The sequence below is a fragment of the Mugil cephalus genome, chromosome 20 (assembly GCF_022458985.1).
Source record: "Mugil cephalus isolate CIBA_MC_2020 chromosome 20, CIBA_Mcephalus_1.1, whole genome shotgun sequence".
NCBI lineage: Eukaryota > Metazoa > Chordata > Actinopteri > Mugiliformes > Mugilidae > Mugil > Mugil cephalus.
In genome coordinates, this window is record NC_061789.1 from 21166747 (window position 1) to 21310925 (window position 144179).

General features: G+C 41.2%; 4 protein-coding genes across 7 annotated transcripts; 3 read left to right on the top strand and 1 right to left on the bottom strand.

The window, feature by feature from the left end:
- Positions 1-200: 200 nt before the first annotated feature.
- sdk2a (sidekick cell adhesion molecule 2a) lies at positions 201-80700 on the top strand. Of its 3 annotated transcripts, XM_047572930.1 has the most exons (46): positions 201-716; positions 47658-47820; positions 49258-49364; positions 49630-49777; positions 51919-52052; positions 54654-54765; positions 55213-55403; positions 55574-55657; positions 55780-55974; positions 56462-56578; positions 56778-56945; positions 57073-57175; positions 57952-58128; positions 58342-58478; positions 59132-59279; positions 60487-60627; positions 60907-61088; positions 63638-63753; positions 63980-64175; positions 64274-64372; positions 64482-64673; positions 64810-64931; positions 65042-65151; positions 65308-65458; positions 66579-66816; positions 66901-67016; positions 67138-67327; positions 67552-67650; positions 67883-68077; positions 68168-68369; positions 68472-68575; positions 68714-68784; positions 68929-69064; positions 69248-69304; positions 69730-69831; positions 69979-70094; positions 70204-70390; positions 71319-71456; positions 72967-73128; positions 73224-73349; positions 73448-73612; positions 73695-73835; positions 74824-74968; positions 77622-77751; positions 78752-78795; positions 79022-80700. In XM_047572930.1, the coding sequence occupies exons 1-46, from the start codon at positions 560-562 to the stop codon at positions 79452-79454; spliced, it is 6747 nt and encodes a 2248-aa protein (XP_047428886.1). In that variant the 5' UTR covers positions 201-559; the 3' UTR covers positions 79455-80700. The 3 variants fall into 3 exon arrangements, with proteins under 3 accessions (XP_047428886.1, XP_047428887.1, XP_047428889.1); XM_047572931.1 differs by lacking the exon at positions 78752-78795 and having other exon boundaries at positions 202-716; positions 72946-73128; XM_047572933.1 differs by lacking the exon at positions 78752-78795 and having other exon boundaries at positions 202-716.
- Positions 80701-83893: 3193 nt separating this feature from the next.
- cdc42ep4a (CDC42 effector protein (Rho GTPase binding) 4a) lies at positions 83894-96494 on the top strand. Of its 2 annotated transcripts, none has more exons than XM_047572522.1 (2): positions 83894-84152; positions 93227-96494. In XM_047572522.1, exon 2 carries the CDS (start codon positions 93358-93360, stop codon positions 94396-94398), a length of 1041 nt encoding a protein of 346 aa, XP_047428478.1. In that variant the 5' UTR covers positions 83894-84152; positions 93227-93357; the 3' UTR covers positions 94399-96494. The 2 variants fall into 2 exon arrangements, with proteins under 2 accessions (XP_047428478.1, XP_047428479.1); XM_047572523.1 differs by lacking the exon at positions 83894-84152 and adding an exon at positions 91908-92271.
- A 13092-nt stretch (positions 96495-109586) lies between these two features.
- On the top strand, positions 109587-112370 carry pmp22a (peripheral myelin protein 22a). The gene is made up of 5 exons (XM_047572629.1): positions 109587-109754; positions 110547-110637; positions 110853-110946; positions 111047-111187; positions 111304-112370. Exons 2-5 carry the CDS (start codon positions 110560-110562, stop codon positions 111456-111458), a joined length of 468 nt encoding a protein of 155 aa, XP_047428585.1. The 5' UTR covers positions 109587-109754; positions 110547-110559; the 3' UTR covers positions 111459-112370.
- Positions 112371-132479: 20109 nt separating this feature from the next.
- On the bottom strand, positions 132480-143305 carry hs3st3b1a (heparan sulfate (glucosamine) 3-O-sulfotransferase 3B1a). Its single transcript, XM_047570948.1, has 2 exons — positions 142517-143305; positions 132480-134206 (listed from the first exon to the last, which is right to left on the bottom strand). Exons 1-2 carry the CDS (start codon positions 143008-143010, stop codon positions 133588-133590), a joined length of 1113 nt encoding a protein of 370 aa, XP_047426904.1. The 5' UTR covers positions 143011-143305; the 3' UTR covers positions 132480-133587.
- Between the last annotated feature and the right edge of the window lie 874 nt (positions 143306-144179).

A 144179-nucleotide genomic window follows, 5' to 3' on the forward strand; every position in this document is an offset into this window, starting at 1 on the left:
AACGCTTTCCTCTTTAGTAAGGTGGATCGACTCCATTCTAACTCACCGGGGAGAGTACAGCCTGACCCACTAGGTAACCTATTGGATGCCAAAGTGCCTTGCTCTGTAACAGTTGCAATGTGGAGGTGTGGGCAAATAAAAACCCGATCTTCCTTTTAATTGGGATGAGTTAACGTGCTGTATTACTTGGAGACTGTGTGCACACTACATCTTGTCACATGGTCCATTTTCCATTCACTCGTCTCTCTGCGATCCATTCAGGGGGTATTCAGATGAGCAGTAAGAAGATGATGTCAATACTCCGTCTAGCACACTTGACAGCCGAGCAAATTCAATTGAACTGACTCCGCCTGACTAATGCGAGACTTGTCCACGGGCTTTCCACACTACCGCGCGTCTGTCTGCATGCCTGGTGCTTTCTGACAGAGCCCCTCCGCCCCCCATACACACACACACACACTCTTCCCCAGTCACTCACCTTCAACTGTGTGGAGGAGTCTGACGCACAGGACCAGCGGCAGCCAGGACTCTTCTTGCGAGCGTGTGGCCACTGAGCAACATGTTCCCGGCGTGGACACGGTCAATCCGCACCGGGGGCTTGACAATAGCACCGCGGACCATGGTTAGTGTCGGACGGACAGGACGGGTCGGACAGGTGTTGGTCTCCTGTTGGTTTCTACTGTCAACGACTTGTGTCCTCACCGCTCAGGCTCAAGGTAAGACGCGCGTCTGAGGTTTTTTTTTTTTTTTATTTATTTTTTTTTTTAGTTGTTGTTTGCTCTTTTGTTTGTTGACACAGTGTAGATACTAATGAAACAAGAAAGTCTTAGTCTTGTCCAGAATAATGTGTGTGCGCGCGAGCGCGCGCGCGCTGGGTGTGCATGGCTGTAATACAGTTAAGGTCGTAAATTAAATATACATCTGTGTGTGATAGTGTGTGCGTGTGTGTCTTACTGTATTAAATCAGCATCACATCCACTGATAAAATGTGTCCCTTGGTTAAATATTAAATATTTCCCTCATACTGTATAACAGCGTGTAAGCTGACCAGAGGACCACTTGAAAGCTAACTGAGCTATGCAACCCCCCCCCCCCTCAAGTGCTGTTGAAATTAGGTTTAACTCTTCGCGGACATGCCTTGTGCTCACCTTGGTATATATATAGTGATATAGCATCTGTTGTGTAGCCTGGGTTCTGCTCCCAGTTTTCTTCAGCAATCAAGTAGTCAACGACTGAACACTGAAGAAGTACCTGGCGCCCCCCCCCCCCCCAAAAAAAAAACACATACAGGCTGCTTAACCAATGCAGAAGTAGCTTTGACTGATTGAGTGACTACTCCAAGTAATGGTTTGAATGCACTCAGCACACATTGACATCAAAACGCCCAATCCACATTTGGAGATGGTCCATGCTGCAGAATGTATCCTGGACCACAATGACTTCATCTCAGTTAATTGTAGTGCCATTCATTGGAAGGAAAAACGTTTTGATATAGTTTGTTCTTGTGGGGTTAAAAAGAAAAAAATCTAAACAAAAATAAATGAACCAAAAATCTCCATCAAGCTCTGTAGATGTGAGCTCAGTATTTCACTCTGTGTCTGAATAATCTTATGAGTATCACATTTTAACAGCGACTGTCTCTAATGGATCAATACTGCTGTTTCAGACACACATGTCAACTCATTATTCACTGGTTTCCATCCTGACATTCGCTAGACCTGCACAAAACTCAAACATGGGAAGCTTCTGTATGCACCATGATCTCTGATAATAAAGATAAATGAAGACATCAGTCATTGAGGAAACTTGACAACACATGGCTCCTTAAAAATCAGCACAATTGCAGCAATAATTAACACTGATACGTTAAAGACACACACAGTGTACTCATATTCAATCATTTCATTAATTAATTCTCATTTAGATTTATTTATTATTTAGCTAGTTAACAGCTACAAGGACAGAATATTTTAAAGGGCTCTCATTACTAAAGAACAGATGTATGATGCTTTTTCCTTTCTGTCATCGTGATCATTTATAATCATGGCCGTAAGTCTTTTTTCTCAATAAATCAGGCAGGACTCAGTAGAGACAAGTGCATCCCTGTAATTGGTATTTAATGTGACCCAGAATGTATTGTATGTTCAAACTACCAAGGAATGTGGACAAATGCAACCTGCAGCACCTCCAAATATGGTCCTAGATCAGATCCCTCAAATGCGTCCTAAATTCATCCTGGGTGTGTTCATGCACTTGCCGGTCACTTGTGATTGGATTCCTCAAGACAGATATTGATGCAAGGTCTCATCAGTTTACTAACGACTCCATCAGAGCTCTGTGTGTCCTGGGAGTGCAAAGCCATGCAACGATGTTCAGATGTTGTTGAGCAGATTTAGGAATGCAGAAGGGTATTTGCTCGTCTGATAATAGAACATACCTCCTTTGAGAGTATATGCTTTCTCTCATGACTCCGAACACAGGCACACATTGTGGTTCTCAAAGCTCCTTGCTCTTAAAACTTGGAAGGTCCCTGGGTGCAAATATGCACTGTCTCAGGTGGTACTCTTTCTGTCTGTGTTTTCTGCGCAATTAACATCAGACAGATACAGGAACCTTTTGTCCTACATTGTAGTGAGCCTCAAATTGTCCACAGCCCTCCTTTTGGCAGTGGTATACATCTGGGCCTTTTGGCACTGTATGCCTCTTTTTTCCATTTCTTCTAACTGCACGGTCTCTGTGACTCAGTTTTAAACAGCTAGACATATTATTATATCTGTTTTTTATATGTGGTTTTGCACGTGTGTCAAGAGGTGTTCTTCTTATCCCATCATGGATTAGTAAATTGCATAAGGACCATCTTGTGTGTCACAGTGGGGCATCAACACACATCCAAATACTCCCTCATTTCAGTAGCAACAGCTCTTTGAGGGAATAGCCCATCTGAATCATTGGTTACATACTGTTACCCTAGAATCTACAAGTGTAGACACAGCCTTTGAAGAAAAAAAAATGGCTTACTGGGAGCAGAATTCATGTGACATAGTGTACAAGTGGACACAAAGGATCATGGTGTGACATCTCTTGCAGGGTTATGTCTAAAATCATAGATCCAGAATATGGTGTTACAATACATAACCAACAGTTTCCTTCTTTTCTTATCAGAGATGTGAGAGTAGAGGGAGATAAGAGGCTGCCATGTCTCCTTATTAGTCATCTGTCAGTGGTTGACGTGTTAATGTGTTAAGTGTAAGAATAATGAGATATATAGTAGCCCAGATGTAAGACTGAAAGCAAGGATGGATCCTGGCAATCCAGGTAAGTTAATACGTGTTTTGTGTATGCTAACTGGACTAGAATTCCATCAGCAGTTTTGGTGTACACAGTCTTCAGATTAAACAGCAAGATCAATAACATTTATATGTTTATTTTTTATTATTATTATTATTATTATTATTTTTGTTACAGTGGGTCATATAGAACCACAAAGGAAATGCTCTTGTCTGACAAATAACTCATTTACTTTTCTAGGCCTCACTGGAGAAAAAAAGACACCTTGAAAGTTTATTCATATGAGAAGTGTTTTTTCTATGCATGTCCTCATTCCAGTCTTATAATCACAATGCTCTGTGTTCCAAGGTGCTAAAAGCAGCATAATCCTTTTGCTTGTTTGTTTTTGAATGGGTCCCATTGCTCTGAAGTGCCCCTAACCTTATCTAAATAGAGTCTCAGGTGTCTCTTATTATGCAGGGCATAGTTCCTCTAGCTGTTATTAGCATTCTTTTCTCAAGATTGTCTGTCTTGAGTCTGTGAGTATCTGTTGCTTCCAGGACTAGGTCACAAGGCTTTGCTCCTTGCCCTCCCCAAAACAGATCCCTTGTCATCCTTGCTGTAGATATTCTGGCCCCTCGAATATACCACTGTACATATGCATTGATGAGTGATTCACACCTCTGTTTGGCTGCTCTTTTGAGCTCTTTTGAGCTTCCTCTATGGTGCACAGTTGTTGAATGTGATTCTTTAGTGAAGCTGCAGTTGCAGTCTTTACACGGGGTCCTCTTGGCATCAAGAGAGGTCTCCTTCTTCTGAAGTAGGAAGCAGATATTATCCTTTTGCCAAATTCTTGTTTGCAAATGACTGCCAGTGCCTGTGCATAAAGTCAGGGATTCTGCAGTCATTCCCTAAGAGGGGAGGACCTCTGAGGATGTCATAAATTAGCGACACACAGGCACACAAGCTTCCCCGGGGAACTAGAGGTGGCATGTACTTGTTTTTCAGCAGGTTCCTACTGAGGCTCCTGCAGAGTTTAATACAGCTGGCTGTTCCAGTGCACAAGGGGATACATGATCAATCCATGGGGGAACCTTTCTACAGGCTGTTCTCAGCAAGCCATTTTAAGACTCACTCATCAAAATACCAAGTAAACAGATGTCAGTTTTTGTCTTTCTTCCCCTTTAGCAGTTTTTTGTTTCTCATTCATTCCCATAGCCTGTTTCTGAAATATGTGTGTCTCGCAAGTAACTGTGTGTTCTCTGTGTCCATATATTCAGCTGTAAAACTGTGTGAGTGTGTGCTTGCTGGTGCTCATGTTTCTGTCTATCGAGCTTTAATCTAGATAGCAGCATTGACATTCTGCCAACCGGCAGCTGCTATAATTTTCTGGACGTACGTTATTATGCAGCTTGACAGCTGTCAGCCATTTCCAAATCTTTAAATCTTATAGTAATCCGCCATGCTTACAAAAAAACATTTGTTTAAAACACTCTGAATCCTTGTGTGATTAAAACTCCCCACCCTAATGCGGGCACTAGATCATAATTCATCTACATCAGTGACACACTAACACACAAACACAAGCCTATCCACAGAGAGATAGAAAAATCAATATATACCAGATTACACAACTCCATCAGCAGAAATACCCTTTTAATGAAATCTCAGGAAACTCATGGCTCCTACAAAGACTGATGAAGTACATGTTCACCTTCATCCACCTGAACAACACCCACAACAACACAAGTAAGCCCAATCTGTTTTGCATGTATGTGGCCGTATAAAAGAAGACCATTAATTACAGACTGACCACATCTAAATTTAGCTGTGATAGTAAATCATAAGAACTCTATGGGATGATATAGCTGCATTTCCCACAACACAAGTCATATATGTTAAAGAGTGATGAAGGAGTGTGGTAGCAACTCAGCTGCAGTACCATAATTACACACAGTGTTTATTTAAGATGTGTGTAACTTGCTGTTTGGCCTCTTTGCAATGTGGCCAATATGGTTAGCACTGATGCCTCCCAGCGAGAAGGTTCTCGCTAGAAAGTTCGAGTCCAGCTCAGACCTTTCTGGGAGGAGTTTGCATGGTCTCCCTGTGTCTGCGTGGGTTTTCTCTGGGAACTCTGGTTTCCTCCCACCTCCGAAAGCATGCTCGTTAGGCTAATTGGGTTGGTTGTATGTCTCTCTGTTAGCTCTGCGATAGGCTGGCGACCTGTCCATGGTGTACTCCACCTCTCGCCCAATGACAGATGGGATAGACTCCAGCAACCCCCGCGACCCTTGTCAGGATTAGATTAGAGGAGTAGTAGAAGGTGAGATGGGATATATATATATATATATGCATATATATACCTGCTCAATTGCTTGTTAACACAAATACCTAATCAGTCAATCACATGGCTACAATTCAGTGCAATTTCGCATGTAGAGGTGATGAAGACAACTTGCTGAAGTTGTGAGAGGTCAGAGGTGAATGGACAGACGGGTTGGAGATGACAGAAAATCAACAGCAACTCAAATAATTACTCGTTATAACCAAGGAAGGCAGAATAGCATCTCTGAATGCACAACACATTTATCCCGATATTATGATAATCACGAATATTATGTGTTGATTGATTTAACAGATCTATTCATATGTAAAATAACATGAATGCTTTTTAAAGTTCTTAAAGTTTCCTTTTTTTCTATCTTTTGATGCCAAAATACAATTAAATTACTAATTATATGATCCAATATTTGTATTGTACACACATACACCTGAGCAAAAAGAAAACCCCTGGATGAAACGTTGGATAATTTAACGTGCAGCGTCGGTCACCACCATCACGTGATATTGTCAACAGACCAGCGTGTATCGAGAACGCCAGCGCTCAAAAGACGAAATTATTAACAGAAACGGACATGATACTGATACTGAGCAAGGTAGTTATCTATTGTTTACCTTAGTAGTTGCGAGTACCTGTGAGACATGTCGGAAACATGCAGCAGTGGCGTATTTGCGTCAATAAAGAAATTTGAGGGAGCGGTGGCTAGGATTTAGGAATGGTGACCCGCCACTCCTAAATGAATGTAGAGGAAACACTGTGTGGGTGTTGCGTGACTTTGTTTTCGTTCCGTTTGAGTAGCCCTTAACTGTGGTTCCGGCATATTATTTTCTGACGGTATTCAGGAAACATTACGATCAATTAATTGTAGCGCTTAATACCACGATTTATTCGGGTAATTGAGTAACCGTGACATCCCTACGTCGAACCTTGAAGAAGATGGGCTACAGCAGCAGAAGACCACACCGGGTGTCACTCCTGTCAGCTAAGAACAGGAAACTGAGATTACAGTTCACACAGGCTCAACAAAATTGGACAACAGAAGACTGGAAAAACAATACCTGGTCTGACGAGTCTTGATTTCAGCTGCAACATTCGGATGGCAGTGTCAGAATTTGGCATAAACAACTTGAAAGCATGGATCCATCCTGCCTTGTATCAATGGTTCAGGCTGGTGGTGGTGGTGTGATGGTGTGGGGGATATTTTCTTGGCACACTTTGGGCCCCTCAGTACAAACTGAGCATGGTTTAAATGTTGTGTCACAAAGATCATATCATCTCAGACTGGTTTCTTGAACATGACAATGAGTTCACTGTGCTCCAATGGGCTCCACAGTCACCAGGTCACAATCCAATAGATCTGCAGCAACTGTGTGATGCTATCATGTCAATATGGACCAAAATCTCTGAGGAATGTTTCCAACAACTTTTTGAAAGTATACCATGAAGAGTTAGGGCAGTTCTGAAGGCAAAAGTGGGTACAACCTTTTACTAGCAAGGTGTATCTAATAAATTGGCCGGTGAGTGTATATGTGTTTATATATATACGACAACACAACAAAACAACATATAGATAGATTGGGTTGAAATCATGTTTTCTTGCTCTGTTAGTGTGCTCACTTATGTAGCGCTTGCACTGGGAATTGTAACGGCCAGTGAGTAATCTGAAATATCTTTGAATAGCAAGATTTTGCCACTACAAAGTTTCGTTATACCAATGTCACATAGACTGAAAGGTAAAATATAGGCTACTCAAATTGGATTTAATTTTTTATAGTAACAGCAATAATTTTGTAGCATGGTTTTTTTCTTGGACCAACTTTAATCACACAGTTGAGAGTGGTTTTGTTTCCATGTCCCCTTGTTTACTGATGAGACTGAGGGTAGAAGAGCTGCAGGGGGAAACAAACAAATTCTTCATGTATTAATTCTGGCTAAAAGTCTAATCAATCTGACATAGGGCTGAGAGGCATCTCAGGAATGGAAAATGTCTCAGAACAGCCCCTGAGCTGGGACAGAAACTGAAAGAAAAAAAATGACCTTGGATACTGAGAAGAATGTGAAGTAGCACTATTCTTTTAATTTGTCTAATATCACTTTGGCAAGGGAGGCATCTTTGTCGAATTCTAAGGAGCCATTTCAAAAGCCTTTAAAATGGTGTCACTCCATTCATCTGGGGAAAATATGGATTATATCTACGCAGTTTTCTTTTACCTAACATCTGTTTTCAAGCCCCAAGCAGTTCCATGTAAACATTTAAACAACACAAAGGCAACACAGGGGAAACTAGTGAAAGAAAAAACAATGCTTTTTATGGCATAATGCACTTGCTGAATCTCTGCTCTCATCCGGCTTGCCCCTCCTGGGGACTGGTGAATGTATTCTTGTGTTGTGAATAAAATGGCAAAAGACATAAAGAAATAGAAAAATGGAGGAAAAACCGTGGGGATGGGGAGCCTATTTTAATTCCTCTCCTTGCCGTAGTGAAAACAACTCGTCATACCAATCTATTTTTCTTTGTAGCTTCAGTGAATTCACGTCACCCTGCTCCATTCTTGTCCTGACATCAAACCAAGCCTATCACGTCCCCAACAGCACAGTACCTTGGAGTAAAAGATGCCATGGATAGGAAGGAATATTGCTTTTAAACGTAATGCATTAACATGAAAAAAGTCTGCTGAACCAAAGCACACAACATATGCATCTAAAGAGGATGGGGAAGGAAAACACAGATTTTTGCTTCCAGACAAATCCTGTTGCTGCATGCCGGTTTCTTCCATATGAAATTTTTCTGTTTCCATTTTCTATAGATGCAACAGGCATTAAAATTGGGTCAGTGGTTGGAAGGTTATCAGGGTTGCAGCCACCAGATAAACCATTCCATTCCATCATGGCATCGGAAGTAGGGTCCTTCATTCCAGATTCCTTACTCCTCCCCATCTGCACCATATAGTTTGCTGCTCTGCTCAGGTTGTGCTTAGCAGCAGGCCTACCAGGTGTTCTGGGGCAGCTAACGAAATGCATGTAGCTGCTTCTCAATGCTTTGTTCTTTGTATTGATTAGTACCAGAAGTGATTCTCAATCCCCATCGTCCTGGTCTTGGACACACGGGATCGTGACCATGTTTGCTTGTTTCAAACACCTGTCATCTTCCTCCTGCCTAAGAACTTATGGGAGCTCATCATCTGTGACTTACCACTATGGTTTTAAAAACAAGTGGTGTGCAACAGAGCAACCTGCATGGAAAATGCTAACACGTTGACTGCTAAATCTAAAGAAATCTACACCTACAGTCTCATTCAACAGGCTTTTTAATTTGCCTTAAGCCTGTATGCATGTCAGAATGGAGCATTGCAGCACTTCAGTATATACATACTGTTCGTTTGATTGCTTGTCCCTGTCTGTAACATCAGAAGCTTGTCAGTTAAGAAGTAATGGTGATGCAAGCTGACAGCAGTAGGGCAGACTTCTTCTCTTTGGCTTATGTCACATCTGGAGTTCCTTTCCTTCGTATCTCAATATCACCCATGAAAGTGCTTTAGGTGCAAAACTAAAAACATATGGCACATAAGGCGGGATGCAGCCTCAGATGAAAACCTTGACAAAATGTGATTTTCCTTTTTAAGAAAGTTTACATCAAAAGACATACTTTGAAAAAGACGCATAAAAGAAAATTCACCCGCTGAAAAACTGCATTTTGTGGCTGTATTAGATAGGTTAATACTTCATTCATATGGGAACATGCAGACGTCCAATAGCTCCCGTTGTACAAACTGGGTATGTTATGCAGTCTCTACTTGACAAGCATATACCATATGTCATTCTATAGTTCATTTGAAAATATAGTATAGCAGTATATGTTAAATAGGAAATATACCTCCCAGCCCCAATATACAACAAACTACCAACAAATAGGTCAAACTACATATACACACACACACACACACACACACACACTAAAGAAAGAAAAGAATTGACTAGTAAGATTTCAAGCGCTTGATCAAAATAAACATACTCAAAGCCTCCAGAATAAAAGGGGTGGTCCTGCACGACCTAGGAATGTCAATATTGCCTGGCAGCTCCTTTTGAAATCAGCAAATTGAGAAACTTATGGCTTTCATTCTGCCTCTGCATGCTTACAGGATTAATAAGAGGGCCATGGATAGCCAATGCTTGACAATGAAGCATGAATCCGCCAATACTCAAATCGAGTTTGCTGTGTGATTCTGCCTGGAATGATTTAAGACCAGATTGGGAGAGTTCCTCACAGGTTAAGTGGGAAGCCTATGGTGCATTGCACATCTGAAAGAAACCAATACTGACAAGGATGAAAGAGATCTCGTGCAGATATTTAACAGAAACATATTCACTGTATATACTGTTTCTATTTAGTATTCCTGCTGTGCTCTGGGATACTGCACCAAAATTTCTCTCTGATGGAAATCTAAATGACAAATAAAGTCTGTCTAAGACATATTTGTTGTAATTCCATAGGCAGCTTGAAAGAAGAATCAGATGGATTTCCATGTAATTTTTTCCATGTAATGTAATTTTTTTTATTCATTTAATGTCAGCAGATGCACAAACATACACACAGAAAAAGTTTTCATGTACATCATTACATAAAACAGGATTTTCTTATTCTTACATATTACAGATTATTTCATTGTCTCTAAATGGAGCTCTAACAAATGATCAAAAGGGTATTCCAGAACTGCTTTCAGAACAACTAATGAAAGTGGAGCAGAAACATGGGGTCTTGGGTGAAAAGACAAAATCAGAAGCCTTTTTAGTATGATGTGTTATGTCTGATGGCCCTCTGTGCGAAATGCTTCCCGGTTAAGCCTACATCCCTGCCATGTCACAGCCACTGCCAACTGCAGTGAGGTCGGGGAGAACGGGGAAAAGAAAGAGAAATAAATATGGCTTCACATGTTGGCGCTGTGTGGGGTACTGATGGAGAAAAGAATGGAGAGCGCTGCATCAGTGGGGTAGAGATTGCTGTGGTGTACAGTAGCACAAATCCTAAATTCTGTGCAGATCCAACGGTAGCTAGGAAACAGCTGACAGTAAAATGTGGGGATCAAAGAGATTAGTGTGCCCAGTTTGAGCCCACACAGTAACCCTTCCACTTCTCATCCCGCTTGCCTTTTTATACTTTTACTCCGTGTTCTTCTGCTTTACTCTGTGTGTTTCACACCACCACATTTGGGTTATCTTTCCCATCAGTCTACTTTTTAAATCTAAACCCACCCTGTTAGACACTTTTTAGCTCTTCTTTCACAGACAGATGACAAGTATATAAAAAAAGGTCACAGTTTCAATTTTAGAAGCGAAGTAGGAGGAACGGAGAAAGGCAACCCCCCTCACTCACACACACACATGCTAGAGAAAAATAATGCCTACACGCGAGTAGTTCAGAAAAAAACAAAGACATTGCATCTGAAGGGAGAGGATGCACATGTCAGATGCAATCACTGCTCCCTTTTGTGATCTGAGTGAGATTTCCTGTCACTGGAGCTTGAGACAGCAGCCTGTTTAATTCTGCAGGGGAGTACCAGGTCCCTAATGGCCAAGCCACTGTCTCCTTCTGTCTCAGATCCAGAGTGAAATAACCGAACAAACGAGCCCAAGCATCTTCTGTTGGGGACGTGTGTTGTACTGCAACCAGGATGTCTTCTGAGAATACAGCCAAGGGGAGGGGTTACCTCTATATTGGACATGCAAAGACACTCTAGACAGAGACAGAGCTTTACTCTTGAGAATAAAGCCAAATCGGATATGCTTCACATGTGACATACATGATAGCTCAAAACTGATTTGTGATGGATGAATTAAGGAAAAGCATTGTGGCAGAAACGATGACAGGGATGGCTCTTGTAGTCCCTCTTTGTGAGCAGACATGAGGACACATGGGGGCCTACAGCTGTCCAGACTTCTGGTGCTGTTGCAGAGTACAAGTCAGCACGATTATTCATAAACCTTTCGCAAAGTTGTGGTCAGTCTATTTCAATTTGGGGGGCTTTTAAAGAGTAATTCCCTTGTTCACTGAAGAAAAAAAAAACGTTATCATATTTTATTGTAACAATGCTGGACATGTTCTTTGCCTGTGGTGACTGCAGAGATGGGAGAGTCAGTGGGATTACATCAATTAAATTAAACTGCTGCAGCCAATGTTTAATTTCATGAAATTCAATTAAAAAGCTTTATTTCCACTTCTACAATCACTCAAGGGGTACTCATATCCTAAGATTATAGAGGGAATAGTAAGAAGAAATGAACAGTCAAATATGTCTCTTTTAATGTCTTTGCAAGTGCTTTACAGAAAATGTACTGTCACTATGTGAAGAGAGAAAAGCTGCAACATAATTAAAGAAACAGAAGAGAATACAGATACTGTAATGGCATGACTCACTACTAGTGGTACCAACTACTTTTCAGCCTGTATCTTCTTATGTGAACTCACAGTGTTCAAATGTTATTACTGAAAATCCTTTTACACCCGTATAAGTTAAAGTGGACCCAGCACTCATCTTATCCATGCATTAGTAAAAAATAGTGAAGACGGGCGAACAAAAGAAAGGACAAGGCAAACAACCGAGAGAACATGTATTCTACCAGCCTTTTTACACACTCAGACTTCAGAGCTGACATATGCAAACTCAAAGGGTGGTGTGGTTTAAAAGCTTTAATCACACCACTACTCACAGCCCAATGTGGCATTCCGCTCTGCATCATTGAAAGCTTGTTTTATTAATGTTGTCCAGAGTGAGGTATGGTGGAGAAGCGGGCTTGGGCGTGGAGAGAGATGCATTGTACTCTTGATTTAAAGTGGGGTGGAGCAGAAACAATGCCCATGAAAAAAACATGTCAGGGCGGTGAGAAGCAGAACACTTCCATTACTTCAGAATACACTAGGCCTAAAATGGTGCATGAGAAAAGTGGATGTGAAGTATAGAGGAAATTCATTGAAATGTGTCAAAAAGCAGTGTAAAATCTATATTTTATGTCAAAATCTGCAGCCAATGCAGTTTTGGAAAAATTTGGATTTTCCAAGATGTCACTCAAAATGCCTTGACTCCATTTCTGGTTGACTCTGTGGCATTAATCCATCATGTGATTTTTTTGTGACACACGCAACACAACCAAGACAAAGTATGTTGTCTTAGTTAAAGTTCGAGCAGTCTTGTGAGTCCGAGGCCTAATTGCTTTCATTAGCAGCTCAGTCCACACCAGTAATTCTGCACAATTAACCAGCTGCCATCAAGATGTTATTCTGCAGTGATACATGGTAGCAAAGGTAATTAATTCTGCCTTAAATTAACGATTTCTTATTTCAGATACTTGTACAATAGTTTTTTTTTTTGTTATTCCACAGGGGGAGACCACTGAGTGTTCTTTTGTGGGTCATGTAGAAATGAGGAAATGCACACTGTTGATGGAAATCAGGAGCCATTGCTGTTTGACAGTGGGCACCTTTGCAGTGATTGCCTGTGTTATTAATTTGTGAGATGAGAGGAGGCAGGCTCTTCCAGCCTCTGATGGTTACGCACCGCATTAAAGAACTGCTGCTATGAATGACACTCAGGACTAATGAATATGAATACATTTATAAAAATAGGAACACGCTCCCCTCTCATAACAGATTGCAGAGTGACAGTCACAGCGGCTGGGCATGGTTGATGAGAGAGGGAACCGCTGCCCCTGGAGACGGAAGATGTTTTTTAAGGACCTCCTGCCATCGTATGATATGGCTTACTTTATGGACAAAAACAATATCATATATGATATATTAAAACCTGTGTCAGGCACAATGTTAGATCACTGAAACGTTGATTACCCCGGTGGGCTGTCTGGTTCCTCCATTTGTTTTGCACACCAAAGCAAACTGATTCTTTTGTTTTAGATATTAAGCCCTCAAAGAGAATCTGTGTTAGTTTTGAAACTCTACAGGTGTTTTATTGATAGCTGGTGATTTATGCTGCATAAACAACACATTTGCATTGCCTGTCAACCGACTTAGATTGTTCCTGTGGAAGCACAGTGCAGCAATTCATTGTCATTAACACACAATTCACTGCGTGTAGACTTACCTTGGGTTGTAGTTGCCACCTTACATGGCCATTAATGTTGAATGACTGTTAGGTGAATGACATCCGTTCATATTTTATCTTGAAGGAAATAAGGAAGTGCTTTTGGCTCTGTGGATGGATTTTTCGCTGAAGCAGCTGACAGAGATGACAACGATATGCAAATGTATTTGTCTGCTTCCAAATGTAATTGATTGATTGAATAGGTTTACTTGACTGGGTGCAGATTAGTAATTCAACAGGCTATTTGTCAAGCTGGAAAAACAGGAAGCAATAATAATAATAATGATGATACTGCATTGGTTGTATATAGCGCTTTTCCATTTTAGATGCTCAAACTGTTCAAAGGAACCAGGGAAAACCAAACTGTATTTTCCCAAAGACTCTGTGTAATATTATATTTATATGTAAGTCTAAAGTACAGGCAGCAACAATCTCTCAAACACCAGTAAAGACTTTTATTGAGATAAGTGGGATATTCATTGTCTCCTGACAGATGTAACCTTGGTGAGTGTCCTCTGACAGCTACTTGAGTGGCGTATCAGACTGTGAACAGCGAACAGTGGACATGACTGACACTATGGTGCCAATCAGACTGAGCCAGGTTTCCTGTAGAGCAGTGGCTCAGTATTTAAGGAGAAAGCTGGTTTAATTGAATTAGACTATGCCATTGAATACAAACCATCAACTGAACTAATTAACAGCAGTAACAGCAGAAACAGCCTTAACAGCTTCACAGTGTGTCAGAGACATTTAGCCCTCTACGTATACAGTCCACACTGTTTTCAGGCATCTGCATTGTGTGCCATGCTTGCTACTCAATTCATTTATTTTGCACTTGAATAACAGTTACTTTATAATCCATTCTCAGCAGCCAGAATTAGGTTAGAAGTACCTCGCCATCAAACCATTCTGCTGAAAATTGAAGAGGCATAACAGATAGATAAAAGCACTTCACGTTGCCCCTGAAAAAAAAAAACAAAATTTGTTTGTGCATTCAGAGAGAGACAGACAGAAAAATAGAGAGCAGATGTAAGAGCAATCTCAAAAAAATGATCATCATTTTCTCTCAACTCTGCATTCTGAGGTTACTTGCGTATTTTGTTGTTATTTGTATGCCCGCTTATCTGTTTTTATGGTGTTGCCCTAGATTGTGTATGTTTGTGGTTCTAAATGTTCACAAGAATAAAAAAAAACAGCAAAACATGGAACTTCTCCGATCTACTAGGCTTGTCAAACACTGTTAAATTTGAACTTTCCCACCACTGAGCACCAGGGGCGTCCTTCTGATTCAACAGGGCTGCCATTTTCTTCTGAGGGTGGCTTGGTATGGGCTGCTTCTGGGGGTCAGGGGTCAATTCAGCATTATTGAATAATACTAAATAAATAGAAATCTGTTCTGGCCGTCGCTGATCCCTGTTGTTTCTTCTCCTCTTAGTTCCCTGGGGTGATAGACAGCAGCTGGAGCCGTGCATTCTCTGTAATGGCCTGTATATATGCAGGGTTTCATATTTCAATCACTGCCACGGTGGTAGAAATTGGTGGTTTAATATGAAGCTGGAATTGAAAAGTGGCTATCGTGTCTGCATGAGGGAACACATTTGAATCCCGGAGGAGAAGGTTCTTGGCAGCCGCTTCTGAAGTGTAAACCGTCATGTTCTCGGGAGTGGGGTCTAAGTTAGAGCCACAAGTGCTCCAGCAACTTTCAAGCCTTAGCCAAATGATTTTTCAGCGACAGTAGCAAGGACGGACACAAGATTTGTGGAAGTATTTCATAATAGCCTCATAATCAATGATTCATCACTGGAAATATTAATGAGCCATAAATGATGTATCGCACTCTGATGAGGTAGATCTAGAATCACATCGTTAAATGTCACAGGACTGTTAATCCTAGGGAATAAGGTATTTGTATAATTGATATTTTGTGTTCCTTGCAAAATGCAAAATGATATTTGTTCTTTCTAGTTCTGCTATGAGACCGTTGAAAATAAGTTTAATATTTTCACCTTTTGTTTCTGGCTGTCACTTCTTTCTGTTACTCGCACGGTCTCTGCTTTCTGCTACATTAACTGGATATTCATAATGTGACTAATAGTGGTGCCTTTGAATAGGAAGGATCATATTTAATTTTCGTGCATGAGAGGGAACAAGGCAGCGGATAGAGAGAGTGGAGCACAGGGTTGTGTGGGGAAGATAAAGGGGAAGGAGGGAGAGAATTAGATCAAGCGATGAATGGAGCTGCACTGGGGCATGAAGCTTATGACCAGGCAGTAGTGGGACAGATGAAGGGAGGCGAGATGAGTCTACAGATTACAATGGGAATATAATCAGTCTATCCACCTGATAGCATTGATTGACCTGTACCAGTATCTCCTCAATTCCATATCTCAGTGCTAGTACAAGTATGAGGGTGCATTGTTCTATTCCCAACAATGCTGCCTTCTTGGAAGAAAATGTTCTTTCTGTCTCCTTTTTCCCCCAATAACTATTGCCAAGAGGGGATTCGATTATAAAGAAAAAAAAAGTCAACCGGTGGCCGCAGCAGTATTTCTTCGCTCCAGCAGCTGCAGTCACTGGTTGTGTTTATCACTTAATCGATTACGATCACAAGGCAGTAATTTGCAGGGACTTGCAGGGACATGATTAAAGATCTGCTAGCGGTGCGTGGTAGCTGAAGTTGGGGCCCCGGTGTCAGCTTGATGAACACATGCTAACATACATACACACATACGCAGAGCCAATGCACTGGTAAGCGGGAAGAGCTGGAGGAAAAGTGGTGCATTCCTGTCATAGACATCAGTGGCTTTAAATCTCCTGAGCTAACCTTTTAATGCTCTCAGATTCTTATGGCTGACTGGATAATTGATTGTGTTTGGCCTAATGGGATTAAGAAGCAGTAGTGGCCTTGGGCTGGACACAGTGGCACTGCTGGCAGCAACGGTGGTGGATTGGACGATGCTAGATAGAGGCATAGAGTGAATGGAATGTGGACTGTCTTGAGAGTGAGGCATGCAAGAGAGGAGGACAGGGAAAGACTACAAGAGTGAGATGGAGAGGTAGGGGGCAGGACAGAAAGAGGAAAAAAGGAGCATTTTGGTAAAAGATAAAGACAGGGAGGATAGATAGCTGCAGGTCTTCTTCCCGGTCCACCCCTAATTAGCTGTATGAGAAAAGCTGGTGGTATCCCCAAGTGAAAAGCTTGTTAGCGTAAGAGATGCTATCTGCTGGCTATTGGTTTTGGCTGTGTTTTGCTCACTGGGTAAATCACTAGGTCTGCGGTGTGCAGTGAGATGAAAGCAACGGGCAAATGAGAGCCAAGGTGGGGAGGCCCAGCCCCCTCTTATCACCCGGTATATAGGCTGTCCCATCCTCACATATCAACCGCTGCTGTGCTTTAACTTCATCCCGTACACTAGAGCTTGTTTGTCAGTCTGCTACCCCTCCTTTATTTGCTGAATTATTTTTAACTTCCCTCCACACTTGGGACGAGATGAAAGCAGAAGTTTGTGTGGGAGAGTACTAAGAGATGAGGGTGCAATTTGTAATTTTTTGCTGGAGTTTTCACTATCGCCTTGGATTGCAGTTGTGGGTTGGCATCTCTGTTTCCACAGCAAAGAACTGCCATCAGTGCCATTTGTTATTATATCTTTTTTTTTCCAGCTTTTACGCCTACCGCCTCTCTAGTATGACACACAGGCACCTCCCTGTGCAACTATGCTGTATACAGCCAGGCAGAATCTCATAGTATTGTACGCGGGTTAACACATTGCTGGATTGCTGGCTCTATTCACAAGTCCAGCCAGCCAGATCATGCCGCAGATCCAGGTTTTGTCTCTTGTGAATAGAGAGGCTGCTGCAGCCCACCAGCCCTTTATACTGGGCTGTGTTTTCACTTGGGCTCAAAATATGCCACGTCAGGATAAATGTTGCCATTTTGCAAGCTTCGTCTGGCAAGAGTAATGATGCTAACATTTATCATTGTGCATATGTGTTGATGTGCTCATCAAAGACAATACAAGTGTTTGTTTAATGGGACATACCACAAACAAGAGAGGGAACACCAGACACCAGAGGCAGGGAAAAGGCAAGTGATAAATCTGGCGTGTGTGGAGTAGGCTATGTGTGTCTGCTTATGCTCTGGTAGGAATATGAGAGTATCGGAAACAGCGCCACACATGAAAAATCATCCCGTGTGTTTGTGAGTTACAGAAAATGTGTCACTCTGACCTAGCTGTCTGCCTATTCCTGTGGAAGAGACGACAGGTGAGGGGTTTCTATAGTTACCTTGAGTAGGGGTAGGGATGGAACGAGTGTTTTTGTGTAATACAACTTTTTTTACACCTCCTGTATTCTAGTGTTTTGGTGATGACTGATATTGTAGCGACATATGGGTGCAGCAGGTGTTACTAGTAGGTGAGTGCCGGCCTGTGCACATGGTGGATGCTAGAAAGGGCTATCAGTCCATCCCGTCTCACTCCGTGGATTCTTTCCAGAGAGCACTGTTGCCCTCACAAGGTTCCCTGCTGCCTTGCTGTCCTCTTTTGTCTACTCCCTTAATCCTAGCCCCACATCAAACACATGCAGCCCATTCCTGCAAAACTCTAAATCTCTTTAATTCTATCATCTGTTGCCCATTGAGGGCAGCAGTTTAGTCTTTATGCAGCACTTTAATGTGCCATTAAAAATGTGGCCAGGCCCTGTAGCAGCAGTTGGCAGTATTTGCCATGGGTTTCTGCGTCTAACCTCTGCATTGCCATATCCACTGACATATTTAATCATAAAGACTGAACTAAAACAGCTCTGTCTGAACACAAATTACATGTCTATAACATGGCTCCTCTAGATTTCACAGCCTTGGCCTTTTTACAAGGTAGTCACCATTTGGTTTCCAATGTAAAATTCTGACCTTAACCAATATCTGCTGAGGAAGCTTGTAACTGCTCTTGTATGAATATTGTTAACACTAGTGTCACAATATCCAGCAGTATCACTATTACTTTTACAGTGATTGGAAACTGTGCTCAGTAAATGAGTCCCCTTTCTCCTTAAAAGCTAGCAACACCCACACTAAAAACAATGGCAGAATAGTTCTGTCTCAGACTTGTTCCACTGTGAATTGTTTTCATCATTACAGCATGAGAATTCTAGATTAACCCTGAAGCATCTTAAGTTTAATACGCTGATAGTCTTGCCTTGTATGTAAGTCAGGGGTCACTGGTTTACTTCTACTAATGGGCAGAAGGATCAACTGGTATTGGCCCTCTGCCACTCCAGCAAGCTACTCTCATCCTCTCAGGCGATAGAAGAAGCTATGTCCTTAGCAGACCTGACATTCATACTAAGAGGAGTTGGTCTGTCTTAATCAGAGGAGCTCCCTATACAAGCAAAGACTCCCTGCGCTTAGTGCAGACCAGATTTGTCGTTCTGCTCTGCCGCCCAGCACATTTTCCATTGAGTCTAAATCAACTTATCTATCTATTGGAAAGACTCTAAGGAGATGAATAAAATACAAAGTAATAAAGAGCAATATTTAATTCTCTACGACTTGATACACTTTGGATATTACCCCAGCTAATAGTATAGTGCTAGCCACAATCGTTTCTTAGCAGAGCCACAGTGACAAGAGGAAATATAAATGCCCCTAAAACAAGCCACATGAAACAGACATTGAGAACGAGGTCACAGCACATACACCATCTCAATCAAAATCAAGCAAATCAAAAAATAGTGTGGTCATGTTGGAGTTTCCTCTAATACAAAAAAACAACAAAGATGTTGTGTGCTGTTGAGAACAGAGAAACCTCATTCATCTGTTTAAGAAGATTACGACTAGTAAATATTTTTTACCTATATTGTTTGCTCTGATATATCACTGGCAGCGCATTGCTCCAATCTGCTTTTTTTTTTTTTTTTTACCCACAGTGCTCCAGACAAAGATACACATTGGTGTTGTTTGATGGTGAGCCAGTATCAACACCAGTGATGTCAGTGATACTCTTTGTAACAAACAAAACAATGATACAGGATTAGCTTCCCAGCTATCAGGGACAAGCCAATGATGGCAGAGAAAAATGGGCCTTGTCTTTCCACACGTCAGCAAAAGCAACAAAACTAATCCAGGTCTGCATAGCATCCCAAGCATGCAGCAGGACAGAAACACAGGAGAGCAACAACATGACCCCCACCTCCCTCTCACTCTTGAAATGCTAGGTGCTGGATTATTCGTGGTGTGGCAGATCATCCGGAGCCCTTTCATCCACACAGTCAGTCTAAAAGGTAGATTAGAGGCCTGGTAATCTGACTGTGTGTGGTGACACATGTCAGCCATAGGATGTTTGCAGAGAGGATGTGGGCTAAATTAAAAATGGCTAGATAATCCAGGATATACAGGCTACAGGTTTTCCACTTTATTCCTATGTCAACTCACAAAAAAAAAACAAAAAAACAAAACAAACAAAAAAAACAAGTAGACTGTATGTACTGCATGGGCTCATATACATGCACACATTCCTCTGCCGGGCCTGTGGACTTTCTTGACATTACCACCCTGACATTACCTCCTCAGCACAAATCCGACCTGGATTCTTGTCACATCGCTCTATGGGCAAGACTCACATTTTCATTACAATGGAGCCAGTGGCACTGCACAACCTTTTTCTCCTCTCTTCCTATTCTTCTCTTCATCGCCATGTCAATCATCACAATGCTGTCACTCTGTATCTGTCTCTGAACTGAGTTGTCTCAGAGCTAGGATCCAGACACACTTGAGAGACCGAGGCAGATTTCTCACCCAGATGCTTCTCTCTTGAAGTTTCATTTCACTTTTTTCTTCCTCTCGACACATTCATAAGTTTCCAGCACATTCATTTTTTTACTTTACTTTTTTTTTTTTTTACTGATCTAATTTGCAGTATTTCCACATTTTAGATGAAGCCTGTACATGCGGAACAGAGTACACATGGCCAGGGAATTGAGAAGTGCAAATAATTCCCTCATGTGGAAAGGCTGCAATTAACTGGGGATGTCAGCCTTTGTAAAATATAATTGAGTTCAGGACGAAATGAACGTCTCTAATCCATCCAACAGAGCACTGTCAATCAATGGTGCTTGCATCCAAAAAACAACCATCATGCTTGTTTATATCTGTCTCTCCGCTGAGTTTTTGGACATTAATGCTTTGGCAGCTGCATTTCTTTTATGTATGGGCACACTGGTGACTTATCAGGCCAAGTGGGAGTGGTATGTCGTACTATAAGGAAAGGCTGGACATCTGTTTTCTGAGGTTTGGCTGAAGACAACAGTGTGCACTCAGGCATGGTGTCAAGCATGCATTACATTTTCCTTAGCACTGAGCATCAATAACCTCTGTTGGTATGCACAATCATATCAGTGACAATTATATCTATGACTTCACCTCAAATCCAAGGATAAAATAACATGGCCAGTTCAGTTATTCAGCTGGTTCTCTAATAGACCTCTGTCACTACTGTTGATGCTGTATATGAATTACCTTTCCTATCATTGCAGCGCCATACAAGGTGTCTCAAAGACATCCTCCAGGAAATGTCAGCCATTTACAACACTCAAATATTGCCTTTCATAGCATAAAACAGAGTTGACCTTAAGGTGTCTGGATAAATAAGCCCACTTAGAGAACAATCTATCATTTCTTGTCCTTTGTCATTCCTTTCCATCAGTCTCTCTTGCAACAGTAGCTGTTTCAGGTTCTGATCTTTGGCCTTTCCTTATTCAACTCCCTTATGACAAGGGCAAAGGACACAGACTCCTATGTGTTATGTGTCACACACCATTAAACTTTTTGCATGTTTTATAATGAACTATGCACAAACCAAGGGTTTTGACCCTTGAATAGTCCTTGAGCAAGACGTTGAACCCCAAGTAGCTCCCAGTGCAAGTAACTGATGACTGAATGTAGGTGAACTTGCATGTGTGAATGAGTGGGTAGTAGTGACACTATGAGTGTACAGCACTTTCTAGTCCCAATAGGCAAAAAAAAAGACCTCTTTAGAGAGTCTACACTGGCACAGTGTGCATTTGTTTTGGCTTTGAAAATAATCCCTCAGTCACCCAGCAAGACCAACCTGAGACTGTAGCTGTGGCTGAGGGAGCCCCTAATTGTGTTGAGCCCTCATTGAGGGTTATTCAGTGACACAGTCTCGTCAAACCAGTACAGCACAGGGATCCCAGAGTGAAAGCTGGACCTCTTTGATGTCAAGCTCCTTGACATCCTGGTCGAGGAACTTGATGATGTGCATCCTTTCCTCCTTCCATTGCAGGTCCTCTTCCTGGGTATCCCTCCACCCGGTCTGTAGCTCTGAAACTTAACTTGACAGTGAGGGAAGTGCTCCACTATTACAGTCTTCTCTTTTCTCTCCATGCCCAGAATCCTGTCTCTAGCAATCTGATAGTGATATGAGAAACAAAAACTAAGAATGCCAGTATCTGGTGCCAGAGCATAACATGACTTCCATCCTGTTTCCAAAAGACACATGTTTTGGCAAACAGAAGATGCCAGCACTATCTCTCTGGGGCCAACTTTATGTTTGAATCAATTTGCCACTTAGGTATCTGCAGCTCAGAACAATATTGTACTGCTACTCTGTCTCCCCAATGGCTATTAGGCCTCTGGGGGCTCTTTCCCCTCATTCAGTGAGGGGAAGGAGTGATGCTTTGTGCAGAATTATGGCTTGGCAGACAATTATGCAGCGTAACATTTAGCTTTGCACCTCAGCTTCCCATGTCATCATATGGGTTATGTGGACCACCATTATCACTCAAACCACACAAACCAACCACCCAAGAGACTATTGTTAACAGAGTTCTCCACTTACAGCTATGTCTGTGTTTGAGGACCTGTCTTGGTAGAGGTCTCTTCAAATCAGCAGCATGGAACTGATGCTGAAACTGCAGAAACATTTGCCCTGCTATTAAAAAAAAAAAAAAAAAACTAATTTGACAATCTTACAAAAATACATTTTTCACAAGAGTGGTATATACAAGAGCAGGGTACGGTCCCATGCTAATTCAGATACAATGAAACATATAGGAGATGGTGACACATTCACACATTCAATAGAAAATAACAATTGTGTCAACACTGGAACACAGTATTCCTTCTTTGTTTTTCAGTCCGTCATGTAGTTGCCAGCAGGAAGGTTCTGGAAGGTTCTGAAAGGTCCTTTACTCAGAAATGCACTGTCTAAACTAGATGGTACAAACTTCCGCAACTTGATAAGTCAATTGCTGTGGCCCTGGCCCCAGAACGTGGACATTCAGAAAGATTGGCTCTGGCCCTGGGTTGTGGTTCACTCTCGCAAAAGAAGTTCTTATCATACGTCTCCCTGTTTCTCTGGCTTTTCAGGTTCAATAATTGTGTGTGCTGTCTCTCATTCTTACGTATCCATAAACCTTTTTAGAAAAGGAATTAGCGTGTTGTACAGGACCTCTGTACCTCTGTCCTAATAGTAGACATACTATGAGGCGATGGGGTGACTTGACATTACAGTGGGCCTTTGTTGCTGGAAGTTCTTTGATGTCAGTTTGCTGTGTCCATGACTTTAGAGGGAGCCTGTCCTCACAGAATCTGGGGTTAAGATGCATAACCAAGGTTTTTCATCAAAGCCAGCTGTTTATCTCCAAACCATTTATCTCTAACTGGACTGGTTTGATCTTTTAGTGAAATATATTTAGGATTGACAGTGTGCTCGATTTATTCTATTCTGTTCTGGGGTTGTTGAGCAGGTAAATGAACTGTTGAATGATTCAAAAATGTAAGTAGACATTGTTATTGTAGGAGGAGTCTTGGAAAATCTATAACACGTCCCCATCTACGCTACATACTGAAATATGTGCTATTACAAAGCACTGGTGTGTAAATATCCAACATGAGTTTCACTGGAATCCCTGATAACTACAATTCTGTGCCTGCTTCTGAAACCCACCATGAATTATTTGGAATGGGATTATATACCATGTGTTGGTTTTAAGACCAGTTTCTTAAAAATTTGATATTCCAATATGATATTCATGTAATGTATTCAGCCAACTTTCTTTCAAATACAGGTAATGCCTGAAGCAATTTTATTAATTTGAATAACCCTAAAATCATAAAACATGCAGGAATAAATAGCAGTGCCCTGGTGTGCCTTTAAGTACAGATTTGAAAGTGAATAAATGAGGACAAATGTGTGTGTGTGGGAGAATGGGGAAAATGGAGGTGAAAGTGTTGGTGGGGTGTTGGGCATATGCGACCTGGGATCCCGATCCACTGGCAGAGAGCTCTGAGCCCTCCGTCAGCACATCACATAAAAGCACCAGCTTTTGCACGACTGCAAACTGAGAGTTTATTTGTTCCTCATTTGTTTTCCTTCCTTGCAGTGAGGACAGGTTTTCCTACCATTGTGAGCACATAAAACAGTCTGCCATTATCACAGCCGTAATCGACCATTACAGTTTCTCTCCCACTAGAGTGCTCGTTAACTGCAGGACAAAAAGCCTCCAAAATAGACAACGTGCCCTGGTGCAAACAACAGCGTGCTTCATTGTGCCAGCTTAAACCAGCAGCTTGTAAATTGAATCCTATGGCATACAGTCAAGTTTATAGTGTTCAGTGGAGCTTTGCCACTATCATCTGGCCAGCAGTGCCTCAAACTGACCCAGAGACTCAACAACACCTGGCTCTCCTATTGTTGATCATGGGCAAGAATCCATTCAAAACATGCATGTCTATGTATTTAGCACATTTCTTGTCAGACATGTACAATTCTTAAATATTTGTAGACTTAAATGGACAGTTCTCCAGGTGGCACAGTATTCCTTAGCCTCATTTACTGTGCTTCTCATCATGTCTGCGTCCATTTACAGGTATTTTTTCCCTTTGTGAAAGTTTATCATTGACACTAATGGACTTAGATGTCATACAGGATTGTAATTGCCAGCATCTGGATAAAAATGAAGGCCAGCAGAAGACGGAGAATGTGTTTTGAAGTATGCATCTACTTATGTGTGTTCGTATGTGTGCACGTAACCTTACCTATGCTTCGGATGGTTCATTGTGGGGGCACACTTGTGACAAAAATCCAGCCGCATGAGAGAAATTATGCGCGACAGCAATCACTTCTTATTCCTAGACTCTAACAGATGGAGCATGCTATACAATGAAATAAACAAGCTGATGAGCGTAGAAATGGTAAACTCAAGGGGACGGGGTGGGGGGTGGTGGGGGTGGGGGGGGGGGGAGAAAACAACATTTGGCGGGGATTTGTTCAGGGTTGCCAACTGTGTTGATGGACTTAAGGTAGAGAATTAATCTGATGCTCAGAGTAACATTTGTCTATAACACAGTGTTGTCAGTGGATCATCTTTTCATCCCTCAGTTTGCTCTTTACTCTTTAGATGTCTTCTTCGCCTCTTTGGATTTCCTTCGTTAAGTTCATTGCGGTCAAATGGGATTAAGAGGGAATGGACCACACATATGGCCTCTGCCAGGTCCCTATGTCTGGGGAATGTAATCCTACCCCGACACCCTTCTGCCATGCCTCATTATCAGATGGCCAGCATGTGTAGCTGTATTATGCCACATTCTGGCACTATCAGGAACCCTTTTTACACAGTGAACCAAGTACTTATTTTCCAGTTAACACTCTCCCCTTTCTCTTCCTTTATCCCCATCAAATTGTAGCTGACCTGGGTGTTTGGTATATTACATTTGGTGGTTTGGAGGTGGGGTGGGGAGCAGAATGGACTTGCAAGGAGATTACAGTGAGGGAAGTAGAACAAAAACAATGTACGGATTACAGGCAGGATTTGTGTGAGGAACACATGATATCCTCTCTCATCCTTTTATCAGATTGGCTGTGATGAAGAGGCAGGAGTGGTTTGAATTCATTAAACTAGAGCCAGATCAGGACAGAGAGTGATGATAGTGCACATTCTTTAACAGAATATCATCTGACAGATATTTCATGACTCCCTGTAAAGTCTGTCCTAACAAGTAAGTGGAATCAACTTTTCCCTAGAAAGAAGAGAAAGAGAAGAGAAAATGGACTGTGATTTGTGTTTTCTCTTTATTTATTTATTTTTTTTACATTGTTATTACATTTTTTTTTATATTCGACAGCTGACTTAAAGTAAAAGGGCAATACAGTCTTCATAGTGAGGAGACTGTGGATTGATGGGTTGTCTATGTGAACTCTACTCAAACGAATACGAAACTAACCATATGGCATATTTAATATTCAATATCAAAAGGAGATGTTTAGAAAGGTGTTGATGTGCATCATTCATTAAAAGATAAAAAATATGCAACAAACAGGTTCGATTAATTTATTTTTTTAAGCAAAAAGGGAACCCAGTATTTTCTTTCTAATAACAGAAAGTGTGATTTTCTTAAAGCACTTCTTCTTGTTCATGAACACTCATCTATAATGAAGTGATGCTGCTGGACAGAAGAATGGTTTTGCCGGTCCAGAGACCTGTTGTTGCAGTGTTAAACCTCTCCAGCTGCACTTCAATGTCCTTTCATGTTTCATTACACAAACAGGGCAATGCTACCTTTGTAGAGTATTTGCAGATCAGAAGTGGGATTGAATGTTTTAAACATCTTTACGAACAGGCTTTTCTACTGTGTAGATGAGCACTGTGCCTTTCCTGTCTTGTGTAATTTCCTTTTAATCCTATCTCATCATACAGGCTGACAGTGGACAGTGTACTGTACTCTCAAAGGCAACTGCATTTGGGAGACCACAGAGGTTGCGAAGCGACCATTTTAACCCAAACATAAATACATATCTAAGCCAAACTTTCGCTAACTGCAACCAAGCTGACTTTGTGTCTAAAAGGCAAACTCAAAGCCATGAACATCATTAATTAGCTTTAATTGTCCAACAGTTTTGGACAAATTAAGCCATCGCATAATAAGGGCAGGCTTGAGGGAATAACTAATAACCCAGTTTGTCATTTAATTCAAAGACTTGTGGCACATTAACCATTATTGTTTGTTTTTGTTACAGTTTCTTGAAATGCAAAATCCCCTGAAGAGACCGTACTGCCTCACCATAATGGAAGGGATTGAATGAGTCCTTTACAAATATATTTTTGTCTCCTGGATTTTTAAGAGGGAAGCCAAAACATTAAACTATAATGTAAGGGATAGTTTAACTGCAGTTAGACCAGAACAAATGAGTTTATTTTCTGTGACGTCAAACCCATCTGTAATGGAAGTCTCTCAAGGCTCAGCAGTAAGGGTATTATAAATGCAGGGATTTAATTGAATTAAAAAAAGCTCCTTTCCTACAATTATCTATACCGACTGAGGGCAAATTTACTTGCTCTATTTCCAGTACAGCCCGTTTTTTTCGAAGAACCCATCTCTGACAGCATCAAACTAATAGTCCATCACTGAATTACAAGTCTGACACGTTAGATCGACACACCTTCATAGTGCTGTCCTCCCACACCTCTCCTACACTTCTTCCCATGCCTTCCACTTGTCTCCTCCACAGTACAGGGTGGCTATGCATGCAGGCGCTGCAAAGACAAAGCTCACCATGGTGGATTTTTCTCAGTACACTACAATGCCATGCAGATGGATATGGGAGAGTGATAGATGAATGAAAGGGCTTAAAAAAAATTAACCAGCCGGAGTAAGGGCAACTGAATAAAATACTTTTGAAATGATTATTGCAAAAGAGGAAGGCAATAATAAATAACAGAGCCCCTAACTTCAATGTGGAAGCCTATTTCTGGGAGCTGTCTACTATCCCAAATGTGAGACAATAAATACCTTGTTTCTATCTTCCCCAGACGTCATTGTGACCACCAGTGCCCACAATGGAAACCCTGATGAGGAGCACATGCAATTGCTTGCTCTTAATAAATCTCACAGTTCCCATTACACTTCGGCACAATGGGACTCTCGCCTGGCTGCTGATTGAGTTCCTACTTTCTGGTAGCTATAATAGCAGTCACTCACACCCCAACCCCCCGCCCCTCACCCATTTCATCCCACTTCTCTCCACTCAATGTTCACGTCCCCACCTGCTCCCCAGTCCACCGTGTCTACCTTCTTTCATCCACCCGTGAAATATTATTTTGTTGGCTGCTATTGATCTGATTGAAGCTAGCTTTGGAATAGTTAGTAGTGGTTGTAGCATTAGCCCAGATATGTGCCATGCTTCATGTGAACAGCCCTAGCTGCAGCAGCAGCATAAAAAAAAAAAAAAAAAAGTCACTGCTGATTTGGTTTTTGATGTTTGTAAAAGAGGCATGAGGTGGGATTGCTTTTCGGAGGAATTGCTAAAATGGTGGGTTATTTTGTGGGAATTAGGAGTCATTTGTTGTAATTGCATTATCCTTCCTAGCTTTGCTTTTTGGCATAAATACAACTCAAAAGAGAATTCACACCAAGGCATGCATTGGTGTGCAACACTGCATTCAGAAACAGTCACTATTCCCTGATTTCATTTTTACATTCATCGGTCAGTGGTTGAAAACAGCCAAACTTTAACATTCATTCATATTCCATCCGCTTATCCGAGATAATGTCGCAGTGGAAACAGTAAGTAGCTCCAGACGTCTCTCTTCCCAGCAATATCCAGGCCTTCCTGGGGGATCCTGAGGTGTTCCCTGGACAGACAGTATATATAATCCCTCCAGCGAGTTCTGGGTAGGCCCCGAGGTCTCCTCCTGGCTGGCCAAGCCTGTTAAATGTCCAAAGGGAGGCACCCAGGAGGCATTCTCACCAGCTGCCCCAACCACTTCAGCTGGCCCCTTTCGATGCGAAGCAGCAGCAGCAAGCTACCTCTGGATGCCTGAACTCCTTATCCTTTCTCTTAGGCTGATATGCTGAAGTGAGGTTCCTCCAAAGGGTGCTTCGGAGGAACCTTATTTCAGCCGCTTGTAACCACTTCCTTTCGATCACTGCCCACCTATGATCATGAATAAAACTTTAGCAGCATATTTAAATTATTGCAGCTCATTTAATATCAAATCCTGCGCTGAGAATGATAATGATAATAAATGGGCCAGAATCCTGTAATGAAAGGCTGAAATAAGATGTAGTTCTACTTTGAGAAAACAGTCAGTGGTGGTCAGACCAAGAGTTGAAATCCAGCAGAGGTTGAAACTGCTTAGTTTTTCGTACAAGTTAAAGGATGTGCATTAAGCTTTTTTATTTCATTTAATACACTTTACCTTCATTTGGGAGTTCTTATTAATGCAGCCAGTGTATTTTTTAGTAATTATATTTTCCTTGATGATTATTCCTTATGTAATGATGATGAGCATGACATTATATAAATATATGCACAGAACAATTATGCATGCACATGACACATGGGTACATCCACACACACCAACCTGGTGCGCAGGTACACACATAAGAAAGCAGACAAACACACATACATTGTTCCTCACAGGTGGTGACCCATTAGAGACCTTTTGAATAGCTGTTTTCAAGATGTGAGTCAGGTAAACTGAGGCATTCCCTGCTGTTGTGTGATGCTTGTAAAGGTCAGCAGCTGTTGGTTTCACTCCTGTCTACTCCCTGAGCACTGCTCAGACACCCTGGGAGGGAGTAGAAAATAAAAATAAATAGGTAAATAAATAAATAAGCCACTAGCTTCACTAGCTGGATTCATGTGGCGGCTACATATGTATATGTGTATGTTCCAGAGAAAACAGAGACCTGTAAGCAGAACAGAAACGAACAGATGGGATGTACAATTTTGTGCTGTATTACCCCTTTTTAGCTAAGAGGAAGTTTCCTATTTTATTTTTTAGCAGGAATTATTACAGACTTTTAAAATTAGAAGAGTGGTGAAAGGAAGCGTGAAAGATAGGGGAATAGGAAGTCATTGTATTGTGGTCCTGTCTGACATAATGTTTAAGAGAAGCTGTTTGATGTAGGTCAGAGTTTTTGATGAAAGCTTTTGCTCCCTCCACAGGCCTGTCATCAGCTTCTTATGTCATGTTAATTTCATACAGACTTGTGGAGGGGCAGTCTTAGATGTACTTTAAATTTATTTTTCACATGTTCCACATATTGGATCCAGTTGACTGGTTTGTCTATGTCTGAGCGGGCTGATACCATGAAGATAAGGATGTCACATGAGTCAGGCACCATGCTTTATTTCTCCTTCAACAGATTCACGAAAATTTTCACATCTCATCCTTGCACCATGGTGACAGCCGGACGGTAGGTGTCCATTCTGACACACTGCAATGATAGGAAGCTCATACTGACAATAATGCCATCATTGCTCATGCTGCAGAGAGCACGTCCCTTCGCCTTTCATTTCATTGGGAAGAAATGCATAAAGAGTGAGTGAGAGAGATGCAGCAGTGAGAAAGAAGAGTCATGAAAAAGGCAATTTTTCTGTCACTATAATCCCTCTGCTATGTAGATCATACACACGCATGGATTATATAAACCAGGCCTGTACGTACGCAATCAATGTGTATGTTTGCATTATTTTATTTAGGCAGAGAAAATCCATATTGACTCACGTGATCATTTGCATCCAGCATTTATGTCAGATTTGGCCAACACTTTGAATGTTCAGTTATCTGTCTAATAGCCCACTTAGTTAAGGGTCCCATAGAATGCCAGTCTAGTTCACAATTTACAATTTCAGGATATATCTTGCATTTTTACTTATTTGGTGATGGTCAGTTTATCCCTTAAACATTATTCACCACAGAAGGTGCCCAACGTTTGGCAATATATTTGTGTGATTTGTGTGATGTAGTCCCTGATTGAACCTGAAGAAAAGTCACTTTGTCTACAGCAAATAGCTGTTAGCAGAAAGTTCCAATGGTGTAATATCACCCAAACTGAGACAATGATGCACATTCTCGTGGAGTGCCATGTTGTGATCTTGAAATGAAACTAACTGCATCTGGATATGTTACTTCTCTCACTATACTTACATACTAGTATGTATACCTAGTATCATACCTAGTATCTTGTTTTTATAATGTTTAAATGTATGCTTTATCTAGATCCATTTTTGAATCCAGCTGGTTATTTACATACTCTAGTCATTCAAGTTTCACAGATGACTCATGGCATCCCACAGATGTTTTTGTATAAATCTCAGCTCCCCACCAGTCTCTTACAACTGAAGAAGCTGCCAGGATGAGTGGCAAAACATCTTCAAGAAACTCCACTCCAAGTCCAGTTGCCCTTGTTTATTACTTGTGTTTTGGATGTACCATGACAAGTATGACTGTGGACCTTCACATGTATGCTTGGTAACTATAGTGAGATTTTGAACTTACTGTCTTACTTTCAGCAATACATAAAGAATAACAGGCAATATTTAAGTTATAGGCCTGTAGTTTATGATTCATGCTTCACTTAGAACGACACAGACATCTACAGGAACTGTTAATATTGAACATCTAGTTAATTTTGCAAAGTAGACCTCACCAACTGTGCTATTATCTGTACAGGTAGGGGATCTTGTTCTGTATTGAACACTGACTCATATCAACAATGTTTATCAGCAGTCAGCCACATAACCTTACTCTTAATCTCCACAGGTCGGAGTGGACAGTGTTTGACATCTCACAATAGTTTGTCATTTGCATCCACGTCCATAATTGTTTGTGTGTGTGTGTCAGGCTGCATCCTGCTGGGGATAGCTACTACCATCAAAGAGTGTCATTGCTATGGGGTGAAGGATGTCTGGTCTGGTCTAGGTGGGTGCTACATGTCTAAGTAACGTCCACATGAATGAACGCCAGGTCCAAACGTTTGACAACAGAACATTATATTGTTACAAGATGTCAATGTTATTTACCTCTCTTGTCAGTAGTTTCAATGTTGTGGTTGATCGGTGTATGACTTAACATGGTAAATGGTACATTCAGGTATTTATTGCATGGTGGATGCTTAAGACCAACCCCATTATGTGCATCACAAATAAGTTCACCTAATTTTCTTGATTAGCCCTTTGTCGTCCATTTAATCCAGTTTAAATGTGATCTTAAATCTGTGTATTTCACAATTAGGATGGTTTTGCCTGAATATAAGCCATTTATCTTCAAAATTGAATTCTAACTTTCATTTAGTGAACTTGATATCAGTGCAAAAATAAATCCTGTAAAGAGTTGTGTGTGATGTGAAATTCACTGACTTCACTGGGAGGTGATGGTAAACATGATAAGAGAAGATGTGCTTACTTTATTGCAACAAAAATGAATTAGGTTATACTAATACAATTATGAATAAATTATAAAATACAGGAAATAAAGTAAAACCATTTTTTGTTTCTTGTTTTGTATGTAGGAGCTTCAACTGTGTTAAACACATATAGGGCAGCACAATGTGGCAGAACCACCTACTCAGTATATAAACATGAGTTCCTCTGGCTGATATGCATTGGATTAGATCTGAGTGGATTAGAGGAGTGTGGAGGCAGGTTGGTGAGAACAGATCACCTAGATTGAAAAGGGATTTCTAACACTTCTAAATGAGATATGGGCATGCATTCAGAGATAAGGAGCTGCAGATGAAAATGGGTCAATTGTTCTGCAGGTTTAGTTTGTGATTAAGAAGATTACATTTCTCCAGTGAACAACAATGGCAAAGTCAGACAGCAGCCAAGTTGTACTTAGCCTCCCCATTCACCTGGCTGATTACTGTTCTGTCTCTTCACCAGCATTTAGACTGTTGTGATCTGGTTTTGAGCAATGGGACTTCAATTCTGGGTCTGTGCTTGTCAGGGAGCACTGTTGAAACAGTGCAAGAGTGTGTCTGGTCCTACAACCTCTTCTGCCATTTTTCAGAGAAGGGAGATTATAGTGAGAGCATTTAGGCCACAGTTAGTGGACTGCTATTGATTTATAAAACCTGCCTATTAGGTCCTGAAAATGAGGCACGGTTTCCATGCAGCCTTCTATACCTCCCTAATGAAAGGGAGGCAAAGCTTGCTGCCCCCTTTGATCCAGAAGGGATTAAAACAGTCTTGCTTATGAGCTGTCTGTTTCTCTGTCTGATGTGTTGCTGGGAAATCTATGGCTCTCTGTGTCTGGCTCAGTTTATTGTGGGCACAGGAAGTAAGTACGATAAACTAATACAGCACCTGCTGCCACCAATCTTTAATCACCTGCACATTGATTATGATTATGACATAGCTTCATTCTTTTTCAACATCAGTTTTCTCTTTTCTATAGATTATGGATTGTGCTTCTGCCTCTTGTAAAGAAAGAAACTATGTTAGAATCAACAGATGATTATGATACCCAACACAGTACCTCGGACAATTTGAAGGAAATCTTCAAAGACACTAATCAACTTGAGGCCGCTCTTTCAATTATTAAAGCTGATTTTCTCAGAGAGAAAACATTTTGGATGGAGCTCATGAGGTGGAAGGCTTTGATACAGCCTGGAAGCATTCATAAAAGTTTCAGATGTACGGAGAGTAATTGACATTTTTTCGCAGGTTGGCAGTCAGAACCGTATATTCTCTGCCAAGTGGACCCTCAAGGTTGTGCGGTCAGCCTCTCTCTCTTTATCTTGGCATGTCTCTGCTTTTCTCTCTCACACAAACACACTTGCTGCCCGGTACATTTTCAGTTTCATCTGTTTGACGTACATCTCTCACGGCTCACTTGAAATATTCAAATGAATTGAGCTATGCTGTGAAATATCTATCAGATGGGGATGCAGTAATTTTTCAGTGTGGACCATGCAGTATTCATATCTGCATGACGCATTGAGTGCAAACTATAACCCGCTGGTAACAGTTGATTTATGCACATATTTGCCGAATTTATCTGCATTGTGCCGCACGCGCTAGAGGTGGTGTAGCAGTCCACCAGGGGCATTCAAATGCAGCGTGATATGTAAAATGAATTGCTGGTCCACTGCTATCGCTACACTTGTTGTATGCCCTTCTGAAGCCACCATTTATACAGCCTCCCACTTGCCTCCAGAATGATCCATTTATGTTAAAGCTGTTCACCAGAGGGGTTTCTTGGGTGGCTATTTAATGTACACACAAGTTTTCCCACATTTCGACCTATGTTACCACAGAGGGATTGTGGAGTTGGTAAATAGACACTGATAGCCACTGGCAGTGGCTCTAGCTTCCTCTGATCATTCTCTCTAGGAGCGTTGTGCACAAGGGAGCAAATACACAGTGGCATCCTAGAGACACCGCCTCTTTCTGCTCAGTTCGTCCTTTCCTTCCAACTACCTGTTCATTAGGCTGGGTACCAGGAAGCTGCGTGAGGCCTTGTAACTGCATGCCTGCCAGAGGAAACCCTGACATTATCTCCTATTTATTAGAAGATACTGAACTTGTCAGGCTTCAATACATCAATGAATCAGCAATCACCTAGGGCGGTCTTCACTTCTATAGTTTTCTCCTGCCCTGAAACACTTTTATATACTCTATTTTATTCACTTTTTATGTGCTGGGTTGATGTATTTTATTGAGCTAGTTACTACCGAACATAAACTGGGGATTACAGCCTTGTGCATAAAAAAATCTACCCCCAGAGAGGAAGCAGAAAGCAATCTGTTTTTAATATACCCCAATTCCTGCACTTTTCTTTCTCTGCACTGTTTTACGCGCTCAGCCTACCCTACATGTAGCCTGCAAATGTATGCAGAAATTAAGCGACATTGTTTTTATATGCTATTATGCAGAGAACTTACTCCCTCGCAGTGCTCCGTTTTCTCTCTCACTTTACCTTTCTACCTGTTCTACCTTTCTACCTTCCTGAAGTAGATGCTGTTATCTCCCAGGCTTTCAGCGACCTGTCACATCCACTAGATACTTCCTTCTTCAAAAGCTGGCTGTATGCTCTCTGTGGGATTCACAATGCTTGCTGGGAGGCGTCAAACTTGGACAACTTTAGACCAAAGGGGGAACCGACACAAGGGTCAGAATGATGGAAGGAAGGAGAGGACAGACAGGTGAAAGACTGAGGGGTGCTGATGCAAAATGATTTATTTCCCTCTTCTTTTTCCAAAGCTGACACTATTGATTTTTCTAACCTGAAACACGGCCACAGTAGAACCTTCCATTGTGCTATAGATTGAAATTGATTGTCTGGAGGCTCTCTTGTCCTGTAAATATTTGTGAGTCTTTATTGATTCCATTAGCGTGTGTGTGTGTGTGTGTGTGTGTGTGTGTGTGTGTGTGTGTGTGTGTGCGTGGCTGCTATCTGTGACAATGGTATGGATGGTTGGTGTTGGGAAAACTAAACAAATGCTGGGAGGCCAGTACTTATTTCATTGCACATTAAGGTCTTGTTTCACATGGGTAATGTTGTATAGAACTGTCGTCACAGCCATTATGAGACAAATGGTTGCCTATATTTTTATGTAACTTGTAACTTGTAAAGAAGGTTCTGATAATCTTTTTACTGCTGGATGTTTCTATGATTGCAGAACATTGTTTAGTTGTAAGGTGGAAACCTTGAATAAGACCCTATATAAATCAATTTGTTGTTGGCATGATGGGAAGGAAATAGGAAGGTCGTTGATAGCTGTCTCATGGTCTTAAAAGCTTATACACAATGCTTATATGGGGACCAGGGATGAACCATGCACATAGACAGTGGGGGTTTCATCTAATCTGAGGAGTTGAGGGGCCGTGATAGTGCCGCATGTGAGCATAGGGGAGAGCAAATGAGTCCGCTCACTGCTGCTCTGTTAACCTGCATCTCCTCGAGCCCCACCCTGTGCATATTCTACTGTTGTCTTAGGAACACAAAGACTATTTTCAGGCAGCCAATCCACAGCAGAGGGAGACTGGAGCCCTGCATGCCCCTAAAAGCCTTCATGACTTTTTAATTGGTGGCTAAGGCCCTTCGTCCAGCGGTTAGAGAGTGGACCCCACTGCCAGAGCTCCAGTCCACGAAGGAATCAAATCCCCACCGCTTGAGTCTCAGGCCTGTCAAAGCACTCAGGCATAGAGGCAGCAGATGGGTGGCATCTGAAGGTGAGAGAGGGAGGGTGATAGACAGAGTTGGCTGTGGAAAAGAGCAGTTTGCGGTTGAGAAGCGTGGATGGAAGAAGAGAGCCAAAAGCGAATGTTTGTAAAGGGAGAAAGAATTTAGGTGGAACTGCTGAGAGAAGGAATAGCCCCATAGCCCCGCACCAAAATAGCACTTTCTGAGGTGAGAAAGAGTTTGTTCAGTGTAGTTATAAGTGAAAACTCTGTGTGTCTGTGTGTGTGTGCATTGTTGTGTATCCGTGCTACATTCACTTGGGGCAACGTTTGGAAGTGATGGATTATTACAGCATACCAAACAGAGTAGGAAAGGTGGGTGGTGGATTTTATTGGAGAGCTGGAAAGGTTTTGTGATGAATAATAGTCATGAGTGAATTGGTCATTGTCAGAACCCTCCAGAGCCTATTGAATCAGCAAGACTAGGGTTTTACAATGAGCTTCAGCCATGAAGATCAGCCTGTTGGGTTGTAATAGATGGAAAGTGAGTTGATGGAGGCAGGAGGCACAATAGATGAGGCTACCTCTCACTGCTGGAGCAGCATTTGTCTGTGGGGAAATAGGCTAGGAGAGACCTGTGTATCTCCCACACACTGTGTGGAGATCAGAGAGTAATATGGGTACACACACACATGTACAATGGGTTAAGGAAACATGGTTACAGGAGTAGCGTGATTGCTAATGATGACCTGTTGACCCGTTACTAATGATCCCACTTCACTCTTCCAGAAACACGATAGACTTTGATCTGGCTGTCATTAAGGAAATATGAAGCACATGTTCCGTCTTTAATGTCTTTAATCTGATGAAAAATTCAAATTCACATGGATCAACTCACCAGAGAGCTAGAAACTCACTCGCATACGCATATTTGCAACAGCATAACTGGGAATAATTATAAACCCTGACTACAAACATATCAACTTACTGTATTCAGTAGCTTGAAAATATATGATACTATGCCACTTCCATTCACTGTGCACATCCTTAAAGGCAAATTGACGCTCTTCGTTTCCACAAGGATCAGTTTTGTAATCTGTCATTCACAAGGGTCCATGCGGACGTCTCCGTGGATGTCAACATAAAACCCAACATTTGTGTCCCTTTGGACTAGACTGAGGACAAACCAGCCGACTGCAAATGAGCTTGTTGTTTACATGTTTATAATTCATCAGTAAGGAAGAACACAATGGTCTGTGTACATTTTGGTGTTTAAAAGTTAGATTTTTCGACTCTAAAAGAATGATAAAAATAAATAAATTTAGTTGGCTTTCAGTTTAAAAAGCAAAACAGAACAAAATCAATTCGCAGAAAGTAAACTTGCTTTTCATCCTTTAATATATAAAAAAGGAGAACAGAAAGATAACAGAACAATAAAGCCGTCGTTATTTGATTCATTAAAATTGTGAAGTGGAGAAGAAGAATACAAGGGCAAAGAAGAATTTGTCTTTGGAGCTCAATAATTTCGTAGCTCTCTACAAAAAACTGTTGAACAAAACAGATCATGGACATGACTTAGTAATAATACTCAGATTTCATTTTAGATGCAAAGTCATCTCAATTTAAGTTTGTGCAATTGTAATAATGATCCATGCCTGTGAGAACGGTTTACCAGTGTTCCAGACGTAGGCTACTTGCTGTTTTAATTGAAGGAAAATATGGCTGTATTTTTGTCTTTGACTTCATGCACTTTATTTTTTAAATCATGTTAGCAAAAAAATAAATAAATAAATAATAGAAAAATAAGCTTAATATTAACTTTCTCTTTTTTTGTTTTGGACTGCAGAAGAAAAGTCACTGTTTTCATTTTTTGAATTTAAAATTTGAAATCAAATAACAGTTGTTTCTCCAGATTTTGTTTCTGCTTTTAAAAGAAAACTTGAAATGCCCATGCACACAACTACACCCAGTGACCAAGAAGAAATGTGTTCTCCATGTACCAGGAAACTGTTAATTGACTGGTTCTAAAACCCTAACTCTAACATTAACCATGATCAAATCATGCATATCTCTAACCTACACATCCTACTCATGAACATTACTGGGACTAGGACATGGTTTTGGTCCCTATTAGGATACTGTTCTGACAACATAGTGGAGGTTGCACAGTAACAAAAATGTGGATGTGTGCACAAATAAAAATACACACATACAGGAAAGCACAAATCCATGGCAGAGATTAAACGTCAAAACCGTTTACATGCATGTGATGAAAGAACAGTTATAAATAAAACAGATGGTTTATTAATATCTACAGTTGTAATCCACAACATTTTAGGTGTATTAAAAGGACATTGCTTAACATGGCATGGTAAGTCAAAGTGCTTCTAATAAAATTCTTAAGTGCCTGCAAGCATTTCAAAGCAGAAGCCTTATCTCCTCAGTGTCTCACTAATGGGACTGCTGTAAATATGTTCATTTGTGAATCTTCCCTCCAATTTAGTACTGCTCATATTGTAGATGAAGATTATCCAGGGATTATGGGGTTTAAAAAAAAATGCTATTTGATGTGTATTTATGCATGGCTTTTAGATGTAGTAATATGGAATTAGGCCCCATCATGAGTGGAAAATACAAATGTGAAAAAAGTGTCACTCCTCCCTCCCCCATCTGGTTCCCTGTCAGGTTGTCATTTAGTGATATTTATTTCCAAAGAAAGGAGTGTAACAGACGTTTCTGATCCAAATCACCGGCTTTAACTCTGGGCCATGTTAAGTCTTCAAATCACTCATGCCTTTGCTTGGGCACTAGTAACATTGTGCCGTTACTGCTTGATCGTCCACAGATATTTCGGTGCCAATCCCTTGTCTCTGTAGGTCCATAGAAGCAGGAAGTTTAGAGAATTAACAACGTGACTTTTGTCTACTGGTGTGTTAAGCATAGTGGTAGAAACATTTCTATAACATAGCAAGGAAAAAATGCTTTATGAATATATTAACTGATGGAGGATGGTGTCCTTATTTAAATTTATGTATTGTCTAATGATAACCTCCAGGATATACGTGACATTCTGTTAGGAGAAAAATTGCTGTGGTTGTAATTCTTTTTTTGAGTTTAAAGAGCTTTTACATATGTATAAGACTGTGTCAGAAATAGAGCTAACCTTGGTTTTTACCTGGAAAATTTGAAAAGCTTTTAAAAAAATTCCCATACTTTGCATTCTCTTGTGTGTGAATGAGGTAAAGGGATGGGCTTGACTGAGAGTTAAGGCTTTGAATCCGGGAAGGGACTGAAATGGAGGAAAACAACCCTTCCAAGATCACCGCAGCACTGACGGCAATGTTTTGATGCAGAATGTAATTAGAAAAAAACATCATCAGTCTCATATATTAGATAACTCTATTAGCACTGGGCTCTGAGCTGTAGTTAGTTCTGTGAGCAATGTAAGAAATATTGATTAAGGGGTATTATTTTCATGTCAGGCAACTCACAACTTTTAGGTCAAAATGATCTGACTTAGAAATTTAGGATTTGCTACATTAGACGTGAGTTGAATCAGTGGTTTTAGAATGAGAATATTGAGAAATGACACAGTTTGTATACAACAAATGTGTCCAATTGTTCCTTTTAGTCTGCGTAATTGTGACTCATAATGATTTATTATTTTCACACTTGCTGGTATTCACTTAGGGCGTTATTATGCTCACCCATATCACCAGACTTTCTTATTTATCGTCATGTGGAGAGAGCAATACTGTTATCTCTAAATGACATTGCTTTGTTTAAGGTCCATGGATACAGATCATTTTTGTGTATCTCATAACTGAGATGAGCACCTTGTTGTTAAGTCATGTCCAGACCAGTCAAACATTCTGACAAGCCTAATATCAGAGTGTTCTGATTTTGTCTTTATTTTTGCATTGTGCTGGCTGCCACAATACCATAAAGCAGTTTTCTGTCCTGCTCAGAAACCAGACGAGTGAACCTTGTGGAGGCCTTTTAGGTCTGGAGAGATGTTGGGAGGGAGCCAGGCAGGTTTTAACATTGTATCTGAAGGAAGTTATTTTGAAGGTGATGGGGTTGGAGTCACACCATCACAGAGCAGAACTATTGAGTCTGGCTTTAATGATGGAAGAAAATAGTGGTCATAGGCCTCTTTTTAATGCTGTGTAGGGAGGCAGTGAAGTGATAAGCACCATTCTGTCAGCTCTCACACTCCAGAGGTCTCAATTAGGAACAGGCTCCCACAGGTTGCGCTGTTCACAGAGGTGATGATTGTGCTTCTCCAAACCTCCACAAAAACAAGAGAAGATGAAACAAACATGAATCCATCCTCCATATGTTCCTCACATCTGCTCATGTATCGCCACTAACTCTTCCCTGCCAAAGACCTGGTATTGCTCACATGTAATTGAATCTGTGTGACCAGTGTGAGAAACTCCTGGGATCCCATTTCTAGAATGGATGATGGAATCACACCAAAGAAGGTGTTTAACTTCTGCAAAACTGGTAAATAAAGCTTTGCCAGCATTGATTTCTGTTCATGATTGGGTCCAGCAGAGTTAAGGGAAAAGACAGACAGGCAAGCTCTGTAAATGTAATGAAGGCAGATAATAATTCTTTTTTTCTGTCAGCTGCTCTGTGCCATTAGCATTTACTGCCATCCCCTGCCACTCATCTCCAGCGCGCATGCACTTTGGCACACTGATAAGAATCAGAATCACCAGCTATTCCACGCACACACGCAGACATAATGGCAGGTTCCTTGATACCTTGCACTTAGCCAAACACTATTAGCATGCCAGTGGTATCTCCCCCATTCAGATGTTCAAAGGGATCGGTTGGGGAGAAAAGCACGGATGGGACATGGCAGTTTGAGCTTATGCATTTTGCTTGATAATATTCTGGGGAGAATATTCACACACATTATTATGCTCCAACACACACCTGTAAACCCATGACAATATGAGGGAGGGATGAAGGGAGACAAGTAGCACACAGGTTTTCAAAATGTCAGTAGAAAAGATGCCTCCGAAAGAATACAAGTCTTCCTATATGATAATGGTGGGAAGCAAGAAAAATCCAGATTCTGTTTGGGGCATTCAGCAATTAAATCAAAACTGTCTAATAGCTACATCTTCACAGTGTTACCCACAGGTCCCAGGATGGACAGGCAACACTGCAGGTGCATCTGATTTTTTCCATCTGAGTGCGTGTGAAATAATATTTCCCCTACCATACCATCTACTAATTAGGATCTAATTATCCCGTCTAGTGTAAACAATCGCAGCAGATGGCATTACTCACAGTATTAACTCTAATGACCTGGGGCCCTGTGGAATTCACATTTCAATGTGTTTATCTTATTTATTTATTCTGTTAGTTTTTGCCCCACTTTCTAAACCCACTTAAGTCTGTATCCATCCTTCTCATGTCTTGTGAAAAAGCTGGCCACCAATCTGAATGTTTTCTTTGTCATTTTCCTTTAGTTTCAAAAATTGAAAATTATCCCTTAAAAAAGATCAACTGAAAACCTGTATTTCCCCACCCAGCTACTAGCTGCCCTGTCCCTTTTGAAAAGAGAAAACAGGAAGATCAGGATGAGGTGGATTGAGATCTGGCATGTAGATCCTCACTTCCCCTTCAAATCATAGAAGCTGTTTGTCACATTTGGGAAATAATTCTGTGATGGCAGTCATACTACACTGGGTTGGAGATCGGCAGCATTACTCTAACTTAAACATGGACTTAAACTTACTTGGTGGTGGTACCAAGAGTACAAAACTATTAGCCTACATATCTTATAATATCACATATATTTGATACCTCTCCTACGTTAAGAAAAATGTATCGACAAATACAAAGTAAAATTAAACTACAAATAAGATATATAAGAAAAACAGAAACAAAAAAATAAAATAAATAAATAAAGGTACAAATCATCGTCTACAAATTTAGTGGACATTAAAATCTGTTATATATATATAACAATATTAAAGGCAAGATGTAGACAGATTATTTAAAAAGCTACAAATCTTTACTGGAGAATGACATTTTCAATTGTTGTTCATTGTTTAAACAAGGACAGCGAAGATGGTAAATAAAAGTCTTTCGAATGTCTTGTATTGTATGATGTGAAGGAATGTCATATATCTTGTTAGTTTCCAGGTAAGCACATTGACCTGTTGGTTACAAGGATATGTTTACAGCTCATTGCTACAAGACACAAATGTTATTTAAGCACCACAAAGTCATACAAGAAGAATCCCAGCTTTAGCTTTTACAAAGTTATGCCTATCCATTGATGATTAAAGACAACTTTCTTACATCTAGCTAGAGCTGTTCCACTGTGGTTTGCTCACATTGGATAAGGCTGAGCTGACTGTAGACTGGATGCAGCACTGAGCATGAAATGGTGACTGTGGGTGTGCAAGGTCTCATTAATTGACATCAGGCCTTGTGCCTGTGCTCCTCTGTGTGCCGCATTCTCTGCCAGGAGCTGGACTTGCTAATTAGGCTCCTGGATATCACAGGCATATCCCTCGGTATGGCATATAATATACTGCTAGTGACTCAGAAACAGTGTTAAGAACTAAATGATAGACGATACAGAGTAAGAAGTAGTGCAAAAAAACACAGCATAAGATGGAGACACTTTTTGCCTGAAACCTAAGAAGGAAGGGACATGTAAAGTGAAAGTATGTGAAAGAGATGGCATCTGATGAGAGGTGGAGAGTGTGTGTATTTAAACTACTGTATTGGGGGAGATCAAGGCTGCCAAGAAAGAGAGGCTTCCACAACATGCAGAGTCGAGGCAGTTATTGTGGTGTTGAAAAGAGAAAAAAAGTTATTCAAGATGGAAAGAGATAAAAGGAGGAGGGAATCAAAATGTGGGAGATGCTTTAAGACAGGCAGAGCATAGGAGAGAGTTGGAAGAAAGCACTCAGGAGCAGTGAGGCAAACAGAGAAGAATTCCAAAGAGAAATGGTGTGTGCATTTGAGCATGTGTGTGACTGCGAATTTGTCTGCACTGCCTGCTGGAGTTTGTGTCCAGATAATTCAATCTGCCGGCCATTGACTGGTCTCCCGCTCCGTCTACACTCCTAATTAAATCTCCATTTGTTGGCTGGATGCTACTGCTTCTAATTCTGTTGCTGTAGCCTCATGTAGACACACCTAAACACACACACACACACACACATGCACACAACCACACAGCCCCTTCAGCTAGAGGGATCCCAGGCACGTCACCACGGTACATTACACCTCAATTAATCACATCAATTACACATCAATTAACCCGTGGCAATCCACTAAACACAGCTGGAACGCATGCAGGATTTCCACTGCAACGACCTGAGGACTTTTTCTTCAACATCAAAGCGGATGCAGCATCACAAAGAATAACAATTAACAACTTCACATGAAAATCCATATTCGTATTTCATGTCTTCCTCTTAAAAATGTGCCTGTATTGCCACAGATACAGTCAGATACTCTATCATGCATAGTCAACGGGAAATTTGGACAAATGTGATTTAGAGGGTATAAGTACAGATGGACTGGGGCACACTGAACTGTGATGAACTGGCACTCACATATACCATGCAAATGCTGATCTGTGGGCCATTTCTTTAAATGAATGTTGGGGTACATGGAGGCGCTCCATCTCCCCTCCCTGTCTTATAGGCCTGCTGTTTGGCTTCAATTATAATGGGTCTCCTCACCTTGTCGCCTGAGGTTGGAGGACACCCTCCTCTCTCTTTCTGTTTCCCTTTCTCCCCTCTCAGGCCCTCATCTTACCCTGCCTCTTCATCAGTTCTAATTCTCTCATTATCATTAAGCCCTCTGTTTTTCTAACCACCTGTCTCCCCATCCATCTCGCTTTCTGCTCTGGTTCGTCTTGTTTGTTCTATTTCTTAATTCTTCCGTTCTTGTTGACCTGCATTCTGACTCACCTAATTGATAGAGTGTAAGTTGGCCAAGTGTCTGCTGTCAGTGTGACAGCATCTTGAGATCAGCCTGACCTTCAGAATGGGCCCAGTTTTCATGAGGCCAGGCATAATAGCCAGGATGTTTGTGTGTGAGCTTGTGTGTATATTTGTGTTCTGCTTCATGTCCTGGACCAAATATTCTCAGCTCAGCTCATTCTAAAATAAATAGTAGAATCTGTTATGTTCAAGTGTGTGTGCATGTATGCCTGTGTTACCTTCGTGCATCTGTATTCATAGGGGAGGAGTTTCATTTGTTTGCCCATGCCCATGATCCCCCAACCCAAATCATCTCCCCATTTCTAGGCCAAGGTCAATGCCATGACAGTTGAATAACCCCCATCAGAAAGGCTAACCATGACCCATCTCACATGTTAAAGTCCATTCAAAGAACGTAAATGATTGCTCTAAATTTTCCTAGATGACATGATATACCATCAAGAGGAAGTGAGATGGTTGAGGAAGCAGAGCAGGTTTGCATATGAATGTGTGTGAAGAAAGAAAACAAAAACGTGGTTAAAATAAAGAGCAAGGTAGAATGGAACGTTTGGAATGTTTTAACAGACAGTGATCGCACCATCCATCATTGTTGTGCATCTTTGTTATCTCAGTGACAGTTTTGCAAAGTGTTAGCCAGGATGTGGATACATAGGTTCAAACAAATATGTCCCAAATTAAACAAAGGGCAGGGATTGCTCAGTGCTACTGGTGTGGAGCTGGGGTAAGGAGGCAAGGCACAAAATAAATGAGAAATAATATATTAAAAAAAAGCCAGATGTTAACGCCATCTGTGTGAGTGCATGCCAACATGCTGCACTGGAGGGCACTACGGACCTAGGTTTATAAAGCTGCCATGGTGCTTGTGGTCCCTGTCTCACAGTCAATTCTATGTAGGCAGCAGGGGACATGGCTGGAGCCATGCCACCATTCAACCTCAGCTGTCAGGATAAAATAAGGTGTTTTTATATATTTGGTGAATGAGTTCTGCTGGTCTATGGTTGGCTGTTTAGCCCTCTGCTGCCCACAGCACATTAAGAGCCTTCTGGTACTCCTATTCCAGTTTTACTTTTCCCTGGTTCACTGTTTACTTGAGAATGACAGCTATTACTAATAGACTGTATGACTACCAGGGATGGACCATATGGGATAAAAAATGTATCACGATAAATTTTGCCATTTTGGCGATAACGGTAAATATCATGATAAAATCTCATAATTCTGTGACTATTCTGTCTTGAGAGTTATAAGACCATACTTCAAATAAGCTGCTTAACAGGTTAAGCTGTGGAGAAATAAAGAACGAGGGACAATTACAGTTTCATTTATTTTGACATATTTATTCATGTTTATATAAACTGATATATCTGTAATGTCAATTTTAGCGCGACCAGCTACCGTCAAAACTGTCGTTATAGTCTATGTGCAACATTTTTTTCTCTTTCATGAAACTCTAAAATCGCGATATTTTCGGATTTTTGGGGACAGCTTTAGCCGGGGGACAGTTCATCCAAAATGGGCACTGTCCCCAGAAAATGGGGACTTCTGGTCACCCTACATTATCGGAGGATTTAGTTGTTTTCTCCTGACATTATATATTATCTTTTTTTATTATTTTTTTTGCAAACCTTGCATATTGGTTTGTTTCACATCCACCTTACGATATCTGAACCAGTTCCATATTATTGATGAAGCGCCTCGTTAGCTGTTAGCAATAGCCACAAAGGGTTTCCGTTTATCCCATTTTTACCTGTTTTTGATGAAATAGAAGTATCGGCCATTTCTAATGACTACTTCTACTATATGCTGTCACTTCTATACCTACAACTGTTCCTAAATTCTTCATTGAAATGGAGGAATTCCTCCACACCAGTGCTCTTCCTTTTCTTAAAACAAACAGGCCATAATAAGATGGGGAACATGTCATACACTTATTTATGCTGCACCACTGGTCGGGTGTACAGTAGGCCTTTTTCTACATCAAGTCACAGACCATAACAAACCATATTTTACATTCACATCACAGTGGAGGATCACACAACAACCTCGCAGCACCACAGTTGTTTAGAGTGTCCCTGGCCTACTGCACATGCTATATATGTTACCAAATCCCAGTGCATACAATCAGACATTTGAAGAAGAATTTTGCCACTAGCACTATGCATGTAGCATCTAGCACAGAATAACACAAGCACACATGACCTAAGCATTTCACTATGAACATCAAAAGCACATTGAGTAAGAAGGTTAATCAGGATGAAACACAAGGCTCTCTGTTGGACACTCCTTAGATCACAGAGGCTAGTGTGCAGAGGAATTGATCCTGTCTAGGAGTAGTACTATTGTGGTCATTTAAGTGCTTACAGAGTCTCGGAGATATCACTAAAGTGTTTATGGAGAACCTTTTTATATTGGCTTCTGCAGCACAGAATTGGATTACGTTAAAGTGTCTAGGTAGCTGTGAATTTCTCACTGAGATGAATAAAGTATCTATCTATCTTGATGTCTTGTTGTCCGTTGCTAATTGAGTGACAGCACTAAGTGCACATAGCCACCCTGAACCTGTCATGTAGTTCTGTGTTTGTGCTTGTGTATGTCAAGTACAGCTGCATTTACTAGTGATGGAATTAGCGCAAACCAACTTTTCAGCAGGCAGTCACATGTTTACACCTGCACAAAGATCAGTTCCTAGTTTTTCTTGGTCTTTTTTTTAGAAAAAACATGATAAGCTGAGTTTCATTCCTACCAAACATCAAAATGTAAGGACTTGAAGACAGAACGTAATGTGATAGTTGTTATTTGTTTGACTTCTTGTATAACTGGTGTGAAAGGGGAGTAAGACGTGGCTAGGTATTGTGTGTGACGGTGTGTGCAGATTTCAACTTGTGTGTGTGTTATGTGTGTGTTGCAATGTACACTCAGGCATGACCGCCTCTGTGTTTCGCAGTCACTCTTTTATTTACAGTTTCAATCAGGTTCAATTTTCTGTATCCCCTTCCCTCTCAGATAGGCTGCCCTCACACTCACCCAGTTCTGCCACGGTATCCTCCCCATTTACCTCCGTAACTCGTAGATGTGAGCATGTGTGTCGGTGGAGAGCAAAGGCGGCCTCAGTAATCAGTGTGTGAGTACGTCCGTTAGTGTGGTAGATGCAGAACCAAGCTTGGCTCCAGGCATTGGCGGCTTACTGCAACTATTAATACAGACTTTAATTAGCCACAAACACTGGCACAGTCGGCTCAGTGTCGCCCATGGCTGGTGAGGCAGACAGATCAATAGTTCTGATCATGCCTTTTTCATCAGCTTCAAATGAAAGCACTTTGTCTCCAAGCTCAGCCTTGGACCTAGCGTATCACCTTAAAGGCTTTTTGTAGCTGCACTTGCTGTGTGCAGTGTTGCGGATAGAGCCTGTATAATCTGGCTGCATTAGGGAACTATAAAGATAAATGAAGGGAGGCACAGAGCATAACTCATCCTGTCAGAAAAGGAGGTTTAAGACTGGGAAACTTCGTGTTTTCTAAAGCTGCCCCTACCAACCCTGCCCCCTATGGCTTCCTAGTTTGGCATCCTCTCTCTTCTTCTAACTTCCTTCCAGTCTCTTTCCTGGTATTTTTCTCCATTAGCTTTCTGTTTATTTCTTCATCCCTCATCTCTTCTTTTTCTTCTCCCTCCCTGCTTGTCGACTTTTACTGATTTAGAGGTATGTTAATTTACACCTCTTCAAATTACTATTCTACCTCTTTGCCAGCACCTTTAAATATGAAATTAAAGCTGCTTTTGCAAAAACAACTTTGGAACTTTGCGTCTGCTTTTTTGCCTTTTTTTCTGTTGGCTCCAATTTCCCAACGAGTGGAAAAGAACTGTGAAAAAGGCCTGTTCTAAGTCTTCATTTTCTACGAATATCTGAAATTGTGTTGTGTCTGCTCATAGGGGTTACTGAATCGCTGCTTGACTTTCTTTCTTTCTCTCTGTCCAACTATAGACGACTTTTTCTTTTTACAATATTCTCCATTTCCCCCCATCCTTCTCTTTCTACTTCCAGTAGACGATGTTCCACCTTACTTCAAGATGGAGCCTCCTCAGACCCAGGTTCATCTGGAGGGAAACCGCCTGGTCCTAACCTGCATGGCTGAGGGCAGCTGGCCTCTGGAATTTAAATGGATCTACAATGGTACTGAACTTACACGTTTCTCCTTGGAATACAGGTGAGGAATGCCACTTTGCTTGCCAGAGTTGATTCTATTACCATTTTTTAATTCATCACTTATAATTATCTTACTACATGAGGGCATATTAGCAGTATTTAATTGTAACTAGTAGCACAATTGCTCATTATAATTCAAATTCCAGACTAATTTCTATGGATTTATTCAAGACTGATTTGGCTTCATATCCCCCTTGAAACATAACATCTTGTGTTCTGGGAATTGTTGAATTTATTCCGATTTGTATCTCACACTCTAATCAACATACAACAATGGTGTTAGAGGATAGTGCTTCTTTTCTTTTCTTTCTTGTCTGTTTAAGCTATCATCGTTTGAATGAAGTCACACAGTACAATAGATTTTTTGTCATCAACTTGTACAGTGTGGCTGGGCTGCTTTATTGTGTTACTGTGAGTAATAACATGCCCACATAGCATGCCTTCTGTGAGTTTCAGCCTATAAACACTATGTTGAAACATTTTACTAACCGAGTGAGGCAACAAAGGCAGATGTGTGTGTATGCATAAATGTGTACTTGTACAGTATGCTTGTGTTCCAAACTGCTAGCATGTGTGTTTGTGGGTCAAATTAGTCCACAGTGGAAGTAACTTTCTATCCAATTCTAGTCCTGTCTGGACTCTGACTAGACCCCTGGACACTCTCAGGTGGCATTGTCTGTTTGCTGTCACACACGTAATCCATCACATGGACACACACACGCGCACAAGATCGCTTGCTTGTCTTTTCCCCCCTCGCTCACATCCTCCCCCGTCCCTTCTCCCCCCTCATCTTCTTCTTCTCTTTCCTGTCTTTCTTCAGCAGTTGGCTGTTCACTCACGTGGCTTAGTCTCTAGGTCTGCCTTGCAGTCCATCCCCCTGCTTGTTATTCTTCACCAGCCCTGATCAAAGAGGAGAACTGGAATCCATTTAATCAGACCCCCCTCCCCACTACCACCCTAGTCCCAAATTGCAGTGCAGGGGGAACAAGGCCAGAGCGGACGCCACACTCTTAAGTGGCTGTAGCAAACCAGTTAAAGGGGACTAATCTCCGGCATTATCTATCTTGTATTTCACACAGACAATTTAACATGTATACATACCAGACATGCAGCTCTTGCTTGTCAAAATGTGTGTGGGAAGATTTAAGTCAAATGACTGAAGATATAGGACAGTAGTGGAGTTCTGTTTGTCAGGACCTCAGCAATCTAAGTTGAAATGGAATTTTTATTTCTTTGCTTTAGCGTTGACTCTCCTGCATCACACTGGCTTCCTGTTTTTGAACACTTACATCTGTGTAAAGCAATTTCAGCTGTATGTCAGGTGCTCAGTGAAACATCTGAATTAATTAAGAATCTTGAGTGTGGGTGATAAAAGCGGCAAGATGTCTGTCATTCTGGTATGACTAATTGTACTAGTGCTGCTGTGTGTGCACATTAGGTACCTGATCCCTTCGCTGGACCAATCACACGCTGGCCACTACCGCTGCATTGTGAGAAACCGAGTGGGTGCGATAATGCAGTGCAGCACTGAAGTGCAGGTTGCCTGTAAGTGTGGGTTTGTATCCATGCATTCTCAGCTCTGGCAGATCAAGAGCAAAACACTATGTTTGCAAAAGGCTTGTCATGTACAGTATGTGGATGAGTCACTTTGAGTATGAGGATGAGTAGTGAAGCTTTTTGGTACACTGCATTAATGACAGCGAAAACTATTTTTTATTTCAATCTTTTTTGTTGCCGTGCCTTTTCAATAATTTATCTTCTGGTCTTTCTTATTTGTGACTCCTTTTCATGAATTTCTCATGTCTGCTAGATATGGTCGGTTTTGTGGAGGGTGAAAGGTCTCAAACAGTATCTCAGGGCGAAGGTGCTCTCATCCATGCACCACGGATACACAGCTTCCCCAGGCCCCAGATCACCTGGTTCAGAGATGGTCGCAAGATTCCTCCCAGCAGCCGCATGTAAGTCAACAATCACCCCAGCTTGCGGTCTTTGGTTTGAACCAAGACTGTATGCGTGTGTGTACCTGTGTGCCTATGATCTAGTGCTCTCGTATACTGTATGAGTTGCTGGTGGGTGCTGAGCTGCTGAGGCAGAATCTCTCACTTCAGAGAACTCTAAGAGGTTCAATACTGTTCGCACGTTTTCTCCCATCTTCTTACACACCAAGAGTGAAGTTGAGCAGAATAGTTGATGAACGAATGTCAGAGCAGTCCTTGCGTTCATCATTGAATCACCTCTCAGTGATAAAGCAGGTTATTATATCAGCTTTATTGACTTTGCAAGCAGAAATGATTGAAGGGTAGAGACCGAGCAGGTATCAGGGGAAGCAATTAGACAAAATTGGACAAAAGTCCTCAATTGATGAAATGTTTGACTGGCAACTCTCAACCCTGGGAGGACTGTGTATTGGAGCGTGTGTGTATATTGTATGTGCATGTGGTAAAATCTGTGTGAGGCCAAATGTGTAGGGTGGGAGATCAGAAGGTGACTTTATACCAGTATGTGCCCTGCTCCTTGTGTAAGTTTATGTTGGTAGTTGTTTGTTTGTATGATTCATGTCTTTTTTTCTCTGAAGAGTCTACAAAGGGGGGGGCGGCACAGTGTGGTGCCTAACAGCAAGAAGTTAATTGGAACTGTCCAGGGTGTACCGCGCCTCTTCACCCTCTACAGGACAAGTGGTTATAGAATATGAGAAAGAGTCACATCAGATCTTGTGCTGAGATCTGTTCTCGGTTATCTGATCACATTAAATCCAGGTGTGAACACTCCCGGGACACATTGAGATCACATTTGAGACATCAGAGATCTGACCCAATTGGAGGGGACACAGGGAGAACATACAGAAACTTGGTTTTGAACCTGGAACCTTCTCGCTGTGAGGCATCAGTGCTAACCACCACAACACTCTGCCGTACATGCGCTGAGGAAAAGTATGAAGAAAAATCTCAGCCTCTTCCATGAATGTTTCACCAATCCCAGAGCTGGTTACTATGCAGCTGGCACTTAACAGAAGCGAAACTGTGAAACTGTGCTCTGTGACAATAAGAGACTCTGACAGGACACTCTGCATTTGCTGTTTGTTTGTTCTCTTCATGTCAGGCCACATTGATATTCACAGGTGTGTGTGTGTGTACGTGTGTGTGTGTGTGCGTGTGTGTGTGTGTGTGTGTGTGTGTGTGTGTGTGTGTGTGTGTGTGTGTGTGTGTGTGTGTGTGTGTGTGTGTATTAGTTCATGCACATTTGTTTAAGTGTCTGTTGACTCTGTGGGAGCCTTGCCTCCTAATTGTCGAGGAGTTTGTCTGTTTATCCTGCAATGATAAGGAAGGTACTGGCAGCTACAAAGAGCCCTAATCTACCTGCACGATTAATGTCAGGTCTCATTTTCGCAAATGTGTTTGACCACTAGTCTAACAAACATTCAGAGACATGATAACTTTACATGTTTTGAGTCAATTTCTAGTCCATTTATAGGGGAGGTTTTCATACGTTAATGTCTTAATTAAAGTATTAATGTATTAACTTGCCATGATTACTGGTTATTACATGTTCTAATACCTTAGACGATTACAGTGAGTCTGAGATGGTGAAAGATGTTTGAAGTCATATACCTGCGTTTATTATCAAACTTTATCTGCCCACATGCTTTAAGTTACATCTTGCAGATTAGAGTAAATGTATTTGGACAACCAGACAACTGAGCAATTGGCCAAGCTGAACAATGGCTTCCATGAGTAAAACTCAGCCTGACCTTCAGCATCAGCTACCCTCTAGGACTGTGAGAAACATCCGCTCCACTCTAATGACTTCAGTGTGTCTGTGCACTTGTTATGAATGTGTATGTATGCATGTTTTCAAGTGTGTTTGGGGACACATTTTGGAATGCACTTGACTGGAGTTGTCTATTTTAATTGGAAGCCAAATTGTTTACCCTAATTTGGTTCATCTAGATTCAGCACTATCTAAAGCTGTTGGTGATGAGTTTAAGTGAGCGTTGCAGAATTTCATGCATGTTAATGTGGTTAAATGTGCCAAACTAATGTGTTGTTTTTTGGGTTTTTTTTTTGTTGTTTTTTTTGTCTTGTGGCTAATGTTTACTCAGTGCCATCACCTTAGACAACACGCTGGTGATCCTGTCCACAGTGGCCCCTGATGCAGGACGTTACTATGCCCAAGCAGTCAATGACAAGAATGGAGAAAACAAAACCAGCCAGCCTATTAGTCTTGTAGTGGAGAGTAAGTATACACATACACACACTCACCAGCTCTCTAACGGGGTGTTGTTGTCGGTAGACACTGCACTGACAAAGGTTGTATTCCTCTCACCTTCCCACTTATGATGCATGTTCATTCAACACAGCAGCTATACAACAGGTTGTCTAGCCATAGACATAGAAACAGAGATAGTGCCCTCTACTGGCAAAACCCCTTCACCCCTGTCACTCATTCCTCTTCTTTGTGTCAAAGAAGCATGATCATACCCCGTTACCTGAGCCACACTAGCTGTGGTCTTATTTTGAAGTCCTCCCCTAACCTCTGTCTTGAGGGGCAAAATGCTGTCATAGTTTGGGTTTTACTGCAGGTGGAGCTCCAGCAGCATCCCTCTGACTGGCTTGATGTACAGCCCCGTAAAGTGCACCTTCAGTTTGATTGCTCCTCACAAACAAAAAAAAAAAAAAAAAAAAAAAACAGATTTATGAAAGTGACACTGACAAAACAGGGGATCGTTAAACATGCACACCAATGCACACACATCAGATTAGAAGGTCAGCCTCATGGTCACAACAAATAACATGCAGCATTGGTGGTAAAAGCATAGTCACATGGTCTCGTTTGAGTTTAGCTGAACTTGACACCTGCTCATCGTACCACCTGCTGTCGCATTGTTTTATCTGAAGTCACATAAACCTAATCTTACTTCCTTTCATATCAGTTTTAATATCAGTTCAGTCCAGTATGTTCTCTTTAAAGCTTTAATTCTTTGTTTGTAATGCGGTGGTCAGTAGTGCATGGCGTAGCAGTCTGTGGGGACCAGGTATCGCCCAAATCTCATTGAATCTGACCACGTAGATGACCCAATACTGTTTTATATCTACACACACACACACACACACACACACACATATATATATATTTGTGTCTTTTCTTTACAGCTATATGTTAGCAATTAAGTGAAGGAAATTTAGAAAATGAATTATATGACTCAAGATAGGCTGAGCGTAATAGTCAAAAGCAAATTGACACTGGATAATGCTCCAATGTGCAGACATTTTGTATAGTTTTATTCTTCAGCATGTGAAATACAGTACAGTTGACTTGGGTTTACATTTGTTTTTGGACACAGACAGAAGTACAGGGACAACACAGTGACACTAGTAGTGACAATTTGTGATGCAGGAAGCTGCCTTGTTTAGCTTTTCCATTTAATTATAGGCTTACACACTTCAAGAGTTTCCAACATTGAAAGTTTAGAAACTGCAGCCGGCTACATTAATTAGGGTCTGCCAAGGAAACATGGAATATAAAATGAGGTCTTTGATGGGTGTAAATACATTTCCTCAATTTTTCTTGTGACGCTGTCTAACGCGGACCACATTTTCAGACACGTTTGATGGTATTTAAATTACAGTAGCTAACCTGTTCAGTATGTATATATATACACGGAGTGATAAAACATATTATTCACTTCAAACAGACATTAATTTACTATTTCTATTCTAATTGGGGAAACTTTTCTCATGTTTAATAATCATTACACTTCTTACTGGTTCATGGCTGTATTGATTGGAACAGTATCAACATTTCTGATCAATAAATCATTTGTAAATTAATTGAATCACATATTTCAACCAGCTAGTGCCCTTAGGAGATAAGTTTACTGATTTCTCAGTACTTGTTGTGGTTCTTTTTGTGGTAGAAGTTTAATATAACTTGTTTTTGAATTATTCTCAGCCCATCAATCTTCCTGTCCTCCTCTCTTAACATTGACTTCTCCACAAACTTTATCAGGACCTCAGAGAACATAAGACCTGTGGCAATTCAATCTTGCGTATCCAATAACCTCTGAACAAAATGAACTAAGTGTTGTACCACCATGATGTAGTGGTTTATTTCAGTCAGCTGCAGTATCACAATCTCTTCCTCTTTGCTCTTAATGTACCAGACAGTGAATTTTACAGTCACTTATGTTTACATACTCATTATTTTTTACACTGTCATAATAATTATATGATATAGTGTAAGACTGAAATAAATTTAGGCAGGAGGTGGCACAAAATGACAATTATAAAAACACAAACTCGATTAAAAACCCAATAGCACTAAAAATTGACTTATGTGCGTCTTATGCACCTCCACACAACACACACATGCAACACGCAGTGAACAAGCAATCACTAAAACACATACAAGTCCACAGGCCCACACCTGTACTCTGGGGAGGTGGGGGGGGAATGAGATCAGATTCAGCGAGAGATCACTGATTGAGGGCAGTGAATCGATGGTTGGCTGGAGGCTCCGCGAAATGCACGAGTGATGGTGCTGCATTTAATCGCCTTTTGTGTTTGTCTCAATTATGTTACATAATGGCTTCTAACACCATGCTCAGGAAAACGCTGTATGCACTACAAAATAGTCTAAAGGAAAGACAAGGGTGTTAATAGTTGGGTGATAGTATTGCTGGCAACCTGCTGAAGATAGTGACAGGTTCAGGTCAGTCCCTGTGTAAAGATCTAGTCATGCTCAGTTGTATAAGTGAACCAGATGCACAGGCTCAGTCTGAGGGAGGCATGTAGTTCATAGATGTATTTGAATTTTTTGTGTATTCGAATCTCACAGATGTGGGAGGACCTGCAGACCCCATTGCCCCCTCCATCATCATCCCACCAAAAAACACCAGTGTGACTGTGGGGAGAAACGAAGCTATAATGGAGTGTGTTGCCAACGCAAGGTAAGCGTTCATTCACACACTTGTGGATACAGAGAAAAAGATATGCAAATCCAGACGGGCAGACAGACAGACAGACAGACACAGTCTGCAAATGATCAAAACACCTCCACCTTCTATCACCTGATACTTTGTCACTTTAATGAATCTGGGAATCTTTTGTTTGAACACCACAGAAAAGTGTTTTGCGTGTCCCTTGTTTCATACATCTCCTTAATTCTTTCCTTTGATTCAAGGCCTTGCTCTGTTCTTCCTCCTATCTCACTATCTCAGACCTGAATTCTGACTGTTATCTCCAATTCAGAGACTTAATCAGAATGACAGATGTATCACCTTGCTCCTCCAGCGCTCTGTAACCTTGAAACAGAATATGAATCTGTATTAAAACCCATGCTTCCTGCCTCTTGCTTTCTTTTTCTGTTTTTCGTTTCATCTTCTTTCCTCCTCTAGACCCCTTGTAAAAATGAGCATTACGTGGAGGAAGGACGGGGCAGTGATCAGTACAGGAATCCGAGATTTTGGACGTAGACTGGTCATCAGTCTACCTGCAGTCACCGATGCCGGTTACTACACTTGCGAGGCATCACTCCGTAGTAGCAGTGCCCCCTCGGTCACTGCTGGGGCTTACCTGCATGTTCTTGGTAAATTACCCACAGCTAACATTTTAACGTTGTGCAGAGCGACTGAGCCTGTGTCATCCAGATAATGCCTGCTTGGCCTCGTGAGAGTTTTCAGAAAGACTGTGATGCGATTTTATATGTCAGCAACACTTTTAAAGGGGCAACATTATGTTCTCTCTTCTGCTGATCAGAATACCCCCTGTTTGTGAAGGAGCCACCGAGTCACATCAGTGCAGAAATGGAGAAAGTGGTGGATATCCCGTGTCAGGCACGAGGTTAGTGGTGTTTGCTTTTGCACATGCTATTTTAAAACTGAAAGAGCAAAAAAAATAAAAATAAAACATGAAAAGAGAGTCACAGTGACAAGTTAAAAATAAATCCTCTCCTCCTTCTTCAGGCACACCGCAACCAGACATAGTATGGTATAAAGACGCTGTGCCCATCAGCCCGGTGAAGATACCCAGGTACAGGGTGTTGGTAGGAGGCAGCCTACAAATCAACGGGCTCCTGCCGGATGACACAGGGATGTTTCAGTGCTTCGCCCGCAATCTAGCAGGAGAGATCCAGACAAACACCTATCTAGCTGTTACGAGTATGTCCCCTTGAAAATATTTTCAAAGCTGACCCCTGCTTATTTCTGCTTCTCCTCCATTCACTGTCACCTCCCTTTTATTCCTTTTCTTAAATCCATTCTCCTCTGTTCTCATTTCTAATCCTCTTTTATCCTTCTCTCTGTCTCCACCTACACCCATCTATCTTGATATCTCTTTGCGGTGACAGATTTGTCACCTTGGATGCTCTGGCAATTATTGCCTATTTTTGAATCGGAGAATGAACACGAGAAGCGGAGAGATGGAGGTGCCTTGTCAGATTCTCAGAGCTGTCCCTGAGAATGAGACCTGACAGCCTCCCATTCTATCAAGTCTATTAAGCTCTCAGATGCGGCATACTTTATCAGGGAGAAAGCTGTTTATGTCTCTCATTATCACCTGTCTTACCTAATTTTGTTCCAACGCGTGCTTTTGTTTCTGTGTGTGCGCATGTGTGTGTTTGTGTATGGCTGACCCCTCCCTGTTCAGGCATTGCTCCCAACATCACCGCCGGCCCCTCTGACAGTGCAGTGATTGACAGCATGTCAGTCATTCTGCATTGTGAGACCTCAGGAGCCCCGAGGCCCGCCATCACCTGGCAGAAAGGTACGTGGGCTCACAGCATGAGGTTCTGATAGAGATGGGGTCGGGGCAGGATTTAGACAAAAAAATATTTAGACATAAGTTTATTTCTTTGCTGCACTACTTCCCCACTTGTTTGTTTTGCCTGATATTACTCCAATATCCCATTGTTCCCCCTGTCCTCTATCCCATACCATCAATCAACCTTTGGCCTTCCCGGCAGGTGAACGTGTTTTGGCCAGTGGCTCGGTCCAGCTGCCCAGGTTCACCCTGCTGGAGTCGGGCAGCTTGTTAATCAGCCCCTCTCACCTGTCTGACGCTGGTACCTACACCTGTATGGCTAGTAACTCTCGTGGCATAGACGAGTCCTCAGCTGACCTAATGGTCTGGGGTGAGTGTAACGGAAACCCGGTCTATAGTCGTTGGTGATGATCTGTTTCAGAAAGACATTGGTCGAAATCCCAGTAAGTTCGATCTAATGTCATTCCCTGAGTAACAGCCTCTCTTTGTTTTTGCAGCACGTACTCGCATCACTAAACCACCACAAGACCAGAGTGTCATCAAAGGGACCAAGGCTGTCATGACATGTGGTGTGACCCATGATCCCAGTGTCACTGTGAGGTAATCTGTTGCAATATTCTCCTTTTCAACTTTGTTTTTGAAGTATTTATAAGTATTTATTGATTCAGTGCAGTCTAGAAAAACAGGCTTGGGCGCCAATGTTGTGCTAAATTAGTTTATGAAATCAGCAAGAGATCTTGTAGTGTTTATCACCCCTTAGAAGTCCTCCTATGGGGGGGATTCAGAAACTCTTAGAGTCAAATTGAGGAATTAGTAAACGGCTTTCACCCACCCTTCAGACAGTCTTGAGCATGAGTGTGTATATATGCATCTGTCTCAAAGGGACTGAGAGAGAGACGTCTGTGGAGCCCAGTGATTAGAGTGCCTGTCACCTGTGGGCCTACGACATTGATCAGATTGCAGGGGTAAACAGATGAATATGTAAACAGAGTAATAACTTCAGACAGCGCCTTTAATTAAACACAACACAGAAGAGATTAGCTCGAGATCCCGAATAGTCGCAATTAAGCGTGGGAGCTCAGTGTGTGCACGTCCTGTGTATGTGCTTGAATGAGGGGGTGTCCATATGTGTGCGTGTGTATATACCATGCGCTGAAATGCATGGAGGCTGTACAAAGCAAGACATTATTTCAGATTCAAATCCCTTTGCTGTCAGCATCACACAGACTTTTCACTGTCAGCACCTCTTGTGTTTGTTGTATTAACTGAAACAGGGACGGCGAGAAAAACTAATTTACTGTCAGAACAGACTGTTAAGTGTGTGTGCCCTGGTGAATGCGTCTAACAGACTTACATGCTCACGAACATACCTCCAGGCATGTGTGGGAGAAGAGCGGCTCAGTGATTGATGTGAACACGTCTCCCCGCCTGCGCCTGGATCCCGACGGGTCTCTGCACATCTCCCAGACATGGTCGGGTGACATTGGAACATACACCTGCAAGGTGACCTCAGTGGGAGGCAACGACTCTCGCAGTGCCCACCTCCGAGTCAGGTCTGCATATTTGCCTCATCTCTGCCTTATCTTATCTTGCGTTTTGATTTTTAATTTTAAGTCTGACCAGGACATAATAGATTGTTTCCTCTCTTATCAACAACAACTGACAACAAGCTATTGTTTGATTCGGTTATTAACTGTCAATCAACTCTTGGTGATTGTTTTTTTTTTTTTTCTATATCATTTGTTCCCTCACACATGCGGATACAGGCAACTGCCTCATGCTCCAGAAAACCCAGTAGCAGTTCTGAGCACCATAGAAAAGAGGTCCATCAACCTCACATGGGCCCAGGCCTTTGATGGCAACAGTCCACTTATCCGCTACATCCTTGAGGTCTCAGAAAACAGTAAGTATGTCATGCATTTTGTTATTTCTTGTTGTAAAGGCAATATTGCTGCACTTTACTCCTGGGATGCACTCCTTTGCAATCCCTGCTATTGTATTATATTTCCTCTGTGTCCCTAAAATTGCCAATTGCATCCTGTCATACCTTGTGCAATCTGTATAATTCAATTGCCTCACCTGTGTTCTTCCTCATGAATGATCAGGGGAACCAAACTGTGTTGATGCCCAATGCTATTATCTTCCTTTTACGTGATAAAAAAAAAGGCAAAGAAATGGGACTGTTTTCACCAACAGAGTAAATTGTTCAGCCATTTGTCACTGAAGCACAAGCAAACTGAAAAGATGACTGCTCATTAAGGGGAAAACAAATCTTAGGTTGCAGATGGGATCTGGGGTTTGGATAATTGAATTGCAATCAGATATTTAGAGGGAGTGTACATAAAAATAGATTACTTATTTTTTGTTTTTGTTTTTTGTTATCGGGGGCTACTATATTATTCCTGAAAATGAAACAACTGTGTGCAATAATAGTCGAAAATATCAATGAATGTTTGAGTTTGCAAGTGGTAAATAGATCTTGTTTCCCTTGGGGATCTTAATGGCCTCACAAGTTAATTTACCATCCACTGGCTATGTGCGCCCTCTTTGTTTTAGATGCTCCTTGGACGGTGCTGTTGGCCAATATCGAGCCAGAATCCACTGGTGTTACTGTCGGCGGCCTCATTCCGGCACGCTCGTACCAGTTCCGCCTGTGTGCCATCAACGATGTGGGCAGAGGCCAGTTCAGCAAAGAGACTGACCGGTGGGTATTAGCTGCTCAACATCTGCTGAATATTGAAAATGCTACTTGTAGTTTGTGTTACTTAATATTTTTCATGGCAATGAGAACAGCACTGCACCCCAAGGGCTTTTACCCCTCTGAAACAACCCTCTCTTCTACCTCGTCTTGGCAGTGCAATAGAAAATCCCATGATTATTTTCTGTGAGTCCACTTTTTGGTCTTCGCTCTTGCGGGAGTGAGTGAGAGATGAGCCAGCTTTTCAAGATAAAACTGCGAATGAGCTGAAATAGCGCTTTGTGAAGGCTTGATGGCTGCACTGACCCAGCTTCGTCTCTCTCTCTCCCTCCCATTAACTGCCTTTGCTGTATTTCATGCATAAAATACAGAACAGCTTGGAAGTGGAGGAGCTCAACACAGACTCTAATCTCAAGCTAATTCTCTTGACAAGCAAGACAAAATAATCATAGTCATGCCCCCCCTCCCCCCCAAACTCACGCTCTCTTAGCACATTGTAGCTCACATAGACACACTATTGTCAGACCTTGTCCAGATGGACCCATGTACTTCTTTCACTTCTTTCAAACCTGCAGTATTGACGTCCCTCAAACTGAAAATCCTACCCGTCACACAATATTTTAACCATGCACTTGTTCACGGATATGAATCACTGTGTGTATCTGACCAGACACAAATGCACCACAGGAGGGTGACTGAATGTCACTAAGTGCAGGGCTTCTCTGAGGTATATCGGTGGCACACCTCTTGGTGGCACTCCCCTTGATCCTAAACACTGTGCTTTATCTCCTTCTGAGGGGTGCTCCGGAGCACTGGGAAGAAATCATGATGTCATCTTAAATTGACTTAAGGCGAAAATTCTGCCTGGATCTCTCTTTCTTGTTCTTTTATATCTTTCTCTCACGCACAGTGTTTCTCTATTGTGTTGCTCCATTTCCACCAAAGGCTCTTTGATCTCTTTTTCAGGCCACAGCAAGCTATCCCTCTGCGGGCCGTATTATTGAGAATATGTTTTGGACAAAGACACAGCCATGCGCAGCCTGAACTCTCTTTTATGGTCCTCTAAAAATACAAAAAGCAAGCTTTATCGTGATTTGATCTCTATGATGAAATGGGATAGAAATATGCAGAAACCCAAGATAATTAATGCATGGCTTCACTCTTTGTCTCCTCTTTGCTCCTCTTTTCCCTTTTTTTCCCCTCGCTGGTGCAGACTTACCCTCCCCGAAGAACCTCCCAGTGCACCCCCCCAGACAGTCATTGCAAGTGGCCGTACCAATCAGTCTATCATGATCCAGTGGCAGCCACCCCCAGAGAGTCATCAGAATGGTCCGCTCCAGGGCTATATCATCAGGTAAGAGAAGGCCACGGCAAACTGTCAGATTTTGTCTGAGGACAGGTGTGGGTGCCATTCAGAGGTGATAATAACTGTTATGTCAGCTCCTTTTCTTCATTAATTTGTTGCCACTTACCTTTTAGTAACAGTTTTATAGCATTTCTCTTCCTCGTTCTGTTTTTTACAGAGAATCTGTGTCCTGACACATTTTTATTTTCTCTGCCTGTGTGGTCCCTGTCCTTCTGTCTTCTCCCTCCCTCCCTCTATCTATCTATCACTTGCTCTCTTTGCTGCCAGGTACTGTCTGTCAGGGCTTCCAGTGGATTGTCAGATGAAAAACATCACTAACCCAGACCAGACCAGCTTGCTGCTGGAGGATCTCATCATCTGGACCAACTATGAGATCGAGGTGGCAGCTTATAACGGAGCAGGCAGGGGCACATACAGCCACAAAGTCACTGAGTGGACTTTGCAAGGAGGTGAGCGCAATGCCCAGTCTTTATATGGTCTACTTTAATGAAACCTTCCCTCAAGCCTAAGCTGGACTTAATGTTTGTGTTCAGGCATCCGGTTTAGAATTCAGACATTTCCCACGCTGTAAGTGTGAATTAATTTTTTTGGTTCTGCAGATTTAATTCATTTCACTTGCTGAATGCCTAAGTCCACAGCATGAACCTTTTTTTTTTAAACAATGAAATTAGGAGTTGTACCGTGTTTTCACCACAGCACACCCTAAATTTGACAGTTATGAAGAACAGTTTTTTTCTTGGGCAAGTTAGCAGTTAGCTCGCTGTTTTTATTTTCCATTTTTAAAAAGTGAAAATCTGACAAACAATGTTTGGAATGTGATTCAGAATTTTAAAGCACACGTTAACCTGCTTACTTTTTATGGTGACGCATCTCCCAAGTAGGCCATAGCTTTTGTACCAGCACTTTGAAAGGTTAATCCACAATTTCAATGCAAGAAGATTGAATAAGGGTTTCCTCCCCTGCTTTTGAAAGGCAAAATCATAGCTTACAGGCTATTTAAAATGCCACTACTACACTCTGTCATACACTACGCAGTAGGTATTACTTCTGGTTCAGATATGCAGCACTAACTTCCAGCTTGATTTTAAATTCCTTTAACTTGTATATGAAGCTTTGAAAGGCGTTATGGATTCACATATCTCTGAAGCCCTGTCATGTTAAATCCATGCTGTGAAGAGAGAATACTACACCAGACTAAATATGTTCAAGAGCAACCACAAAAAAAAAGAACTGTCAGGGCCTTAATTGTATATTCCATTTCATTCATTGCTTATGAACTGTTATAAGAGAGGTATGACTAATAAGTTATTTTAGTTTTTATCAAATTTTACAGCTGTTCTGGGTTACACTGTAGGATAATTTGTTTATATAGCTTCTTTGTGGATGGATAGAGGATAGAGGAAAAAACACTTTAGGAACAACTCAAAAAACATGATCAAGTATCTGTGGGATGATCCACAGAGGCCCCTCCGCTCAACCTATAGGACCCAAAGACCCCCGCTAGTACATTCTGTTACCAGAAACCCACAGAAGGCACATGAACATTCTCTTTAACCTGTCATATAGATAGCCTTCATAGGCGTATAGAGTTGCCAGTATATATATTGATATCATATAACTGTGTTTGCATTTTAAACACACAGCGTGCATTTTCTCTCATTAACATGTAAAATAAAACAATGCAACTCTCCAATATTACTTTTCTGTCAAGGACTTGTTTCACTTCAGCAAGACATTATCATTGTGTGACGATATTAGTACCAAACATTAGTGCCAAACATCGGTTGCTTACATTGACTCTATTCCAAGGCTCAGTTTCTGTTTCTGTCGTGATTTCATCGTGTTTAGATGCTGCTTGTGTAATTATTCAGATGTATGGCATATATGTATCCTCCTGTTCCACCTGTTCCTCTCGTCTCTCTCTGTTCTGTCTCCAGCTGGTAGAGACCGAAGAAGAGAGTTATTACTCGCTCTGGGGGTTTCAGGCTCTGGGTTCTCTGAAATGTGTGGAGATAGTTTTAATTGATATTGACATACAGTATATAAATAAAATGGACTTTGGTATCAGAAAACCCCGCTTCTTAAAGATATGGATTTGGAAATGGAAGCATGGTTTTCAGAGCTTATACATACTGTATAATGTATATTATGTCACACTTTCTGCTCAGCGTGTTTTGTCAGATGCCATTCGCAGGGATAAGGACGGAAACATAAAATGATACTGTTGAGAAAAATTAAATAAGATAAAATAAGATAATTCTTTATTTTATCCCATAGTGTGGTCAATGATGAGATCCAAATCTCAGAAAGTCAGTCATATCTGTGTCTAAACAAATGTACCACATTTATAAACAAAACAAGATCACTATGTAATTGGCAAATTTGTGAAACCTCAAAAGTATGACAGGTATCAGTTTATTTCCCTTTCACTTGCTTTTTAAAAATAAATATTAATTTCATCATCCAACTCACTGTCAGTGAATAAGGACAGTGAACAAGCTATTCGTGTTGCTTAGCTCAGCTCTCATTAATTGGATGTTCCCGTCACTCACTCGGTTGCAGACACAAGAGCAGATCATGGTGTGCATTCAAATACATTAAAAGGGAATTAATGAAAGACTTCAGTCATGAAAACTAATACTGGCCAGCCAGCCAGCTTCATTAACATGCAACTCCCTGACTGTTTTCTGGTGTTACATCAGAATGACATGCACACTTCAAGCAAATTGCTTCAGGGTTCACCTGGAAACTGCCTGAGGCAACCGCTCTCACACCCGGTTTGATTGGCGTGTTCTTACCTTCCCAAATGAGCCGAAAGAAAAATTCTTTCGGTCTGATTTTCATGCTCTAAATGAGGCCGGTCAGAATGTGGCTCTCTGTCAATTCTCAAGTTGTTCCTTCCCTGTCTCATCACTGTCCCCTCCTCTTCCTGTCCCTCCCCCACTCGCCTTCTTCCTTACTCCTTCTCCCTCCTCATGTTTCTCCTCCTCTCGATCAGTGCCCACTGTGCCACCAGGAAATGTGCAAGTTGAGGCTGTTAACTCTACCACAGTGCGTTTTACCTGGAGTGCTCCAAGCCCTCAGTTTATCAATGGAATCAACCAGGGATATAAGGTGAGCAACTACTGTCTGACAACTAATGCCCCCTAGTGGTCAGTGCTATAAAGGCACTTTGTTGTAACAGTCTCATTTCAATAACTGGCAGATTGTATTTAAAGCCCAAATTTCAGTACATGTGATAACAACTGTAGCTGCAAAAGGTTTTATTTTAGTTATATTTTATTGAGTCTCAATAAAATGAATTTCTGTTCTCCGCTCATTAACATCCTGTCCCTTCCAGCTCTTGGCATGGGAACCTGGCCATGCTAACGAGATCACTGTGGTTACAGTGCGCCCGAACTTCCAGGACAGCGTTCATGTCGGTTACATCTCCGGCCTTAAAAAGTTCACAGAGTACTACACTTCAGCGTTATGCTTCACAACCCCTGGAGACGGGCCCCGCAGTCTGCCTCAGCAGCTACGCACTCATGAGGACAGTATGTGTCACAAATCAAGAGATTACACAGCCCGTTGCAAGTAATGTGCCAAACTGTTGTTCTGTTCCTTTACTGCCTGTTTGTATTATTTCTAATAGCCCCTGGTGCTGTGGGACACCTTAGTTTCACTGATATCTTGGACACCTCACTAAAAGTCAGCTGGAAGGAGCCACTAGAGAAAAATGGTGTTCTCACAGGTAACTATTAAAGATAACTGTGTCTCCTCTGCTTTTATCAGTTTTTTTATTTAGCTGTGTTTATGTTATAACCATGTAAAGCTATAAAAAAATTCACCTCCTCTTTCAGGTTATCGTATCTCCTGGGAGGAGTTCAACAGGACCAATACCCGGGTGACCCATTATTTGCCCAACCTTACTCAAGAGTATAAGGTTACTGGGCTGACTGCACTCACTACTTACACCATCCAGGTGGCAGCCATGACTTCCAAGGGCCAGGGTCAGCTCTCTGCGTCCACTATATCCTCTGGAGTACCACCAGGTCAGTGGTAGTGTACTATGTATGATTATCATTGCAGACAAAAAAATATGATTACTTGGAATATATGTGGAAAAACTAAAAGGAGTGATAATTCAAGTTTTACTTTTATTTGTCTTTCTTTAATCCCCCCCTATAGAGTTGCCTGGACCTCCAACGAATTTAGCAATCTCTAACATAGGCCCTCGCTCTGTAAATCTGCAGTTCAAACCTGGTTATGATGGCAAGACATCCATTTCCCGTTGGCTGGTCGAAGCTCAGGTAAGACATGTCACTGTATTTTAACAAATTGTGTTTTCTTCCTTAATATGTTAAGCCCATTTTCATTTGTTTCAGCTACTTAGCAGATGGTATTTCCCTGTGCATTCTAGGTTGGTATAATTGGAGAAAATGAAGAGTGGCTGATGGTTCAGCAGCTGGCTAATGAACCTGATGCTAGATCACTGGAGGTCCAGGACCTGAACCCTTATACTTTCTACAGGTGAACACACAGCTATTGTTGCCCTGCTGTATATCTAATAATGCGTCCTGCTCCATTATACTGGACATACTCAACTCTTATCCTTCTAAACATCACCACAATTTCACGATTAAATGCTCGGGTTTATCTTCCGGCCTCTGGGTTCTTTTGTTACAGGTTCAGAATGCGTCAAGTTAACATTGTGGGCACCAGTCCCCCCAGTCAGCCCTCCAGGAAGATCCAGACCCTGCAGGCGCCCCCAGACATCTCCCCAGCAAACGTTACCCTGCGCACAGCCAGTGAAACCAGCCTGTGGCTTCGCTGGGTGGTAAGATGTCATTGCACATTAGTGCTGACACAGTCACTGCTTTCATTTATTTAGTTTTACTATTTGAATTGATTAAACTAATTGTTTTTTGGTATGTATGAATTTTAATTTCTGTCCTTTTCCATACATGGTAGAAAGTAATGTTGGGTATAGCTTAATGCCTTTGGGTTTTGACTTGAGGCATTATTTGCTCTGTAAAATTAATTTAAACATTGTGTTTTTAACAATTTGCCATTTAATAAAGACTGTCTAAATGACAGTTGCTTTTAAGTGAAGTGACTCATAGCCAGCCAATTTAACACAGTTTCCTATGTATATTCTTCTGTGTGAAACATTGCCTTTTCTTCCTTATGTTTGTTCTCCTGGGGCTATTATATGACGAATGAATGTGTGTTTAAAATGCAACCCTTGTTTCCTGCTGTATCTTTGATTCCCGCTGCTTTCTGTGTCATCATTTAGGCTTTGTATTCTTTACCACATCTGTCCATTACCATTCCTATGCCTGAGCCGTGAGACACAGAGGGTAGTGATATTCCACACAGCCCCTGCTGGACTGAAAATGATGGATATTTGGGGATTTAAAAGTAGAGAGGCGTCAGATGTGCGATATGGCTCTACAAATTAATGACAGAGCTCACTGACTGTGTCCCTTTTTAATAGCCTGGTGTTAAAATGTTGTGGTCCACTTAATGACTGTGGCTTGAATCAAGACATTAATTTCAAGAACACTAAATACACTTCCTAGAAATGTATTCAGGTGTTTAATTTCCCACTTGACACGCTCAGTTATGTTAGAAGTAATGCATTGAAAACAGGCTTATCAACCATTTTTCATTTGCTTTTCAAGATACATACTACACCGTTATTTACAGAACATCTGGCTCTTCTGAACAGGTTGACAGAGAGCTATTATTTTCCTACAATGCATTGTCACCAGATTTTAACTTTAACACCACTCAGTGCAGTGTGAACTGATTCTCACTGTCTCTGATAATGCCTCTTAGCTGTTGTAAAATCATTGTAATGTACAGCTTCTCATGGCTTATTACTTACATTATGATATCATTTACATTGATCCTGTTAGAACTGGGGGATTAAAAACAGCAAAAAATGATCTTAGCCTCTTCCAGAGTGGGAGTACAATGGCAATCCAGATCTTGTTGGCTACCGCGTGCAGTACTCCAAAGCAGGATCCAAAGGGGGAGTTCTTTCCCACATTATCATCGACCGGCTGGAGAGGGAGTTCACTATAGAGGACTTGGAAGAGTGGACGGAGTACGAGGTCAGAGTTCAGGCCGTCAATGGGATTGGTTTCGGACCCTGGAGTCAGGCAGTCTACGGCAGGACCAGGGAGTCTGGTGAGGATGGAATTATGTGTACATATGGCACGTTTACACAAGCATGCTTGAAGTCTTCTAAATGTTGTCCGTTATCTCCTACAGTGCCCTCCAGTGGTCCCACTAATGTGTCAGCATTTGCCACCACCTCCAGTAGCATACTTGTGCGATGGGGAGAAGTCCAAGAGGCTGACCGCAATGGACTAATCCTGGGCTATAAGGTCACAGCTCATACCTTACACCATAAAGTGATCCATAATTCACAATCAGCTTAATCTATATGCGACTCATGGTGCTACGAAATCTTATTAGAGTACCTCTCTTCATCTTTTCATCTTTCAGGTTGTGTATAAGGCGAAGGACTCAGACACAGCTCCCAACTTCTGGACAGTAGAGGGAAACACCAGTCACAGTGTCCAGCTGAGTGGTCTGGGCAAGTATGTCCTCTATGAGATCCAGGTCCTGGCATTCACTCGGATAGGAGACGGAAGGAGCAGCTCCCCATCGATCTTAGAGAGGACCTTGGATGATGGTAAAGTGTTTTAAAAACCAGTTTAAACTTGCTGTTATTTTTGAAACAGTTTTTTTCTGTCTAAATGTATACAAACAAATTACAGTTTCACTTTTTAGTGATTTTGTATTGGGAGCTTTTTAATAATTTATGGAATTGTTTTTTAAGATAAGTTTTAAGAAATGATTGAAGAAACTACAGTATTCTTGCCATATTATTTATTTTAGTAATTTTATAAATGACAGTACCAGGCCCTCCAGTCGGCATCCTGTTCCCAGAAGTCAGAACCACCTCAGTCAGGCTCATCTGGCAACCTCCTGCACAGCCCAATGGTATTATACTAGGTGAGTTAACACTATGCAGACATTCATCTGGGCCTTTAAATAATAATGTGAGGTAAAAGCAGGGTAATGCAATTGTGTCTGTCTTTGTCTGTCTTTGAGCTAGGTGATTTAAAGGCCTGTGCAAAATGTATTAGAGATTAGACAAAACTGGTTTTATCTGCACTATTATTTGAATTATTTTCCCTGGTGATCCATTTTTACACCATGTATTGATATGGGTTTGTCTCCTCAGCCTATCAGATCACACACAGGCGAAACTCTTCAAACAGCAACGCTGCCACTGTTGACGTGCTGAGCCCCAGCGCGCGGCAGTACACAGCATCTGGACTGAAACCAGAAATGGTTTATGTGTTCCGCCTCACTGCTCAAACACGAAAGGGTTGGGGGGAAGCTGCCGAGGCTTTGGTGGTCACAACAGAAAAGAGAGGTAAGCATAAAATCCTCCAGCCAAAATGTATTATTTAAATGATTCAATCGGAATATTAAGTCTGAGATGAACTGCGTGTTTGCCCTTCAGCACGACCCCAACCCACAAGCCGTCCCACAGTGCCTCAAGAGGAAGTTCAGGCTCGCAGAGTGCTGTTGTCATGGGAACCAGGCAGCGATGGCCTGTCTCCAGTTCGTTACTATACGGTCCAGTACAGAGAGCTTCCAGACAGCAACTGGACTGTCCACTCTGCATCAGTTGGTCATGAGACACACTCCTACATAGTAGACAGGTAAATCGAAAAGTCCACTGTTACACTTGTAAAAATCTTGTTTTATTCTCTTGTTTCATGTCACACACTATACACACTTTTTATTGTTTTCTCACTTCAAAGGTTAAAGCCGTTCACTTCTTATCAGTTCCGCGTTAAAGCCACCAATGATATTGGAGACAGTGAATACAGTAAAGAGAGTGAGGCCATCACTACACTGCAGGATGGTAAGAACCTTTAAGTAGACATGGACACTATGTAGCTGTTGAAAGGGAACTCTAAGCTTATGAAGAAAGGAATAATTGCTATGCAGGTGCACTTTTATCCTCCCTAGCTGGTTTGCTAACACCTTTAATCTTGTCTAGTCCCAGACAAGGCCCCTACCGTACTGTCTGTTACGCCTCACACCACCACATCTGTGCTGGTCCGTTGGCAGGTACACCAATGTTCAATTATTCTCTGAACAGACAAATGGATGATGAATGTGGAATTTATCGACTAAAGCAGCTGTAGCTGCTGTTGTGTATACAGTATTTCTTAAATATTGAATATTTACCAGATCCTCTCTCCTCCTCCTCAGCCTCCATCAGAGGACCATATAAATGGAGTGCTGTTGGGGTTTAGGGTCAGGTATCGAGAATTACACTATGACAGGGTTCGCAGCTTCACTGTCCGCACGGTAAACAGTCCCTCAACCAACTGGGCAGATCTTGCCGGTGAGTTAACCATATACTGTTTAGCCATCAGCAGCTGTCTGTAGTTATAAATACACTTCATCAAGACCTGCTGTTTGTTGTAAAAAAAACAAAAAAAAACATAAACAGAATGTGTCACCTTTTCACATATCCGCGAACTACCTTTATCTTACTCACCCTGGCCATTATCTGTCCAAACTGCAGCTCCTTACAGCATCAGGAATTTGAGCGAATCCTCGCTCACCCAATATGAACTGGATAGTAAGTGTCTCATTTTAAGCCTCTTCAATCCGTCTACCTCTGTTCGTGTACCTTCTATTCTTCTATTAATTTCTACAAAATATACCATTTGTATAACAGTACCGGCAAGTTCCATCCTCCTGTGGCTCTTAGAAGCCTCATCCTGTGAGACAGATTCTTATGTCTTTAGTTTCTCACATCCACCCAACCTTTATTTCAGCATGTTTTCTTTATTTTTAATCCCCAACAACTCTTCCCCGTGTCCCCACAACATCTCTTTTCATCACTTTTCTGTCTAATTCCAAACTTTTGTTCTTTTGGTTCATGTTGCAGTGTTGTCTTGTCACAGGCGTCGGCATGCCTGTGCATCTCTCTGGAGCAACTTCTTTTTGTTCCTTCCTCGCAGCTGTTCTGTTACAGTGCTGCTATGTGTTGTCTCCTTGCAGATTTGAGTAAACACAAACGCTATGAGATTCGTCTCAGTGTGTATAACGCCGTGGGAGAAGGTCCGAGCAGCGCTCCGCAGGAGGTGTTTGTGGGCGAGGCGGGTATGCTTCTTTTCTCTTCCCTTGTATGCAGAATGTGTTTAGTCTACTTAGGTGTAATCTTTAATTCCAACATATACAAATAAAATCACACATAAAATTTGCATAAAACTTACATAGTTTTATTATTCAAACTCTGCCCCATTCTAGTCCCAACTGCCTCTCCCCAAAATGTGGTCATCCAGTCCTCAACAGCCACTCAGCTGGATGTTACATGGGACCCACCTCCTCTGGATGCTCAGAACGGAGATATACAAGGTTACAAGGTAACCGCTTTGTTTTTTTTGCCGTATTACCGGGAAAGCATCATGCATTTCATATTCATACAGTAACATCCACTAAAATGCTATGAATTCGACTTTATTCTGTTTTTAGATCTATTTCTGGGAGTTTCAGCTCCAGAATGAGACAGAGCGAATGCGCACTCTGTTCTTGCCAGAGCTTGGAGTGAAGCTTAAAAACCTGACAGGCTACACCACCTACATGATCAGTGTGGCTGCCTTCAACGCTGCGGGGGACGGGCCCCGCTCTCTGGCCACCAGAGGGCGCACTCAGCAAGCAGGTGAGTTACACTATAGATGCATGAGATTATAGTGATTCCTCATAGGCCAGTGCCATTTATCCTTAGTGTAAGATTTCTGCCAACATCATGCGAATCATGTGAAGGATAGTGCTTTTGTGCTCCCTAAAATAAATGAGTGCTTTCATCTTTAGTCACAGTGCTAGACAAGACTGCAAACTGCAGTTGTGACTATGGTGTGTCCTGGGAGATATAGCTTGAGAGATTAGAGTCTTTTTGGCACCTCCTCCAGTACACGCCATGCGGGTGGACGTCTAATGACAACAGAGGAGCATAGAATAAAGTGGGCGTCAGAGGGGGGGTGCGCAACTGACAAAGACATCTGTGTTTACAAGTTAGCGAGAGTCCTTCCACTGCGGTTTCAGCAAAAAAGAATGGTTTACAGTATAAATTTCTCTTGTCTTTGCCACCCCCTTGAAGGCTGTGACATTGGCAAAGGATACAAAGTGCTGAGAACTTACAAACCCAAGCAGGAATTTTGCCTCATTGCACCACAGGCTTCTGGGAAGTGAGCCAACACAAGCTTTTGTGATTTTTATGCAGAATTGTGGGTAAATCCTCACACTTAGCTGGATCTTGGTCTGGTCAGCAGGCAGAATTCCTAAAGCTCTTCTTCAAGGTCACAGAATGAGTTTGAGTTTGTACACCCTTGTGCCGACTTTTCATGCCGATTCTCAGTGACTCATTTGTCTGACGGTAATGTTAGGTTTGACATGCTCAAGTGTAATAGGAACACATTACAATATTAAATATAAAAAAATATATTTTTTATATTTAGTCTACTTCAGGGTAACATATTCAGATGATTGCATTTCATATTTGTAACAGAGTATGCTGTGTATGTTTTTGTCTCAGTATGCAGACGAGATCCAACTCTCATCATGTCTCTTATCCCTTTCCTTTCCAAAAGCACCGACTGCTCCCAGCTACATTCACTTCAGTGAGTTGACCACCACCTCCGTCAATGTGTCCTGGGGAGAGCCCAAGCAGGCCAACGGCATCATTGAGGGATACCGCCTGGTTTATGAGCCCTGTTCTCCAGTTGATGGTGAGAAACTGTGCCTAGAGCCTAACAGCTCCACCGTCTCTTGATATTCCCCAGCTGGCTTTTTCAGGCAGTAATCTACATCCTCTAGCCTGTTAACCATATTCCTTTTTAACTCATGCCGCATAAACCTATGCTTCAATTTGTTACAGATGACAGTAAGCCCTGCAGTGACATACTGTATATGACATAAATTAAATTTACTATAGTTCTCTGGTGAGATTTCACAGCTTGTAGTTTCACAGAAAGAAACATGGTTCATAACTGGCTAAGTGTGGTTGCCTGGACCAGATTGTCACATAAATTGGGAGCAGAGGTTGCTGGAATCCCTGGGCTATCCACTAGACCCAGAGTGAAAGTGAGCATAGTAGTAAAGACACTGAATGTCTGGGTCTTTCATAAAAAGGGTATATCTTTTCTGTTTTTTCTGTTTGGACAAAGGCAGTTAGAAGCAGTGACAGTACATTTTGTGTTCCAAATGCAAAATTGTCCATGTGCCTCATACCCTGTCTGTCTGAGCTTATGTGTTTTCCTTATATTAACCATGCAGACCTTGCATTACCATCAGACCTTGGTAACTCAATCGCAACGGACCAGCTTTACGTACGTGTGGTCACACCTGGCACTGAAATGCCACACACATCCTAAGTCAGAACTTCCACTCTGATTTCAAGATCGTTTGAATGATCTGTATAAATTGAAACCAACTGTGTACAGCAGACTGTTCATGAACCAGAGGACTAGATAGTTGATCCCTGGTTCAAAGGCCTGAAGTGTCTCTGAACAAAACACTGACTGTCACCAGTGTGTGAAAGTGTGTGTGCTTTTGTGAACAAATGGGTCAATGTGTCATTGTGAATGTAAAACATTATATAATTACAAGACCATATTTCAGTTCAATTATTGATGTTTTTTACTTTAGAGACCCACACAAAGCTCAGATTATAACAGAACCCTGGAAGCTTCCAAACTCTGCAGCTGCACTGAGAGATGCAGCGTAAGGAAAATCTTCAGTATAATGATTAACCAAGTTTTTTTTCATGTTGCAACACACACAGCTTTCTTATATTTATCCACTGAATTTGTTAGATTTATTTATGAGACAAAAGGCTTTTATTACAAATGAACAGAAATAATTTATGCCTGTTTTTACTTTTTATTCATAATAGTAGTTGTGATTTTTTTTGTCCTCTGTTGAGCAGTTGGTTTTTAATGTGAGCCAGGGAGCATAGTGTGGTTACACTGCCAAAACCATGTGGGCAAATGTACACCAGACCACCTCCTAATGCGGTCAGAGATCAGATCACTCAAATGTGTCTTCACTGTGTCCTGGGTGTGTTTCCATCTGTGTTTTAAGCTGACCACTTGCGATTGGACTGCCAAATGCTACTGCAAGGCTGAATGTGGCTTCTGTGTTTGCTCTTCAGAACAAAGCTTGGCTATTTGGTGCTTGCAGAAAGCAGTATCTAGAGTCTTAGTGTTTCCTGTACAGACTCCTCTCCTCGCACTCCAGGTGTCAGTAAGATAGTGACAGTAGATGTGAAAGGCAGCTCTCCCTTGTGGATGAAGATCAAGGACCTGGCTGACGGTGTCACTTATAACTTTCGCATCCGAGCCAAAACACTCACTTATGGCCCTGAGGTGGAGGCCAACATCACCACTGGACCTGGAGAAGGTGGGAAACCTTAAGGTTTTTTTTCCCCGAGTGTTAATGTTCAGAGAGATTTCTTGCCTTTCTTTTTAAATATCCACCATTTGTATCTTTACAAGGATCCCCTGGTCCTCCTGGAGAACCCTTTATTTCTAGGTATGGCACTGCCCTGACACTGCATTGGACAAGTGGTGATCAAGGCCGTGCACCTATCACACGATACGTTATTGAGGCCAGACCTTCTGGTGAGCTGGTTGCATCAAGAGTTATTGCAAATATCTGAACCAATCTGTCCATCATTCAGCTTTGGTTTTACTCATCCGTTTTCTCATTTTGCCTTTAGATGAAGGATTGTGGGATATCCTTGTGAAAGACATTCCTAAGGAAGTGACTTCCTACACACTTAATCTGGACATGCTTCGAGAAGGAGTCACCTATGACTTTCGAGTTATTGCTGTCAATGACTATGGCTATGGGTCCCCCAGTGCCCCCTCTCCTTCTATATCAGGTTAGTTTGCTTTCAACTGAAATGAGAGAGAGTTAATACAAAACGTATTTTACTTACGTATTGTTATGTGTTGTATTTTAAGCCCAGAAAGTGTCTCCCTTCTATGAGGAGTGGTGGTTCTTGGTCGTTATCGCTCTGGTGGGCCTCATCTTTATCCTCCTTCTTGTTTTCATCCTGATCATCCGAGGGCAGAGTAAAAAATACACCAAAAAAGCAGACACAGGTAAGACAAACCCTTCAGTTTCTCTGTTTATTCTACTGAAGATATTGAGTAGAATTGCCTTCCTGCACATTTAAAGACCAGCACAATGGATCAAATTACCTAGATCTCCATACATTGTTTGGCTGACGGGGGAAAGATAAAGGTTGTTGTGTGTGTGTTACAGGCAGGGGAATAAATATCATTGTTCGCATTTAAATGCAGTGAGGATCAATATTAGGATAAATGGCTAGGCAAAAGTGTAATCCATAGATCATTAGTTAGTCTGAGAGTAATTATATAACTACAGCACAAGTGGCTACCATACCACTATATCAACAAGACAATGTTCACGATAGTAAATTATTCAAGTTGACTGTACTGCTCCTTGAAACTATTTTATCATGGTCTTCAAACACATACAGGAAATCAATCTATGTTGGTAGACTTTGTTAATTGTTAATGTTAATGCATTATTGTTAGTAAGTAACTGTCACAGGAGGAGCATCTGGAAGGAGTTTTTAGTCCAAGAGTGCAGCAGCATGAAGTAGGTAATGGACAGAAAAGTGAAACAGAATGGAAGTAGTTGTGGGGAAAAAAGTCAGGTTAGGTCAAGCCTTCCAAAAGCCTTGTATCTGTGACTTTTTATCTTTGCCTGTCAGGGTTTCCAGGGTTAGAAAGCGGAGCTTTGTGAGGCCAGCACATATTTGTTTGAGAACACAAATAAGGCTTCTAACCTCAGCCCAATTTTCTACATGTGAACCATCCTACAGGAGGCTGATAGTTTTAAAGATGGTGATCTAGCCATTGAATCATCAAAGAGCTTGCAATTATACACTAAAGTAAGGGAAGTATGATTAACGACTAGTTTTATTTCAGAAAAAAATGTGTCATTGTGCATTATGTTTATCTAATCCTTAAGAGTGAATTTGATTCGAGATTTCATTAAAGTCTGCAAATTATTTATTTTATTCCATAACACAAACAATGTCGTCCTCATATCCCTGTCCAGGCAACCACTCCAACTGCACGGCACTACCTCTGACCCATGGAGAGATGGTGCATCTGGATGAGGGACGCTTCCCATCCCTGGAGCTCAACAATAGACGTCTGTCTGTGAAAAACTCCTTTTGCCGCAAAAACGGAATCTACACCCGGTCAGTCGCCATTGCTTTTAGTATGCAGTCTGCTGTACACATTATTAACTCAGTTTAGTCTGTATTTCTTCTTCCAGTTTAGTGTGTTACTTGTAACTACTTTTTTTTTGGCAAAAAGCAACAATGTAGCGCTGTGTTCTCCTCGTCCTGCACATTTGTATGTCAACCTTGAGAGAGCAGACCAAGAGTACAGGCACCCAACTGCTGTTCCTTATCATCTTGTTTATGTTCAGTCTTTGTGTGAAATAGTTTCTAAGGGGTCAACAAAATACCTGCTGATTAGCATCCAAGTGTGTCTGCATGTGCCCTTTGTCTGTCCATCACATATTTTATGTTTGTTTAGGACTTGATAATCACACCCTGTAGCTTCATTGAAGTAGTGTTTACTGAACACACCACACCTTACCTATTTACGATCCTTGCCATAAATCCCTTCTGTAGGACTTAAAGACACAGTAACCTGCACCTGCAGTCCAACAAGACACAATAAGAACACAAAACTGAATGTTTTCAGACATAACAACATTGACGATGGGCGGCGGAACAGCTCCTCAAAAGTGACACATGTAGAGCTCCCCCTGGTGCCTGGCTGCAGCATAGGTCATAAGCTCCACCCCCTCCATGTTAGTGGGTGGGACTGGGACCAAATTCAAACACCAAATTACAAGTCAAATATTTTTTTTCAAGGATAGTTACTATCATTTTAAGTAGTTAATATAATGCTGATGCATGTTCAAGTCTGATCTGATAAGTTTTGCTTAATTCATTATTAGAAAAAGGATGTGTCATCATGATGACTACAAGGCAACCTCCCCGTAAAGCGGTCCATTACGGCCGTGAGAGTTGAAAAAACAAACAAAAAAAAACAAACAAGTAAACTCTATAATCCTACATTTTTTTGTAATTGGTGGAGGTAGAGCGGAGCGCAGTATTTATCAAATAAAAAAGCAAGAGTCAAAAGTGTGAGTGGCCCATCAATAACATTTTTACACTGGCTTCACTCTCATGTCCCAGGGAAAATAGTCTCAATTTGGCCAACGCAAGGGAGTTGGGATGTCTTGTCCATATTTATATATAGTCTATGGTCCATCACTTTAGACAAACAGTGCTCATGGTCAGCAGATAGCAGGACTTTGGTAGAGTAATGTTTATGTAAACATTTGATAAGAGGAATTTCTCAACTTTGCCATGTGAAGTTTGTGTGGAGAGGTTGGATCATGGCTGGGTGGATGGTTGATTGGTTCTGTTGGGGGTTCAGAGTCTGCTTCTTGTCACAGCACAGAAAAAAATATGTTGCACATTAGTTTCCACAATATGGTGGAATGTGCCGAGGGTGCACTGAAGAACTGGGGAACTTGTTATTTTCTCCTTGACCACAGAGGCCAAGGAGGGGATCAAAGGGCCTTGAGTAGCTCCCTTTCTTCGAAGATCTGCTAATGATCTGTAAACCAAGGACAAAGAGTGAGAGGGCTCCCTGTGGGATATTTGAAAGGGGGAAGAAAAGAAGGATGAATTAGACAGACAAGACTAGAGAGAAATTCTGTGTTCCTAAATAATTCAAAGCTCAGAATCTTGATTGCCCCTCCTCCCCTACACTCACGTAGCCCCATCCTTTCATTTCAGAGTCAACCTTGTTGAATATTTTTGTCACGGTCCACCCCCTTTAACCTAAAGGAGACGTCCCTTTGTTGTGTCAAACCTTTCATGGTCATTGTCATGTTGTGTCTCCCAGGCTTGTTCTAGGCTGTCAAGGTTGTCTACCTCATACCTTGATATTACACTTCATCATTTTATCCTTGTCTATTCTGCCCCTACATGCAACATTTTCCATTTCAGATCCTTTAAAAATTCTCATTAATGCATGCTGGTGGCCATGACTACTTTGTCATTTTTAGCCCTTTTTTTCCTGAAACCAACTGAGCAAACGTGTATGTTAATGCTCTATCAGCCTGAGTTGTGTACTCAAGCCACTTATGACAATGATGCAAGGGTTGAGGTCTACTTTTGCCTAATTGACAACTCAATTTCAGTCTCATCAAACACTAGATGCATCAGCAGTGACTAAACAAAAACAAAAATTGAAGACAAAAATTGTCTTCACAGAATTTTCTTTCTGCTTCACTTGGACCTAAAGGCTAGAGTGTAAAGGAGCTTGAGGTCTTTTTGCTTGATTTGAGACTGTGAGAAATTTGTTATACTCACAGAGTTCAAGCCATGCTTTGTTGTCATTTTTTGTCTGTAAAGTCATTCAGCTTTAATCACCACATAGAGTCATTTCAAAAATATTCTTTTTATACGCAGGCTCCAGTTTGACTTTCCCTGTGAAGCTCACAAATGACGACCAATTATAATGTCGTCCCTGCACTGTGTATTAGTGGCTTCCGTGAATGCACAGATTACCCATCAGAACTATGTCAGAAGTATGTAATCATTGTCACTGAATTCCCTGGGAGATGCAAAACTTCTTAATTTCCAAACCACTTTCCAAGTTTAATTGGTGCCAGTCACAGCACTAACATGTTTCTTTTTAAGTTTGCACACACATTGTCACCCACGAGAGATTCCTTTTCCTTCCAATCTTATGTCGTTTTCTGGTCTGCATTGTTCCGTCTTGCTTTTTATTACTGACACACAATCTTAAATTTGTCTCCAGGTCTCCTCCAAGACCCAGTCCTGGAAGTCTGCACTACTCAGATGAGGATGTCAGCACTAAGTATAATGATCTAATCCCAGCAGAGAGCAGTAGTTTAACTGAAAAACCCTCTGAGATATCTGACTCTCAGGTAAGCAGTGTCCTTGGCCTATGGCCAATGCCATAATAAAATAAAAATAATACATTTAAAGGATGAAATTCATAATGAATTCATTGTTTTCAACAATTCAACAATTTGAATTCATCCAGGGTAACGGTGTAACCGTTTCAAACAAAAACAAATATCATGCTGCACTTTCCTTTGTCACATACCTGGGCTACTCCCTTGATAATTCTGCTGAAACTAGAAAGCTGTCTAGTTATGGAACAGAATCTCTGATCAAATTTTTATGACGCTCGGCAAGACAGCCTGCCTCAAGTGGTTCACCTCCAAATTAAATATCCTCTCTTAAAATACCTTAGTCTTCGCTGACATCTTTAATATTGGATTCCCACATGGGCAGGGTGTATACAACCAATCCTTGCGTTTCATGTTTGGTATAATATCTTCATGACAAATAAATGTCCCTCAAACATGAAATTATTTCTTCATGTGGGCTGCTGGGTCTCTGGCTTATTGTCTTACATGAACAGCTCAGTGTGGGTGGAATAGTGATGGGGGAGGGGTGTTAAGAGATAATAAATTCAAGAGGTAGTGAAGCAGATCATAGCAGATTCTAAACATCTGTTGCTCCACGCTCACACAACATCCCCCTGGACAATTTGTCTGGTACCTGCGCAGCCAAAACACTGTTTAACCTGGTTTGTGCAAACACTCCTCTCCCGTGAGACACAGGCTGGCGTTATTCTTTCTCTGCACAGCCTCCCACTGTTTACCTGCCACTTGTGTAAATAAATGGTGCCTCGACATCTGTTGAGCTGTAGTGTCTCAATAAAAAAAGTGAATGGGCAAGCACTTGTGAGAGCAATTTGCTGTCTTTTTAGCCGTTTGTCTTTCTCAGCAAGTGCAATGTAACTACCAGATTCACCCACACAAGTACAGTATTTGCAACCTAAAAGAGTGACGCCGTTATGCAGTAATTCAAGAGAAGCAAACTAATCGTGTAAACATAATCTCTTTCCAATTTTAGGACACTCTTGTGTACACTTATGTATGTTCTCCACAGAGCTATGGGTGAGCTCCTACATATGAAAACTGTCTGCCCCATAGAATTGTGTATAGAATAATAGATGTTATCTGCTGTGCTATGACTCAGTGTCATGTAGTTTGTCAGACAAAAGAATTAGTCTTGATCTAAGAGTGGAAATGTTGCTGTGATCCATTGTAGTAAACGTCCCATGTCCATGTAGTATTTTTCTTAACAATCAATTGCTAACAACCTTTGCTGATCGACTTACAGGGTAGCGACAGCGAATATGAGATGGATCAGAGCCGGCAGAAGACCCACTCCTTTGTCAACCACTACATCAGTGATCCCACCTACTACAACTCCTGGCGGAGACAGCAGAAGGGCGTCTCTCGTCCACCGGCGTACGGCTACTCCCAGCCCGAGCCTCTGGTGGAACAAGAGTCACGTCAGCACCCACCGCCCGTGCCACCTCTGCCCCCTCTCATCCCTCAGAATGCCCCATCCCCACAGCCCCAGGGTCAGGGCCAGGGCACTCTGTTCAGGCCTAAGGGAAGCCGGACTCCCACACCCTCCCTTCTGTCCTCCGAACCCCCCAGCCAGCACAACACCCTCTACCGCCCCCCCAGCAGCTTGGGCTGTGCCGCTCAGGCACCTACCGCAGGCTTCTCCTCTTTTGTTTGACACACAGCTCTCCTTGAAATAACAACAGGACCATGAGGACGAGTTTTCATTTCGTTGTTGTTTATTTGTATCTTGCTCTTTTTTTTTTTAATCTTCTGCTCTGTCTGTCAGACAGAGTTGTAGCCCAATATTAGCATTGCAGGCATCTTAAATAGTGCTTTCTCCTCTGTGAAGAGTGTGTGCGTATGATTGTGTTTAGCACATATGCTTGGTTAATCAGTGTATTATGTATTTTATAAAAAGACAATCATTTGAAGATTTTTATGCGTTACTTTAGCAAATCTATTTGGGGGATCAACCATGAAAATGATAAAGAATAGAACCTGAAAACTGAATCTTTTAAAACACAGTATTATTGTTTAATATAAGAACTTTATGTAAACGACCACCGTAGAACCATAAACAGGATGGATTATTTGGCTTGCTGAGACTGGCCTATGGGGGGCCAAGGATCGAACTGAGAGATGGACTTGAAGAGAGGCACTTGTGGTCACCTTGGCCCTTAGTTGCCTTTGACTCTTGCGCTGCCTATTCACTGTTGCAACTGCGTTACGTGTTTACTATGTATTCGTCGCATATTGTTTACCAGGTGTTTATATCAATCAGCTTGAAGCTCAACATTTTCAGAACATCACTAGTGATAATGTTGTGAATCACATTAAAGCATTGTGCCACCTTTATAGTAGTCTGAGGATGCTGATTGTGTGCTGGTACTTTAAGAGTACTCCAGTTTCTTTTCGATTATTGGGAACAATAACATGCAACTGGTCATGTGTAAAAATGCTCAGAAAAAAGACTTTATATGTTCCCACAGTACAATTTCAGTTTACTCATTAGGCTGATGACAGTCGACTGTGTAAGACTATTTAAAGTATTTATTTATGTATGGACAGCTACAGGACATTTGTTTTATTTGTGAAATGTTTTCATGATTTACGTGACATGTACGTCGAACGTGTTACAGTGTAACATGCCGTGTGTGATTTTTGGAAACATGTTCTATGCTAACACAGCAGTATACATATGGAATGCTGAGATGTTTATACAATACTTTTGAATATGCTGGTTCTTTACAAAGGTTGAATGGGATATTGCTGTGCTGGAGTTGGACCCATCATGTATAGACTAGAACGATCTTCAAGTTCCACAAACACCATCTGTCAAATTTCCAATGTGAACTTTGCTGTATACATCATGAAGGAGACAGTATGGCCCTATTCCATACTACACATGGTAGCTCTCTAAAATAAATTATTTTATTTTGTAAAGTTTGTCTTCATAAATCATCAGAATATTTCAGGACCTAAAGGAGTATTTTGTCAAATATTCAGTGACTTTGTAAGATATTGTTGTGTTACTCAGCCCTACAATGGGACATAATTGGTATGCATGAGAGCAGTGAGTTCCTTGGACAGATCTGAAGAAGAACTTGATCTGGTGCAGGCATGCTGAAAATCAGCAGGATCAGACAGGTGCCCAGATAATCTTCTTATTTCAGGCCAGAAAACATTGATTTTAAGCAACTCAAAGGGAAGAAGAATAGAGGGAACGAGTTGAGGAAAAATATAGAAAAAGGCAAATGTCAAGTGCAGATATTTGCTGCTGGAACAGTCTTTTGCCCTCATCTGAAACACAAACGGTTTAAATTCAGTATAAATCACGTTTATTAAAGTTATTAAATTCACAGAAGTCAATTCTTTGATTAGGATGCAGATGTAAATGTTACTGGATATATCAGATGTGTTTTCACCTAACTGTATTAGTCCAATATTGTTAGGGGTTAGCGCTGATGCCTTCCAACGAGAAGGTCTGGGAAGGTTTGAGTCCAGCTCAGGCCTTTCTGGGTGGAGTTTGCATGTTCTCCCTCTGTTTGTGTGGGTTTTCTCCAGGTACTCAGGTTTCCTCCCACCTCCAAAGACTCGCTCGTTAGCCTAATTGGACCCTAAATAGACCCTAGGTGTGAGTGTGAGTGTGAATGGTTGTTTGTCTCAGTGTTAGCCCTGCGATAGACTGGCGACCTGTCCAGGGTGTACCCCGCCTCTCACCTGATGCCAACTGGGATAGGCTCCAGCAACCTCCGCGACCCTAGTGCAGGATTAAGGGGTACGGAAGATGAGATGAGAAGTTAGTAGCAAGGTGTTACATCTGGTTTGAGTATACAGTAATTGTTTATTCATATCTTGATACCGTTATCACATGTATTTGGACATACACTGATAAGGAATAACATTATGCCCACTCTGAGGGTGTTGTGCAACAGAAAGTTGTTAGTGGGGTCCTTTGGGTATTCCGGGTTGAGGGGAGGGGCCTCTGTGGATCATTCCACAGATACCTGATCAGTTAGTGATCTTGTCAATTTAGAGGCCAAGTCAACACCTTGTGCTGTTTTTCATGTTTTTTTGAGTTGTTCGTAAAGAGTTTTTGTGTGTGTGTGTGTGTGTGTATTTGTGTGTATATTTGTTATGCAGATGCAGACCTGTGTGGAGTTTATATGTGTCTGCATGGATTCGACTTTTTCCCATCATTTGTTAGGTTCATTGGTGATTCTAAATTGACCATAGGTGAGAGTGTCAGTGTGAATGGTTGTCTGACTCTCTGTTAGGCCTGAGATAGACTGGTGAATCGTCCAGGGTGTACCCCGCCTCTCACCCGATGACAGCTGGGATAGGCTCCAGCAACCCCTCCCCTGGTAACAGTAAAACAGAAGAAACAGTAGCACGCTCGTTAGCGCCAATGTGGATCCAATGTTGGCAGGCATGACCAACGTTTTGACACGGAGGTCTTCTTCAGGGTGATGCAGGGAAAAAGCTAGACTTCAAGTGCCACCGCTTACAAGGATCTGAGTATTACACACTCCAAAAGACAAAGCAGCATCCTCTTCTGATATTCCATTTAACAAAGCTGTGAACACTGGAAATATCATATAGGACTATTGTAGTATTGGACTTATTGAAGAAGTATATGACCTCAATTGAAACCTTTCCCACTAGATTCAATTGATTTTTTGTTACCAAACATCCATTACTTTTTCCTATGTGTCACTAGAAAACTTGCCATTAAGCTGATGTATCCACTTGCATTAAATTGCTGTTCATACATATGAAAGGGGATGTTCACAGGACGAGGGCTGAGAGAACGATCTGATGACTGACATGAATGCAGAGTTATAGTCATGGAGTAATTGCAGTGTTTGTAAATACATTATCCAATTTCCTGCCTCGAGGAGATTTTAATTAGCTTGTTGGAACAGAGTGACAGTAATCTTACTGGGAACCTTCCAGTAAACATGTACACTTAGTATTCTTTTAAGTATCAGTCAGCCATTTAGGATAACAGCAGTGAAATTTATTCTTTTGGGGCAAGGGTACAAAAGGCCACTGCAGTCAAATTCTTGTCTTAAATAGCAATTTTCTCCCATCAGCTCTTGGGACAGATGATTCTGGGAGCGTAGCCAAAAACAGGAAAGAGTTTTGAATGTGTGCGATGGTCACATCCATGCAACTTAGTGCATTGGGGAAAGGAGTTTGAGATGTTTGCATGAATTGGCAGCCTGGCTGTGGACGTCATTTTGTTCAGGTGGTGTGACTGTTGCTCTTTGATGATTATCAACCATTCACACATTCTCCGGCTGAGTATGCAGAGCATCGGGGTGTGCCGTGGCCTCTTCTGAACTATTTCCATTTCAAAAGGTACTAATGGGTAGACGCTGACTGTGAGCAGCTGATCAGCCAGGAATACACAAGATCAAACAAATGGTTCAGTCACTAAGTCAAGCCTTCAGTGATGCCAGACAGTGAGACATGCGTGGAGGCTTTTCTCACAGTGTGTTTAATCAGATTAAACATATTGGATTGAAGGTTAAAAATCAACGAGAAAAGAGAAACAGTCAACTATATACAGTAAATAGCCATTATTATTAATACAAGTCATTTGCACAAGCACACAAGTCTCTGAGAACAAGGTTCTCCTTAAGTAGAGTCCAGGTACTTCATAAGTATTGCATTCTGCACTCTCTGAAACATAATGATGTGGCAGGACACATTTCTTTTAGTGCCTTATTTTCCTCATCAGTCATTCATGTCAGGCCTTTATGGTTAAACACATTAATGTTTTGCCCAATGCATAAACCCCCATCTCGCAATGAAGATTAAGCCTTTGTGCATTAGTAAAAACTACTATTATTTATTTTTTGTTTTTCATTATTTGTTGTCTGTGGCGACACTCCCTTTGCTGGATGTCTAGTTTTTTTACATAAACCAACACTAACTAACAAAGACATGGAGAAATGGCCCCATATGCTGTGAACCATCAGGAGTGAGACATGCTATGCATAGGTTGCACGCAGTAGCAGACAATGTTTGTGTAATCGCCCTCACTGCCAAAAGGGGGAGACGAGAAGGTCCTCACTATCTGTGTGGCCCCATGCTGACACCCTGTGTCTTTAAGGAGCCATGCAAAGAGGGCGTGTTCACATGCACAAGGCAAGATGCATTGTAGTATTGCACTCCAGAGCAGAATGAGTGTTTGCGAGGATGTGGTGAAAGCAGCAGTAAGATTTCTCTGATAAAGCAGACGGCATCGGTGAGACAGAGCAGCCTGGAGCTGAAAGAGCTGAAGAGAACTCGTTGCATCTCATTTCTTTTGATGAGTGCACCCTCCCTTTGTCGATCTGCTGGGGGCCTAAAGGAGCAGCAGCCGGCTTTTATGAATGAGATGCTCGGTAAGCGTGTGCGCTGTCGTGTTTCTACTTAAATTTAACCTCATGAAGTGTATCTTTTATTACTATTGTTAGTTATTGTTGTATTTTGTCAGGCCTTATTCCACGGCTCCGCTGAGTGCACGGTGCAGGAGGCTGCAGGCGCGTTTTGTCATCTATTATTGTTCTCCTGCCACTGACCCACCCAGAATCAGAGCTGGTAGTATCATTAAACCAGACACAAGAGGAAGATGTTGTTAAACAGACTCGTATTATAATTTTATCATTTAGTTAGGTGTTTTCGCCGAAGCTACTTTGTGTGCGGTATCTTCAGAAACAATATTAATGAATTTGCTTATTTGGGAAGGTGTTTAAACTAAAATGGTTGCAAATGGTTCCTTCCATACGAGTTTCTAACCAACGGGAAAACTCCATCGTCTTAGTTTAAGTACAACAAGCACTAAACTTTAAAATCATCCGGATTAGGCCAAGAGGGCATTCTGAGCTGGCAGCGCATAATGGGGGAAATGTTCAAGTGCGCATTTTCTCAATGCTAGTATTTCGAAACACCTGTCAAAACGTATTGTGGCGTGTGTGTGGTGTTTCTTAAGGTGGTAGGAGGCTCGATGGCAGGTGTTCAGTTTGTCCAGTCCTTCACCCCACTGTCCCAGAGTCTCTTGCGATGGTTGACCTGGGCTGGTTGCATGGTTGGGTTGCCACTGGATGAACTCATTATAGGTGATGGGCCTCAGATTTGGGCCTCAGATTTGTGAACTACCATTACATCACTGCCCTCTCTACTTATGAGGCAAATTGGATCTCTTTATTTGTTTGTTTGTTCGTTTGTTTGTTTCCCACAAGAGCCTTGTGAGACCTCATGTGCTGCCTGCCAGGACAGTTTGATGAACTCGGGTTGATGACGGAGCAGATCTTACACCGTCAACTTTGGCACAGAAAATGTCTCTCAAAAAGAACAACTCCCTTTCAACCAGTTTCTTCTCTATCTACTGCCTTCTTTTTCATGAGCGACAAAGCATCTGTTCACCTCCAAGAGACATGTTTGTGCCTGAAGGTGAAAGTTATTCTTACTCCTTGTGGTGTTGGACGATGTGCCAAGCGCTCTGTCATTGGGGCAGCGCAGTGTAGACGGAATTTGCTGGCTCATACCTCAGGAAACATAACCTCCTCCTCATAATTTAGTTTGCAAATGTGTACTTGTAATTTAGAAATGATCTACATTTCAGAACATAACTGTTAGCGCTGGAGTGAAGCCATATTATTTGTGGCCACTGAAGTATAGTCATGCACCCATGTTTGAACATGCCTGCAGTCTGTGTGCTCATTTGAGGCAATGTGTGTGTCCTGTCCAGCCCCTTCACATTCCAGGAAATACCAGTATAAACAGTTATTTATATGTTTTTGTTTTTTTTTTCCTCTGGAATGCCTCTGAGGACGGCGATAGTGAACTTCTGGATATTATAGAGACCTATGACTGGTCTTTTGATAGATATGTAGTTGAAGTATCATGTTGCAGTTTGGTCATTGCTATTAGATTCTACGAATGATACATAAATTCCATTCCAGTGGTAGATATACTTCTTGTAGAACTGTCATTCTCTCTGGGCTCGAAATATATTGATCATGGCTAGTTGTGACGGTAATAAAGTTTATTAGTTCACTGCCACCTACCTTTTTTGTAACTTTGTTGTTCCAACATCACATTCTCTAGGTGTCTCATATGTCAGCGTGTGAATGCTGTGTTTGTTCCTGTGTCTTTTGTTGGTCTGCATTGTTTTGGTTGGTTGCATTCAGCATGCTGCTTTGTGAGCATGTGTGCTCGGGTTGCTAACCCAGAGGAAATGTTTATTCTACTGAAGTCCTGTTTCCTTGTCACTAGATGCAGTCTTGCATAGAGTTCACATAACTGAAACAGTAATCATCGACAGGGTCTTGTGAACCTTAACTCACCTGTTCAGTGGTACAGATTTGAAGTCGGTTTATATTGACCTGTACTGTAGAATGCCCTCTGCTTCACAATTTCCCAGACACATGTTCGTTTCTTCTTTTTTTTTTCTTTTGCTTCTCTGACCCTGTAATTATGACATGCTTGGTCTTTAAAGCATGAATCTCTGAATCCCCTAACTTCCCTGCATTCTTTCCTCTCAGGCGTTTCAGAAACATAACTTCACTGTTCTTCTGCAGTGCTTTACAGACTCCTAGCGCAGCCATTCGACCTGAACCGAGAGCTGTCATCAGCTGCTGTGACTCAGCTACTTGCTGTGAAGCTTATCCGGTTGTGTTCATCTTCTAAAATAATTAAAGGAACCAAATCTGAGGCACTGATACATCCTGTCTTTACTGTAGAGTAAAGTGTAACACATGTTGTCAGCACTGACTCCCAGCACTGTCAGTTATTAAAAATGACCTTTGCTGGAGATATGGGCTGTATTTGTTTGGATAGCCCATCGGAATTACAGCACGATGGAGCAGTGCCTTGTTTGTATTTTGAGTGGTCAGGAAGGGCAGGCTGAGAAGATTTCCGGAGAGATGGGAGGGTTTACTGCCTCATTTTGTCCCTGCCCTTCCTGTGGATGTACCCCCTAATATGTTTGGCCATAAAAAACTTGGCAACAGTATGTGCAACATGCACTTTTGGATGGTTCCTCTTTTGAGGTCACTGGTGTTGGATCAAGTATCTCAGTGATCGTAAGTCATATTCTCACAATTCTGCGAGCATATATTGCATTTAATAGTGCACTGAGCTTATCCAGAGAGGGACAAAAGTTACCTGAGCCTGGTTGTTGACCTTGCATCTGGATTAGATTGAAAAAGCTGGAAAATTCTTTGCAGTTTCTCATTACCAAAAGCATTACCAAGCTAATGTTAAGTGGTTGTTTCTGGCAGGCTAAATTGTAACACCAATGTGAACTTTGTTTCTGCACATTCCAGCTGGTTATGTTGAGACACTCTAAATGCCCGAACGGTGCAAGCTTCTGTTCCCCACTCCCCATTTTTATTTCAATTGAAAGCCCAGGACATTGTGTTGAGCCATGCTGGCTGCAAAGTTATTCTAACTTTGATTCTGTTGGGCGATAAAATCTGAGCCAGGAGGGGTAACATTGTTTGTGTATAAAAAGGCATTGTTAAGCCAAGGAAATTATGTTTACCGAAACTTGTTTAGTGCTCAAAACGCTTTTAATTCTTGGGCAAAATACTGCTTTCTTGTCTGTTGTCCACTCTTTTCTGCCATGTTTGTCAGGACAGAGAGAAATGGATGCAGTTTCTGGGAGCTGTGTTTGCTTTAAATATAAAAGAGACAAGTCATCTCCTCTCGGGTAAGAGATGTCAGCTGGTACAAGTGGAGCTGACTTGCTACAGGCATTTTTTTTTTGCCAGGAACTCTTTCATTAGCTGTCGAGGTTTTTATAAACAAAATCACTGTCTGTGCCGGTCTTCTTCTGTTAAGTTGCATGATCATTTACCAGTACAGGAAATGCTTTCTTTAAACAGATCACAGGATGTCTACAGATGTAGTGCTCACCAACATGAATGCTGATTCAAATACCTACAGTTTTATGTGTGTGTGCTTCATGACTTTGGCACACGTTAAGTTATTATTTAGTGATCTCATGACATTAGTTAGATCTGTGCAAAACTCTGATCATAACTGGAAGGTGCACTATAATCTATGGCAGTAAAGGTAAATAAATAAAGACACTGGTAAATGAGGAAATCCATAATTCAACCACGTAGAGCCCTCATACATCAACATCACCATATGAATAATTAGCAAAGAATCACACTCTTGTATACTATTTGTATACTAAATACTTTCATTTATATATTCTTACTTAGATTTATTTATTATTTAGCTAGTTGGCACAGATAATACACAGTCCTCAGAGATATTATTTAGATATCATCTGACTCTCATGGTATTTCTAAATCTATAAAGGGAGAGATTCACATATACACATATACAGTACTGTGCAAAAGTTTAAGGCAGGTGTAGAAAAAATGCTGTAAACTAAGAATGCGTTCAAAAATATAAATAATGATTGTTAATTTTTATCAATTTACAAAATGCAAATTGAGCAACAAAAGAAGAATCTAAGTCACATCCATATTTGGTGTTAATACCCTTTGCCTTCAAACCAGCATCAATCCTTATAGTTACACTTGCACAAAGTCAAGGATTTTGTAGTATTACGATGCAGTGGTCGGCCAAGGAAACTTGGATGAAACTTGGTGAAAAACAAATTAAACTAATTTCTCTTCAAAATAAGAAGACATCCAGCAGAGCCATCAGCTCCGAACTGTCAGAAACCAGTGGGACCCAGGTAAGTCTGGCCAGAAGTGGTCTTCATGGAGAGTTGCAGAGTTAAAGCCAAAAATCCAGACCTCTGACATGGAAACAAGGCCAAGACTCAACTATGGATGAAAACATAGGAACAGGGGTCAGAAAAATGTCAGAAGGTGCTCTGGACTGATGAGTCAATATTTAAAATATTTGGCTGTATCAGAAGGCAGTTTGTTCACCAAAGGACTTAAGAGCGCTTCAATAATGAGTGTCTTCAGGCAACAGTGAAGCATGATGGAGGTTCCTTGCAAGTTTGGGGCTGAATTTCTGTCCTCAATGGTTTGAAATATAGGCCGATACTTATCCATCATGCAATACCATCAGGGAGGAGTATGATTGGCCCCAAATTTATGCTGCAGCATGCAAAAGACCCCAAACATACAGCCAAAGACATTAAGAACTATCTTCAGCGTAAAGAAGAACAAGAAGTCCTGGGAGTGATGGTACAGTCGCCACAGAGCCCTGATGTCAACATCATGGAGTGTGTCTGGGATTACATGAAAAAGGATTTGAGGAAGCCTAAACCCACAAAAGATCTGTGGTTAGTTCTCCAAGACGTTTGGAACAATCTACCAGCTGAGTTCCTTCATAAACTGTCTAAGTGTACCTAGAGGAATTGATGCTGTCTTGAAGGCAAAGGGTGGTCACACCAAATATTGATTTGATTTAGATTTCTCTTCTGTTCATTCACTGCATTTTGTTAATTGATTAACTAAAACAAAAATAAACTATTAACACACTAATTTTTTCATACCTGCCTAAAACTTTTATATATTTATATGTGTGTGTGTGTGTGTGTGTGTGTGTGTGTGTGTGTGTACATGTGTATTTATTTTTACACGTGTTTATGGTGAACAGGTCTAGCCAACAAGCGCAATGCATGTTTCAGTGTAAGCAGCTTAGGCTGAATCCACAGCACCACAAGCGTGGCACGATTGGACCGTTTTAGCAATCACTAAATTTGGCTTCCGTGTAAGAAGGAGGGCTTTATTTGTAAATTCACATTAGACCAGCATGTTGTCTCTTATTGCTGCATCTCTGACGACATCATCTGTGTAATGTCTGTTGTTCCCTGATTGAGAGATCATGTGATGTCCACTGCTTATCATTAGGCTGCACCTTTCTAAATGACTTACTCAGGCCTGCTAACTGAGTTGCCTAGTAGATACCTCTCTGCTCGAGGCCATTTGGCTGCTTAATTGCTGGAGCATGTGTGTAAGCGTCTGTGCTAGCCTATGACTGTACAATCGTACACCACTTGCGGTTGTTGGGACGTTTGATCATAAGAATAATTTTCCCCAGTACATGTCGCCTTGCAACCCCAAAATATTCTCTTGAGGTCATTTTGTCCATCTGGGTCAATGACTTCAAATGGTACATACAGAGATCCTGCAGCACCATTGTGGCAACCCTCTTCTTTCAGGCAGAATACGCAAAGGACCTATCAAGTACACAGAACATGCACCATAAATTGCACCACCATTTGAGCATTGACAAGAAGTGACAATGCATGTTCATTTTAAACACAAAATATCCAGACAGTCAGTATTCATAAAGTCATAGACATAACATTTGGGCAGTAGACTCGGTATGTGTATTGAAAATAAAGTTTTGCCATATGTATACAAATATAACTAACTTTACATTCCCATGGCATATATTTCAAGAAAGTGACTGACATATACTTTGGGCAAACAAATATGCAACGGCGGGATAAGTGAAGTAGGGTTTGCTTTGGAGACATTCCAGGGCGCTCATATGGCGCAGTGCTGCTGCTTTGAGAAAAGCCACATCCACATTAGAGCATGTCAGTCATACTTAGAATTGTACATATCATTCAGAAGGCCCAAGGTCTGTTTGTCAGTGAGCGTGCGCTAGTTTTTGAGAAGCATTACTGTCAGAATGAAGTGATGCAGATGTGCTTTGTGTTTCTGTGCTTCGTTCTGTGTCTCCTGTGGGCTCTCTTGCGTTCAGACCATGAGCGTTGCGAACGTCTGTTTATAAAGTCCACCCCCAGCTGTGACCCGATGATTCCCACGCTAACTGCTGTCTTCTCTGGCCCTCTTCCACTTTTTCATTCACATGTAAACTCACTTGTACATGGACACGCCTCGCAGAAATTGAAAAGTTAGACAAGTTATTACAAATACAGCTCTAAATGCTCATGAATTAATTGTGAAAGTAGAAATCTGCTGCTATACAGAGCCTCATGGATTTTGTTTAGATTTAGCTGATGAAGGACAGTCTATCTGGTGGTCTGTAACAAGTTTCTGTCTCTGTCTCCCTTCTATGGACACCATTGAGCTATTCAGCTTGACCTTGGCATTGGGGTTGCAGAGAGGAGTGGGGGAAGGGCTTTCACAGCCACTTGTTGGGCTGACTTGTTCAGTTTTGGTACACAAGGTACAACACATCAGTACTGGGAGTGTTCCTGATGAGATCTTTCTGAAGAATTTCATTCAGCATGAGCTTCTGCTCTCTCTAAAGCTGAGCTCAGACTATAAGAGTTTTAGATTCTGCCCTGCAAAATCATGTTCTATCACACACTTTTTAATTGCTAATCTCAATCTTACAAAAAACCCCACTGAAAACAGGGCAGCTGGTCAAGAGTATACATGTTCTGTTTCTGTCCCTAACCAAATGATGTCTGCTTTGAGGTTAGCCTAGTTAGAACCACTAATGTTTTTTGTTTTTTTTTTACTATAAGGCCATAGTTATTTTTATGTGCAAAGAGTCCAGCCCACCTACCTTAGCAGAAGGAGGATAGGAGGATAGTCTAGAAATGCATTTCAGACAAACGGCTATAACAGCTGTTGTAGTCTGCATTACTGTGATGTGATGTTACACACAGAGGTGCACGGCTTGCAGTGCTGTATGGTACAGAGCTACACTGTACCCACGGTGTAACTATGGCTCAGATCTCACAACTTGACAGGCATTTTATATGAAATTATTATTTGAATCTCCACACCAATGTGTTGTACCTTGATTTCTGCATTCAGCAACATTATTATGCACAGTGCATAACCACTTGTCTTCTCTTTTCAAGCCACCCAGAAGTAACTATTATGTGTTCTTTGATGTTTTTTGCTAGGTGTGATTTTTCTTTTTCCACAAAAACATCAGAATAGACAGCTTCAATAATATTTTTTTCCAGAGTGAATGAACGTGTTTGTCTCTTTCCATCCGGAATTAATGGAAAGTTTTCACATTGTGTTCCAGCTTAAGTCAACAATGCAGCTCTCTTTTATATATACCACACACCTCTCTGGATTTCACATCTAAGCATACTGGTACATGTCTATCTTTTATTCATTTCTATTGTTGACTAGATGGAATGAATGTGTCACAATGTAATGTGACATCAGATAAAGATTGCATAATGTGCAGCTGACATTAAAGACCATGGGTTGCATGCTTCAGTAAAGCCAGAAACCTTCTGCAGTCTCTGACAGGAAACGCAGTTGCTTGCTTGCAGGAGAGTGTTTCTATGGAAACCCAAGCAGGTGAGGGCCTGAACAGGAAGAGAAGTATAGACTCCGCTGGCAAACACAGGGGGTGGAGACAGGGGAATGAGGTCAATGCACGAAAACGCCTGCCACATGAAACATGTGCCCTCGTACTGGAAGCAACTCTACCTTGTTTATATTTTGCTAGTTTGCCGGTAAATAGTTCAAACTCTGAGTTAAGTCACTGGTTCGATGTTCCGTCTATGCTAGCATGAGTAAACAAAGGAAGCAGCACTACGTGCAAGCCAGAGAAGTTCACAGTTAAGACGGCAAGGTAAGCCATTTCAGTAGGTCTGCTTACATGTAGCCATGGAGACTTTCCACCCACAAGTGAGCTTTGAATATGTTTTTCATGTCCGTGTGTAGGAACTGCTTGCATTTAATTTTGCAGACCACCGTGGCAGTGCTCTTTTCATGTTTATTTTATATGTTGAGATGGGTATTTAATGAGACACCCTGCTTCTGTTCTGCTGTGCACCACCTGAGGAAACAGCAGTGTCTGACTTGCAACCTGTGGTGACGTTTCCTCTGTCTGGACTTAAAAATGGAACCCAGCTGTCACTTGCAACTCTGTAGGAACTAACACTGTTGTCTAAGGTGATGGCAGAACATGTCTGCCATTTTTCTGATCACAGTGCACCACTCATTTGTCAAAATACCACATCTGTCTGGTCTCTGGTCTGTTGAGAGAGCTATTGCTGTTCTCAGCTGTTTGTGTAAGTGGCTTTTTCATCTTTAGAAGATGGTGTTTTGGTCATATAACAGATGCTGTGCAGTCACAGTTGAACTTCACACCAGAAAGTCTTTGGGTGCCTTGAATTGTCTCTGATTCATGGCGGTCTGTGGTTGGTGTTTTGCTCTTAGTTATAGTACTGGAGAGGGTAAAATCCTGTGGTGTTCCCCAAGTTTTTTAATTGCATTCTAGAGGTCAACTGATGCTAGAAGATCCCTGCTTATCATTACAGAGATGCATAATTGATAGCTTCAGCATTTGTAATTAGTAGAACATTAGAAATTCCTCGAAATGTTTTTATTTATGTGTATGTAATGGCTTTGGCAACTAAAGTGGAAACTCTTTGTTATATAATCTGTAAAACTATGTGGTCTTGGCTCTCTTTCAAATGATTAGTATATAAGCATTTAAGTATTTCAATACTTCTAGTGATCGTGATAAGTACATGGATATGTTATGTGGAATTGATTGTATTTTATTTGTTTTTTTTTTTCAGGTTGTCCAGCTGTCTGGAATTAAGGATCATTAGCATTCCAACTATCTAAGTAAGCTTCTGTTAAAGATTTGGCTGCTCTTTTTGGAGACGGACTACCTCTTTGTACAAATCAAAACACCTCATCAGCAACGATGCCGATCTTAAAGCAGCTAGTGTCATCCTCATCGCAGACCAAGCGTCGTTCACGTATGGACCTTACCAGGGAGATGATCAGCGCTCCTTTAGGTGACTTTCGCCATACCATGCATGTAGGACGCAGTGGTGATGCTTTTGGAGACACCTCCTTTCTCAGCACACGCTCGGGCGAACCTCCCCCTGAGACCACATCCTTCCCTCGCTCTCCCCGGCCTGGTCTCCTGTCACGCACGTTCAGGAGCAGCAAGCGCTCCCAGTCAGTGACCAGGATGGACCAACAGAGAGACAACCACCTGGCTGTCCCTGGAGAGTCTCCGACATATGTGAAGAACGCCATGTCTCTGCCCTTTCTCAATGATGAAGACAGAGAGGACAGTATCGTAGCAAAGAGTTTGTCTTCGAGTCCATTAAAGCACTTAGATGGGAGCAGTGCAGCTGCAACTGCTCACTTCCTGGAGCTAGAAGAACGAAGCTTTGGTGAGCTGACTGAGCTGCCACAGAGCTCTCATCACTACGGAGGTGGAATGAAGCATGCAGAGTCAGTTATGTCGTTCCATGTTGACCTGGGACCCTCTATGCTGGGTGACATCCTGGGTGTGATGGAGAAGGAGGAAGATGATCTTGGCTATGAGGAGGGAAAGAGTAGTGAAGGCCACGCCTCGCCGCCTCTCAGCAGCCACGGCGAGGAAGAAGATAGCGAACACAGGGTAAAAGATGATGACCCAGAGGAGCAGATGGAGGCAGATGAAGAAGTGGCAGCACTGGAGCAGCAGGCCTCCCTGCTTCCAGCCAGCTCTGTGGAGCCAGAAGATGCAGGGCCTTACACCCCAGAGTACACTCCTGAGATGCGGCTCAAACACTTGCAGCACTTGGACAGCTGCTCCGTGTCAAGCTCCGGCTCTGCTGCTCTGGATGAGAAGCCTAACAGCCACACATACGCAGGTGATACAGACAGCGCCACTTTTAGTGCTCCGCCAGAGGAGGAGAGCAACTTCTCCTCTTTTTTGGAGGATGAAGACGATGAGATTCATGTATGAAATTCCAAAATTGTCTGAAGAAAAAAGTTCTGGAAGTGCTTTATGTGAAATTGACAATCCTTTGACAGAGTGGATTTGCACTTCAGCAGGAAAAAAATACTGTTTGGGAACTAGGGGAATGAAATTGCGAAGAGAGGATTCTTGTGTTGTAGGGCAACAAAGAAAGTGTGACTACTCCCTTAGGATGAGCTCAAACTCCCTCTGTCAGAGAGCCTTACTCTCCACTTTCTGTTTATCAGTCGAAGAGTCTCTCCCTCTCTCTGTTTTGAACAAAGAGGGAACCGAGATGGAATGGCAGACACTTTCTGAATATGGAACATTCCAGAGGAAGGCAGGGAGTATTGGTTAGAAAAAAAAAACTTTTGCAGGAAAAACACTTTCTACAACAAAAACTCACTTCACACGTTCTCTCCGCTCACTTGTCACATGTGCTTTTTTTCATTTGTTCCGCCTCTTCTTTGTGCTGTGCTCTCTCTCTCTCTCTCTCTCTCTCTCTCTCTCTCTCTCTCTCTCTCTCTCTCTCTCTCTCTCTCTCTCTCTCTCTCTCTCTCTCTCTCTCTCTCTCTCTCTCTCTCTTCTCTCTCTCTCTCTCTCTCTCTCTCTCTCTCTCTCTCCCTCTCCCTCTCCCTCCCTCTCTCTCTCTCTGGCTGTGGGACATCATGAGGCCTGAGGCGAACAGAAAACCTCTGTCACAACAGGATCACTGTGGGTATCTTGTCACAATAAAGGGAGCAGTGTTTGTGACTGGCGTGTGAAACCCTGCACTGGGCCTCTTTCATGTGAAAATATTATAACAGTGCCATAGATCTGTCACAGATTTCTCCCTTTTGTTGTCCGTTATATAACTCAGGGTCCTTGTGACGTTGCTGAGAGGCTGCCATTTCCTGCTGCTGTAAAGCTGGACTACATGGCCCCGAACCAAAACGATCTTATTTTCTTTCCATCTTGTTTTGTGTTTTCAGAGCCACGCATGCTTCACTTCAGTCAGTTAGAGAAAAGCTCTCATGGCTTACGGCGATGAATTTGGTAACTATCCAGCGTGGTGTTACTCTAGGAAAGAGGTGTGAAGAGTACCGTGTGGTACCCTACACACACACACATTAGCCTCTTTATCTCTCTTCCACTGATTCCCTTTTCAATGTTAAAGTATAAAAGAAAACAAACTGTCGTTCTCCCTTCTACTTATCTTCTGTTTGAAGCTGAAACTGAAAAGAATTTGAAAACCACTTCCTTCCTTGTTTTTTTGGATATCCGAGTAACTGCAGTGGTGCAACTGAACCATTTAAATAATGCTGATACTTACTAGTCAAGGAGCTGCCTTTATGGAAAAACTGTGTCTACTACTAAATACGAGTATGGCTTTAAATTATATACGGCCGAAAAAAAGCGAAGAAGCTGGCACAAGTAAACCAGACACTACTAGTATTTGCTGTTTAGTACCTGTTGTTGTTTTTTTAATCTCTGCTAAAACTAAATCACTGTTGTGTTATGCCTGAAGAGTGGATGAAAACGATGACACAGCCAGCAATGGAAAGCAACAGCATTTAGAAAAGGTTGCTTTTTTTTGTTCAAGTTGCATAGTCATTGCAGCTCGACTGTATGTCTTGCATCATTAAAAGTCATGGCCAGAAGTATTGAGGCTTAGTCACGGTGATTGATTTTCCTGCCTTAACTGAAACCGACACGTGTGCCAAATTATAATTTTCCGGCCAAAAAATAGTTTTTATTTGTGAAACTCACTTTTGGGATGAAAAACTCCTTGCATGTCATTTTCTTCTTTGTCTTGGTAGTCACTGTTGAATACAGATTAAGACTGGGTTTTGTCTCACAGGTTGAAAGAAAAAAAATAAATACAGGTTTGAGGTAATAAGTGGAAAATAATTAATTTGATAGCTGGGTATTTATTACTCGCACACTACATGATATATTCAGGTAAATTCAGAGGTTACCTTTGTGTGAATGAGAAGTTGTCTGTGTTCCCTCTGTCATTTGTTTATTATGGGTTACTATTGTCTACTTCACTGTATGTTTATGGTCTTTTTTTAAATAATCCAAAATAACATATTTTTCAATAAAAGTAAGCCTTAATATCTTTACTGTTGTATGTTTTATTGCAGTTTTGTGGAAGGACGTCGTGCGGTGATACTGTGTGAATGAAGTTCTTATCATTCAGCAGCATTAACAAAAGGAATTCCTTGAGTGCCTCTCCTGTTTCCTTTTTACAATGCTTTGGCTGTCCCAGAAAAGGAAGGAAGGAAGCAATCAAGGCATTAGTGGCCTTAGTGGGACACGTCTCTAAAGTATACAACTTGAAAATGATGTGATTGACTCATGAGTATATGTGTGTGAGAGAAATTTCTCTCATCTGATAATCCAAAGGCTGAACTATAGCCCCAGTGCATCAGCACACACGTGAGACAAATGAAACATAGAACGTGGACGAAAGGTTTATCACAGAATAAAGCTACACTGACAAACAGGAATTGCCTGTTCCCCAGTACAGGCCATGCTTTGGCATTTCACGCAATAATGAACCCCTCACATCCATGGCAAACATCAATGCACTATGTTTTTGTTCAGCACTCGCTACAGAGAGTTCAGTGTCTCGGGACGGCATCCATCCACATTAAATTTGGATGGTGAAAACACTGCTCCGTTCCATCTTTACCTCATTTTGATTCAGCCTTTCAACTTATCTTTAGGGACTGTTTAATCTTTATCTACTTTCAGTTTTTGCACAGACACATTACGCTAGAGTGCAGTCTGGCAGGAGGCTAGAAAAAGTCAATACTGTTACATTTATGGCAGAAGTTGTCCATATTATTGACTGTGGTGGTCAATACAAACCAGTAGTGGTATTGATCCTTCTTTTCTCTGCCTGTGTAAGGCCATTATTCTTCTTGCAGATTTTTTGAATATTTCTTTTAGAAGGAAACACAAACTTTTCACGAATTTGTATTCATAAAGTCACCCCACTACCTGAATGGTAGCCATTACCAGTTGGGGCCAGTTTAAAGCTGGTTATTTACTGCCATCTAGTGGTTGTAAGGCGCACAGGCCTCGTGATGGGTGTGTCAGGCTGATTTTACTTTGTGTTTTAACATTGATCTTTAATTCCACTCTAGCATCTTACACCCAACACAATACCCTACAGATTGATGGGTTTTACATTGTTTCATGTCTTTTACGATGGCTACACAAACAAGGAAAACAAAATCGAGATTATATGGATGATTTGGGGGCATGACGTGAAAACAACTGTTCAAGTCGTCCCGCATATTTGAACTTGACACACAAGACGCCTGATTTGTTCAGGGGGTTCAGCTCACCCCCTCCCCCACAAAACCTGGGTGTAATTTGAGTCTTGCCTTGCAGCTGTTTCTCCCTCTCAAACACCCTGTGTGAAGCTTTGCATCTGCTTCTGAGTCTGTCAAATGCCATTTCCCTTTGGTTTCCAAACGTTCTTTGAAAATTGTATTTTTCTTACTTGAGCCACCAATGGGAGGCGCTCACTGCCTTTAGGTTTATTATGTCAGGAGCCCCTGCCTGGACCCGCAACCTTTTCCGCTAAATTCCATCAGCAGACTTGCAACTCTTCCAGGAGGCTGAAGGCATGCTGAAATCTGGAAAGTATTAAACAACCTGCTGGTGGAGGGGATTGAGGAAAGGAAGGTAGGGGGTGGCTGAAGCAGAGGGAGAAGGGAAGTAAAATTGGGGGATGGGGGAGAAAAGGAACGGAATACAAAATTGTTCATATACCGCCCTTTGCTTGGCTCTTCTCCCTATCCCCTCCCACAGGAACATTTGTGTGTAACCCCTCTCCCCCTCCCACCCCCCCTTAAAAAAATAAAAAAAATCCAAGCCACTCCCCAAGCAGCTACAACCTCTTTCTTTTGGTTTTGCAGCAGCATTTCGCAACTCTTTTTTAATGGGTCATAAACAAACACCCACTTCTCCTTGTAGCCCTGCACAAAGAGCGGGGGACTATGTTGGTGTGTGTGTATATGCAAATGTAAAGAGTTGTTTGCTGGCACACAAGTGAAAGACGAGTTGCCATGGTCAAAAAGCCCGGACTCATGGACTTTGTATTATCTATTGGCAGTGAGAAAAACTGGGTGCCATCCGGACCTCCCTATCAAGGATTTGCCACACATACATTTGTAATATCCAGGAGAGCATACTGGACCAGAGTGACATGGCCTTTATGGGTGTTTTGAATAAGAGCTGTGCTAAGATATGATTTTTTATATCAGCAATTCAGGCAATTCAATAAGTAAGGTTGTCCTCACAGAGATGGTGTAGTTTCTTTTCAAATCATCTTTTTGTTAGGATAAAGTTTTACCATTTCATTTGCTTGCCTTGACCCATTATAGATATTTGTGAGTCACTCGCCAAAACAAGTGTTGTTTTTGTATTGACTAAGTCTTGACGCTTCTAGCCAGAGTAATCTATCTTTGCATATTCAAATTATTATATTATTATATTCAGTCTGCGTGACAGTCAAACTAACAAACCGTATCATTACAGACCCGTTTTTTTTCCCCCTTCATGTTTTCAAAGATAGCCCCAGTTATTCCTCCAGGAGAGCAAGCTGCAGCACTACGGATATTGGTGTTAACAGGAGCAGCGAACATAAACATTCCAGTATCCAGTGTTGACCTCTTGACCTCCAAAACCTGGATCTGCGGTGCCGGCAGTAGGAGACCACACACACACATGGCGGGTGGAGGAGCACGGAGGACGTGAAACATCTTTGGTGTCCTTGTCTTAAAGGGTTTCAGATGCTTTACTCAAACAATTAGACCAGCCTCTTTTAAATATCAGCGTTCCTGCTCAGTAATTTATTGGAGGTATGTCAGAATGTGTGGTTTTCTCATATGGAAAAAATATATATATTCCAAAGGAAGTAGCTCACATCTCTCTTTTTCTCCAGCAGTCATTTTGCAACAGGCAGCTTCTTTTGTGGATGTGGTGATTGTGTCATATCTCCTTGGACTTCACTCAAATCATGTTTTTCCATCTGGAAGCATAGTTGTCTGCTTTAAACTCTGCAGACTAAAGCCATGTATTCAACAAACATATTAGTCTTTTGTCAATACAGGAGTTTTTATTTCTTTGTCTTTCAGTATTATGGTTTCAACACTTGGCTGTCAGTTCTAAACTTCTGTGTGCAGAGGTTTATGTGTACTACACATCCACTTTTTGTGTGGAAGTGTGGAAACCATGATACAGTCCCACACTCTTCCACAGTTTCCTTGCGTCTATGTGGTACCATGCAAACCACATCTCACTCTGCTGAAGAGTCTATGTCCTGCAGCCATATGCATCCCCAGGAGGTCTGGCCTGGACTGCATTCAGCCATGAACACAATGCATGGGGCTAGGAGCTACGCTGTTCCCCACTCCCTCATTTCTGCCAGAGGCTGCTTTCTTTCCGAGGCCTGTCTACGGCTGGCTGACGCTGAAGGAAGGCGAGCACTCTGTTTATCTCAACTCCTACACTCATCTGTACGCCCATAAATTGGGTAGCAGCCCATTTGTAAACCTCTACACATTAAGTTTTGGACATTTGTTGATACAACATACATTTTTAGAAATTTTATTCTTTATAGTTAATGGATTTCTACATCTAGTAAAAAAAAAGAAAAAGAAAAAAAAAGTTTATTTCTGAGTGTAGCTTAGTGGGTTGGGATCAGTTAATTTATCAGTGAATGACTTCAGATGTTGATCACGCATCCAGGCTACAACCTTGCCAGTACAGACTTGGTGCTGTTCCAACAGATGCTGTATGTCCATAGTACAATACCACCCTTGTTTGGTAGACACTACATGCCCACAGAGGAGTGAAATACTCTAAAGCTGGCCAAGAAGGAAGGGATCACAAAGGTTCACTTCCTATAGGCCAACTTTAAACTCTGACCTACTGCTCCGTCTTCCTTTTAATCTTCCCTCTCTCCTGACATAGTAGAGTAATACCAGTGCCACTCATTCCCCGTGTTGTGACGTTTGCGAATGAACTGAATAGCTCTTTAAAATGAACGATGTGAACCAATTCGCAGTTGTGGACCTTTGTTTTTTTTCTGTGTTTTACACAGAAGCATCTCCTTTTCATTGGTGTTTATTTGATATGTAAATATCACATGATATCATCTATTTGAGTTTTCCACATGGCCTTTACTTGAGTGCCTCAGTACACATTAGTATCAGGACGGGGAACGGGAAGGTTTTTACTGAATTTCCCACAGGATAAATAAAATCTCTAGAATCAATAATTCAAACTCAGATTTCCCACGAATAGAATATATTTTGGGGGGAGATCCATGTTTGAATGATTCTGATCCAGATCATATTGTTTAATTAATCTTATGATTAATTCCCAGATATAATAAGTTATCCCCAGACCGGCATCTTAAAAATAAATCAATATCAAAATGAGCCAGTGTTTTGACTGGCTCTTTTAAAGGAATGGACTGACAAGATCTGGCTCCCTTCAAAGAGCCTTTCTAGCCTGGCGCTAATCTGGAAAGAAGTGTGTCCTTTTGTACAACACATTTCTTTCATCCAGTAACTCTTCCTTTAAATGTTCATAAAGTAATATGTGTCAGCCACATGTGTAAGAAGCAAATGTGTGAACATTTCTGTTTGTGCAAACTAACTTCGGAGGTTCACATTATCCATTGTACTTGAATGAATGAATAAATCGAAAGTCTAACGAGCAGGCTGCTCTGAAGGATGTGCAAGTTGTTCCTCGTTCCCAGAGATGAGATTATAAGATTAGATGAGATTATGTTCTGGCCATTTATTTATAAAACACAGTGTCTACTGTTCACATAGTTTGACGTCTGGGATTTTGTAGTGTACTCACTAATATCAGCACTGGCAGAGCCAACTGGACAGACTTTCCATTACAGTCTATCACCTTCCTGTTTTCATGCAACTTCATGTGCAAGCTCTACTTCACAGTGGAAACACTGCAACAGCTTAAAGGCTCATTCACTCTCCCCAAATCTCAATAGCATCATAAATCAGGGTGTGTCTAGAGATCGAAAACAACACTTGGGTGAAGAATCCCAGAACTCCATGTGGCGAGATGACTTTAAAACACACTGTACTGGGTGTTGGTCCTCCATTTAACAACTCCGTCATCTACTTTATGCTCCACTCCCTCTGGCCATAGTTCCCTCTGGACTGAGCTGGAGAGGAGAGGGGGGAAAGTCCAGCCGATGCTGGCTCTCTTATTCATCCACCCTCCTCCTCCAAGTGTATGCAGCCAATAAGAGCAGACAGAACATACACAGATGGGTTGTGTATCTGTCTTCTGTTGGGTTGGGTTGACTTATGTGGTGTATATTTTATTTTGTCTGATAGTTTAATGATTGAATTAGGCTGGATTTATATTGTACTACGAAGAAAACATTTGAAGACAGAATTTTATGAGTTCTTAACGAAACTTTTGCAAGCTGCATTAATGTCCATTATATCCTGTGCAAATAAATTCTCTTGCATTTTGCTCTATATTAAATGAGAGAAGTCACACTGAATGCTGAACAGCAGCAGCCATTATTCTGCAGGCACGCACCCTATAAATGTAAACCTTCACTAAATGTTGGATTGAAACCAGCGTCAAAAACAGCACTGCAAATATTTGATCACATTTTCACATCTGCCAAAAGGCATTTTTCTGGGCTTTACATTTTATTAGATCTACGCTGTTTATTTTAAAAATAAACCATTCAAGTAACACATTGCATGAGATACCGGGGTGTGTTTGGCTCTGAGCTCAGAATATTCAGCTGAGCGTGAGGCCATCTCCTGGATTTCCTGTATCAGACAACTGCCTTTTGGCAGATTAGCATGGTAAAGCCAGGTTAAAGTCCTCTCCACCCTCTCCATCTGCAACTGTTTACTGTGATTGGCAGCTCACTGCAATGCTCAAAGAAAGCTGTTCGAGACTCATCTCAAGCGACGCATTGGCTCATTTACACCACAATCTCTAGAAAAATACGTTGACAGCAAAAACCTCAAACTTCATGGGAATGAGGTTTGTGTATGTGTGCGAGTTCAGGAATGCAAGAGCGCTCACGTGGATGTTTGACCGACTTGGTAAGCAATAGCAAAGTTGGACAAAATGTGAATCAGAGCAGGATGGAACAAATAGAGAATGAATGGTTAAGTAATCATCCAAATCCCTCTTTTTTTTTGTAATCTCTTGTTGCGCTGCACCAGCTGTGCTGCAGCTTTTGGCCAGCCAGGAAGTGTTGGAGGAGGAGTGTATGGGGTGGAGGCAGGATGAGGTCACAGGGCTGTTGGCCCCTGGGATGGGAGGATAGCTGAAAGGAGAGACGAGACACTTGGCCCACTGTTATTGCTCCATCTTTTCCATTCTTAAGCTCACTGTTAAAATCAGTTGCCCCGCACAGAGCTGCCATTTTGAATGTCATTAAACAGTGATCGTCTCTTTCACATATGCACACACACAACTTACATAGTGAAAGTGAGTCACCCGCTCAGCCATAGGCTTATTTAGAGACCACTGTGTGAGTGCCTGGTCTTGCATGCTTGAGATGCCTTGGGTGTGACCAGGGTGGCCTGCAGTGTGTGTGTGTGTTATGGTTGCTCCAGCTGCCTGTCGTCTCCAGCTTGTCTCATCAGTTCTCACTGAATGAGGAAAGCCAGCCAGACAGTGACTCAAGCAGAGAAAAGGATACTAGATGGAAAAAAAGAATAAAAACTGCAGATGGAATTTGGAATTTTCTGATCACCAGCGGTTTCACCAGGAAATTAGGCATTTTCATCCCTTTATTGATCATATCATACAGTCATGTAAAGAGATAACGCAAAGTTGAACCCAATAATGAAACTGAAAGTTATAGACGCCACAAAATATGGATGTAATAGTGAGGGGTGAAAAAGAATTACCGTCACCGCAGAGTTTCCATTTTTCCATGAACTTTCCCGTCATCAGTAGTGCAGATACACTGCAGTCAGTCTGGTGATTCTCAAGAATTGGCCGGCACAGCCCACTCCCTCCTCCCACAAGCATGTGTGTAGTTTGTACAGACTGGAGATCTACAAACCCAAGCATGACCTCAGAGAATTAAACATTCTCCTTGGAAAACCCCCACATCCTCAGAGTGGCATTCTAGGTTGTCAGCTGCATTGTGATTGTTTTACACGTGCATGTGTGTAAAACAGAGTAAGGGAGGTTTTTCTCTGCAACTTCACTTGTGCAACTATTTTCCATAAGCAGACATCTCTCTCTCTCTGCTGTTGAGCATGTAGCGTATTCATACTTGTGCTACGTATAGGATTAGTTATTAATGAGGCTGACTTTATATCTCGGAGCTCAGCATTTTTTAACAAGGCTTTAGCTGAAATATAGGCTCAGTGTAATGAGAGCCCAGGTAACTGTTTTGAAAGGGGAACTTTATAATGGAAAATTATAAAAACAACCACTGTTTTCAATTACGTCTCTCCACCCCATCCCCCAAAACTGCGAAAACGTGGAAAGTCCAATCCCAACTGACATGCTATAGTTTCCTCTCACCACTTCCCTGAACCATATGGCCTACCATGAGATTTAATCCGTCATTCTTTTGGGTGTACATTCTAAACTTCCGTTTTTATTTATGGAAAATGGATCTTATTTGTGGTCCTTTTTTTTTTCTGTTTGTTTTTTTTGTTAATCAAGAGACAAAAAAAAAAACGACAACCTAGGAAAGCCACAATGTTAAAATAGACTCTCAGTACAAAGATTATTTTTTCTCTGCAGCTCTGCTTGTTGTTATTGACCACACCCTAGTTTTCTGTAGTGAAATTCATTATATAAAGGAACTTCGCGGAACACGTGTTTTGAAACACTTATATGGGTGGAGGAACAGGCTAAGGTCTCATCTGGAATGCATAAACCATAACAATACATCCCAGCATCTCTCATCACTCTGGATCAAGAGCCGTACTTGTCTGGGATGTGACTGGGTGGGATCTGTTAGTCCTGTGTAGATCAAACTGCTCTTACTCTTACTGTGTTCTTTTTTTTATATATTATACGTGCAGTTTATAAAATGTTTGTACACTGAAAATGATCTAAACTAATGTTCTGTGTTCTGGGGAACTCGACACATCTTTCATTATAAGCCAAACTAGGGTTTGTGTGTGAGATATATTTCAGACAATATCCTACAACTTAACAACATGGCCGTTGCTCTGATAGAGTGGTTCCATATTTTCTGTTTCTGAAGGTAACTGACCTTTCTGCATTTACTTAGTTGTTTCAGCTTGCATGAACTTCCTAAAAAATTGTCACCAAATGATTTTTTCTACATTGTTACTTTCTGTGTTTTAAATGAGCCAGCTCCTCCAAAATGACAAATGAGACACAGAGGAAAAGTCAGGGAACATTTCTAAATTCAGTTGCTTTCACCCACTGGAGACGTTTACAATACATTTCAGCATGAAAGAAAATGTCAGAGCAGCAGACATTTAGCTAACCATAGTTGTCACACTTCTAAAAAGGGCAGGGAATGGGGCATCAAATATTCATTTGGCTGCGCGTTTGTTGGTATTTTCATGTTTGCTTTTTAGCAGTTTTTAGAGTTGACTTTCATTTAAACGCATCCTCATCTCCTCCTTCGCCTCCTTCAGGAAAAGCTGTCAGTGGGCTTGGCACAGATCTTGTGTGAACCGTTGTCTGGGATACAGTCCAGACTGATGCCTACGGACTGACACACATCATGTCACTGCTCCAAGCCAAGTCCTACTGCAAAGACCACAATTTCCTTTGGCCAGGCCGCTAGGCTAGCCATCACATATGTGTGTTTGACCACACTTCCCTCCATGTAAGAAGAGAAGACAGAGCATTATGGATTGCATTATCAAGTTTGGTTTCACGTGCAGTCAGATGACTCATAACTTATGTAATGGGTCTAATCTAGACAGAGACAAGTTTGTGAGACATGCTGAAGAATAATCGATCGCTATTTCAAGTTTGTCTGTTTTGCATACTTACCAAAAGTCAGTAAAAGAAATGTAATCAAGTGTAAAAAACCTCCTGGTGACCGGAGGTTATCACAGATGCACTCCACCCCATCGACGTAAGCAGATTTTCCCTCAGAAAGTAAATGAGCTCCCAGCGTGTGTTTATTTTGGCATATCTTGACAGAATCAACTCTGTATATAATTTTTACAAAGCTGCAATAAATACCTATTACTTGAGATAGTATGCTAATAGCCAGATAGTGTCATCTTTTTGCAGGTAGACTTATAATCGCTGCAAGGGGCTGGTAACCTATTCAGAAAGAAAATATTCGCCAGCACACACCTTTCTACACATGCAGTCTGAATTGGCTGCCTGTGGAGGAAGTGCTGCGATGTTAACTGCCAAATAAGCACAGACGCGCTGCCTGGAAAAGATAGCACACTACGGAAAAAGAGACCCACTGATATCTAATATGTGGGAATTATTTTGGTCTTTAAAGGTTTTAGGGGATTGCAGGTGAAGAATTCAAAGAAGCTGAATTGTATGGCCTTGGGTGCTTATGCAGACATTTGATTGCAATTAAAAATAACTAGCTTGGACTGTGCCTGGTGTAGTTTCGATATTTATCTGTAGATAACAGAGCCGTGAGAACTGTGTAGAAACAAGAGCACGGCAATTCAGATTGAATTCTTTCATAGCTTTTATTGCTTCATTTCAAACCCCCAAGGCCAGTATGACTGTGATTCCAAGCAATACACAGTTTGTGTGCTGGCCCTGCCTTTTGGGTTGTGTGAGCTGATGACATCGGCTCCAACAGGAAGCCAGGGGCTGATGATTAGCACATGTTTAGGATCACTAGGGTGCCACAATCTGGAGTTTGTCATGCCGTATGTCTCTGATTTATTTGGTTGTTGTTTCTTCACAGGGAGGGAAAGACCCACTTTTAAAGGGAAAGACGCAAGACTCGCGCCCCTCTCAAACGTCTTGGCCCACATCATCTGATTTAGCTCCCAGCCAATGAGGATCTTCAGCTTGGTCATGGTTCATTTTGAAGTTTCCAATGGAAGAGGTGAGACAGGGCATGACCAGCATGAACAACAGTGCTATCCTGTTTTGGATTTGCACACGGGCCTGCACATTTCACCGGCAATGCCTCTGACATATATACTGTATAATGTTATACTACTGGGGCTAGGTCATACCCAACATGTGAAGATGGTCAAAAATAGTTTTGCACATATTTACGGTATTTTACTATCAGTGTCATTGCGCGCCTGGTAAAGTGTGCTGTCAGTTAATATTTCGGGGCATAGAAGGCCCTCTCCAGCTCCTCCTGAATGATCTGTGGGATGTTATCTGATACTCACTAAAATGGTGTAACATAAACACTAAGCACAACACAATGAGGCCAGCTCTGCCCTGAGGTTCGGGCAGCACAAAGAGAGCATCATACACATCCTGAAAAAAAGAGAATGCATCTGGTAGAGGAATGTCGTTGTCTGTGGTTTCACATTACACTGAGTGATGCATTTGACACAGAATGTGGATAAGAACAGGCCACAGTATTAACAAACTGATCAAATCCGTAACAAATGCCTGGGGCCCTGTGAGGGGTTATGTGTGTATTAACATCAATATTTTCCAGCTGTGATGTCCCTAAGATGTCCACTGAGATGACATAGAGATTTTTTTTTCGTTTGCCACTCCTGATAACATCTGGCCAGGCTGATGTCAGAGCTTTAGTGTTTCCTCTTATTTTGGTAGACCTTCCATAGGTGAAGGGGAGTTCCTTCATTCCTTCATATTCCCCAAAGTAAAATTGCCTGTCAAGCTGTCCAACTAAGATGTCCTCCAAGCAACCAAACCAGGGTCACGTCCGACCCAAGACCTAATCCCCGCTTGTGTCACTCTTTCCTTACTCCCATCTTTGCTATTGAGAAGGAGTAGTCCAAAAGTGTCATTTGGCCTCTCTTGCAAAACCCAGCTATTAGGGTTAGGCTGAAGCTGACTAATATTGTCAAAAAAAGAACAGAACATTCCAGTAGTATATCCTCTCAGAAATGTGACTTAATATACTTGATATGCAGTAAATACATAACCTGAGACAATTTGAATTTAGAGTATAACTACTTTTATCACTTGTAGGTTTGTACATATACAAATCTTGAATATTTTGCCTATATTATTGTTTATTATTATTATTTTATTTTATTTTATTTTATTTTACACCTATATTTGTCACAGTTGTGTGTTGGTTAGCATTGATGCCTCACAACAGGAAGGTTCTGGGTTCACATCCTGGCTGATGTGGGTCCTTTTCAAAGACTCACTAGAGAACAAACATAAACTGTTTTTCAAAGAGCCTGTATTTCTGTTTACTTTCAGTTTTTTTTTTTTTTTGTACACCTGAACTACTATGACTAAGTTGAGGGAGTCACAGCCCAATTCCTCGCTTCACTCCTTCCTCACTATTTTCATTAAATAAGAGAATTGCTATAATGCAGCTGTGATTCGATTCGTTTGTGTAGCATCGTACAGCAGAAGAGTTTATAGTTTAATGTTAGAGATCCATAGATCCAAAGTTCGAAATTAAAAATCAATTTGAGAACAAACGAACCATTATACTGTAATAGTCCATAGACGGGGAATTCAATATTTTAAATAACTAACTTTCTAGAAAAGCAACAGAATAGAACAGAATCCCTGTAGGGAATCCCTTAATAAAGAAGGGCGTGTTGGTTTTAAATTTCAGAGTCACAATACTAGCGACTATAAAGACTGGTGTTTAACAGATCCTGCCTGTTTGCTCTGTAATCCTGTATTTTATTTAATAGTTTTGTGGGGGTTGGGGGCTGTTTTCCATGCCATTCAGTGTTTTGTCCACCATGTAACCACAGTTCATCAGGTTCACAGTTATCGCTGAAAGCACTAAATAATCAGTTGAAGAGATGACTCACCGTCTCTCAGAGAGATCTATTAAAGAACATGACAAAACTCAAACAATGTTTTTTAGCTTCCTTATCAAATATGAGCATTTCATATGAATATTATTTACTAGCAATCTGCTTAATCTGCATAATTATTATGCTAATAAAGAAAAGATGCAGGGAACTTTGTAGCTCACTGCAATGAAGCTTCATTTGCCAAGAATGTATTACAGCACATCTAACAGAGTACATCAGCTGGTTTTCAAAGAGCTCTCCCCCTGCATTTCTGCCAGTACACACAGCGCTGCCTCACCTGGGATCCCACAGGGAGGCCCCAGCCCACACTTTTTCTTTTGCTTATTTGCAAACATATACCACAGGAATTAACTTTAAATGCCAAATTCTGCATGGGAGAGGAAAGAGAGAGGCACGCAAACAGCTGATCTCAATCACGTTGGAACTGCCTTCAAAACAACGACTAATGTGCTTGTTCTTTTGTCAGTGCTGTCATTTGAATTCTGAATTAGTTTACAACTCGGTCACGTGTGAGGAAATAGCATGACACCGCAGTGTAATGAGGGATGCAGAGCTGTGCCGGGCGGTCTTTGTCACTCATCCCCGAGTCTCGTGCGTGTGGAGATCCAAGCAGTTCCATCAATTTAGCATGACCAAAACATTACACCATGTCAACTCCCTTTGGCACTGGACAACCTCTCCCTTCACTACGCACACAAGGCGAAAAACAGGAGGCCTGCTTCACACACAGGCATTCTGGGCATACCGCAGGGCCTCTAGTGGGCTGGTCTGTTCACAGGAAAACACACATATGCACCAGCAGTGGCTGAGCACAAAAAAAAAAAAAAAAAAACGCCTCGAGATGTGCATTTTATGAAGCTCTTTCTTGACTTCAGCCTCACATTAGGGGTCAGTAGAGCTCTCTGGTTACATTTAATCCAGTGGAACACACAAAGAATCATCCTGAGTCACCTTAGGGACTGATAAAAAATAAAATAAATAAATAATAGATGATCACTGATGTGCAGTATAGTGATAGTTTAATTGTAAATCAGGCATAACAACTCATAAAATGACTACATCTGTTTTAGCACTCGGTGTTACATTATTTGATGCAGAGACAGGAACAACAGGGTTTACAAGGCTTTGTGGTTTGCACAATAATGCCATAGGATACTCCATACAGCCCTGTGTACAATCCAAATGATAGGCTGCCGCGGGAAGAAAGGGGGAAAGGCAAGGAGCAGGCCTCTGGTGACGTGCAGCGCCTACAGGGCGGTGTTCTCAGGCGGAGAGAGGGACTGACTGGGGTGTGTGAAACACATCTGGAATAGTAGCTACAGAGAAAGAGTCGAGAGAAGAAGGACGGAGTACTTTCCCAACTCTTCACTTCAGCACTCCCTTTCCACGGATTCAAACCCTTTACCTCGAATTTCTGTAAGTTGGACTAACCTACCGGAGCTTCTGGTTACTTTTTAATTCAGTGAGCGGATTTTTATTTTGTTTTTCCTTCTCCTTGACTTTTCCCTTTCACTTCTCAAACAACACGACTAGCCCATCCCTGGACTTAAAATCGACTTTGGAATTACTTTTATGGGGTTGGAAATATGCAACGATGCGTTCACAACCGGCGTGTTATTTTACTGACTCTACGTTTTAGGTTAATTCAGTCGTAATTTGAGAACACAGAACAGTCAAGCTTGAGGCTCACGCATGGCGGCATTTCTCTGGAATGTCTAGCAGATGGGTTGCGTTTGTATTCTAGCACTGTGCTTTGATAAGACGAGAAATAAACCTACTTGGTTCGTGTAAACGGTCAGTTGCGGAAGCGTTTTTGTTTTGTTTTTTTACTAACAACGCGAACTTGTATTTTTATTATCAAGTAGCTTGGATAATACATCAAAAAGTTGAATGGTGTCATGGGCTCAAAAGTTAAACAACGCGAATCATCTTCAACATTTAAATTCATTAGTGCGCTCATGACCTCAAACACAACATTTACCAGATACACCTGGTGGAAACGAGTTCCTTCTTTCGTTTCGTGTCAGACTGCGAGGAGACGCTCACACGTTGACGTAAACACCGCGCGTGCTGCAGTAATCAGAGCCATATAAGTGAGGAAATGGCGCCATCTAGCGCTAGGCTCAGACTGGGCTGCACATCTAGAATAGTTTTTTTTTTTCTGATTGTACTTCGATAACAAATAACTTATTTGTCGTGTCCTTCCAGATCCACTTGAAACATGCTGCTCATCCTGCTTGGAGTGCTCATCTTGCACTTAATCATTCTCATTCTACTCATCGTTTCAACAGCAGCCAGTGTAAGTTGTTCCGTTACAGTTTGTGTTTGGATTGTGTCTCAGGGTGATTGTGAAAACTGCACAGTGGAGAAAGGGGCATAATGTGAATAAGCTTGGAAAGACTTAAGCTGCTTCACCGAGCTATTACTACTGTGCTGTGGTGCTGCAGTAGCCCCAAATACACTGACAGTGGATGTTGCAGTGAACGTTACGATCTTTGTTTTTGTGTTAACCAGGCCTGGTCTGTAGGTGGGGATAGCAGCACAGATCTGTGGTATAGCTGCAAGACAACTAATGGAGGCTACCACTGCAAGGCAGCCAGCAATGAAGGTTTGTCTACATTTTAAGGAACATGCGTTTTACTTTGTTGTGAAAAACTTATGAATGAGTTGAAATTCATGCCTTGTCACCATTTCTGTCTGTTCTCTAGACTGGATCCAAGCAGTGCAAGCCCTCATGATCCTGTCCGTGCTCTTCTGCTTCTTCTCTCTCATTGCGTTTTTGTATCAGCTATTCAAAATGGTCAAGGGTGGACGTTTCTTCTTCACCGCTATATTCCAGATCTTGGCATGTGAGTATGACAATGACGGTTCACACCCCAAGACGGCGTGGGTGGAGTGGTGAGATTATCCACACTCGCTCCAGATTCCCTCACATTCTCCTCACCTCTCTTCTTGTTTCTTCCAGGTGTGTTTGTGATGTGCGGGGCCATTATCTACACTGTGATGAGTCCGGATGAACCCCAGATACAATTCGGGTATGCCTACGTGCTGGCCTGGGTGGCTTTCCCTCTTTGTCTCATCAGTGGCCTCATTTATATCGTCCTGAGGAAGAAAGAATGAGAGGTGGAGCAGAGAAGAAAAGAAGTAGGGGATAGTTAAGATGCCCCTCACCACAACATCGCACTGTGCCTACTGCCCACAGACTATAGACTGACATCCCAACACTACAACAAAAGTGCACGTCACCAACCATTGTAAACACAAAATGATGCCATTTATCACTGCTGCGGACATTTCTTTCCTTTTTTGTTTTTGTATGTCAGTATCCTTCATTTTCTCAACCCATGCAGAAAATATCTCGCCTGTTTCTGAATTCTAACAAACGCCGATTTGTGCTAAACCTGTTTCGCGCAGTGACAGAGTGTCTTCAGAGTGTGTTTAGAAATGTGTTAACTTTTGCTGAACTCGAGCACCTGACTTCCACAAATCCATCTTGTGTGATAAGTAAGTAACCTTGCCTTGCTTCAGTGCAAAGATGTACATAGTGTCTGTGGTTTTTAGACATATTTATAACATTTTTACATTCATTGTGTACATAGTGTTGTCACGTTAACATTGTCATGCTCATTTACTTGATAGAGTTTGTGTCTCTCCCAAATCATGCAGCTGTGCCAAAGAGATGTCGCTTCAAATGCCTGCCTATCAATCGTTTAAAAATCGTTTTGTCTTTTGCTTTTGAACAGTGTGCCTTACTTAAAATGTCTGTATTCTGATTGAAGGAAATTAGAAAAACCTTTTGAAATGATAATAATAAAAAAACGAGTGAATAAACTCATGAAGTTTTTCTGTACTTGATATACCACGTAAAAATATTTTGCATTGTATCTACTCTAGTTTTTAAAATGGTGCTTTTTTATTCTTGAAATGTGTAGCCCACTGTGTGTTGCAAGTGTCTTGTCCTGTGATTAATTAGCTTTGTAAAAACTCAATTTTGCATTTTGTCAGTATTCTTAATAAACTTTTTAAAATGAATCCTGCTCACTGTTAGTGAACTGTCTGCACAGCTACACTAATATCAGACTAATATCAGGTTTCTACACAACGATTTTGACTTGACGTTTCTGAAATTCTGGACTCATGATGACCACAACATGGTCAGGGTATAGGGTACCGACTTCTCAAATGGCTTGTAGTATGTTTATTGTACCGCTTGGTGGCGCTATATGACAACATTGCCAGGATCCAGTGGCTCAACTCTGTAACTATATATATATTTGTTGAAATAACTTCTTAAATAATCATATTTGTTATCACTGTTGCTACTTTTCCTCCTCTTATGAAGTCAGAATCAGAATCAGTGTGTGAATCCAAATCGTGGGTCATTAAAGTCTGTCTAAGTCTAAGTCTAGTGCCGGTATAAATAACAGAAGGTTTGGACATTTTGAATGAATTAGATTACTGCAGTGCAAAACATCTGGTCAGTCAAAGGTTTGGTCATGTGCACATTGCTTTCTAATTAAATCATTTCTGAGCAGAGCTTCTGATCATATAGCTCTACATCTAATTTGTAGTGATCTGTCAGCATCTACACTCCAAGGAATACATGTACATGTGGTTCTTGGAAGAAAGACTTCTCAACAGCATCATCGTGTGAAGAAAAGAATAATAAAAAAAACAACAACTAAAAATCTGGCAAAGTTACTACTTGGTAGCTTGACAGTAATGTGAATTCTCCTCGTAAACAATGCTCCTCTCTTTCTCAGACATATTCTCCTCACCATATTACACTTAATATCATTGCCATTTATCATGTGGCACTGCAATCTAAAATACTGGTCTACACCATATTGTTGTTACTGCTCATTATATTTCTCTAAAATAATCGTGTAGGAATTTGCCAACTGGCAAGAATCAAATGTCAGCAGACGATTCAGGACAAGGGGGGATATTCTGGCCTAATTCACGTCTGCAGCACATGTTTTATAATGTGTTTAAGCAGCTAGACTGTCAGTCATTTAATGGTTTTGGAAAGCAGGGAAAGAATCTGTCGACTGCTTATTGCTCCACTAGGTGGAGATGGTAACACACTTTGATAGTCTTACTAGACCTTTACTCCAAACTTCAGCTTTCGAGAAATAACTAAGCTTTAGATACATGGAGTAGCAAATATTGCTATTTCTCCATTAATGTGGAAGATATATTTCTAAATAACAGGATTCACCTCGGAAATCAAATCAGTTTTTGCGTCCCAGCTCTGAAAAAAAAAAAGAACACAAAACTACAGTGTGAGTATTATGTTTAACTTATAGGGTTGATATGTCCTGTGGGGAATTTTTATCAGATGATCAGATGAGAACTTCAAATGTAGAATCGTTAACCACTTGAATTCAAGGCACTCCCGGGTTAAATAAGTATCTCCAGACACCAGCAGCAATGAAACACTTGTCTGTTTTTAGCTGTCTTCTAAGCACCAAGGTACAATTACCACTGGTTCACATGTTACCCAACACCATCTGTGCACACACTCGTATGAGCTCATGCACTGCGACTGTTCAAAATGAAGAATGATGATCAGAATTCACCAAACACACGAATATGTGTGACATCCCATGCAAAGTGTTATCATTAGAACATGCAGACAGACTATTAAAATCTCATTGTTTAAAAGGTTGTTCTCCCAACTTCATCAGATGCGAAGAGAGGCCAGTTAGTGCTTCCCCGGTCCCTGGGCATACAGATAACATATTGAGGATGTCAAGAAAACTCTGGAGGCCTATAATGGTCTGACTGCACCATTTGCAATGTAGTTAACCTTAAGGGTTATTTATCACTGGGAGGGTCACCGGGGGGCACTTAGTATTTACTGCCGGCCATGCTGGATTGAGGAGAAGGGAAGGAGAGAAAGCGACTCTTATCACTATCCTCCTCATACCATGGCGGCTATTTACAGATATCATCATGGATTCCATGCTTGATAAAGACTAGGATATTTTACTCACATGGCTGTTAAACAGCAGCCAAGGACACTAGCATTTTGGCAGTCAAATATTTTCTTGGAATCCCAGGAACACATCAGAATCATTTCCATAAGTCTACGTTTTTTCTGGACAGGGTGTGATGGTTGTGAGGCAGAATCAAAAATGAAACTTGTGAGAAATAGCTTCAGAAGAAGCTGCAGCCCTCCTTTTTCTCTTTTGCTTTGGATTTGTTGCCTTTATATCATCACCGTTTGTCTCCCGGAACAACCCCCCCCCCCCCCCCTCGGTCTTCATATGTAACTAAATGACAGAGAAAGGGGGAGAACCCAGTTTATTCAAAGCTGATTTCATCACGCTCGTAAATCTGTGAAAAATCAAAGCCTTTGTCTTGCTAATACAGATTAGAGTGCGGATGGCTGCCCACTTTGACGGCATCTTGGACACTCTGGACAAAGTTGCAGATGTGGAACCTGGAGGCACCTTTGACCCATGGCCCCCGCTGTTACATCCTGCCACTAGACCCTCACCATGCAAAGGAATGTCACAGTGCCATTTCCTGCCTCAAAACCCGCAGAGAGACATGAAGATATATAGAATGAAGACACTTAACACTATGCAAAGCTCATTGCTCAAGGCTAGATGTGCTGTATGCACTCAGACCCTCTCAAACACACCACATAACATAAATTCTCCCTGTCTAAATCTACACATTTTCATGCTCTTTAGCCAGAGAATGCAAAAACCAATTTAGATTAATTAACAAGAAATATAATTCACTAATCACAAGTAACAGAATAACATTTGATTCAAAACATTGCATTAACTAAACCTCTGTGTTGTCAATAATTTAGTGTCAGCAGCAACCCCTTAGCTCTTCATCATCAGTGAGCAAGAACAGATCAGGGGGAAAAAAGGGAGTGAAAAATGCTATTTTTATGAACATTAAGACTGGTTTCATGAACATAAGGGAGGAATTTGTGCACATTTGGTGCCTCAATATGGTGTTATCCTCCATAATTGTGTGTGTGCGTGTGTGTCATACATACAAGTCATATACATACTTAAGACAATTTCAAAAGAAATGTGGCCACTAGCCAGCAACAAAGACTTTGTAATTCAGTGCTGGTGGTTAACAAGGATTTCCATGCGGGTGTGACAAGGCTATGGAGGGAAACATTTTGCCTTTAATTATACAACAGTGATTTGGAGAGCGTTTGCCATTCTGGTGTTTCAGGCCCATGCAGAGGTAAAATTAGAGAGCGGTGTGACAGTGCCAAGATGCAGCAGAGTAAGGATGCATGCAGCAGTGGTTAGGCTGCTGGTGATCCATTTATGTGCTTCAAATGCGCTTCCCACATTTGAGTTGATGAAAATATGTAGATAATTGGAGGGCACTTCTGAGAGTTTGCACATATAGGCATATGAGATAATTACACACATAAATGGTACAAAAATGATTTGAGACCTTGAAGCAGTTAAGGGAAGAGTACTTCTTATGCATGCATATAGAGTGTGGCTTATATGTGTTGGCCCCACCCTGAATGTTACAACTAATACATTTCTGTGTAAAAGTGATTCAAAACTTCAGCAGATTTTAACACAAGTCCTGGAAGTAGGCCAAGAGAACAATAAAACAAATCAAACTGAAATATTTTACTTATTGATACAGCAAAAGTTGTTGCTGTTGAGTAATGTTTCCAATTACTGTAATAAGACTCAAGTGTCTTTCAGTCTATTATTTTGTTTTGAAATTAAGGAAAAAGTAGTTTTCTGAGGATCTCAGAAAAAGTTGTTGTTGTTGTTGTTACTCATCAGGGTGTTAAATATTACAAAACCATTTCTAAAGAGTTTGGAATCCACAAATTCACCAACAGACAGATTGTGACCAAATGGAGGAGATTTAAGTTGACTGTAAAATGAGCCTCCACAGGACTGGTCAAACAACAAAGATCACAAGATACACAATAGTGTGAGAGGTCACACAAGAACCCAGGGTAACTTCTGAGCAACTAAAAGCCTTAAAAGAACACATAAACTTCATGTGAACAAGCTGGAAGACTATTAGGAAAATGGTTTGTGGATGAATGAGACCAAAGTAGAATTATGTGGTTCAAATGAGAGACGTCATGTTTGGAGAGAAATCAGTACTGCATCATAACCTCATCCACTTTGTGACTGGGGTTTGGTAGTCCTTGTTTGGGTTTGGATTCAGTTTTGCTGCATCTGGGCCACGATGAGTTGATATCATTGATGAACCAAAAAAATATGAATTATGCCAAAGAATTCTAAAAGCAAAGGTCAGTACACTTGTCCATGAGCTCACTCTAGAGAGAAACAGGATCATGAAACAGGACAACAAGCCAAAGTTCTACAAAAAAAAAAAAAAAATGGTTAGAGAAGAATAAAATGATATACCAGTTGTCAGAAATTACTGAGGATGTTTAGTTGCACAAGGGGCTCACGCTAAATACTAATCAGGCATAACATTATGGCCACCTACCTAATATTTTGTAGGTCTCCCTTGTGCCTCCTCCTAGTAATAATAATAAGATAATGAGAGACTCTTGCATACTCAGATCCAATTACAACCACTCATCTGTCAGTGGGCTAAATAAACTCATGGATGTGATATCAGCTGACAGATCAAATGAAAGATGGGGGTCGTGGCCTAATCGGATGGGTCAAATTGAAGTAGCTGTGTTATTTCAACCTCAGTGACCCTGGCCAGTCGCCCCAGTTTTCATGTTAGATTTCAGAGTGGGATGGGGATTGGGGCGAGCCCACCGAGAGGTGTTTGGAATGGGTGTCTTTGTTTGTCTTCCCAGCCTGAACGCTCTTTTCTATGGTGACTGATGATCAGAGTCTTTGGTGACCACTGAAGTCTGGAATTACTCTGGAATTACCTAGATTTACTCCTTTAGCAAACACTCCAGTGGCCAAAGTTGAGTCAAAAGGTGGTATTGTTGCTAACGCTGGCTAAAAGCCTCACATACCAAGACCCATACACAAGCAGTTCAATAAGTGGCCAGTTCCCATTTTGATAATCAATAGTCAGCATCTAAACTTTCTTATCTCCTTGACTCTTTTGTTGCTACTCTACTGGGCCTCTTCCTCAGCAGAAAAAACAAAAAATATCCGTTCTTACTCTCATTGAATGCCACTGACAGTTGTTTTATTGATCCTTTTCCTGAAGCCGGGTAAACTTAAGTCAAATCATTCTAACCGGTAACCTTTTGAAAAATTTCTGAGACCAAAATATCTTACGATAAAAGAATCCTGACAATTGTTTTAAAAAGCAAGCCTGCACTTGCTTTGCTGCAGCTGTAAAACTGTCAGTGGACATGTCCACAAATGAGTTCCAAGCTTTACTGTCTGTTTCAATTGCTTTGGGTAAATGTATCCAGTTCTAAAGTGTCTCACAAGGACTGACTCAAGTTCTACAGTCATAATTTGTAAAAACAAGTAATGTATCAGAATGAAATCCCAATCATGGCTGCAAAGAGTGTTGATGTGATGGAGACTACACAATGTAAACACTTTAAAGACCAGAAACCCTTTTTAATGCTGCTTGCCTAAACTTGTAAACACTAAAGAAAGCCAGTTGTAAGGAGTCTAGTCCAGTCTAAATATTGGTATCCCACAGTTAACCCTGTCAGTGGGAATGTTCAGACATCTAAACAGAAAGAGAAAGACAGATGCAACAGAGTGAACACTGCTCAGAGTAGAGACTGCATGTTCAGATGGGGTTAATAGGTTCTCTTAAATCTCTACATAGCGCAAATATTGACAGTGACTCCATCCTCTCATCTAGCGACCTGCACAATATCAGATCTTTCCTTTGGGAATGTTGCTAACAGCTCACTAGGACTGTGAGAAAATCAAGACTGGTCTGAAGCCCATATTGTTAATGATTAAATATTCAGCATGCCCACAGCAGAAATGGAAGTTTCCGAGATATACCAGACTCACATCTGCTCTGTAGTCTGTGCCTGACTGCAAAAGTAAAGAAAGTTACAGACTACATCTGTTCTCTCTAGCCTTCCAGAATTTCAAAAAGGAAGCAGGTTTACACAGCATAAATGGTAAATGGTCTTGTTTCTATGTGATGTTTTTCTACCTATTGGTACTCGAAGTGTTTTACAGTCACAGTGCCACATCCAACCATTCGCTTACACAGACACACACACACATTCACAAACCATTGCCGGGCATGGGGAGCAACTGGGGTCAGTGTCTTGCTTAAGGACATTTCGGCATGTGGCATATTCCAAAATCGTTAACGCTCCCTTTCGTGGACAACCTGCTCTACATACTTAGACACAGCCGCTCCCGATATACACCGTGCTATGAACACATTCCAATGCCACAGATTATTTCAGAGTAGTTCATGTAACTTCAAGTTTATAGCCTTCGGACACCAGTCAAAGCTGCACCTGAAGGTTGATAGCTAAAATAAATTTACTGTTATATACTGTACAGTATGTCTGAAATGCTGATGACTTTTGTGACCAAAACTAAGGACCTCTCAAAATATCGGTACCTTGTACATGAAGGAGATACGCAACCTATGCACAGCAGTATATCACTGGCTACTGAAATATAGTTCATGTAAATTCTCAATATTTTTAAGTATCTATCTATATATTATACAGTAGCTCATAAAAATACAAATAGACTAACTGGTCACTTTATTGGGTACACCTTGTTAGTAAAAGGTTGGACCCCCTTTTGCCTTCAGAACCGCCTTAATTCTTTTTGTCATAGTTTCAACATGGTGTAGGAAACATTCCTCAGAGATTTAGGTCCATATTGACATGATAACATCACACAGTTACTGCAGATTTGTCAGCTGCACATCTATGATGTGAATCTCCCATTCCACCACATCCCAAAGGTGCTCTATTGGATTGAGATCTGGTGACAATCTGAAGAAAATATCCCCCACACCATTACACCACCAGCAGCCCGAACCGCTGATACAAGGCAGGATGGATCCATGCTTCCATGTTGTTTACACCAAATTGTGACCCTGCCATCCGAATGTCGCAACTGAAATTGAGACCCGTCAGACGAGGTAACGGTTTTCCAATCTTCTGTTGTCCAATTTTGTCGAGCCTGTGTGAACTGTAGTCTCAGTTTCCTGTTCTTAGCTGACAGGAGTGGCACCTGGTTTGGTCTTCTACTGCTTTCTTCAAGGTTGGACGTGTTGTGTGTTCAGAGATGGTATTCTGCATTCCTTGGTGGTAACGAGTGGTTATTTAAGTTACTGAACCAGTACCTATTGCCTATTCTACTTTGACCTCTCACATCAACGGGCATCACATCAATCAAGGCATTGACATCCACCCAACTGCTACTCTCTGGGTATTTTCTCTTTTTTAGACAATTCTCTGTAAACCTTATGGGATTTTCACGCACAACCATCTGGAGTTTCTGAAATACTCAGACCAGCCCGTGTGGCACCAACAACCATACCACATTCAAAGTCACTTAAATCCCATTTCTTCTCCATTCTGATACTCAATTTGAACTTCAGCAAGTTGTCTTGATCACCTCTACATACCTAAATGCACTGAATTGCAGCCATGCCATTGGCTGATTAGGTATTTGTGTTAACAAGCAATTGAACAGGTGTACCTAATAAAGTAGCAAGTGAGTGTATATACAGATAACAAAAGGGTAACATTATATGAAATAAATGCACCTCTTTGACAAATTATGATGATCGTTATCCACAAAGGGCAATAATGAGCCTGTTAACCTCTCATCGCAGAAATGGAGAGCCTCTGCCATTTTGAATGATGACCAGAAAAAGCTAAATTACTTAACATTTGTTAGCTCATTTGTCGGGGGAACCTTTTCAAAGATTTTGCCCTTGTTGCTATTAAGTATGTAAACAGTAAAGAAAGCTCTAATAAAGCAAATTATGCTGACTTTGAGTAGACTGTCTTTTTTATTGCATGACACAATAAATTTAATATTATAGTAATGTGATATTAATGTAGTGGGACCAGTTGAAATTGATCAGTGATGTATTGTTTTGAACTTTCTGATCAATGAACTATAGACTAACAGAAATTTGAGCTCCTTCTTCATGCTTCTCTACAATTCTTGAACACTGCAAATGTGTGCAAACCTGTCCAGAGATAAATTTTGCATTTGTTTTCTATTCAGTTAGGAATTCATTTCTCTCAGAGCCCTGAACTATTTGCTTTTTGAAGGCAGGGTCACCTGCATACCTTTTATTGATGTAATAAAACTGCTTTTCAGTGGCTTTTGGGAGGTGCACAGACAGTGCATGACTCAGTGGAGAGAGTATATAGCATTAATATTTCCATTAAATATTGGTTATCAAAATGTCCAAGCATTTGTCCATGAATAAAAATAACACTGAAGCAAAAAGTGGACAAAAAACACATGGTAAACATGCCGTCAGAAATAGCTATAGTAGATATTATACTGTCTTTAGCAGAAGTAAAGTGTTTCCATTGGCACCTTGATGTGTTTTTGCGCATTGACAAGTCTTTTTCAACTGTGGGTGTCAAGGTGCCCCTTTGAGAGCTAGACAGCTCACGCAATCTTCACTTTGTCATCACATACTCTATCACCAGTAGCAGAAGAAGACAGAAATGCATTAGTATAAAGATTGTTTGTAACAGTCCAATTAAAAATAAGCTGTTGGGATGTATTAGTCATGCTAAAACTTTCTAAGTGAACAAAAAAAACTTCATGCCAGCTGCTTCATTTCATGTCCAGTGTTGCAGCTACTGCCTAGACAGACAGCCAGATCACAGCAGCCTCATGTTAAACTTAAAAGGGTTCACAGTTCCCATTCAACCACCGCATTTGACTAACCCTGATGGCTGTGGCTCACCATAATACATTTGCTCCTATCTGAGACTGTGAAAAACACTGCAAGGCAGAATGTCACAGATGTTGTTGTGCAAAACTCTACTTGTCACTGAGTTGGTGATTGAGTTCTCTCTATCCATGATACAGAACAAACTGCTTTTAAGTAAAAATAACTGGGACTCACAAGGCATTTCCACACCTTCTGGAGTTATTTACAATTCATGTAAGGATACAAAGAACGGTTACATGAGGATATACAAAACTACATTACAATATAGTCTGTTGTGGGCTACATGAAATAAATATTGACATTAAATGGCAGGGTGACATGGTGAATCAGAAATGTTTCCACCAAGTTAGAGTTAAGCACACCTGAAACATAACTTGCTGCCAGTTTATCCATTTTAATCAGAATCAGAATCAGAATCAGAATCAGAATCAGAATGACTTTATTGATCCCAGGGGGAAAATTACTTTTCGTTACAGCAGCTCCAACCCAAAGTGTAACAGTATTACAAAGAGCAATCAGAATAAGTAGCAGACAATAAGGATAAGTAAGCAAATGTAAAAAATATAGGAAATATATATATATATATATAACAATATTTACAAGATATAAGTGAAGTGAAACCAGTGTTCCTAAGACATAAGGTGAACATGAATTATTGCACGTTAATTAATTATTGCACATAAAATAAATAATATGTTTTCTACACCCTCAGAGTGAGGAGTTGTACGGGCTAATGGCCACCGGCAGGAATGATGTCCTGTGATGCTCTGTGGTGCACCACGGTGTGATAAGTCTGGTGCTGAAAGAACTTTTGTGTCTGGCCAGCACGCCATAGAGTGGGTTCGACTCATTGTCCAAGATGGCTTGCATCTTGTGAAGCATTCTTCTGTCTGACACCACTGTCAGAGGGTCCAGCTTCACTCCCACAATGTCACTGGCCTTGTGTATCAGTCTGTTCAACCTGTTGGCGTCCGCTGCCCTCAGCCTGCTGCCCCAGCATGCAACAGCATAGAAGATAGCACTGGCCACCATAGACTCATAGAACATCCTGAGCACAGTCCTGCAGATGTTAAAGGACCTCAACCACCTCAGAAGGTTATCCCATTGATTAGGTTAATTGTTCAAATTGTAAACTCGTAAATTCTTAAGGTTTCAAATTATAAAGAGCTTCACAGTAGAAGATTTTTTCAAAACGCAAGCCTTTCTGACAACACGACTAATTTGGAAAGAGTGATGGTCCAAGCCGTAGGCCCCAGGTGTCAAACATGTGAGACATGGGCCAAGAGCAGCCTGCCAGAGGGTCGAATCTAGCCCGCAAAAATTACATAGAAGACTGCATAGAAGACTAAACAGCAGGCAGCAATGAGCCCAAATTGCACTTTTTTAAAGAATAGATATTAAATGTAAACATCCTCCTAATTTACTCCTTCTTCTTTACACTAAAACCTGGAGTTGTCATTAGTTATAAGCAATGTTCCCTCTAATTTTTCATGTGTCTGGGCATACACACAAGCTCCCTGAGCACACCGAGGACCACTGTGAGCAACATTTACAGAGTAGACCTTTCTCTCTTGAAAAAGAAAAAATCTCACCCAGTTTCACTGCTTGTTCTTCTATTTCAGGGCTGGGCAATTAATTTCTACAGGGGCCACATGAAAAACCTGAACTGTGTTGGAGGCCAAACCAAACGATAACTTGAACGTTATTCTGCTCAATATTAATTTTCTCCCACTGTAAAAAGCAGTAAATTATATATGTTGATAAGCTGCTACTGGTAATCAGAAACATAAGAATATTCTGTAAGTAGAGTTTTGGTGTAGGTTGAAGAGGAAAATGAAACAAAATCACTGTGTAGTTTTGGATATACACATTGGAATGTTGGAAACTTTGTCCTCTTTGGAAAACTTTGGTGGACCAAGGATGATACATGATTATTTTCCGTATCTCAATAAAGCTCAATAAATGTTTGACCCTTTAAGACCTGAATGACCGTCTGCCCACAGACAAAAGTTTGCTGTATTTGAATTACCGTAATCCCCGATGGATAATATTCAAGTTGCGCTTTCTAGAAAAAAATGCTGCCATTACGGTAATGATGACGCACCGCTGCTGTCGGCTGCAGGTTGGAGAGCAACGATCACGGAGCCCCAGCAAGAGAGAATTGTTTGGAGGAATTTGTTGGTAAAAACAAAGTTAGTTATGCTCTTGAGATGTCACGAAGGTCTTCCAGGCAAAAGCACAACTAACCAGTGTTCACTCACAATGAATACTGTCAATAGCGCAAACCACTGTGACTTACGGTAATTTAAAATCGTCCGCTTTGACGGATGCCAGCGATCCGTTCAGGCTTTTGAGGGTTAATAGATGCAAGAAGCTGTTTCAATCTTACTTTTTTGTTGTTGTTGACGAACTAACAGTGCCATGACGTAAATAACACATCATGGCTCAAAATAAAAGCAACACAGTCGTATTGCATGCACAGTTCATCTGTGCTCATGACTGACAGACCGCGGGCCGGACGGGAATGCCCAAAGGGCCGTAAAATGCCCAGGTCTGGTCAAGGCTATGATTGGCTGTGTAGCGTAAGTGAACTGTATCGTACCATTGAATGGACACCTGTCACTCACTGAGTTACGTTGCAAAATGGTACAGAAAACAATATTGTTGGTCTAATTAATTAGATTAGATTAGGTCTAATATTAGATATTAATTAATACGTTCATGTTGAATTTTATTTTATGCACTGCATAGATTTTCTTGTGCGCTGAGAACGTGCAAGCAGTGCGCGATTGCGCAAGCGCGCAGCTTAGAGGGAACATTGGTTATAATTTATCATTCTGTTATGCTACTGGTCCGGCTCACTTGAGTCAAATTAGTCGGTATGAAAAGAAAATGGTCATGGGCCTTCTGAGGGTGTCCTGTGGTGTTTGGAACCAGAATGTTGTTAGTTGAGGCCTTTAGATCCTATGGGTTGAGGGAAGGGACATCTGTGGATCATCCCTCAGATAATTGATTAGTTTGGAATCTAGAGAATTGGGAGGCCAGGTCAACACCTTGTGCTGTTCTTCATGTGTTTTTGAGTTATTTTTGTGTGTGTGTGTCAGGCTGCATGCTACTTGAGATAGCTGCTGCCACTAACATGAATGTCAGGTTCAACTGTTTCCCAAGCCACAAGATGTTCAATGATATTCACTCTCCCTGTCACTGACTGATTGCATACTGTTTGCATACAGAAGGGAAGTTGAACAGCTGGTCCTCTGGTGCAGACAGAATCATCACAAAACTGTAGAGATGACAGTGGACTTGAGGAAGAGCCTCCCATCAACCCCTCCTCTCACAATCCTCAACAGAACAATCCCTATAGTGGATTCATTAAGGTTCTTATGGTCCATAATCTCGTGGGACCTGAAGAGGACCTCCCACAAAGACTCTGTTTGGAAGAAGGCCCAGCAGAGGTTGTACTTCCTGCATCAACTCAGGAAGTTCAACCCGCCCCAGGAACTGCTAATCATCTTCTACACAGCAATAATGCAGTCTGTCCTGACCACATCCATCACGGTCTGGTTTGGATCTGCCACCAGACATGACAGAGACAGACTGCAGAGGACAATCAGGTTTGCAGAGAAGATTATTGGCACTGACCTTCCCTCCATCCAGGACCTGTACTGGTCCAGGGTCAGGAAGTGGGTTGGTAGAAAATCTCCACAGACCCCTCACACCCCTCACACCCCGGTTTAGACTCCTCCCCTCAGGCCGGCATTACAGAGCATTGTACGCCAAAATCACCCATTACAAACACAATTTCCTCCCCCAGGCTGTCACGCTGATCGCTGAACTTTGAGCAGTCAGAGAGTGTGATTCTGATTGACTTCAACTCCAGTATGAACTGGCCATCTCCAAAGACAGCTGACAATTCACTAACTGGCATTTTAGCAACATAATTACAGAGCAATGCCAAAGCACCAGTTACAATGTTTACCCCAACGCAACCTGCTACAGCATATGCTCTGCGTAGATCCTTCATGGGACTATAAACCAGCTTAACTGCCTAAAGGCAAGACACTGCAGGTGAACAGGATAAAATTTTAAACTAACAGATATCATCATGAAACTTCTCCAGCTAATTACTTACTTAAATACAATATTTTTTTTGTATAACAAGTTTTCTGTGAATTTATATTTAAATAGGTAAATGACAAATTATCTTCTTAAATATGCTCTAATTTGAAATCTGTATAATGGCTATAAATCTGAATTATATATGAAAAATCCCCTCTCTAAATACCTGCAGAATGTAGTTGGGAATAAATCTGGAAAGTGTAGTATGCATAAATGCTACTGAAGTGGAGAAATAGGTAATGACAGTTTAGCTTCGGATCGTCCTTTTAACTTTTACGATTGGTTGCCAATACAAAGGATATGACCACATTTGGACCGGACAGACTTCTGCAGGAGAAAAAGACCTTCACAACGGTACCTCATATGCCAGAGTAGAGACAAGGCTCTTACTGCGCTGCGATTTGGAATGCTGAGTTTTAACCAATTTAGGAGTAAATTAGAGGCGTAACAGACAAAGTGAAGTGAACACCTAAATGTGCAGTTTGACTGCTATTTTAAATACTTCCATTAAACTCTAGTTTGATAGGGGACATGTTAATGGAGGAAAATAGCAAAAAAATCTAAAAAAAAAAAAATCTCAAAATTGATCAGTGACTGAAAAACCTGCCTGCTTGCCTTAACACAGGCCAAATGAGAGAGAAGGCTAAAGGTTGACTAAAAGAACTGTGTCTCAGTGCTGTGATGAACACAGGCAAGAGGAAAGAGAACAAAACTGTTGAGAAAAATAAAACAATAACTAAATGACTGCTATAACCTGTAGACGCTACTGTACTAATAGAGAACGGTTTCACTAAGAATGTAATGCAATGTAAATAACATTGACCATCTTGTGATAATGCAATGTTATGCTGGTAAACTTTTAGACCTGGTCTGGTGTATACAGCCAACCCTCTCTTGATTGTCAGTGTCAACAGTACCCTAGATTACCCTCAGGGGAGTTTCTGTGCTTTATTACTTCTAACATATTCTGTCAGGTGAGAACAGATCTGTGTAAACCCTGTTATCCAAAACTGGAGGTAGCTGACTGAAACAAACCTTGACGCATCTGCAGCCTCACCTTCTCATATTTGTACAGCAGCATCCCGAGCGCAGCGGCTGATGTAGCTGTAACACTGACTAACTGAAATGTTAAATAGGAGGTGACGCATGAAGGAACATAAGAGAACAAAATGGCAGTGTCTGCCCCGTAGATGGATGACCTACATAAAACACTCTCTTGTGGTGAACGCTGAAATTAATTCCATACTGCTACAACCTTCCCACCAATCACCAGGCACTGGATAAAACATAGAAAGGGAGAATGAGATCATTTTGATTCTTCACTATGTTTCTACAAAGACTTATTAAGGGGAATTCTGTGAACAACAAAACTTCACACCACTGTAGTTACTGATACATCAAAGTTCACCCAAGAATGAAGCATGGAAAGAGAATAAGAGCAGGTTCTATAATAGTTCTTCCACATAACTTTGACCAGCTGGTGCACACCCACAGAATGTGAAATGGGCTTCGGGGTTCAACATGTTTTGTCACACTATGAGTTAAATAAAGTCATTAAAGGGATAAGAAGCTGAAAGAAAGGTTTAGAATGCATTACAGGGTAATTGCCGAGGCTTTTAGATGTGGTGTGATAGAGCACATGCCTGCATGACTGAAACAGGAAGAAGAGCAGGAAGATACAAGGGCAGATCACTGGTGGTTTGGTGGATCACTGTATGGGGGAGTTGACTTGGAAAACATTCTTTGGCTACCGCTTCCCTGTTTGGCAAATTAATGATTAGAGTTAGCTTGGTAGTTTAATAAACCAGCTGCATCTGTGTTTCTCTTACGTCAACCGATATATTAAGCATTTCTGCCTGTGAGGTTTGCTTTTCTAAGGTGGAACAAAACTTGTTTCAAAAGAGCAAATATAGTGGCAGGAGATTAAATGTGGCCTTGTCATCTTTGTAACAGTGACTGACAGAATTCCCCTGACACCATGGCAACACAAGGAATTCTACTCAACAGAGCCTGTGACGAATCAGAACCTTGAAGTTCACAGTTTTCAGCTGAAGACAGCGGGGGGAGGGAGATCCAGGACAAAGCTCATTCAGATCAGGAGTGGTTCGTAAGCTTCATAGACAGAGTTAAAGCTGATAGCTAGTGACAATTTCATCTTTATTCAGAGTCAATTATACGTTCATTAATATGAATCATGAAACTGCAACAAGCACACAAAATGTTGTTTTTTGAAACACTGTATATCATTTCTGTGCCAAGTTTTCCATGTTTCAGGCCATTCAGAAAACATAAATTGCTCTGCAAGTACACCACAGTAGATCCTGAAACTTTGAAATCCGTTTTGATCCAAGAAGTCAGTGCATCAATCTGTTTATTCAATTATTCAGGTTATTAGAAAATAGAAATATATATCAAGATTTGTAGAATGAAGACTACTCAGAGACAGATGAGTGATTGCATTTGTATGGATGGAAGATAAACACAGTCTGGTGGAGAGACTGTCTTGGGAAATTTCCTGCCCCATTAAAGCATTGCTTTAATTTCCATTTAATCCCAAGAGCAGAAGTTTAACGAAGCAATTAATTGCAAAATCAGATTACATCCCTGCAAGGCTTAAATTATCTCAGTGTGAAGTATTTCTCAGATGCTCAAGGTGCACATATTACTGTCCCCAGTTAATTTTCACTGTTAGAGATCTCTGTTAGAAGCCAACAAATCTGTAAATCAAGACCTCTCACTGCCTGGAGGTATTATGTTCCAAAATATGACATAAATATAAATATAATACCTGACATGCCTGTCAGATTTATTTATTTTTTAACAATAATGGGCTTAGTTTAGTTTTTAAAATATCCACATGTTTGAGAGTTCCTGAGGCCAGCTCAGAGAGTACAGCTTTGCCCTCTTGATTAGCATCTTCTTTGGAGGTTTCAGACAGACAACAGACCATGCGACAGACATTTCAACTGGTAATCCCACACAGGGTCCCACATATCTCTCACCCCTTGAGGTCTAAATCTTGGATTAGGAAGGTGACATCAGTGCATGGGGCTAGCAAGCTATACACACTTCATTACAGAGAAAACTGGGTAAGATTGAAACAATGGTGACACATCTGAGCTGACTGGGTGGGGTCACAGGTGATAAAGTCTGAGCAACTGGTGATTTTCTCTTCCTACAACCATGCTATTGAACCTCCGAGGGTAAAAGAGGAGAATGCTTAAAATGTTTTGACTGTACATTGTGTTTAAGAAAATTGATACTACAGTTCTAAAGTGTAAATAGTTTTGTGACCGCGGATTAGGTATTGCTGCAGGAGAATGATAAAGTCATTACAATGGTATGCCATTTGAAGAGGTCTGGCCTAATGGAGGGTCCAAAGTGGTACCAGGCAGGCAGGCGACTGCAACAAATAGTGCTGAGAGACCACAGAATGAGCAATAATGATGTATTGGTTAGAGCGCACATCTCCCTTCATACCTTTTCTCTGGGGGCTCTCAGGTTACAAGTGGATTTCACTGATGGTGATGCAACTTCCAGTCTTCACAACATCAGAGCATCTGTTAGTCACTAAGTCGACAATATCAACTAATTATCTCTCTGCTATAACAAAATAAGTTCAAAATTAAGCAGCCCACATAAGAAAATATACAGTATGTCTTGTTGGAGTAATTGACATGGTAATAAAAGGAAAAATTAGCAACTTCAGAGTTCAACATTTGGCTATGAATAGCACTAGGTAGGCTAATAATGACACATTTGACACGCCATCCTTTTATTCAGGAAATTCCTCTTGGGAAAGGATGTTTCTTGTAAGTGGTGCTAAGCTAACACTGATGAAAGCATGAAGTGTATCTGTGTTAACGCTTAAAGGCTAATCAGAGTTAAGGTAATTACCAAATGAAAAAAAAAAAAAAACATGATTAAAAAGAGGTCTAATGACTCTTCACTCCTCCGTTTCAGCCATTGATGAGCTCAAATGAATCAACATATGAGGAACACCATGAACACCAGCAGCTGAAAACACGTACGAAAGCTGATTGCATTTACGTTGTAATCTTAAACGAAAAGGTTGTGTAAACAAAAACAGCACATCTGCAGTTTTATATTCTTATTTTATGTTTAAAATCTGAATTGAAATCATTCCTGTTTTACAATGAATCACCTTTTTTCATACTATGATTAAAAAAAATAATAATAAAACATTTGTTTTTTTCATTGGAGTTGGCCATATTATTATCAGAACCCAAGTCACAGAGCACTCACTAGAATATGTTGATTCTAGATTCTTTCACAAGAAGAGTTGATGTACATATGTATTTGAATATGACAGGAGTCAATACACTGATCAGACGTGATTTAATAAACTCAAGGTGTGTTGTGTACAAACCAGCAGTTAAGAGAAGTCTTGTCTTCAGAAACAAATTGTCAATGGTATCAGAAGTTGCATAAATGAAGTTTGTCCCACACAACTACACAAAGCTAAGAGGCCCATTCGGAAGACAGATTAGTTTAGGATTAACTATGTCAGCACATATATGTCAACTCCAAGTCTACTGTCTCAGATTAATGCTTGCCCTTCCTTTCGGATTAGGATTAGGGTTTGGATAATACATAATAAATGATTAAGGGACAGAGAGGAAGGCAATTGTCCGACAAGAAAGATTACTGTGCAGCTATTTTCTTTTTGATTTGTGTAGATTTCAGATGTTAGTTTTGATTGTAGCGATACTTAAAGGTTCAATTTTTGAATCTCAAAGAAACATTGTATAGAATTTAAGCACTGAAGCACTGACTTGAACTCACAGAATCTAACTGACTGTTGTAAATTAAATTAATGACTTGCAACCATGTCTGCTGCCACAGACCAAATGTGACATGCATTTTGGCAAAGGGCTTTACATTGACAACCTAATGAAACTGAATATCCTTTAGCCGCCTCCACCTTCACTACAAATTTGTGTACTCCTTTTGTGTAACAGTATATATTTTTTTCACACGGTGCTGCAATCAGTAGCGTTTAGTGGATGAACTTTTGCTGCATGTAAGCAGTCAAAGACAGTCACTCCTTCAGTTTTATATTATGAGTGTGCTGCAAATGCTTCATGATGTTGCTGGAGTTACCTCCCTTGGACGAAACTTGTCTCAGACAAATGCTGCATCGAAACAAATCTTTGTCAACTTTGATAAAGTGGGCCCACACTTTGGATGGCTTAGACTAGGGGTTTTCGATTAAAATTCAAAGAGGTCCAGTTACTAAAAATTCCTCCCAGCAAAGGTCCCAATCTAATGTCACTCTACATAGTGTACCCTGATGTAAATAAAATCAACAATGTATGTACATTTCTATATCATTTATTGTCAAATTTGTTTGTCAAGTGTTTACTTTTAACATAACAATAAGTCTGAACTTATAGAACTACAATCGATTTGATTGGCTTGGCCGTCGACGCTCCTGACGTCTTGACAAGATTAGTGGCGCATGCACGAATGATTTATCTTTGAATTAACCATTTAAAGTCTGAAGGATCCGTCAAAGCACGCCGATTCTTAATTACTGTAACTCACAGTTAGACGATATCCAAAGTGTGGCTGAACACTGGGAAATTGACTCGAGGACATTCGAAACATCTCAAGGGTACGACTAACTTAGTTTTTACCAACAAATTCCTCCAAACAACTCCCTGGGGCTACGCGATCATGCGTCGCTCCTCAACCTGGAGCCGGCAGCAGCGGTGCGTCATCATTACCGTAATAGCATTTTTTTTAGAAAGCGCAACTTCCCAGTGTTCAACCACACAATTTCATCGGTGGATTGTTATATATGGTAATTCAAATACCACAAGCTTGTTTTTGTGCGCACACGGATGCTCAGGTCTTAAAGTGTTAATATTAGAATTAGAAGGTCCGTGCCTGGACCGCGGTCCACGATTTGGTGATGCCTGGTTTAGACCTTTCCGCAGACATGATCACTGACTTGGTGCTGCGTCATCATCTATTGACGGCGGTAGTGTTATGATTACGCGACGGTTAGGTATACAGTTAGACGTTCAAAAAGTACCGATAACAGTATCCTTTGTCCAGAACGTTAATATCGTTAAGATTCTGGACCCGTACCAAACAATACCGGTACTGGTATACGTCCCTAGTGTTTAGGGTCACCAATCAGCCTAACGAGCATGTCTTTGGAGGTGGGAGGAAACTGGAGTACCCAGAGAAAACCCACGCAGGGAGAACTATATGTACATATAATCAGAGCTGTGAATACCGTATTCCTTGGAGCTGCCGAGTGAATGAATGTTTAAAAAGACTTGATTCTCAATGCTGCCAGCCAGGTATCTATTTTCCTTGTCTTCCCAACCTTCAAACAGCGCCAACCCACCGTACAACAGCCTGGAGGGATGTGTGCTAACAATTCCCCTGTTGGCAGCCTAGCAATTATAGCACCGCTCCTTTATCCCTTTAATTGCAAAGGAAGCTGCTTCCTGGGAGATCAGACTGCTTTGGCTGCCACCAGGGAGACTGGCTTCATCACCCCTGGCAGCAGCAGGTAAATGAGGGTGTTTTGCCAGTGAGTTAAATAAAGGTTGTTTGTTAATAGATTGAGGTGATTTATACTGTATATCTTTGGGCCAACTTTTGCTCTGCGATTAACTGTGTTGCATGATGAATAGGACGGGTAGTCCTCCATAAGTGTTGACAAATGATATTTTTTATTTATGAAATGTTGTATAACCAGCAGCAACATTAGTTCAATAAAGATTACGTGGTCTATGCCCTAGGCCATACATTTATTATTATTTATTATTCATATATTTTATGCAATGCAGATTTTTCTCAGCCAGGGACAGAAATGAACACTGTTCACATGCAGAACCACAACAGTTTGTTGTGTGTTTACGGGGTCATGGCAACAAACTCCTTTAAGTAGTAGCAGTGAGAGGCTGAGGCAGCAGAAAGTAGTTTGCAGTGTTGTGCCCATTATGCCCCAATGCTATAATGTGCAAAATGGACAAAAAACCTTTGTCCTCAGGGATCCAGGTCCAAATATACAGCTACAGCTGTAGGGGGTGGTGAATTAACAATACACCATACTTAGCAAGACACACATTTTTAATCTAATCAGACTGCTTTTCTTTTTAAGCAGAGGCTACAGAAAATCCAAAGATGACAAAAGATACATTTTTGTTTTTGATAAACCTTATTTATTCCTCAGTTCATAAAAAAATGACATCTCAGAAAAACCTGCTTCATTTCAATAACTGTAAATCAATGCAGACAGCAATGTAGTGCAGGGTTGTTGTACGTCATTACAGAATGACACTGAAGGAAGTGCATTGGTTGGTTTTGGTTTCGGTTCTCTTCAGGTAATTACTGAAGAGAAATATATTGTGTGATCATTTTTAGTCTGGTAGCTGGTGTATTTTTGTAGGGGCATAGTTAACACATCTAGTATCACCTGCAGTAAAAAGAAAAAAAAACAGCTTAGAGTGATCAACGAGAGCAATTTCAGAACAAATCAATAAATGTGTCTGGCTCATGTGATTTTCAATATGTTCTTGTTTAGACTGGCTAGCAGTTTTTTTGAAAAACAAATACAAAAAATCTCAGTATTTTGATAGGACTCTCTATTGGAAGCTAGTCAACATTTCTTTGTTGAAACAGCACAGATTTTAAATCAGAACATTTTGGTGGAAATTAAAATTCCTCTGTTTTTGAATGTGGTTCAGGGATCAACTATAAACTTAGTACCATTAGAGGATCGATGTTTTATTGAGATGCTCAAGAGACCAAGGCAGTGCCATGACTCAGGTCGAATTGACATTATGAGGAGCTATTACTGTATTGATCCACCTGGCAAGTGGCACTGGATCAGCTGATGCCTGTATCGACCTAACTAAGTGGGTCCACAGACCTCTAAGGGTCAGGTAAATGTTAAGGGGATATTACCAGTTGTTTGTTGAGTTAGATCTCAATCAGCTTAAAGAGAAGCAAAAGTCAAGAAAAAAAATGTGTGTATATATATATATATATATATATATACACTGTCCCTGCTTGCAATACCTGTGCTTTTAAGAAAAAATAACTGTGCATGTCACAAGGGTCAAAACCATGAATTAATCTGGTTAGGCAGCTTAGTTAATGTCACAACAATAAATTATCATAAAATAGAATTCTGAGCTTTTTACACACAAATACTGTACATACACTGTATAACAATATCTATAGAATAATAAAATATTAATAAAAAAAAAACAGAGACGAGGAAGCAGCAACAGTCATTTTACTCTTATTCCCAGCCAAAGTCATGACCAGTCATCTGGTAAAACCTGCTATTAAAGGGTTTATAAAAGTCCCTTAGCCTCTGTACCACCTCTGGGTCAATGTTAGGATGGGTCCGGCCTTTGGTTTTACCCAAACAGTGTGGTTTGCTGTTTCCCTCTGGTCTTTTAAGGCAGGGAAAGCCTTTTGTTGGGTTAAAGTGGAAATGCTTCTCTGTAACCACCCTCCTGAGTCCGAGAAAGTCCTGGACACGAGCCATCTCACCCGCAGGGTCAGTGATGAGCCGCTCTCCGCTAACAAACAGCAACTGCTCCATGGGGAAGTACTGTAACCACCGCTCAAGGTGCTTGGCGTACATGCCGATCTGAACCGCACTCCATGTGGTGTCAATCAGACCTGCTGACATGTTCTTAAAGGTCAGGCTCTCAAAAGATGGGATGTCCGGCTTTTTGGAGCGGGTCTGAGTGTAGTCTGATATTGCTCGGGTGACTGGATCCCGGACAACCACGATCAGCTTTGTGTCCTTAGACATTGTGTAGATCCGAGCTGGGACCTCTTTGGTGACATAGTAGCTGGGGGTCTTCTCCATGGTCAGTTGGCCCTCTGATGACTTGGGCATTAAGTCCCTAAAAAGGACAAAAACACAATGGTTTATATTTAGACTACAGGTGAGATAGGTACAACATCCTGTGTGCATTGTGTCTTTCTTAATGCAGCCACATTTTAAAACCAACTACTTGGGGTCTCCATAAGAGGAGGATGTCATTAACACTAACACTATATGGCAGGTTTAAAAATAGTGTCAGTCATCATCAAGAAGACAATAGTAGACTTCATGTCGTGTGAATGTTCCTAAAGTGACTGGGAATTGTAGGTCAAGTCTTTTCAATCATATTTGATTGCCTGTGATCACAAAACACAGCTTATGACATGTTGTAAGTACATATCCTGAAGGAAGGTTTTCATCTCTTGTTGCTGTAATTAATCTTTTAAACTTGACAAACTCCACATGTAAATAGTCCATGCATTCCTTACATCAGACAAATGATGGTTTAAAATCTAGTGTTTTGTGTTTTAAAGCAATGAACTTTTCTCCTCATGGTTGCCAGTGAAATGTGTGTAAAATATGAAGATCTGGTGAAGCCTTACATTCCTTCGGAGAAAAAGAGCAGGCTTGAGACCTGTCCATTCTCATAACTGCATATTCTTCTTGACCCTGGATGGCTCTGGTTGATCATAATGTAGCCTGTTAACTGAAGCCCTGACTGGATAATGGCTAAAGTAAGCCAAGGGGGATTAGTACTAAGCCATACAGGCTAGGGCATTTGAGCTCGATGACTGCCTTGTTGCTCAACTAGGTCCCTGGTTTGTCTCTAAAGAGAGGGGGAAGAAATATGTGGTCACAGTGACAGGAGTCAGTGATAAGTATTTAATCCACAAAGTAACACAGAAGCAAACCAAATGCACAAGGTGTTAAGAGAATAACACACGTGCTTCTGCAGCTAAGTGTATTCTGCTAACGTCCCAGTATACTGCCGTTTTTTTTTTTGTTTTGTTTTGTTTTTTTTGTTTTTAATCATCCTTTCAATATGACATTTACATTGATCACCAAGACATCTGGTGTGCATTCAAAACAATGCCACATTTCAGTGCGGTTAAATGTCAGCATTGCTTTTTAGGTTTGGTTTATCTACCGCATGGACAGAAACGAGAGGCACTGGAAATATTTTCATCCAATTTGACCTGTGTCACATTTCACTGACACCACTACCGTATAGATACGAAGCTGTGATGGGTGTATGTGATCTACCTAACTGGATCCAGTGACCTCATCTGACTGGAGTGAAAACTCATGCATCCCCAGGTCATATTTTACCATCTGCTTGACACAAGTGACTAAAATATGCACAGGTCTGTAGCGATCTTAAACTGGGATTCATATTTGCAACACTGTAGAAATATCTTTCTGTGAAATCCAGTTAGTGTGACTGGGTTTCTCAAAACTCAGACTAACTACAATCTACAGACTAATACATTGTGAAAGTTATCGTACGACAAACCATGATCATCTTTAAATTGTTCACATTTTTCACACAGAGCAAGTTTTGTATTTTTTAAATTATTATGTCGAGCAACTACTTACAATAAAATGCTCTACACTAGTTTATAGTGCACACTTATTGTGGACTAAAACATTTGGTCCCTGCGGCCCGTCTTAAGAGATTGAAGGCAAAATTAACTGCTTTTGAAGGTTGGAATAAAAAGCAGCGTGCTGTAGTTTTCACAAGATTCAGCTGCTAACATAACTCATATGGGTTTCCACAATAGATTTTGCTGTTCAGAGAAGAGCTTTACTGATTCCGTAGGCGTTGCCCATACCATAGTAGTGGCATACAAAAACACAAAGGTTTCTACTTGTTCAGTTTCATTCTTTTCTATGGAGGTGTTAGGTCTAACATATGTATTAAAAGTTATTCTTCCCAAGAGCCTTGGACACCATTGTATGTGGAGGAGGATACACACACAATCCAATCAAGACAGTAGGTAAGAGAGATACAAACAACTTCAACAGAAACCCCTGCATTTATCTAATGCATCTCTTGGATACACACATGCAGAACCCTGTAAGACAGAAGAATTTACAACCAGTCAGACTTTCCACTGAGTCAAGGAGGAAAAATATCTGTAAGTGAAGTGCATGCATTATTCATCTTTGCACAGATAGAGTAGGGGGAGCATCTTTGACTGGGCAGGGACAGAGGCCTCGGAGGGGGCAGGGCAAGTTTTCACAAATTGTTCTGCTCAATAGATTTCAGTGGATCCTCATCTGTCAATCGTCAGCTTCAAGGCAATAGGAGAAACCCAGAGAAGTCCAATCTCTCCATCTGAGCCTAAACATACTTACTGCTGCCCCTTTGTGAATTTGGCATGTTTCTGTTTGACGTGTAAAAAGCTAAAACCAATGATTCACTCTGTAAATGTCACATCCAAGTTGGATTCAAATGTATTTTCAAAGTCATAAAGCAAAGGGTCTTTGGGCTGTTTCGACTGATAATTGACACACTAAACATAAAATTTAAATGGATGTTTGTGCTTTCGTACAAACGTCCATTTGTTCTATAACATGAATTCACAGGAGAACAGCAGGAAGGGAGAGATAACAGGGGAGAGAAGAAGACTATTAAGAGGATGAGATAAAACAACAGAAGAAGGAGTACAGAAAGGATTAGGTGGAATCTGTTGGAGCAAAGGTTGACCCCTTTGACCCTGAAGCCTAAGTTGTCAGCTGCCGATTTCGGTGGTGGTTGTGTATTTTCATGCCTCAGAGATACAACCTATTAAACCAGTATCGTGTGATTCGGTGTGTGTTTGCCAGGGAGTGATTCAACTTTCAATTTCAATTCAATACACTTTTATTTATATATCATCAATAACAGTTCTTTACAGAACCCAGAGAATGAAACCTCCAGAGCAGGGTGACAGTGGCAAGGAAAAGCTCCATTTTAACAGGAGGAAACCTTGAGCAGAACCCAGCTCATATGGAGGGAACCATCTGCTGAAAGCCAACCGGGTAGAAACAGAGAAGATAGAGAACAGGAGGGAGACTGGAAATGAACAGGGGCAAAAAAATGTTAGGGACAATAGTTCTATCACAGGTGAGTTAACTGCCATATTGATTGAATTGTTACATTGGAGAATGGTTGGAGAAAAGTAAGTTTTGTTCATTAAACTGTCAGCTGTGGAAGCTGAACTTGAAAGCCGGTACCCTGTTTACATTCACTGCTTTTCAGGAAGCAGGTTCAAAGGTAGGAATTCACTCTGTCCCTGCGCGCAGCTTTGGGCTGACAGGCTGATGCCCTTTGTAATGACTTGACCAATGTAAAGAACACATAAAGTGCAGCAGACTACATAATGTTCTGTGTTATTCTAACTGGCATTTGTAATTAAGCTTTTCAGGCCCCTGTCTCAAGGGACAGCGCCAGAAAAAAAAAAAAAAAACTGTCAACATGATCTAATGTCATGATGAGTTCTAATCTTACCCTGCAGCTATAAGAGTAATTAAGCTAGAGTGAGAATCAGCCCTCCTCTAAAAGACAGAATGAGAGGTGGAAGCTTCCGCTTGGAACAACAAGAGCAAAACTGGGCATGTTCTGGAGAGAAATGAAAAAGGACAGCATCTTCATGCAGTTATTTGGTCATTGCAACTCATCGATCGTTATCATCCCACATAAAACACTTTTTTTTTTATGACAACTGGATGCACTCAGCTTCAGCTTCTCAGCAGATTTTCTGAACAACACTGAGCACGGCCTTTTCTCATCCTCTTTTACTGTCTGGATGCAGAACTCAAGGCCACCTGGCTGTCTGGTGGAAACAGACCCATTCTATAGGAGACAGAAACCAGCACCATTGTGGCTTCAGTAGCACAACCGTCAGCCTCGCATTAACACATCAAATTCTGACAGTTGGTTGTTTATAGAGTCAGCAAGCACTTTTAATCCAGGGTTTTGGTGCTGGCAAAGTATAAACAAATACCACTAAACTAATCCCGCTGGGTGTTTTTGAAGCCACTGTAAAAAGTGAACTGAAATAAAAAATGATACTAATATGTGTGCAAACTACACTCAATCATAATAGGTGAACAGAGCTGATCAGCGTGATCAGTGCCAGTGCCTGATTCAGCTCAGAAGGACTTATGAACAAGTGTGACTTACTGCTTCTAGATAGATATGGATAAAACAATGTCCCTCAGTAATGCAGTAAAGTTTTATGCTTGATTTCGATTTTTCTCATGCCCCAAAAATATAGAGAACTAACAATAACATTCTTTGAATCCTGAAGAATCATTTAATCTCTTAAACTAACCAGGAAACACCAAGCTGACTGTAAAACAGACTAAAATGTAAAACAGACTAAAAATGTAAAACAAACAAAAAATCTGTATTAACAGATATAAACCACCAATCAATCAGTCAAATCAACTGCAGCTGGGAGTGTGATGAAGAATTTCTATGAACACTAGTTGATGTTGGAAAATTAGACAGTTTATACTTAACTGTAAGCAAGAATAGCTAATGCTGGATCTGTGTGAAACATTTTACTTAAGCATGGCATCACACGGTTACGATGTCAGAGCTTCCATGTGATGAGGAGGAAGTTCCTCCTTTGAATGCAATGTCCGTATCTCACTTGTGTTGCAGTCGGGAGAATTAGGTAATTCCCCACAGACGCACGCTGTTCTGAGAGGATCAGCAAGTACGACTTCAAACAAAGACTCGCTCTGACTTTCTGTCAGGGGGTTGAGAGAGAAAGACAGACACAGGAAACAACAAATTCTCTCTGAAGATGCTACAAAAGAGCAAGACGAGGAAGTCAACAACTCCGGGGGATATAATAAACGCGTTTTGTTACAGTGTTTCCAAAGAACTGTGCTAAGTGCTGTGATTTGACAAATTGCTTCAAGCAAAAGCCCAGGAGGTCGCTGCAGAATTTTTAATTGCTATTGTCTAGAATAGAGGCAGGAAGAAAATGTTACCATTATTAACAATATAGAGTGCTTATTCTAGGAATGGTAACAAGCTGTCTTTCAGAAATCAGAAGGCAGCACCAAATTCAAAAAAAGTTAGCGTTTTGTAGGACATGAAGTTTTTAAAGTGTGAGGGTTCATGGTTTGAGACCTTTACACTTATATGTAAATAGCTGCTAGGATCTGTAAAATGCTCCTCAGATGCATCTTCTCAAAAACACACTTTTCCATTCTTTTCCACTTAGTGTGCTGACATTAGTTTTAGCTGGGAGACACTTTTATCAGGAGGTGGGAGCTCTCTATCTCTCTTATTCCCCCGTGCCTTTGCAGCTGGAAATGTTGAGTAAGCAAAAAGCCAACAGCGGACTCAAATGAACCTACTCTTGGGAAATGCTGCTTTTCAAACTCTGTTAAAGTCAACTTTCAAGCTAAAAAGCTTAAGTGTAGTATTTCAGTCTTTTCTTGGGCAGGGTCCATGAATGTGCTTTCTGATGAACCCCTGCTGGGCTTCGTCAAAGGGCACTTTCACCCTTCTGAGCACATTTGCATACAAAGTGAAGGCAGAGAAAACATGTTTCACACTAATTGTCTGCTCCTTTATTGACGGGGTTAATGCAGTCTTCAGGGGTTCTCCAGCATCCCCTTTCATTGAGCTCCATAGCGCAACAGTAAGAAAAGACTAAATTTACTGCCCTCTATCTGCCACTGGACTGCAGTAAGCCCCCCTGGGGCTCTGAGGAGGATTAGTGGTCTTCTCTAGAGACCCTCAATGAGTTTGTCAGAGAGCTCTTCTTTGTTCTACATATGGAACCTCAAGAAGTAAAACATGATTACAGTAATCAAGTCACATCTACTGTATAGAAAACAGAAGACCTTGGTTTGAGTGTTCATTTAGGAGATGAGTAATTAACCTGTTTAAAAATAGACATACAGGAGGAAGTTAGAATTATGCTATTACTAAAGAAAGGAGGGGCCAAGGAGGAGGCCGTTCCCACGGCTTTTGGGAGTTGCCTCCTGTGCTCTTTGTGAGTAAGTGTGCACAATTGTCTGTCTGTCTGTCTTTTTCTGCAAAGGGTTGAGAACGTGTTATATTGTATTTGGCGTCCCATTGAGTCAGGGCCTCTGCTCTATATGGGGCTCCACAGGGATGGACTCAGCGGACCTCCAGCAGGATGGACACGCCATAGTAGACAAATGGTGTGGGCACAACTCAATGCCACAATAGGAGCTAAGAAGCCCACCCAGCAGACTGCCCCAGTCTCCCCACGCTACTGCTCACCATTAGTCTGGGTGCGAGGAAGTGAAACACATGTGCAAACAAATCAGTGGATACCATGTGCTAAATTTCATTTCAATCAAAGAGGACATGCATAATAATACAATTATTTTAAATGCATCAAAATGCCATACACAGTGTTGGACAAAGAAAATGATTCAACATAATGATACCTTCCAGGTCAAGTCAAGTCAAAGTCAGTGGGGTTTTCTGAGCACCACTGAATGTTTGTTAGGAGATGATGACATGCGCTGTGCTGCACACAGACTGTGACAACTCAAGCCCAGTTGTTTTAATTAGCCAGATCACCTTGCGGGATATAGAAGTCTTTATTATATCCTGGCCTTTATTTTTTCCATAACTGCATGTTTAGGTTGTGTCTGCCATTTTTAACAAGACACTCAAATATATCAATTACATAAAAATGCTTCTTTGACATTATATTAAATTCTGTCCATCATGATTCTTAACATGCATTGCACAACTTGTGGATTGTGAAAATAGCAGGAGGTTTTAGCCCATTAATTCAATAAAGTCATCAAGCATAGGGTGATTTCAGTCTGTTCTAGCTCAGTCCGTAGAGACGGACAAAAGATCCTCTTCATAGACTGATTGTCCAGAAATGTCCTCAACCTGTCTGGAAATTCTTAAAGGAGCTTAAGTAAGAAGTCCTTTGAACAACGCTCCACTTCCCCTATTGTAGCTCTATGGAGCCAGCTTTGAAACAGTGTCCAGCTCCTTTGAAACTGCATGTTAATCCCTCGACTCGGTCAAACAGACACCTGAAGTTAAAGGATCCCTTTTTGTATCTTAAGAATGAGGTTACTCACATGTAAGGCTCTTAATGCCAAATCATTTCCAGTCAAACTTTAGGTGTGTTTGTGATGTTTTTCCAGAAAGATGAGAAAATTGTGTAACTGTGCAGCTGAGTCAATAGGAACATGTTTGCATGCTAAGGTACAAGGACAACAGTTGCCATGGCAGGCAACCCAGTGCAAAGTTTCTTGAAGCTGTAGCATCTTGAAGTTGTAGAATACAAAACCAAAGGCCTGTGGCATTAATGTCTATTTGCATTAAAGATAAAAAAAACTAATTACTACAACTTAATCAAAACCCTAGAACTTCTTGAATCTTGGATCTCGCTCCAGGCTTCAGAATTCAGGGCAAATTTAATGGGAAGCTCTTCTTCCTTGGTCCCACCGTCCTTGCTCAAAAGCCACAAAACATATAGGTCCAAGGACAAATGTTGAACTCTCAGTGAATGCAAACAAACACATATTCAATTAATCCATGACGTAAACGACAGAGAAGAGTGCCCTAAAATATCAGCTCAAACTGAACACAGTTTTCATTCATATGTGGACACACAAACTGTGTTCTGTTTGAACACTTGCAAGTAAACACCTGATTACGCTTGCTGTTGTTAAAGCTGTAACCTTTACACCTCAAACCACATCTTCAAATGGCCCAGCCTGTGCTATACCAGGTACAACACCAGTTTGCCCCTAGTCTAGATAATGCTATCATCTGAGAACACACTATCTTCCTATTTTCCCCTTTTGTTTAGAAATTTTCATAAATCAATGCAATTTCACATCACATTTCACTATACTTTCTCTCATGGATTCATTTTCTTTTCTCATAAAATCACAACTGCAGCAGCAACTGTGATGTTATAAGGCAGGCTTCCTAAGATCACACCTCTGGCACTGCTGAAAATGATTACTGCAGCTGATTAACACGTTTGTTGTTGTTGTTTTGCTGTCGCAGAAAGTGTCTCAGACTAAATGAATTGTCAGGCTAATATATGATGCAACAAAGGCTGAATGAAGGCGGACTTTCTGAGGAGACAAGGTCTGTATTTAAATTCAAATGATTTAAAATGATCAGCGGAAACTAATGTTTAGGTTTTTTTCAATTAAGATAATAATAATAATTAATAATAATTAAGATAATCCATATTTTTATTACTGTTGTTATTATTGATAATAATAATAACAATAATGTATTTATTTTACGGAGCAAAATAGTCTTAAAATACGAACAGCAATGTTTCATACTGTTCTGAATTTGACAGATGTTGTGTGTTTCACTTATACTAGCTATTAGATCATAGTTTTGAGTTTTGTGTACCTGTACCACTCCAGGCCCTTGTCGTAGTTGCGGTCGAAGAAGTGCGGCTCCGCTCCCACCGCTCTGATGTCTGGATGGAGGCGCAGAAACTCCAGCAGCGCTCGGGTCCCTCCTTTCTTTACCCCGATGATGATTGCCTGGGGCAACTTTTTACTTTCCGAGTCATTGAGGAAACCTGACATGGCATTATCATCCAACGCCTTCGCCTCGCCTCTAATTTCATCCCACTCGTCTCCTCTGCTGTCCAAATCGTTTTCGTTATTCAGTAAGTCCCTGGAGGCCCCCAAAGAGGACTCTTGATTGTCAATTTCTGCATTGTTTTCATGTCTGCCAACCGAACCGTAGGTCAGAGTTGGCACAGTGGAGCAGTAGCCAACACAACAATATATCATATACACCCAGAGAGACAGCATTATACAGAATACAAATAGTTTGTTTTTCACGTGGGAGGATGGCACAACATGTAGACTATGTAAAACCGGACTATATTCCATAGGAACGCCGTGATAAAGTTATATTCCAGGTAACAGGCATTTTGTCAAAGCCTCACTCCTCTGCCATGGCTCAAATCCTGGACAGTCGGTGCGCAAGTCCCCAAAACACAATTTATAGCCAAATTGGAAACTAAAATGAAACGACATGCGTTCACCTCCTGCGTCCGTTCTAGCTCTGCTTGGATGTGTGTGGCTGGATATTCTGAAGAGCAAAATCTGAAACTAAAAGAAAAATAAAGTATCGCCAGTAGAGCCGTAGGTTACGCGCGCGCATCGGGTTTGCCTCCCGACACCGGCTCTTGGAGTGTGAGCGTTTACGCACTGGCATCAAGTTATCTTGGCAACAGCGTCAAGTGTGATAGAAAACGAAATCTCACTTCCGGTATGGCCTTTCAAAATAAAGTATGTAAACAGAGAGTCCTATACATCTCACTTAGATGAAAGAATACACGCGCAGTCAGTAGCCTATGGGCTATTTAGGCTATCATGATCAATGAGCTCAATAAGCTCTCATAAGGTAGACTCCACGTGTTTAAAACTTCCAGCTTCCAAATACCTTATTAATGTCCAAAGTAAAAAATAAAAATAAAAAAAATAATGGAATTTCTCTCAAATATCTGACCAAACCTGTGGCCCCGCAGCATACAAAATACCTCGTGAGCATACTTATATTTTGAAAGTCATGCTGTCGGTCTTGTTCTGTCCTGTCTCAGAGGCACGGCTCTGCTGGCGCACAACTGGCAGTATTATTTTGTAAAGGCCTATTGTGCACACAGTCGCTATGCATTTCATACACTGACCACCATCTCAACGTGGGCTTACACTTGTTAAAAAATAGTACGAAGTTTGTACCCTTGCATTCTGAATTTCAGACCACAGTTCCTAGAACTCTGAATGTTTTAACAACACTGAATTTCAGTGTAATTTTTAAAAAGATGATTACTATATGGTTCAGTAAAGATGAATCTGAATCTGTTGTATGAAAACATCAGATTAACTTTAAACTCCACAACCTCCTCACTATGTGTCGGGTACTGTATGAGCTGACTGCTAACATCCTCATGGAAGACTGGTTGAGTGAGTCACACTTAATTGGCGTCACAATAATTCCTAATCGTCCTATAATTATGAAACAGGGGTTAATTAGTTACTCTTTAATGATGCAGGGG

Bases quoted from the DNA above. Each gene is read 5' to 3' on its own strand.
- sdk2a (XM_047572930.1), top strand. From the start codon at position 560: ATGTTCCCGGCGTGGACACGGTCAATCCGCACCGGGGGCTTGACAATA. The intron at 52,053-54,653 runs GTAAGTATACAC...CGAATCTCACAG, and splicing joins TATTAGTCTTGTAGTGGAGA to ATGTGGGAGGACCTGCAGAC. The intron at 64,176-64,273 runs GTATGTGTCACA...TATTTCTAATAG, and splicing joins GCTACGCACTCATGAGGACA to CCCCTGGTGCTGTGGGACAC.
- cdc42ep4a (XM_047572522.1), top strand. From the start codon at position 93,358: ATGCCGATCTTAAAGCAGCTAGTGTCATCCTCATCGCAGACCAAGCGT.
- pmp22a (XM_047572629.1), top strand. From the start codon at position 110,560: ATGCTGCTCATCCTGCTTGGAGTGCTCATCTTGCACTTAATCATTCTC. The intron at 110,638-110,852 runs GTAAGTTGTTCC...TGTGTTAACCAG, and splicing joins TCGTTTCAACAGCAGCCAGT to GCCTGGTCTGTAGGTGGGGA. The intron at 110,947-111,046 runs GTTTGTCTACAT...TCTGTTCTCTAG, and splicing joins CAAGGCAGCCAGCAATGAAG to ACTGGATCCAAGCAGTGCAA.
- hs3st3b1a (XM_047570948.1), bottom strand. From the start codon at position 143,010: ATGGAATATAGTCCGGTTTTACATAGTCTACATGTTGTGCCATCCTCC. The intron at 134,207-142,516 runs GTACACAAAACT...TGTCCTTTTTAG, and splicing joins AAGGGCCTGGAGTGGTACAG to GGACTTAATGCCCAAGTCAT.